This window comes from Somniosus microcephalus, chromosome 10, assembly GCF_052327205.1.
Source record: "Somniosus microcephalus isolate GS21.2 chromosome 10, FLI_Smic_1.0, whole genome shotgun sequence".
NCBI classification, from domain to species: Eukaryota; Metazoa; Chordata; class Chondrichthyes; order Squaliformes; family Somniosidae; genus Somniosus; species Somniosus microcephalus.
In genome coordinates, this window is record NC_140996.1 from 226,669,147 (window position 1) to 226,813,325 (window position 144,179).

The 144,179-nt window shown below is 48.0% G+C and overlaps 1 protein-coding gene across 1 annotated transcript; it reads left to right on the forward strand.

Moving 5' to 3' along the window:
* Positions 1 to 19,800: 19,800 nt before the first annotated feature.
* Positions 19,801 to 109,351, forward strand: LOC147112126 (transforming growth factor beta activator LRRC32-like). The gene is made up of 3 exons (XM_085999690.1): positions 19,801 to 20,063; positions 97,315 to 97,415; positions 102,287 to 109,351. Exons 1-3 carry the CDS (start codon positions 19,895 to 19,897, stop codon positions 104,192 to 104,194), a joined length of 2,178 nt encoding a protein of 725 aa, XP_085855816.1. The 5' UTR covers positions 19,801 to 19,894; the 3' UTR covers positions 104,195 to 109,351.
* Positions 109,352 to 144,179: the final 34,828 nt, after the last annotated feature.

A 144,179-nucleotide genomic window follows, 5' to 3' on the forward strand; every position in this document is an offset into this window, starting at 1 on the left:
CTCCCCAAAGCCTTTCCACCATCTACAAAGCACAAGTCAGGAGTGTGATGGAATACTCTCCACTTGCCTGGATGAGTGCAGCTCCAACAACACTCAAGAAGCTCGACACCATTCAGGATAAAGCAGCCCGCTTGATTGGCACCCCATCCACCACCTTCAACATTCACTCTCTCCACCACCGGTGCACTGTGGCTGCAGTGTGTACCATCTACAAGATGCACTGCAGCAACTCGCCAAAGCTCCTTCAACAGCACCTTCCAAACCCGCGACCTCTACCACTTAGAAGGACAAGGGCAGCAGGCGCATGGGAACATCACCACCTACAAGTTCCCCTCCAGGCCACACACCATCCTGACTTGGACCTGTATCGCCGTTCCTTCACTGTCGCTGGGCCAAAATCCTGGAACTCCCTTCCTAACAGCATTGTGGGTGTACCTACACCATATGGACTGCAGCGGTTCAAGAAGGCGGCTCACCACCATCTTCTCAAGGGCAATTAGGGATGGGCACTAAATGCAGGCCTAGCCAGCCAGCGACGCCCACATCCCATCAATGAATAAAAATTAAAAAAAATAAGATCATGGGTGACCTGATCTTGGCCTCAAATCCTCTTTCCTGCCCGTTCCCCATAACTCTTGACTCCCCTGTCGTTCAAAGATCTGTCTATCTCCACCTTGAATATATTCAATGACTCCGCCTCCACAGCTCTCCGGGGTAGAGAATTCCACAGATTCACGACCCTCTGAGAGAAGAAATTCCTCCTCATCTCCGTTTTAAATGGGTGACCCCTTATTCTGAAACTATGCCCCCTAGTTCGAGATTCCCCCACGAGGGGAAACATCCTCTCAGCATCTACCCTGTCGAGCCCCCTCAGAATCTTATATGTTTCAATAAGATCACCTCTCATTCTTCTAAACTCCAATGAGTATAGGCCCAACCTGCTCAACCTTTCCTCATAAGACAACCCCTTCATCTCAGGAATCAACCTGGTGAACCTTCTCTGAACTGCCTACAAAGCTGTTCCTCCTTAGGTATCCCTCCTTAATAAGGAGACCAAAACTGTACGCAGTACTCCAGGTCTGGTCTCACCAACGCCCTGTATAGTTGTAGCAAGACTTCCCTACTTTTATATTCCATCTTTTAGTGCCTTTAACGTAGTAAAACGTCACAAGGCGCTTCACAGGAGTGTTTATAAGACAAAAAATTTGACACCGAACCACATAAGGAGAAATTTGGGCAGGTGACCAAAAGCTTAATCAAAGAGGTTAGTTTTAAGGAGCGTCTTAAAGGAGGAGAGAGAGGTAGAGAGCCAGAGAGCTTTAGGGAGGGAATTCCCAAACTTAGGGCCTAGGCAGCTGAAGGCACGGCCACCAATGGTGGAGTGATTAAAATCAGGGATTCTCAAGAGGGCAGAATTAGAGGAGCGCAGATATAAATATTCATCCCTCAACCAGCATCACAAAGACTGCAGGAGTGCTTCACTGTCGGAGGTGCTGTCTCACGGGTGAGACATTAATCTCAGATCCTTTCTGCCTCCCGGGTGGATGCAAAGATCCCACGGCACTAATTGAAGAGCAGGGGAGTTCTCCCCAGTGTCCTGGCTAATATTTATCCCTTAATCTACATCAATAAAACAGCTTATCTGCTCATTATCTCATTGTTATTTGTGGGAGCTTGCTGTGCGCAAATTGGCTGCCGCATTTCCTACATTACAACAGCGACTATACTTCAAAATGTACTTCATTGGCTGTAAAGCGCTTTGGGATATCCTGAGGTCGTGAAAGGCGTTATATAAAAACCGGTTCATTTCTTTTTAATATTGAAGGATGGCAACATATTTTTTCTTCTCCTGCAGACACTGACACTCCTCTAGATGGCGGCCTAGATACATTCTGGAGATCTCCATCATTCCACAGCTGTATAAACCCAGCACAATCTCAACAGAGAGTCCTTTAAACATGTCATTCCGTTATGACTCGGAGTGGTATGGCTTTTAATCCCTTCAGACTTTAAATAGAAACTAATCTATAAACAATATACTGGATAAAGATTAATCATGCAGCTGTGTGTGCATGTGTGTGCGTCTGGCAAAATGACCTCCCCAAGGCACTCCAGTAAGTAAGAAAGACTGGCGTTTAGAAGCATCGAATCTTGCAGCGCAGAATGAGGCCATTTGGCCCATCGTGCCTGTGCCGGCTTCTTTTTGAGAGAGCTATCCGAATCGTCTCGCTCACTCCCCACTCCCTGTTCCCCGCTCTTTCCCCATAGCCCTGCAATTTTTTTACTTTTCAATTACACAGCCAACTCCCTTTTGAAGGTTACTATCAAATCTGCTTCCGCCACCCTTTCATATATGCTCTTACATAGCATTTCATCGCATCTCAGAGGGCTTGACATCCGATGAATTATTTGTAATCTGCAGTGACAGTCGTTATGTAGGTGAATGCAGCAACCGTTGTGCACACAGCAAGACCAGTGTCAGCTCTGGCTCAGCTCCCTCGCCTCTGAGTCAGAAGGTTGTGGGTTCCAAGTCCCAAAAGATACTTGAGCTCAAAAATCCAGGCTGGCGCTCCAGTGCAGCACTGAGGGAGTGCTGCACTGTTGGAGGGGCAGTGCTGAGGGAGCGCCGCACTGTCGGAGGGGCAGTACTGAGGGAGCGCCGCACTGTCGGAGGGGCAGTACTGAGGGAGCGCTGCACTGTCGGAGGGGCAGTACTGAGGGAGCGCCGCACTGTCAGAGGGGCAATACTGAGGGAGCGCCGCACTGTCGGAGGGGCAGTACTGAGGGAGCGCTGCACTGTCGGAGGGACAGTACTGAGGGAGCGCTGTACTGTCGGAGGGGCAGTACTGAGGGAGTGCTGCACTGTCAGAGGGGCAGTACTGAGGGAGTGCCGCACTGTCGGAGGGGCAGTACTGAGGTAGTGCTGCACTGTCGGAGGGGCAGTACTGAGGGAGCACTGCACTGTTGGAGGGGCAGTACTGAGGGAGTGCTGGACTGTCGGAGGAGCCGTCTTTCGGATGAGACATTAAACCAAGGCCCTGTCTGCTCCCTCAGGTGGGCGTAAAAGATCCCACAGCCACTATTTCGAACAAGAGCAGGGGAATTCTCCCCGGTGTCCTGGGGCCAATATTTATCCCTCAATCAACATCACTAAAAACAGATTATCTGGTCATTATCAGATTGCTGTTTGTGGGAGCTTGCTGTGTGCAAATTGGCTGCCGCGTTTCCTACATTACAACAGTGACTACATTTCAAAAAGTACTTCATTGGCTGTAAAATGTTTTGGGACGTCCAGTGGTCGTGAAAAGGGCTATAGAAATGCAAGTCTTTCTTTCACAAACAGCAACGCTCGGTTAGGGTAGTTTTCTTATTCGGAGTCGGCTGAGGAAGGAATGTTGACCAGAACACTGGGAGAACTCCCCATTTCCTTTCCAAATAGCTCCCTTGGGATCTTGAGCATCCGCACGAACAGGCAGAGGGAGTTTCGCAGGACACCTGTCCACACCAGCGATGCTCCACTCCGCACGTTCCCCTGGCAAGAGTGACGGACACTTCCCCTTGGGAGGGCTAAGGAAACCAATAGAAACACAGCCAAGTGTGGGATTAGGGGTTTTAAATTGGACTCAGAGCCCTCTGCTAAGGAAGGGGGAAAAATAATCAGCCGCCATTCCCATTATTATTGGCTGAAACAGTGACTCCTACTGCAATCTCTCACAGTCGAATAGTCTGCCAATAATCTCTCTGCCTCGATGTCCGTGTGAAGAATGATCATTTGGGTCAAGTGCAAGATGGCGCCTGGCACCTGTGGAACTGCACCCCAGTGTGTCAGCACCTTCAGGAGAGGAGGAGAAACTGAGCGCCCTGAAAGGGGAATCTCACCCTCAGCTCTCCTTAAATGGGAAGCTCACCCTCAGCTCCCCTTAAAGGGGAAGCTCACCCTCAGCTCCCCTTAAATGGGAAGCTCACCCTCAGCTCCCCTTAAAGGGGAAGCTCACCCTCAGCTCCCCTGAAAGGGGAATCTCACCCTCAGCTCCCCTTAAAGGGGAATCTCACCCTCAGCTCCCCTTAAAGGGGAATCTCACCCTCAGCTCCCCTTAAAGGGGAAGCTCACCCTCAGCTCCCCTTAAAGGGGAATCTCACCCTCAGCTCCCCTTAAAGGGGAATCTCACCCTCAGCTCCCCTTAAATGGGAATCTCACCCTCAGCTCCCCTTAAAGAGGAATCTCACCCTCAGCTCCCCTTAAAGGGGAATCTCACCCTCAGATCCCCTTAAAGGGGAAGCTCACCCTCAGCTCCCCTTAAAGGGGAATCTCACCCTCAGCTCCCCTTAAACGGGAATCTCACCCTCAGCTCCCCTTAAAGGGGAATCTCACCTGCAGCTCCCCTTAAAGGGGAATCTCACCATCAGATCCCCTTAAAGGGTAATTTCACCCTCAGCTCCCCTTAAAGGGGAATCTCACCCTCAGCTACCCTTAAAGGGTAATTTCACCCTCAGCTCCCCTTAAAGGGGAATCTCACCATCAGATCCCCTTAAAGGGTAATTTCACCCTCAGCTCCCCTTAAAGGGGAATCTCACCATCAGATCCCCTTAAAGGGTAATTTCACCCTCAGCTCCCCTTAAAGGGGAATCTCACCCTCAGCTACCCTTAAAGGGGAATCTCACCCTCAGCTACCCTTAAAGGGGAATCTCACTTCTTCTTCTTCCGTATGGTAGTAGCAAAGCAAATCAGATATCAATATCTAAGTCAGCTATCCAGGCCAAAGCTTCCGGTGTAACAGCGTGGATATCTTGTAGGCTGCCTGCGAATTTCCTCCGAGGGCAGTGCTCAATAATGTGCTCCAGGGTCTGATTAGGAGCCACACAGTCGCATGATGGGGATGCTTTAATCTTCCATCTATGGAGAAGGTGGCAGCATCTACCATAGCCGGTTCTGAGGCGGTTGATGGTTGTTCACTGTTTGCGAGGAAGGTTTGATCCTTCAGGTTGTACTGTGGGGTCCTCTATAAGGAATCCATTCCATATATAACAGTTGTTCCAAGCATTTCGCCATCGGTCATCAAGGCTGAGGGGAGATCGCTGAAGGGCCTCGGCGACGGTCCAAAATGGCCGCCTAGATTTGAGAAGGGTTGGTGGTCGGTTGTTCAAGTCGGCCTGGATCGTGTCTTTGCTGGTGTAGCGGTTGTATTCTCTGGAGACTGCATATTCACGGCGTAGGTGTGGTGGGGCGATGTTTGCAAGCATGGGCAGCCAAGGTGTTGGTGTCGATACGAGTACCAGTGATAATTCTCATAGTAGAGTTCAGCTGGACATCAATGGATTTGACATGCGGACTCGATAGCCATGCCGGAGAGCAGTACTCCGCTGTAGAGTACACCAGGGCGAGTGCTGCCGTACAGAGGGTTTGGCGTCTGCTCCCCATGTGGATCCGGCCAGTTTCTGGATCAAGTTGACCCTACTCTTTAGTTCCTTCCCAAGGTTCCGGAGATGTTGTCTATATGTCAGGGTGCGATCGAGTGTGACTCCTAAATCGGAGGGGTTTTTGGGCATGGTTTACCTCTGCACCGCAGAAGGAGACATTTGAAGCTTAGCCTGCTTGATGGGTGTTGAGGTGGAATGTCGAGACGACGGTCTTTGGCGGGTTTGGCCAAAGTCGCCATCAGCGGAAGTCGGCCTCCATCCTCAGTAAATCACTGGTCAGGGTCTCCTCAGTGATGGACAGATTAATGTTTTGCGTGGCCAAGGCAATGTCATCAGCGTATACGAATTTGCGGGACTCTGTTTCGGGCAGGTCACTGGTGTAAACATTGAATAACATGGGTACCAGGAGAGAACCCTGTGGGAGCCCGTTGTTCAATGTCCTATATCTGCTCCTCTGGGTGCCAGTGTACACACTGGAGCGTCGGTTGTGGAGCACGGAGTTGAGAAAATGGATCGTTGTTCTGCCGGGTAAAATGGTGGAGAGCTTGAAAAGTAGCCCATGCTTCCGTACTGTGTCATACGCCGCTGACAGGTCCACGAGTGCTCTGGCGGTCTTGAGCTGGCACTGGAAGCCTGCTTCGATGTGCGTTGTTAAAGCTACCACTTGGTAGCAGCAGTTACGGCCGCTCCGAAAGCCCGCTTGCTCCTGAGGGATGGTTGGCTCGATGATGGGGGCTGGTCTGTGGAGTAGTAGCCTTTCCAGCACTTTTTAACAAGTGCAAAGTAAGGAGATCGGGCGGGAGCTGGAGGCTTCACAAGCATTCTTCCCCTGCTTCAGGAGGGCAATTATTTTAGTCTCCCTCCAAATAGGTGGAATTTTACCGGTTGCCAGTACCTCGGAGAAGAAGGAGGTCAACCATCTCTTGGCATTGGGTCCCAGTGCTTCTGGGTAAACACTATCTGGATCAGCAGCTTTTCCAGATTTGGTTGTCGACAGGGCTGCGTTTAGTTCGTCCAAGGTGAATGGATCAGACAGAGTTGACGATCTTGGTGCCGTCATCAAGTTTGTCAAAAGCTGCCGTTTCACCTGGCTTCGAGATTCATTGTCCACCGGAGCCTTTGATGTTTGTGTCAAGTGGGAGGCGATGGTGTCCGCTCTGATGGTCGTCCTGTGTTTATAGGCGGGGTTTGGCCCGTCGAGTTGACGGAGCAGGGCCCCTGCTTTCCTGCTGGAGTGAGTGAAGTTAGTCTTCTCCACAAGGCTCCTCCACCTTTCACGTCTCGCCGAGTTCAAGGACTCCAGCGTTGTAGTGGCTGTGGCCGGGTTCTTGTTCAGCGAATACTCCTGGTAGAAAATCTTGCTTTCTTCCGTCCAACAAGGAATCTCACTGTCAGCTCCCCTTAAAGGGGAATCTCACTCGCAACTCCCCATACATAGGATTACATACATAGGATATACGGCACTGAAACAGGCCATTCGGCCCAACCAGTCCATGCCGGTGTTTATGCTCCACTCGAGCCTCCTCCCGTCTTTCCTCATCTAAATCTATCAGCGTAACCCTCTATTCCCTTCTCCCTCAGATGCTTGTCCAGCCTCCCCTTAACTGCATCTATACTATTCGCCTCAACCACTCCCTGTGGTAGCGAGTTCCACATTCTCACCACTCTCTGGGTAAAGAAGTTTCTTCTGAATTCCCTATTGGATTTCTTGGTGACTCTCTTATATTGATGGCCTCTAGTTTTGCTCTTCCCAACAAGTGGAAACATTCTCTCTGTATCCACTCTATCAAAACCTTTCATAATTTTAAAGACCTCTATTAGGTCACCCCTCAGCCTTCTTTTTTAAAGAAAAGAGAGACCCAGCCTGTTCATCCTTTCCTGATATGTATACCCTCACATTTCTGGTATCAACCTTGTAAATCTTCTCTGCACCCTCTCCAGTGCCTCTATATCCTTTTTATAATATGGCGACCAGAACTGTACGCAGTACTCCAAGTGTGGTCTAACCGAGGTTCGATACAGGTTTAGCATAACTCCCTACTTTTCAATTCTATCCCTCTAGAAATAAACCCCAATGCTTTGCTTTTTTTTATGGCCTTGCTAACCTGTGTCGCAACTTTTATTGATTTGTGTATTTGTACTCCGAGATCCCTTTGTTCCTCTACCCCACCGAGACTCGCACCCTCCAAGTGATAAGAGACCTCCCTATTCTTCCTACCAAAATGTAATGCCTCACATTTATCTGTGTTGAACTTCATTTGCCAATTATATGCCCATTCTGCAACTTTATTAATGTCCTCCTGTAACTTGTTGCAGTCCTCCTCAGTATTGACTATCCTCCCCAATTTGGTGTCATCCGCAAATTTAGAAATTGTGTTTTTGATTCCAAAGTCTAAATCGCTAATGTAAGTTGTGAACAGCAGTGGTCCCAGCACTGATCCTTGTGGAGCACCACTACCCACCTCCTGCCACTGTGAATAGCTACCCTTTACTCCCACTCTCTGCTTTCTGTCCTGAAGCCAGCCAGCCATCCATTCTGCTGCTTGTCCCCCGACTCCGCGTTCTCTGACCTTATTTTGAAAATCCAGATAAATTACATCTACTGCATTATCATTGTCTACTCTCTCTGTCACCTCTTCAAAAAATTCAATGAGATTGGTCCCTAGATGTTCTTCTATTTTCTCCTTTAGTAGGGATTCCATTATTTTTCCTACCAGTGATGTTAAGCTGACTGGTCTATGATTCCCTGGACATGTTCTATCCCCTTTCTTAAATATCGGTATTACGTTAGCTTAAAGAGGGAATCTCACCCTCAGCTCCCCTTAAAGGGGAATCTCACCATTAGCTCCCCTTAAAGAGGAATCTCATCCTCAGCTCCCCTTAAAGGGGAATCTCACACTCAGCACCCCATAAAGAGGCAATCTCACTGTCTGTAAATTTAAAGAGGGACTCTCACATTCCGTGTCATTTAAAGAGGGACTATCACGGTCAGTCAAATTTAAATAGAGAGTCTCACTCGCAGTATCATTTCAAGAGGGACTCTCACTGCCTGCATTGTGAGTCTCTTAAAAATCCTTTGATATTTTGGGGTATTTTTCCACTCTTGATTTGTACATTTCTTTTTCAAGGTGAGTGCGAGTACGACAACATCAGAGGCACCAATCAGTAGGAGTCTGATTGTGAGGGGCAGGGGTAATAGACTGGAAGTGAGAAGGCTTCTAACGCACCTTGACTAATGGCTGTGTCTGGTGGTGATACATTTCACTCCTTTAGACACTGACACTCCTCCAGGCCGGAACTCCCGATGATATCATCAACGATCACAACAGCATCCAATACTCCCTCCGAGATAAAAGTGCCTAACATAACCACAAAATTCATTTTAATACAGATCTCGAGTAATAGGAAAACACATCAAACACTCCTTTCGAGGTAGGACACCGTTCACACCACGCTATGTGTGTGGTTCGTCAAGGCAACATTCTAAGAATGCGTTGGATGAAACCATTGCCTGGTCTGACTATGATGCCTTGGCTCAGTTGGTAGCGTTCTCACCTCTTAAGTGGGTCCAAGTCCAACCTCAGACGTGAGCACACGGTCTAGACTGGTGCTCCAGCACAGTACTGAGGGAGTGCCGCATTGTCAGAAAGTGCAGTCTATTGGTTGGGACATTAGAGAATCATAGAATCATAGAAAGTTACAGCGCGGAAGGAGGCCATTTCGGCCCATCGTGTCCGCGCCGGCCAACAAAGAGCTCTCCAGCCTAATCCCACTTCCCAGCTCTTGGTCCGTAGCCCTGCAGGTTACAGAATCCCAAGTGCACATCCAAGTACTTTTTAAATGTGGTTAGGGTTCCTACCTCTACCACCCTTTCAGGCAGTGAGTTCCAGACCCTCACAACCCTCTGGGTGAAGAAATTTCCCCTCAAATCCCCTCTAAACCTTCCACTAATTACTTTAAATCTGTGCCCCCTGGTTTTTGACCCCTCTGCTAAGGGAAATAGGTCCATTCTATCCATTTTATCTATGCCCCTCATAACTTTATACACCTCAAAAGGTCTCCCCTCAGCCTCCTCTGTTCCAAGGAAAACAGACCCAGCCTATCCAGTCTTTCTTCATAGCGAAGATTCTCTACTCCCGGCAACATCCTTGTAAATCTCCTCTGTACCCTCTCTAGTGCAATCACATCTTTCCTGTAACGTGGTGACCAGAACTGCACGCAGTACTCTAGCTGAGACCTAACCAGTGTTTTATACAGTTGAAGCATAACCCCCCTGCTCTTGTATTCTATGCCACGGCTAATAAAGGCAAGTATTCCGTATGCCTTCTTAACCACATTATCTACTTGGCCTGCTACCTTCAGGGATCTGTAGACATGCACTCCAAGGTCCCTTTGTTCCTCTACACTACTCAGTGTCCTACCATTTAATGTGTATTCCCTTTCCTTGTTGGCCCTCCCCAAATGCATTACCTCACACTTCTCCGGATTGAATTCCATTTGCCACTGTTCTGCTCACCTGACCAATTTATTGATATCTTCCTGCAGTCTACAGCTTCCTTCTTCAGTATCAACCACACGGCCGATTTTAGTATCATCTGCAAACTTCTTAATCATACCCCCTATATTCAAGTCAAGATCGTTGATATATACCACAAAAAGCAAGGGACCCAGTACTGAGCCCTGCGGAACCCCACTGGAAACAGCCTTCCAGTCACAAACACCCATCAACCATTACCCTCTGCTTCCTGCCTCCGAGCCAGTTTTGAATCCAACTTGACACTTTGCCCTGGGTCCCATGGGCTTTTAACTTCGTGACCAGTCTGCCATGTGGAACCTTAGCAAAAGCCTTGCTAAAGTCCAGATACACGACATCAAATGCACTACCCTCATCTACCCTCCTTGTTACCTCATTAAAACGAGGCCCCTTCTGCCTGCTGAAGTTGATAGAATTAAGAAGTTGCATTTATATAGCGCCTCAGGGCATCTCAAAGCAATTCACAGCCAATGAAGCACATTTTGAAGTGTAGTCGCCGTGGTAATGTAGGAAACTAGAGAGGGCGCAGAGGAGGTTTACGAGGATGTTGTCAGGACTGGAGGATTTTAGCTGTGAGGAAAGATTGGATAGGCTGGGGTTGTTTTCTTTGGAACAGAGGAGGCTGAGGGGAGATTTAATTGAGGTGTATAAAATTATGAGGGGCCGAGATAGAGTGGATAGGAAGGACCTATTTCCCTTAGCAGAGAGGTCAATAACCAGGGGGCAGAGATTGAAAGTCAATGGTCGGAGGTTTAGAGGGGAGTTGAGGAGAACATTTTTCACCCAGAGGGCGGTGGGGGGTCTGGAACTCACTGCCTGAAAGGGTGGTAGAGGCAGAGACCCTCATCACATTTAAAATGTACTTGGATATGCACCTGAAGTGCCGTAACCCACAGGGCTACGGACCAAGAGCTGGGAAGTGGGATTAGGCAGGATCGCTCTTTGTCGGCCGGCACAGACACAATGGGCCGAATGGCCTCATTCTGTGCCGTAAAATTCTGCGATTCTAAGATTCTATGAAACGCGGCAGCTAATTTGCGCACAGCAAGGTCCTACAAACGGCAATGAGATAATGACCAGATGATCTCTTTTAATGACACTGGTTGAGGGATAAATATTGGGCAGGACACTTGGGAGAACTCCCCTGCGCTTCTTCGAAATAGTGGCCGTGGGATCTTTTACATCCACTTGAGAGAGCAGACGGGGGCCTCGGTTTCACGTCTCAACCGAAAGATGGCAAAGTGTCAGCCTAGATTACACAAGCAAGTCTCTGGAGTGGGGTTTAAAACCACAGCCTTTCTCACTCAGAGGCAAGGGTGCCACCATTGAGCCGAGGCTGACACCTTGGTGTCAAAGATCTTGTCGCCCGAATTAATGAAAATCAGGCATCTCTCTGAGAGTCCTGACCAATGTTCCTCCTTCAACCAACACCATCAAAAGGTTGCGGACAACCCTACAGTCCTGATTCTCTGACCTACGCTCCCAGTTGGGGCACCATTGACCTCCTCCATGGCTTGTATCTCCTTATCATCCAAGTCCATGGTGAAGTCTATGTCCATAACAATACTGGCCAATATAACACTGTGGGGATGAATTTCCTCAGGGCTTCCCCGGCTCCACTAATGTAAGGAAGACATTCTTCACACAAAGGGTAGTAGAAATCTCTCCCCCCAAAAAGGTTAGCATGCAGGTACAGCAAACAATTAGGAAGGCAAATGATATGCTAGCCTGTATTGCAAGGGGGTTGGAGTATTAGAGTAAGAAAGTCTTGCTGCAATTATATAGGGCTTTAGTGAGACCACACCTGGAGTACTGTGTACAGTTTTGGTCTCCTTACTCAAGGAAGGATATACTTGCCTTGGAGGGAGTGCAACAAATGTTCACCAGATTGATCCCTGGGATGAGAGGCCTGTCCTATGAGGAGAGATTGAGTAGATTGGGCCGATATTCTCTGGAGTTTAGAAGAATGAGAGGTGATCTCATTGAGCTGTATAAGATTTTGAGAGGGCTTGTCAGGGTAGATGCTGAGAGGTTGTTTCCCCCTGGCTGGCGAGTCTAGAACCAGGGGTCACAGTCTCAGGATAAGGGGTCGGCCATTTAGGACTGAGATGAGGAGGAATTTCTTCACTCAGAGGGTGGTGAATCTTTGGAATTCTCTGCCCCAGAGGGCTGTGGAGGCTCAGTCGTTGAGTATATTCAAGGCCAAGATCGATAGATTTTTGGACTCCAGGGGAATTGAGGGATATGGGGATCGGGCAGGAAAGTGGAGTTGAGGTTGAAGATCAGCCACGATCTTATTGAATGGCAGAGCAGGCTCGAAGGAGCTGCTTAATGTCCCACCAAGCACTGGGATTAGCAAAGTTCTTTTGTTCCTATTTCACCGCCAGCTGGGATGAAATTACTTCGCTGGAGCCAATACATCTCTCACGACAAAACTCCCATTTAAGCCGAAGGAGGAAAGGTCACCTACTACTCCGAGTCAGCCTGGGGAGGGTGCTAACAAAGAGATCCAGGTGTGCCACTGCGATAACCGATGAGTTACCAGTTAAGATCCCATAAATATAACATGGCTTAGGGACAAGGAATTGAGTATAACGTGGAGAGGAAAGGAGGAAACATTGTGAAAGTATGTTTCTGTTTACCTTTACAAGAAGGAAGAAAAATCTGTGTTCAATTAAACAATCAAAATGTTCATTTTTAGTTGGCTATGGGGCGGCTTAACTGCGATTCATTCACTGACCCGTGTTTCTGTAGCTTCCTGTAACGTGCAGACAAAAACTCCCTTACCCGCCAGCACAGAAGGGGACCTCTCCGTGACCTTTGCCGTATCTGATTTATCATGTACCCGTGGAGCAGTCTCTTCCTGCCCAGCGAGTGACCCGACTCGTTGTATGCTTTAATTCATGCACAGGCAGTCAAGAGGGATTGATCTAACGAGGCCTCGGACATTTAAAAGCAAAAATACCCTTCATCAAATATCACTTGGCACAGGGATGAATCTGGTTATGAGGTGTTAGAAATACGGCGGACTTTTCTAAGCCGCCGCCATACCAACCAGGAGCCGTGGCCCTTACGCATTTTTTGGACTCTAGGGGGAATCAAGGGATATGGGGATCGGGCGGGAAAGTGGAGTTGAGGTCGATGATCAGCCGTGATCTTATTGAATGGCGGAGCAGGCTCGAGAGGCCGTAAGGCCTACTCCTGCTCTTATTTGTTATGTTCTTATGTTGGGAAAACAAACAAGAGGAAATTTAGAATGCCACTGCTGGTACAGGGAAACCAGCCTTATCTGATTCCTTGGTAGTTGACGCTCCACTCCTCAGTTCTGTTTTTAGAAACATGGGAACAGGAGGAGGCCATTCAGCCCCTCGAGCCTGTTCCGCCAATCAATTAGATCATGGTTGAACTCCATCTACCCGCCTTGGTTCCGTATCCCTTAATACCCTTACCTAACTCCAAAGACTTGAGCACAAAAATCCAGGGCAGCACTGAGGAGAGACGTTAAACCGAGGCCCCGTCTGCTCTCTCAGGTGGACATAAAAGATCCCACGGCCACTATTCCGAAGAAGAGCAGGAGAGTTATCCCCGGTGTCCTAGGGCCAATGTTTATTCCTCAATCAACATCACTAAAACAAATTATCTGGTCATTATCATATTGCTGCTTGTGGGAGCTTGCTGTGCGCAAATTGGCTGCCGTCTTTCCTACATTGCAACAGTGACTACACTTCAAAAAGTACTTCATTGGCTATAAAGCGCTTTGGGATGTCTGGTGGCCATGAAAGGCGCTATATAAATTCAAGTCTTTTCGAACAAAAATCTATCAATCTCAGTTTTGAAATTTCCAATTTTCAACAGCTTTTTTGGGGGAGAGAGTTCCAGATTTCCACCACCCTTTGTGTGAAGAAGTGCTTCCTGACATCACCCCTGAACGGCCTGGCTCTAATTTTAAGGTTCACCCTTGTTCTGGACTCCCCCCACCCCCCACCAGAGGAAACAGTGTCCCTCCATCTACCCTAACAATTCCGTTAATCATCTTAAACACCTCAATCAGATCACCCCTCAATCTTCTATAGGCAAGGGAATACAAGCCAAGTTTATGCAACCTGTCCTCATAATTTAACCTTTTTAGCCCCTGGTATCATTCTGGTGAATCTGTGCCATACCCCCTCCAAGGCCAGTATATCCTTCCTGAAATGTTCTCTGCTTTCTGCCCACCTCTCCCTAAGGTGCCACGTCTTGCTCGAGGTGTCTCAGTTGTCTCCCTATAACTACACCCTGTGGTCCTCTGAACTTTCCTAAACTCCAGAATATGCCGGTTGGCAAACTCTTCCTCCTCTATCTGCATCCTCGCGGTGTTGCAATCAAGACTCCTCACGTCATCTCCCACTCGAACTCGTCTTTTCCCAGGCCCTGATACATCTCCTCCTACAGTCTTTTAAAAGCCAATCTTGGACGTCAACTAACCACTGATTTATGACTGAGCTTCCCTACCGTGTCAGCCTGGCTCAGTGGGTAGCACTCTCACCTCTGAGTCATGATAGGTTCATGGATTCAAGCCCCATTCCAGGAGACTTGAACACAAGAATCTCAGCCGACACTCCCGCTGTACTACTGAGGGAGTGCTGCACTGTTGGTAGGGGCCGTCTTTCGGATGAGACCTTACTTCCGCCCTCTCAGATGGATGCATAAGATCCCCTGGCACTACTTGAAGTAAGAGCCAGGAGGAGTTCGCCCCGGTGTCCTGGGGCCAATATTTATTCCTCAACCAACATCACTAAAACAGATTAATCTAGCCATTTCCTACATTACAACAGTGACGACACTTCAAAAAATATTTCATTGACTGTGAAGCGCTTTGGGACGTCCTGAGGTTGTGAAAGGCGCTATATAAATGCAAGTTTGTTCTTTCTTACTCTTTTCAATCCTGGTGTTTTTTCTACACTCTGCAACATATCCCTGCAGCTATGTTTCTCAAATGAAATAAAGATACACTCTGCTAATAAGATATTGGTGTCCAGAGACTGTCATTTGATAGTTGTGTCCAAGACACTGATAAAAAAGAATTTTCAATATTAACAAAGGTTGAGGGGGTTAACCGTATTAAAGATTAAAGCATTTTACCAGTTAATGGTATCCAGATTATTTCAGCTCGATCGTTTTGTTGCAGCTTAACCTCAGTCACTTGGACAGTTATATTGTTTGATAGATCAGCCAAGCCATAATTAGCAAGTAGGCTAAGGGGAAGATTTAAGAGGTGTTCAAAATCATGAAGGGTATTGATAGAGTAGATGGGGAGAAACGGTTTCCACTGGCAGGAGGGTCGGTAACCAGAGGACACAGATTTAAGATAATTGGTAAAAGAACCAGAGGGGGAAATGAGGAGAATTTTTTTTTACGCAGCGAGTTGTTGTGATCTGGAATGCGCTGCCTGAAAGGAAACAGATTCAATAGTAACTTTCAAAAGGGAATTGGATAAATACTTGAAAAGGCAAACATTTTGTAGGGCTGTGGGGAAAGAGCGAGGGGGAAGTGGGACTAATCGGGGAGCTCGTTCAAAGAGCCGGCATGGGCACGATAGGCCTCCTCCTGCGCTGTAAGATTCTATATCGATGCACAGATGAATGAAATGTAGCAACAGCTAAGTGGGGTTGGGGATGAATAGTGAAGGGGAAAGGCCGGGCGAAGGATTGGAGGTGACTGAGCGGAAGAAAAGAGAAGCAGAAGGAGAGAAAGAAAGAGAGAGGAGGGAGGGAAAGAAAGAGATAAATAAAAGAAAGAGAAAGGGAGGGAAGAAAATGGGAAGAGAGAAGAGAGGAAAGGGTAAAGAAGGGCAAAGAAATAGAAAAAAGTTATAGAGAGGGAAACAGAGAAAGGACGAAATAGATGTAGAGAGAGAAAGAGCGAGAGAGCTAGAGAGAAGCTTTAAACTATGGTACTTGCTTTTAAACCAATGCTTTGTGAGATAATTATCTCCAATTGTCCGTATAAATTAAGAGTATAATATTAAAGTGCATGTAATGTACATGTTAATGTACATGAAGTACAACATTTCCATTTGAAACAATTCCACAGTATTGTATATTATATTCAACAAGATATGTTCTGAGTCAGCTGGTCGGAGCTGGGAGGTAATGGGGTGCCTGTGATAAGACGTTCGACCAAGGCTCCCAGCTCCTGAGCACCATCAAGTGACCCAATACTGAGAAAATATCCGTATGTAATGGCAGGATCAGACTCAACCACGATGTCACCCTCTTGGTCAGGTAGCTGGTTGGTACCCAACTTTAGGCTCATAACTGCCAGTCCCATTGGAAGTGTAGCCCAGTGAGAGCCATTACCACAAGCAGGAAGGAAATAGATTACACTATGCCACAGCCAGCGGTGATATGAGATAAATATCTCCCATCATGAGGCTACTGCCACAAGGTACCTTATCGATATCTCTCCCTGGGAAGGAAGGAAGGAAGGAAGGAAGGATGGAGGGAAGGAAGGAAGGAAGGATGGAGGGAAGGAAGGAAGGAAGGAAGGAAGGATGGAGGGAAGGAAGGAAGGAAGGAAGGAAGGATGCAGGGAAGGAAGGAAGGAAGGAAGGAAGGAAGGAAGGAAGGAAGGAAGGAAGGAAGGAAGGAAGGAAGGAAGGAAGGAAGGATGGAGGGAAGGAAGGAAGGAAGGATGGAGGGAAGGAAGGAAGGAATGAAGGAAGGAAGGAAGGAATGAAGGGAGGAAGGAAGGAAGGAAGGAAGGAAGGAAGGAAGGAAGGGTGGAGGGAGGGAAGGAAGGAAGGAAGGAAGGAAGGAAGGAAGGAAGGAATAAATAAATAAATTCCTCTGATTATTGCAACATGGTAAAAGCATTCAGGACGATGTCCTCTGTTCAGTATTTTGTTTCCAGAATGGTTTACAAGTTTTGCTAGGAATATCGAAATCGCCACATCCATGGGGCTGTGGTGGAAAGGGTGGACAGCTTTAAGTTCCTCGGAGTCCACATCACGGAAGACCTCTCCTGGTCCCTCAATACCTCCTCTCTGGTGAAGAAGGCCCAGCAGCGCCTATATTTCCTAAGGAGGCTGAAGGGATGTAACCTGTCACCCCTGATCCTCTCTAACTTTTATCGCTGCACAATAGAGAGCATCCTGACGAACTGTATCACAGTATGGTATGGCAGCTGTAGCTACTATGACCGGAAAGCCCTGCAGTGGGTAGTCAAAACTGCCCAACGCATTACCGGCACCCGGCTACCGACCATAGAGCACATATACCAGAAACGCTGTTTACGGAGGTCACGGTCCATCATCAAAGACCCTACCCACCCCAGCCACAGTCTGTTCACCCTCCTGCCATCTGGGAGACGCTACAGATGCATTCGCACCCGAACGACCAGATTTAGGAACAGCTTCTTTCCCAGGGCTGTCATCCTACTGAACTCCACAAATAAACTCTAAAGCCTGCACATCTGCCAATGCACTTTATTATGGTTATGTTTATGTTAATGTATTACAAGCCAAATGTATGTTGAATGTTTAAATGTCTCAATCTAAATGTACACTCTCGGGAGCCGCAAGCCTACATTTCGTTGTACTGCACTTGTGCACTAACAATGACAATAAAAGTTGATTATGATTATGATTATGATTATGAGTCTTTCCTTTAAAATGTGTTTGTGTGATGTGGGTGATGCTGGCAAGGCTGGTGTTTATTGCCCATCCCTAGTTTCCCTGAGAAGGTGGTGGCGGAACTTCTCCTTGTACGTGCTGCAGTCCATGTGGTGAAGGTGTTCCCACAATGGTGTTGGGTAGGGAATTCCAGGAAATCGACCCAGTGACAATGAAGGAATTGCAATATATTTGTCCCAAGTCAGGACGCTCTATGATTTGAAGGGAAACTTGGAGGTGATGGGGTGGTAGAGATTGCAGGAGAGGTAGGGGCAAAAAAACAGCACATATTGGAGCAACAGTGCGCCGGTGATGGATGGGGTGGATATTGAGTTCACCCCATCACCCAGCAAGTGAATTATTCTGTCCTGGATGGTATCGAGCTTCTAGAGTGTTGTTGCGCTGCACACATCCAGGTGCATGGTGAGTGTTCCATCATGCTCCTGCCTTGAGCCTTGTAGATTGATGGAGAGCCTTTGAGGGGGCAGGAGGTGAGACACTTATCACAGAATCCTGCTCTGGTAGCCACGGGATTGACATGGCTGGTCCAGTTTAGCATCCGGTCAATGGTGACCCCCTCCCTCCCCCCCTTAAGACTTGATGGTCGGGGTCTCGGCAAAAGCAGTGCTGTTGAAGGTCAAGGAGAGATGGTTGGGCTTTTTCTTGTTTGAACTGGTTGTTATCTGGCACTTGTGTGGTGCAAATGTTAGCTGTCACTTGTCACCCCAAGTCTGGATGTTATCCAGGTCCTGTTGGCATGGACTGCTTCATTATTGAAGGAGTTGCGAATGGAGCTCAGCACTGTGGGAACAGCCCCAACCCTGACCTTACAATGGATGGAAGGTCATCGAGGAAGCAGCTGAAGAGCAAAGGAATTCTTACTGCACACCGCAACCAGTGTTAGGGGGCCAACACTTACCATTCAATACTCCTGCGCCCATTAATTTAGCAGGGGCATTAAGCCATTTAAATAAAATGAGGTTGACCCCTCTCTGTTAATAAGACACCCCGAGCATTATCTTACCAAGGGGTTAAGCCCTGGTTCACTGACATCACCAACAGGCTCAGAAGATGATCCAACCTTGATCCAAGTGTTTTCAACTGAGAGGTTATACCCCTCAGGAAAGACTGAACAGGCTGGGGCTCTTTTCTCTAGAAAAGACAAGGCTGAGAGAGGACCTGATAGAGGTCTTTAAAATTATTAATGGGGTTCGATAGGGTCGACGTAGAGAAGATGTTTCCACTTGCAGAGGAGACCAGAACTAGGGGCCAGCAATATAAGGGAGTCACTAATAAATCCAATCGGGAATTCAGGAGAAACTTCTTCACCCAGAGAGTGGTGAGAATGTGGAACTCACTACCACAACAACAACAACAACAACTTGCATTTATACAGCGCCTTTAATATAGTAAAACGTCCCAAGGTGCTTCACAGGAGCGTTAACAAACAAAATTTGACGCCGAGCCACATAAGGAGAAATTAGGGCAGGTGACCAAAAGCTTGGTCAAAGAGGTAGGTTTTAAGGAGCGTCTTAAAGGAGGAAAGAGAGGTAGCGAGGCGAAGAAGTTTAGGCAGGGAATTCCAGAGCTTAGGGCCTGGGCAGCAGAAGGCACCAATGGTTGAGTGATTATAATCAGGGATACTCAAGAGGACAGAATTTGAGGAGCGCAGATATCTCGGGGGGTTGTGGGGCTGGATGAGGTTACAGAGATAGGGAGGGGTCGAGGGCCATGGAGGGATTTGAAAACAAGGATGAGAATTTTGAAATCGAGGCGCTGCTTAACCGGGAGCCAATGTAGGTGAGCGAGCACAGGGGTGATGGGCGAACGGGACTTGGTGCGAGTTAGGACACGGGGAGCAGAGTTTTGGATATCTCAAGTTTACGGAGTAAATAGGGAATAGTTGAGGCTAATAGCGTTGATGCATTTAAGGGGAAGTTAGATAAACACATGAGGGGGAAAGAATAGAAGGATATGCTGATGGGGTGAGATGAAGCAGGGTAGGAGGAGGCTCATGTGGAGCACAAACCCGGCCTGGACCATTCTGTGCTGTGCATTCTGTATCAGTCAATGCGAGTTCCCTCTCCCTGTAAAAGGAGAGACACCAGAACCCAGCGTCCCAGTGAGTAATCGTGACTGAACTTCCCAGATATTCCAATATAACTTAAAAATATTTTGTTGTTGTTGCAATCTTCCTTATATGGTTGAGATTCCGCAACGGCCAGAAATATGTTCCCAGCTCCCCCCACCCCACACCCTCCTCTCCTTTCCCGTTCAGTCAATGGGGTGGGATGTGCAAGCGAGCCTGCAGCAGAAAACCGACCTCCCTCGTATTAAATGGATCCACAACGAGTGACTTGAAGGAACGAGAAAGGGGGAACAGATCTCAAAAATGTGAGACGAAGTGGGGGGGGGACAGTTTATTTATATTTTCTCTCCACCGAATCTGCTTCCAGTCAGGTAACAACTAAACACTTGTCAACTGAAGGCAATGCTTGTTTTAAAAAAATATATATCTATATTTTGTATTTCTGCTCTGCGTTCATTGCGTTGCTTTTCTTTGCCTCTTGTTTTTTTTATAATTCCGGTTACCACTGAATTCGGACTGTTGCAATATATCTTTTTTGTTTGGAAACAAGAAGAAAACATTTGAAAGTAATCTGCTCGTTTTTCAGTTCATTCAGTAACTTCCGCGCTGCTGCTGTCGCCCCGGGAGCTTTTTAACAAGTGACATTCCGGCGAATATTGACAAATGTGTCGATTTCTTCCTGATGAATGTGTCGAGATGAGACAGCGGGACAGATGACTCCTCCCTGACACTCTCGGATCCTTCGCCTGGACTGCAACCAGGCTTTCTGTTGCTCGACGAATATCTAGTTACATTTATTTTAATGCAACATGTAACATTTTTTTTTAACCCTTGCAAGGAATATATCTCCCCGGACAGCAAACTGTGTAACAAATGTGATGTCATGTAACTTACACCCTCGGATCCTCGATCTCCAGAAGGGAACATTTCTAATAGAGGGGAGTGTCTCAATTTACAGCAGTCTGAACCTCTCTCAGAATTTTTTTTTATATCGCCAGGAATATCACTCAACCGATGAAGTGTCTGTCCCAAACCCTCCTCCTCGACTCCTCGCATTCCAGTGAGCCAGTTGCTTGACAATACGCAATTAAATGATTAGCCGCAATTTTAATATCTTAAATAGGGGCGGCGTCATTTGTGCGGTGCCCTATTTTGTTTACGGGAATAAGAGGAAAGCTCTGCGGCCAACCTGGGAGAGAGGTGCTGAGGGCGGATGTGAAAATGACAACGATTTAACCCCGGGGTTGGAATTGGGGCAGAATGACTGAGCTCTAGAGTGAGAGGCGAGAGGGAATAGTACATTCACCTCTCTCCCTCCCCGTGGAGCATTGGATATGTCGAACAGGTCCTCACAGAAAGTTGTGTTAATCAGACACGCTTTGTAAAAAAAAAATCCCAAATGGATGCATTTCTCCTTAGGAATGCGATTGAGTTAGACATGTGCTAAAAATTGTACTTGTGGAGTTGTAAGTAGCAGCACATAGCACTCTCGCCCCCTGAGTCAGAGGGACATGAGCTCCGCCTGTCACTCCAGGACACGGCCACAGGGGTCGGCGCAATCACGACGAAACAGCGGCAGAAATTCGGGAGTCCAGGCCGACACTCCCAGTGCGGTGCTGAGGGAGTGCCGCACTGTCGGAGGTGCCGTCTTTCGGATCAGACGTTAAACCCGAGGGCCCCCGTCTGCTCTCTCGGGTGGATGTAAAAGATCCCACGGCCGCTATTTAGACAGCAGTGGAGTTTTTTTTCCCGGTGTCCCGGTCAATATCTGTCCCTCAACTGAAGCAGTTTGACTGGTTGTTTATCTCATTTGCTGTGTGTGGGATCTTGCTAGGAAGTGCTTTGAAACACTAAAGATTTGGAGCTCACTCTGCAAAGGTAAGTTCATTCTTTTTAGTACTAGTATTGAAGATGTTGGTTTGTCTGACTTTAAAGAAAGAACTTGCATTTCTATAGCGCCATTCACAACCTCTCAATGTCTCAAAGTGCTTTACAGCCAATGAAGTACTTTTTGAAGTAATCACTGTTGTAATGCAGGAAACGCGGCAGCCAATTTGCGCACAGCAAGCTCCCACAGACAGCAATGTGATAATGACCAGATCATCTGTTTTTGTGATGTTGATTGAGGGATAAATATTGGCCCCAGGACACTGGGGCGAGCTCCCCTGCTCTTCTTCAAAACAGTGCCACGAGATCTTTTACGTCCACCTGAGAGGGCAGACGGGGCCTCGGTTTGACGTCTCATCAGAAAGACGGCACCTCCGACAGTGCAGCACTCCCTCAGCACTGCACTGAGATGGGACTTGAACCCACAACCTTCGGGCTCAGAGGTGAGAGTGCTGCCCACTGAGGCACTTGTTGAAGTCTGGGGCAGAAGAATTTCATACAAATGCATTGTGGGCTTTAATGTTTGGTCGATATTCTGGAGTTCTGCTTGATTTAAACTTGAGGTCATCCAAAACACAGCTGCTGGTATCCTAACTCGCACCAAGTCCCATTCATCTATCACCCTCTGTGCTCGCTGACCTACATTGGCTACTGGTCCAGCAACACCTCAATTTTAAAATTTTCATCCTTGTTTTCAAATCCCTCCATGGCCTCACCCCCTCCCTATCTCTGTAACCTCCTCCAGCCCAACAACCCTCTGAGATATCTGTGCTCCTGTAATTCTGACCTCTTGAGCATCCCTGATTTTAATCGCCCAACCATTGGCAGTCGTGCCTTCAGCTGTCTGGGCCCTAAACTCCGGAATTCCCTCCCTAAACCTCTCTACCTCTCTTTCCTCCTTTAAGAGACTCCTTAAAACCTACCTCTTTGACCAAGCTTTTGATCACCTGTCCTAATATCTCCTTATGTGGCTCGGTGTCAAATTTTGTTTGATAGTCGCTCCTGTGAAGCACCTTGGGATGTTTTACTACATTAAAGGCGCTGTATAAATGCAAGTTGTTGTTGTTGTTAACTCTGTAATGAGGCGTGCAGGGAGAATCTTTGGTCAGGAGATTTAATGAATGGACTGTAGAAGGAGTAGGCGTGTTGGGCCAAGAGGCTTCTTCATGATCCTCGCTCTATTTTCTCTCCCCTTTCACTGACGGGTCCTGCGAGGGCGAGTGCCAGCAGTGCTGAAAACCTCCGTCCTCCCACCTGTCCAAATGGTGGTTCACATGTCAGCCTAGATACCCACCGTACTGGGGAGGAGGGGACAAGACATCACAGCCGAATCAGATTCATATCTTCACCTGATGTCCAAACACAACAAATAACCAGGGTCACAGTTTAACATTAGGAGCTCAAGAGAGAGAAAGAAGTCAGGTCAAACTTCTGTGAACAGCAGAAAGTCGGGACGATTTTTTTCCTAGCCCTAGTGCAAAGCGAATGCCTTCTCATGTTCTGAATAATAAGGATCTGGAATTGAGTCTGGCTGTATCTGTTCTGTATGGCTCAGTACTACACTGTGCCAATAGTGAGACAGAAATACTGTGTTAATGGTGAGACAGGAATACTGTGTCGATGGTGAGACAGGAATACTGTGACAATGGTGAGACACAAAACTGTGTCAATGGTGAGACAGGAATACTGTGACAATCATGAGACAGGAATACTGTGACAATGGTGAGACACAAAACTGTGCCAATGGTGAGACAGGAATACTGTGTCAATGGTGAGACAGGAATACTGGGCCAATGGTGAGTCACGAATAATGTGTCAATAGTGAAAAAGGAATAGTGTGTCAATGGTGAGACAGGAATACTGTGTCAATGGTGACAAAGGAATACTGTGTCAATGGTGAGACAGGAATACTGTGTCAATGGTGAGACAGGAATACTGCGTCAATGGTGAGACAGGAATACTGCGTCAATGGTGAGACAGGAATACTGTGTCAATGGTGAGACAGGAATACTGTGTCAATGTTGAGACAGGAATACTGTGTCAATGGTGAGACAGGAATACTGTGTCAATAGTGAGACAGGAATACTGTGTCAATGGTGAGACAGGAATACTGTGTCAATGGTGAGACAGGAATACTGTGTCAATGGTGAGACAGGAATACTGTGTCCATGGTGAGACAGGAATACTGTGTCAATGGTGAGACAGGAATACTGTGTCCATGGTGAGACAGGAATACTGTGTCCATGGTGAGACAGGAATACTGTGTCCATGGTGAGACAGGAATACTGTGTCAATGGTGAGACAGGAATACTGTGTCCATGGTGAGAAAGGAATACTGTGTCAATGGTGAGACAGGAATACTGTGTCAATGGTGAGAAAGGAATACTGTGTCCATGGTGAGACAGGAATACTGTGTCAATGGTGAGACAGGAATACTGTGTCAATGGTGAGACAGGAATACTGTGTCAATGGTGAGACAGGAATACTGTGTCAATGGTGAGACAGGAATACTGTGTCAATGGTGAGACAGGAATACTGTGTCAATGGTGAGAAAGGAATACTGTGTCCATGGTGAGACAGGAATACTGTGTCAATGGTGAGACAGAAATACTGTGTCCATGGTGAGAAAGGAATACTGTGTCAATGGTGAGACAGGAATACTGTGTCAATGGTGAGACAGAAATACTGTGTCCATGGTGAGAAAGGAATACTGTGTTAATGGTGAAACAGGAATACTGTGTCAATGGTGAGACAGGAATACTGTGTCAATGGTGAGACAGAAATACTGTGTCCATGGTGAGAAAGGAATACTGTGTCAATGGTGAGACAGGAATACTGTGACAATGGTGAGACAGGAATACTGTGTCAATGGTGAGACAGGAATACTGTGTCAATGGAGAGACAGGAATACTGTGTCAATGGAGAGACAGGAATACCGTGTCAATGGTGAGTCAGGAATACCGTGTCAATGGTGAGACAGGAATACTGTGTCAATGGTGAGACAGGAATACTGTGTCAATGGTGAGACAGGAATACTGTGTCCATGGTGAGAAAGGAATATTGTGTCAATGGTGAGAAAGGAATACTGTGTCAATGGTGAGACAGGAATACTGTGTCAATGGTGAGACAGGAATACTGTGTCAATGGTGAGACAGGAATACTGTGTCAATGGTGAGACAGGAATACTGTGTCAATGGAGAGACAGGAATACTGTGTCAATGGAGAGACAGGAATACCGTGTCAATGGTGAGTCAGGAATACCGTGTCAATGGTGAGACAGGAATACTGTGTCAATGGTGAGACAGGAATACTGTGTCAATGGTGAGACAGGAATACTGTTTCAATGGTGAGACAGGAATACTGTGTCCATGGTGAGAAAGGAATATTGTGTCAATGGTGAGACAGGAATACTGTGTCAATGGTGAGACAGGAATACTGTGTCAATGGTGAGACAGGAATACTGTGTCAATGGTGAGACAGGAATACTGTATCAATGGAGAGACAGGAATACTGTGTCAATGGAGAGACAGGAATACCGTGTCAATGGAGAGACAGGAATACTGTGTCAATGGTGAGACAGGAATACTGTGTCAATGGTGAGACAGGAATACTGTGTCAATGGTGAGACAGCAATACTGTGTCAATGGTGAGACAGGAATACTGTGTCAATGGTGAGACAGGAATACTGTGTCAATGGTGAGACAGGAATACTGTGTCAATGGTGAGACAGGAATACTGTGTCAATGGTGAGTCAGGAATACTGTGTCAATGGAGAGACAGGAATACTGTGTCAATGATGAGACAGGAATACTGTGTCAATGGTGAGAAAAGGAATACTGTTTCAATGGTGAGACAGGAATACTGTGTCAATGGTGAGACAGGAATACTGTGTCAATGGTGAGACAGGAATACTGTGTCAATGGTGAGACAGGAATACTGTGTCAATGGTGAGTCAGGAATACTGTGTCAATGGTGAGACAGGAATACTGTGTCAATGGTGAGACAGAAACACTGTGTCAATGGAGAGACAGGAATACTGTGTCAATGATGAGACAGGAATACTGTGTCAATGGTGGGACAGGAATACTGTGTCCATGGAGAGACAGGAATACTGTGTCAATGGTGAGACAGGAATACTGTGTCAACGGTGAGTCAGGAATACTGTGTCAATGGTGAGACAGGAATACTGTGTCAATGGTGACACAGGAATACTGTGTCTATGATGAGACAGGAATACTGTGTCAATGGTGAGACAGGAATACTGTGACAATCATGAGACAGGAATACTGTGACAATGGTGAGACACAAAACTGTGCCAATGGTGAGACAGGAATACTGTGTCAATGGTGAGACAGGAATACTGGGCCAATGGTGAGTCACGAATAATGTGTCAATAGTGAAAAAGGAATAGTGTGTCAATGGTGAGACAGGAATACTGTGTCAATGGTGACAAAGGAATACTGTGTCAATGGTGAGACAGGAATACTGTGTCAATGGTGAGACAGGAATACTGCGTCAATGGTGAGACAGGAATACTGCGTCAATGGTGAGACAGGAATACTGCTTCAATGGTGAGACAGGAATACTGTGTCAATGTTGAGACAGGAATACTGTGTCAATGGTGAGACAGGAATACTGTGTCAATGGTGAGACAGGAATACTGTATCAATGGAGAGACAGGAATACTGTGTCAATGGAGAGACAGGAATACCGTGTCAATGGAGAGACAGGAATACTGTGTCAATGGTGAGACAGGAATACTGTGTCAATGGTGAGACAGGAATACTGTGTCAATGGTGAGACAGCAATACTGTGTCAATGGTGAGACAGGAATACTGTGTCAATGGTGAGACAGGAATACTGTGTCAATGGTGAGACAGGAATACTGTGTCAATGGTGAGACAGGAATACTGTGTCAATGGTGAGTCAGGAATACTGTGTCAATGGAGAGACAGGAATACTGTGTCAATGATGAGACAGGAATACTGTGTCAATGGTGAGAAAAGGAATACTGTTTCAATGGTGAGACAGGAATACTGTGTCAATGGTGAGACAGGAATACTGTGTCAATGGTGAGACAGGAATACTGTGTCTATGATGAGACAGGAATACTGTGTCAATGGTGAGACAGGAATACTGTGACAATCATGAGACAGGAATACTGTGACAATGGTGAGACACAAAACTGTGCCAATGGTGAGACAGGAATACTGTGTCAATGGTGAGACAGGAATACTGGGCCAATGGTGAGTCACGAATAATGTGTCAATAGTGAAAAAGGAATAGTGTGTCAATGGTGAGACAGGAATACTGTGTCAATGGTGACAAAGGAATACTGTGTCAATGGTGAGACAGGAATACTGTGTCAATGGTGAGACAGGAATACTGCGTCAATGGTGAGACAGGAATACTGCGTCAATGGTGAGACAGGAATACTGCTTCAATGGTGAGACAGGAATACTGTGTCAATGTTGAGACAGGAATACTGTGTCAATGGTGAGACAGGAATACTGTGTCAATAGTGAGACAGGAATACTGTGTCAATGGTGTGACAGGAATACTGTGTCAATGGTGAGACAGGAATACTGTGTCAATGGTGAGACAGGAATACTGTGTCCATGGTGAGACAGGAATACTGTGTCAATGGTGAGACAGGAATACTGTGTCCATGGTGAGACAGGAATACTGTGTCCATGGTGAGACAGGAATACTGTGTCCATGGTGAGACAGGAATACTGTTTCAATGGTGAGACAGGAATACTGTGTCCATGGTGAGAAAGGAATATTGTGTCAATGGTGAGACAGGAATACTGTGTCAATGGTGAGACAGGAATACTGTGTCAATGGTGAGACAGGAATACTGTGTCAATGGTGAGACAGGAATACTGTATCAATGGAGAGACAGGAATACTGTGTCAATGGAGAGACAGGAATACCGTGTCAATGGAGAGACAGGAATACTGTGTCAATGGTGAGACAGGAATACTGTGTCAATGGTGAGACAGGAATACTGTGTCAATGGTGAGACAGCAATACTGTGTCAATGGTGAGACAGCAATACTGTGTCAATGGTGAGACAGGAATACTGTGTCAATGGTGAGACAGGAATACTGTGTCAATGGTGAGACAGGAATACTGTGTCAATGGTGAGTCAGGAATACTGTGTCAATGGAGAGACAGGAATACTGTGTCAATGATGAGACAGGAATACTGTGTCAATGGTGAGAAAAGGAATACTGTTTCAATGGTGAGACAGGAATACTGTGTCAATGGTGAGACAGGAATACTGTGTCAATGGTGAGACAGGAATACTGTGTCAATGGTGAGACAGGAATACTGTGTCAATGGTGAGTCAGGAATACTGTGTCAATGGTGAGACAGGAATACTGTGTCAATGGTGAGACAGAAACACTGTGTCAATGGAGAGACAGGAATACTGTGTCAATGATGAGACAGGAATACTGTGTCAATGGTGGGACAGGAATACTGTGTCCATGGAGAGACAGGAATACTGTGTCAATGGTGAGACAGGAATACTGTGTCAACGGTGAGTCAGGAATACTGTGTCAATGGTGAGACAGGAATACTGTGTCAATGGTGACACAGGAATACTGTGTCTATGATGAGACAGGAATACTGTGTCAATGGTGAGACAGGAATACTGTGACAATCATGAGACAGGAATACTGTGACAATGGTGAGACACAAAACTGTGCCAATGGTGAGACAGGAATACTGTGTCAATGGTGAGACAGGAATACTGGGCCAATGGTGAGTCACGAATAATGTGTCAATAGTGAAAAAGGAATAGTGTGTCAATGGTGAGACAGGAATACTGTGTCAATGGTGACAAAGGAATACTGTGTCAATGGTGAGACAGGAATACTGTGTCAATGGTGAGACAGGAATACTGCGTCAATGGTGAGACAGGAATACTGCGTCAATGGTGAGACAGGAATACTGCTTCAATGGTGAGACAGGAATACTGTGTCAATGTTGAGACAGGAATACTGTGTCAATGGTGAGACAGGAATACTGTGTCAATAGTGAGACAGGAATACTGTGTCAATGGTGTGACAGGAATACTGTGTCAATGGTGAGACAGGAATACTGTGTCAATGGTGAGACAGGAATACTGTGTCCATGGTGAGACAGGAATACTGTGTCAATGGTGAGACAGGAATACTGTGTCCATGGTGAGACAGGAATACTGTGTCCATGGTGAGACAGGAATACTGTGTCCATGGTGAGACAGGAATACTGTGTCAATGGTGAGACAGGAATACTGTGTCCATGGTGAGAAAGGAATACTGTGTCAATGGTGAGACAGGAATACTGTGTCAATGGTGAGAAAGGAATACTGTGTCCATGGTGAGACAGGAATACTGTGTCAATGGTGAGACAGGAATACTGTGTCAATGGTGAGACAGGAATACTGTGTCAATGGTGAGACAGGAATACTGTGTCAATGGTGAGACAGGAATACTGTGTCAATGGTGAGAAAGGAATACTGTGTCCATGGTGAGACAGGAATACTGTGTCAATGGTGAGACAGAAATACTGTGTCCATGGTGAGAAAGGAATACTGTGTCAATGGTGAGACAGGAATACTGTGTCAATGGTGAGACAGAAATACTGTGTCCATGGTGAGAAAGGAATACTGTGTCAATGGTGAAACAGGAATACTGTGTCAATGGTGAGACAGGAATACTGTGTCAATGGTGAGACAGAAATACTGTGTCCATGGTGAGAAAGGAATACTGTGTCAATGGTGAGACAGGAATACTGTGTCAATGGTGAGACAGGAATACTGTGACAATGGTGAGACAGGAATACTGTGTCAGTGGTGAGACAGGAATACTGTGTCAATGGTGAGACAGGAATACTGTGTCAATGGTGAGACAGGAATACTGTGTCAATGGAGAGACAGGAATACTGTGTCAATGGAGAGACAGGAATACCGTGTCAATGGTGAGTCAGGAATACCGTGTCAATGGTGAGACAGGAATACTGTGTCAATGGTGAGACAGGAATACTGTGTCCATGGTGAGAAAGGAATATTGTGTCAATGGTGAGACAGGAATACTGTGTCAATGGTGAGACAGGAATACTGTGTCAATGGTGAGACAGGAATACTGTGTCAATGGTGAGACAGGAATACTGTGTCAATGGAGAGACAGGAATACTGTGTCAATGGAGAGACAGGAATACCGTGTCAATGGTGAGTCAGGAATACCGTGTCAATGGTGAGACAGGAATACCGTGTCAATGGTGAGACAGGAATACTGTGTCAATGGTGAGACAGGAATACTGTGTCAATGGTGAGACAGGAATACTGTGTCCATGGTGAGAAAGGAATATTGTGTCAATGGTGAGACAGGAATACTGTGTCAATGGTGAGACAGGAATACTGTGTCAATGGTGAGACAGGAATACTGTGTCAATGGTGAGACAGGAATACTGTGTCAATGGTGAGACAGGAATACTGTATCAATGGAGAGACAGGAATACTGTGTCAATGGAGAGACAGGAATACCGTGTCAATGGAGAGACAGGAATACTGTGTCAATGGTGAGACAGGAATACTGTGTCAATGGTGAGACAGGAATACTGTGTCAATGGTGAGACAGGAATACTGTCTCAATGGTGAGACAGGAATACTGTCTCAATGGTGAGACAGGAATACTGTGTCAATGGTGAGTCAGGAATACTGTTTCAATGGAGAGCCAGGAATACTGTGTCAATGATGAGACAGGAATACTGTGTCAATGGTGAGACAGGAATACTGTGTCAATGGTGAGACAGGAATACTGTTTCAATGGTGAGACAGGAATACTGTGTCAATGGTGAGACAGGAATACTGTGTCAATGGTGAGACAGGAATACTGTGTCAATGATGAGACAGGAATACTGTGTCAATGGTGAGACAGGAATACTGTGTCAATGATGAGACAGGAATACTGTGTCAATGGTGAGACAGGAATACTGTGTCAATGGTGAGACAGGAATACTGTGTCAATGGTGAGACAGGAATACTGTGTCAATGGTGAGACAGGAATACTCTGTCAATGGTGAGACAGGAATACTGTGTCAATGGTGAGACAGGAATACTGTGTCAATGGTGAGACAGGAATACTGTGTCAATGGTGAGTCAGGAATACTGTGTCAATGGAGAGACAGGAATACTGTGTCAATGATGAGACAGGAATACTGTGTCAATGGTGAGAAAAGGAATACTGTTTCAATGGTGAGACAGGAATACTGTGTCAATGGTGAGACAGGAATACTGTGTCAATGGTGAGACAGGAATACTGTGTCAATGGTGAGACAGGAATACTGTGTCAATGGTGAGTCAGGAATACTGTGTCAATGGTGAGACAGGAATACTGTGTCAATGGTGAGACAGAAACACTGTGTCAATGGAGAGACAGGAATACTGTGTCAATGATGAGACAGGAATACTGTGTCAATGGTGGGACAGGAATACTGTGTCCATGGAGAGACAGGAATACTGTGTCAATGGTGAGACAGGAATACTGTGTCAACGGTGAGTCAGGAATACTGTGTCAATGGTGAGACAGGAATACTGTGTCAATGGTGACACAGGAATACTGTGTCTATGATGAGACAGGAATACTGTGTCAATGGTGAGACAGGAATACTGTTTCAATGGTGAGACAGGAATACTGTGTCAATGGTGAGACAGGAATACTGTGTCAATGGTGAGACAGGAATACTGTGTCAATGGTGAGACAGGAATAATGTTTCAATGGTGAGACAGGAATACTGTTTCAATGGTGAGACAGGAATACTGTGTCCATGGAGAGACAGGAATACTGTGTCAATGGTGAGACAGGAATACTGTGTCAATGGTGAGTCAGGAATACTGTGTCAATGGTGAGTCAGGAATACTGTGTCAATGGAGAGACAGGAATACTGTGTCAATGGTGAGACAGGAATACTGTGACAATGGTGAGACAGGAATACTGTGTCAATGGTGAGACAGGAATACTGTGTCAATGGTGACACAGGAGTACTGTGTCTATGGTGAGTCAGGAATACTGTGTCAATGGAGAGACAGGAATACTGTGTCAATGGTGAGACAGGTATAATGACTCAATGGTGAGACAGGAATACTGTGTCAATGGTGAGACAGGAATACTGTGTCAATGGTGAGACAGGTATAATGTCTCAATGGTGAGACAGGAATACTGTGTCAATGGTGAGACAGGAATACTGTGTCAAAAGTGAGACAGGAATACTGTGTCCATGGTGAGACAGGAATACTGTGTTAATGGTGAGACAGGAATACTGTGTCAATGGTGAGACAGGAATACTGTGTCAATGGTGAGACAGGAATACTGTGTCAATGGTGAGACAGGAATACTGTTTCAATGGTGAGACAGGAATACTGTGTCAATGGTGAGACAGGAATACTGTGTCAATGGTGAGACAGGAATACTGTGTCAATGATGAGACAGGAATACTGTGTCAATGGTGAGACAGGAATACTGTGTCAATGATGAGACAGGAATACTGTGTCAATGGTGAGACAGGAATACTGTGTCAATGGTGAGACAGGAATACTGTGTCAATGGTGAGACAGGAATACTGTGTCAATGGTGAGACAGGAATACAGTGTCAATGGTGAGACAGGAATACTGTGTCAATGGTGAGACAGGAATACTGTGTCAATGGTGAGACAGGAATACTGTGTCAATGGTGAGACAGGAATACTGTTTCAATGGTGAGTCAGGAATACTGTGTCAATGGAGAGACAGGAATACTGTGTCAATGATGAGACAGGAATACTGTGTCAATGGTGAGAAAAGGAATACTGTTTCAATGGTGAGACAGGAATACTGTGTCAATGGTGAGACAGGAATACTGTGTCAATGGTGAGACAGGAATACTGTGTCAATGGTGAGACAGGAATACTGTGTCAATGGTGAGTCAGGAATACTGTGTCAATGGTGAGACAGGAATACTGTGTCAATGGTGAGACAGAAACACTGTGTCAATGGAGAGACAGGAATACTGTGTCAATGATGAGACAGGAATACTGTGTCAATGGTGAGACAGGAATACTGTGTCCATGGAGAGACAGGAATACTGTGTCAATGGTGAGACAGGAATACTGTGTCAACGGTGAGTCAGGAATACTGTGTCAATGGTGAGACAGGAATACTGTGTCAATGGTGACACAGGAATACTGTGTCTATGATGAGACAGGAATACTGTGTCAATGGTGAGACAGGAATACTGTTTCAATGGTGAGACAGGAATACTGTGTCAATGGTGAGACAGGAATACTGTGTCAATGGTGAGACAGGAATACTGTGTCAATGGTGAGACAGGAATAATGTTTCAATGGTGAGACAGGAATACTGTTTCAATGGTGAGACAGGAATACTGTGTCCATGGAGAGACAGGAATACTGTGTCAATGGTGAGACAGGAATACTGTGTCAATGGTGAGTCGGGAATACTGTGTCAATGGTGAGTCAGGAATACTGTGTCAATGGAGAGACAGGAATACTGTGTCAATGGTGAGACAGGTATAATGTCTCAATGGTGAGACAGGAATACTGTGTCAATGGTGAGACAGGAATACTGTGACAATGGTGAGACAGGAATACTGTGTCAATGGTGAGAGGAATACTGTGTCAATGGTGACACAGGAATACTGTGTCTATGGTGAGTCAGGAATACTGTGTCAATGGAGAGACAGGAATACTGTGTCAATGGTGAGACAGGTATAATGTCTCAATGGTGAGACAGGAATACTGTGTCAATGGTGAGACAGGAATACTGTGTCAATGGTGAGACAGGTATAATGTCTCAATGGTGAGACAGGAATACTGTGTCAATGGTGAGACAGGAATACTGTGTCAAAAGTGAGACAGGAATACTGTTTCAATGGTGAGACTGGAATACTGTATCACTGGTGAGACAGGAATTCTGTGTCCATGGTGAGACAGGAATACTGTGTTAATGGTGAGACAGGAATACTGTGTCAATGGTGAGACAGGAATACTGTTTCAATGGTGAGACAGGAATACTGTGTCAATGGTGAGACAGGAATACTGTGTCAATGGTGAGGCAGGAATACTGTGTTAATGGTGAGACAGGAAAACGGTGTCAATGGTGAGACAGGAATACTGTGTCAATGGAGAGACAGAAATACTGTGTCCATGGAGAGACAGGAATACTGTTTCAATGGTGAGACAGGAATACTGTGTCAATGGAGAGACAGGAATACTGTGTCAATGGTGAGACAGGAATACTGTTTCAATGGTGAGACAGGAATACTGTGTCAATGGTGAGACAGGAATACTGTTTCAATGGTGAGACAGAAATACTGTGTCAATGGTGAGACAGGAATACTGTTTCAATGGTGAGACAGGAATACTGTGTCAATGGTGAGACAGGAATACTGTTTCAATGGTGAGACAGGAATACTGTGTCAATGGAGAGACAGGAATACTGTGTCAATGGAGAGACAGGAATACTGTGTCAATGGAGAGACAGGAATACTGCGTCAATGGAGAGACAGGAATACTGTGTCAATGGTGAGACAGGAATACTGTTTCAATGGTGCGTCAGGAATACTGTGTCAATGGAGAGACAGGAATACTGTGTCAATGGTGAGACAGGAATACTGTGTGAATGGTGAGACAGGAATACTGTGTCTATGGTGAGACAGGAATACTGTGTCAATGGTGAGACAGGAATACTGTGTCTATGGTGAGACAGGAATACTGTGTCAATAGTGAGACAGGAATACTGTGTCAATGGTGAGACAGGAATACTGTGTCAATGGTGAGACAGGAATACTGTGTCAATGGTGAGACAGGAATACTGTTTCAATGGAGAGCCAGGAATACCGTGTCAATGGTGAGACAGGAATACTGTTTCCATGTTGAGACAGGAATACTGTGTCAATGGTGAGACAGGAATACTGTTTCCATGTTGAGACAGGAATAGTGTGTGAATGGTGAGACAGGAATACTGTGTCAATGGTGAGACAGGAATACTGTGTCAATGGTGAGACAGGAATACTGTATCAATGGTGAGACAGAAACACTGTGTCAATGGTGAGACAGGAATACTGTATCAATGGTGAGACAGGAATACTGTGTCAATGGTGAGACAGGAATACTGTTTCAATGGAGAGCCAGGAATACCGTGTCCATGGTGAGACAGGAATACTGTGTCAATGGTGAGACAGGAATACTGTGTCCATGGTGAGACAGGAATACTGTTTCAATGGTGAGACAGGAATACAGTATCCATGGAGAGACAGGAATACCGTGTCCATGGTGAGACAGGAATATTGTTTCAATGGTGAGACAGGAATACTGTGACAATGGTGAGACAGGAATACTGTGTCAATGGTGAGACAGGAATGCTGTGACAATGGTGAGACAGGAATACTGTGACAATGGTGAGACAGGAATACTGTTTCAATGGAGAGCCAGGAATACCGTGTCAATGGTGAGACAGGAATACCGTGTCCATGGTGAGACAGGAATACTGTTTCAATGGTGAGACAGGAATACTGTGACAATGGTGAGACAGGAATACTGTGTCAATGGTGAGACAGGAATACTGTGTCAATGGTGAGACAGGAATACTGTGACAATGGTGAGACAGGAATACTGTTTCAATGGAGAGCCAGGAATACTGTGTCAATGGTGAGACAGGAATACTGTGTCAATGGTGAGACAGGAATACTGTATCCATGGAGAGACAGGAATACTGTTTCAATGGTGAGACAGGAATACTGTGTCAATGGTGAGACAGGAATACTGTGTCAATGGTGAGACAGGAATACTGTGTCAATGATGAGACAGGAATACTGTGTCAATGATGAGACAGGAATACTGTGTCAATGGTGAGACAGGAATACTGTGTCAATGGTGAGACAGGAATACTGTGTCAATGGTGAGACAGGAATACTGTGTCAATGGTGAGACAGGAATACTGTGTCAATGGAGAGACAGGAATACTGTGTCAATGGAGAGACAGGAATACTGTGTCAATGGTAAGACAGGAATACTGTGTCAATGGTGAGACAGGAATACTGTGTCAATGGTGAGACAGGAATACTGTGTCAATGGTGAGACAGGAATACTGTGTCAATGGTGAGACAGGAATCCTGTGTCAATGGAGAGACAGGAATACTGTGTCAATGGAGAGACAGGAATACTGTGTCAATGGTAAGACAGGAATACTGTATCCATGGAGAGCCAGGAATACTGTGTCAATGGAGAGACAGGAATACTGTGTCAATGGAGAGCCAGGAATACCGTGTCCATGGTGAGACAGGAATACTGTGTCAATGGTGAGACAGGAATACTGTATCCATGGAGAGACAGGAATACTGTGTCAATGGTGAGACAGGAATACTGTGTCAATGGAGAGACAGGAATACTGTGTCAATGGTGAGACAGGAATACTGTGTTAATGGTGAGACAGGAATACTGTGTCAATGGTGAGACAGGAATACTGTGTCAATGGTGAGACAGGAATACTGTTTCCATGTTGAGACAGGAATACTGTGTCAATGGAGAGACAGGAATACTGTGTCAATGGTGAGACAGGAATACTGTGTCAATGGTGAGACAGGAATACTGTGTCAATGGTGAGACAGGAATACTGTTTCTATGGTGAGACAGGAATACTGTGTCAATGGTGAGACAGGAATACTGTGTCAATGGTGAGACAGGAATACTGTTTCTATGGTGAGACAGGAATACTGTGTCAATGGTGAGACAGGAATACTGTGTCAATGGTGAGACAGGAATACTGTTTCTATGGTGAGACAGGAATACTGTGTCCATGTTGAGACAGGAATACTGTGTCCATGTTGAGACAGGAATACTGTGTCAATGGTGAGACAGGAATACTGTGTCAATGGTGAGACAGGAATACTGTGTCAATGGTGAGACAGGAATACTGTTTCTATGGTGAGACAGGAATACTGTGTCCATGTTGAGACAGGAATACTGTGTCCATGTTGAGACAGGAATACTGTGTCAATGTTGAGTCAGGAATACTGTGTCAATGGTGAGACAGGAATACTGTATCCATGTTGAGACAGGAATACTGTGTCAATGGTGAGACAGGAATACTGTGTCAATGGTGAGACAGGAATACTGTGTCAATGGTGAGACAGGAATTCTGTGTCCATGTTGAGACAGGAATACTGTGTCAATGGTGAGACAGGAATACTGTGACAATGGTGAGACAGGAATACTGTGTCAATGGTGAGACAGGAATACTGTGTCAATGGTGAGACAGGAATACTGTGTCTATGGTGAGACAGGAATACTGTGTCAATGGTGAGACAGGAATACTGTGTCTATGGTGAGACAGGAATACTGTGTCAATGGTGAGACAGGAATACTGTGTCAATGGTGAGACAGGAATACTGTGTCAATGGTGAGACAGGAATACTGTGTCAATGGTGAGACAGGAATACTGTTTCAATGGAGAGCCAGGAATACCGTGTCAATGGTGAGACAGGAATACTGTTTCCATGTTGAGACAGGAATACTGTGTCAATGGTGAGACAGGAATACTGTTTCCATGTTGAGACAGGAATAGTGTGTGAATGGTGAGACAGGAATACTGTGTCAATGGTGAGACAGGAATACTGTGTCAATGGTGAGACAGGAATACTGTATCAATGGTGAGACAGAAACACTGTGTCAATGGTGAGACAGGAATACTGTTTCAATGGTGAGACAGGAATAATGTGACAATGGTGAGACAGGAATACTGTGTCAATGGTGAGACAGGAATACTGTGTCAATGGTGAGACAGGAATACTGTTTCAATGGAGAGCCAGGAATACCGTGTCCATGGTGAGACAGGAATACTGTGTCAATGGTGAGACAGGAATACTGTGTCCATGGTGAGACAGGAATACTGTTTCAATGGTGAGACAGGAATACTGTGTCAATGGTGAGACAGGAATACTGTTTCAATGGTGAGACAGGAATACTGTGTCAATGGTGAGACAGGAATACTGTGTCAATGGTGAGACAGGAATACCGTTTCAATGGTGAGACAGAAATACTGTGTCAATGGTGAGACAGGAATACTGTTTCAATGGTGAGACAGGAATACTGTGTCAATGGAGAGACAGGAATACTGTGTCAATGGTGAGACAGGAATACTGTTTCAATGGAGAGCCAGGAATACTGTGTCAATGGAGAGACAGGAATACTGTGTCAATGGAGAGACAGGAATACTGTGTCAATGGAGAGACAGGAATACTGCGTCAATGGAGAGACAGGAATACTGTGTCAATGGTGAGACAGGAATACTGTTTCAATGGTGAGTCAGGAATACTGTGTCAATGGAGAGACAGGAATACTGTGTCAATGGTGAGACAGGAATACTGTGTCAATGGTGAGACAGGAATACTGTGTCAATGGTGAGACAGGAATACTGTGTCAATGGTGAGACAGGAATACTGTGTCAATGGTGAGACAGGAATACTGTGTCAATGGTGAGACAGGAATACTGTGTCAATGGTGAGACAGGAATACTGTGTCAATGGTGAGACAGGAATACTGTGTCAATGGTGAGACAGGAATACTATGTCAATGGTGAGACAGGAATACTGTGTCAATTGTGAGACAGGAATACTGTGTCAATGGTGAGACAGAAATACTGTGTCAATGGAGAGACAGGAATACCGTGTCAATGATGAGACAGGAATACTGTGTCAATGGAGAGACAGGAATACCGTGTCAATGGTGAGACAGGAATACTGTTTCAATGGAGAGCCAGGAATACTGTGTCAATGGTGAGACAGGAATACTGTTTCAATGGTGAGTCAGGAATACTGTGTCAATGGTGAGACAGGAATACTGTGTCAATGGTGAGACAGGAATACTGTGTCAATGGTGAGTCAGGAATACTGTGTCAATGGTGAGACAGGAATACTGTGTCAATGGTGAGACAGGAATACTGTGTCAATGGTGAGACAGGAATACTGTTTCAATGGTGAGACAGGAATACTGTGTCAATGGTGAGACAGGAATACTGTTTCAATGGAGAGACAGGAATACTGTTTCAATGGTGAGTCAGGAATACTGTGTCAATGGTGAGACAGGAATACTGTGTCAATGGTGAGACAGGAATACTGTGTCAATGGTGAGTCAGGAATACTGTGTCAATGGTGAGACAGGAATCCTGTGTCAATGGTGAGACAGGAATACTGTGTCAATGGTGAGACAGGAATACTGTGTCAATGGTGAGACAGGAATACTGTGACAATGGTGAGACAGGAATACTGTGTCAATGGTGAGACAGGAATACTGTGTCAATGGTGAGACAGGAATACTGTGTCAATGGTGAGACAGGAATACTGTGACAATGGTGAGACAGGAATACTGTGACAATGGTGAGACAGGAATACTATGTCAATGGTGAGACAGGAATACTGTGACAATGGTGAGACAGGAATACTGTTTCAATGGAGAGCCAGGAATACCGTGTCAATGGTGAGACAGGAATACCGTGTCCATGGTGAGACAGGAATACTGTTTCAATGGTGAGACAGGAATACTGTATCCATGGAGAGACAGGAATACTGTGTCAATGGTGAGACAGGAATACTGTGTCAATGGTGAGACAGGAATACTGTGACAATGGTGAGACAGGAATACTGTGTCAATGGTGAGACAGGAATACTGTGACAATGGTGAGACAGGAATACTGTGACAATGGTGAGACAGGAATACTGTTTCAATGGAGAGCCAGGAATACCGTGTCCATGGTGAGACAGGAATACTGTTTCAATGGTGAGACAGGAATACTCTATCCATGGAGAGACAGGAATACTGTGTCAATGGTGAGACAGGAATACTGTATCCATGGAGAGACAGGAATACTGTGTCAATGGTGAGACAGGAATACTGTGTCAATGGTGAGACAGGAATACTGTGTCAATGGTGAGACAGGAATACTGTGTCAATGGTGAGACAGGAATACTGTGTCAATGGTGAGACAGGAATACTGTGTCAATGGTGAGACAGGAATACTGTGTCAATGGTGAGACAGGAATACTGTGTCAATGGTGAGACAGGAATACTATGTCAATGGTGAGACAGGAATACTGTGTCAATTGTGAGACAGGAATACTGTGTCAATGGTGAGACAGAAATACTGTGTCAATGGAGAGACAGGAATACCGTGTCAATGATGAGACAGGAATACTGTGTCAATGGAGAGACAGGAATACCGTGTCAATGGTGAGACAGGAATACTGTTTCAATGGAGAGCCAGGAATACTGTGTCAATGGTGAGACAGGAATACTGTTTCAATGGTGAGTCAGGAATACTGTGTCAATGGTGAGACAGGAATACTGTGTCAATGGTGAGACAGGAATACTGTGTCAATGGTGAGTCAGGAATACTGTGTCAATGGTGAGACAGGAATACTGTGTCAATGGTGAGACAGGAATACTGTGTCAATGGTGAGACAGGAATACTGTTTCAATGGTGAGACAGGAATACTGTGTCAATGGTGAGACAGGAATACTGTTTCAATGGAGAGACAGGAATACTGTTTCAATGGTGAGTCAGGAATACTGTGTCAATGGTGAGACAGGAATACTGTGTCAATGGTGAGACAGGAATACTGTGTCAATGGTGAGTCAGGAATACTGTGTCAATGGTGAGACAGGAATCCTGTGTCAATGGTGAGACAGGAATACTGTGTCAATGGTGAGACAGGAATACTGTGTCAATGGTGAGACAGGAATACTGTGACAATGGTGAGACAGGAATACTGTGTCAATGGTGAGACAGGAATACTGTGTCAATGGTGAGACAGGAATACTGTGTCAATGGTGAGACAGGAATACTGTGACAATGGTGAGACAGGAATACTGTGACAATGGTGAGACAGGAATACTATGTCAATGGTGAGACAGGAATACTGTGACAATGGTGAGACAGGAATACTGTTTCAATGGAGAGCCAGGAATACCGTGTCAATGGTGAGACAGGAATACCGTGTCCATGGTGAGACAGGAATACTGTTTCAATGGTGAGACAGGAATACTGTATCCATGGAGAGACAGGAATACTGTGTCAATGGTGAGACAGGAATACTGTGTCAATGGTGAGACAGGAATACTGTGACAATGGTGAGACAGGAATACTGTGTCAATGGTGAGACAGGAATACTGTGACAATGGTGAGACAGGAATACTGTGACAATGGTGAGACAGGAATACTGTTTCAATGGAGAGCCAGGAATACCGTGTCCATGGTGAGACAGGAATACTGTTTCAATGGTGAGACAGGAATACTCTATCCATGGAGAGACAGGAATACTGTGTCAATGGTGAGACAGGAATACTGTATCCATGGAGAGACAGGAATACTGTGTCAATGGAGAGACAGGAATACTGTGTCAATGGAGAGACAGGAATACTGTGTCAATGGTAAGACAGGAATACTGTATCCATGGAGAGCCAGGAATACTGTGTCAATGGAGAGACAGGAATACTGTGTCAATGGAGAGCCAGGAATACCGTGTCCATGGTGAGACAGGAATACTGTGTCAATGGTGAGACAGGAATACTGTATCCATGGAGAGACAGGAATACTGTGTCAATGGTGAGACAGGAATACTGTGTCAATGGAGAGACAGGAATACTGTGTCAATGGTGAGTCAGGAATACTGTGTCAATGGTGAGACAGGAATACTGTGTCAATGGTGAGACAGGAATACTGTTTCAATGGCGAGACAGGAATACTGTGTCAATGGTGAGACAGGAATACTGTTTCAATGGAGAGACAGGAATACTGTTTCAATGGTGAGTCAGGAATACTGTGTCAATGGTGAGACAGGAATACTGTGTCAATGGTGAGACAGGAATACTGTGTCAATGGTGAGTCAGGAATACTGTGTCAATGGTGAGACAGGAATCCTGTGTCAATGGTGAGACAGGAATACTGTGTCAATGGTGAGACAGGAATACTGTGTCAATGGTGAGACAGGAATACTGTGACAATGGTGAGACAGGAATACTGTGTCAATGGTGAGACAGGAATACTGTGTCAATGGTGAGACAGGAATACTGTGTCAATGGTGAGACAGGAATACTGTGACAATGGTGAGACAGGAATACTGTGACAATGGTGAGACAGCAATACTGTGTCAATGGTGAGACAGGAATACTGTGACAATGGTGAGACAGGAATACTGTTTAAATGGAGAGCCAGGAATACCGTGTCAATGGTGAGACAGGAATACCGTGTCCATGGTGAGACAGGAATACTGTTTCAATGGTGAGACAGGAATACTGTATCCATGGAGAGACAGGAATACTGTGTCAATGGTGAGACAGGAATACTGTGTCAATGGTGAGACAGGAATACTGTGACAATGGTGAGACAGGAATACTGTGTCAATGGTGAGACAGGAATACTGTGACAATGGTGAGACAGGAATACTGTGACAATGGTGAGACAGGAATACTGTTTCAATGGAGAGCCAGGAATACCGTGTCCATGGTGAGACAGGAATACTGTTTCAATGGTGAGACAGGAATACTGTATCCATGGAGAGACAGGAATACTGTGTCAATGGTGAGACAGGAATACTGTATCCATGGAGAGACAGGAATACTGTGTCAATGGAGAGACAGGAATACTGTGTCAATGGAGAGACAGGAATACTGTGTCAATGGTAAGACAGGAATACTGTATCCATGGAGAGCCAGGAATACTGTGTCAATGGAGAGACAGGAATACTGTGTCAATGGAGAGCCAGGAATACCGTGTCCATGGTGAGACAGGAATACTGTGTCAATGGTGAGACAGGAATACTGTATCCATGGAGAGACAGGAATACTGTGTCAATGGTGAGACAGGAATACTGTGTCAATGGAGAGACAGGAATACTGTGTCAATGGTGAGTCAGGAATACTGTGTCAATGGTGAGACAGGAATACTGTGTCAATGGTGAGACAGGAATACTGTGTCAATGGTGAGTCAGGAATACTGTGTCAATGGTGAGACAGGAATCCTGTGTCAATGGTGAGACAGGAATACTGTGTCAATGGTGAGACAGGAATACTGTGTCAATGGTGAGACAGGAATACTGTGACAATGGTGAGACAGGAATACTGTGTCAATGGTGAGACAGGAATACTGTGTCAATGGTGAGACAGGAATACTGTGTCAATGGTGAGACAGGAATACTGTGACAATGGTGAGACAGGAATACTGTGACAATGGTGAGACAGCAATACTGTGTCAATGGTGAGACAGGAATACTGTGACAATGGTGAGACAGGAATACTGTTTCAATGGAGAGCCAGGAATACCGTGTCAATGGTGAGACAGGAATACCGTGTCCATGGTGAGACAGGAATACTGTTTCAATGGTGAGACAGGAATACTGTATCCATGGAGAGACAGGAATACTGTGTCAATGGTGAGACAGGAATACTGTGTCAATGGTGAGACAGGAATACTGTGACAATGGTGAGACAGGAATACTGTGTCAATGGTGAGACAGGAATACTGTGACAATGGTGAGACAGGAATACTGTGACAATGGTGAGACAGGAATACTGTTTCCATGTTGAGACAGGAATACTGTGTCAATGGAGAGACAGGAATACTGTGTCAATGGTGAGACAGGAATACTGTATCCATGGAGAGACAGGAATACTGTGTCAATGGAGAGACAGGAATACTGTGTCAATGGAGAGACAGGAATACTGTGTCAATGGTAAGACAGGAATACTGTATCCTTGGAGAGCCAGGAATACTGTGTCAATGGAGAGACAGGAATACTGTGTCAATGGAGAGCCAGGAATACCGTGTCCATGGTGAGACAGGAATATTGTGTCAATGGTGAGACAGGAATACTGTATCCATGGAGAGACAGGAATACTGTGTCAATGGTGAGACAGGAATACTGTGTCAATGGAGAGACAGGAATACTGTGTCAATGGTGAGACAGGAATACTGTGTTAATGGTGAGACAGGAATACTGTGTCAATGGTGAGACAGGAATACTGTGTCAATGGTGAGACAGGAATACTGTTTCCATGTTGAGACAGGAATACTGTGTCAATGGAGAGACAGGAATACTGTGTCAATGGTGAGACAGGAATACTGTGTCAATGGTGAGACAGGAATACTGTTTCCATGTTGAGACAGGAATACTGTGTCAGTGGTGAGACGAATACTGTGTCAATGGAGAGACAGGAATACTGTGTCAATGGTGAGACAGGAATACTGTGTCAATGGTGAGACAGGAATACTGTGTCAATGGTGAGACAGGAATACTGTTTCTATGGTGAGACAGGAATACTGTGTCAATGGTGAGACAGGAATACTGTGTCAATGGTGAGACAGGAATACTGTTTCTATGGTGAGACAGGAATACTGTGTCAATGGTGAGACAGGAATACTGTGTCAATGGTGAGACAGGAATACTGTTTCTATGGTGAGACAGGAATACTGTGTCCATGTTGAGACAGGAATACTGTGTCCATGTTGAGACAGGAATACTGTGTCAATGGTGAGACAGGAATACTGTGTCAATGGTGAGACAGGAATACTGTGTCAATGGTGAGACAGGAATACTGTTTCTATGGTGAGACAGGAATACTGTGTCCATGTTGAGACAGGAATACTGTGTCCATGTTGAGACAGGAATACTGTGTCAATGTTGAGTCAGGAATACTGTGTCAATGGTGAGACAGGAATACTGTATCCATGTTGAGACAGGAATACTGTGTCAATGGTGAGACAGGAATACTGTGTCAATGGTGAGACAGGAATACTGTGTCAATGGTGAGACAGGAATTCTGTGTCCATGTTGAGACAGGAATACTGTGTCAATGGTGAGACAGGAATACTGTGACAATGGTGAGACAGGAATACTGTGTCAATGGTGAGACAGGAATACTGTGTCAATGGTGAGACAGGAATACTGTGTCTATGGTGAGACAGGAATACTGTGTTAATGGTGAGACAGGAATACTGTGTCTATGGTGAGACAGGAATACTGTGTCAATGGTGAGACAGGAATACTGTGTCAATGGTGAGACAGGAATACTGTGTCAATGGTGAGACAGGAATACTGTGTCAATGGTGAGACAGGAATACTGTTTCAATGGAGAGCCAGGAATACCGTGTCAATGGTGAGACAGGAATACTGTTTCCATGTTGAGACAGGAATACTGTGTCAATGGTGAGACAGGAATACTGTTTCCATGTTGAGACAGGAATAGTGTGTGAATGGTGAGACAGGAATACTGTGTCAATGGTGAGACAGGAATACTGTGTCAATGGTGAGACAGGAATACTGTATCAATGGTGAGACAGAAACACTGTGTCAATGGTGAGACAGGAATACTGTTTCAATGGTGAGACAGGAATACTGTGACAATGGTGAGACAGGAATACTGTGTCAATGGTGAGACAGGAATACTGTGTCAATGGTGAGACAGGAATACTGTTTCAATGGAGAGCCAGGAATACCGTGTCCACGGTGAGACAGGAATACTGTGTCAATGGTGAGACAGGAATACTGTGTCCATGGTGAGACAGGAATACTGTTTCAATGGTGAGACAGGAATACTGTGACAATGGTGAGACAGGAATACTGTGTCAATGGTGAGACAGGAATACTGTGACAATGGTGAGACAGGAATACTGTGACAATGGTGAGACAGGAATACTCTTTCAATGGAGAGCCAGGAATACCGTGTCCATGTTGAGACAGGAATACTGTGTCAATGGTGAGACAGGAATACTGTGTCAATGGTGAGACAGGAATACTGTGTCAATGGTGAGACAGGAATACTGTGTCAATGGTGAGACAGGAATACTGTGACAATGGTGAGACAGGAATACTGTGTCAATGGTGAGACAGGAATACTGTGACAATGGTGAGACAGGAATACTGTGACAATGGTGAGACAGGAATACTGTTTCAATGGAGAGCCAGGAATACCGTGTCCATGGTGAGACAGGAATACTGTTTCAATGGTGAGACAGGAATACTGTATCCATGGAGAGACAGGAATACTGTGTCAATGGTGAGACAGGAATACTGTATCCATGGAGAGACAGGAATACTGTGTCAATGGAGAGACAGGAATACTGTGTCAATGGAGAGACAGGAATACTGTGTCAATGGTAAGACAGGAATACTGTATCCATGGAGAGCCAGGAATACTGTGTCAATGGAGAGACAGGAATACTGTGTCAATGGAGAGCCAGGAATACCGTGTCCATGGTGAGACAGGAATACTGTGTCAATGGTGAGACAGGAATACTGTATCCATGGAGAGACAGGAATACTGTGTCAATGGTGAGACAGGAATACTGTGTCAATGGAGAGACAGGAATACTGTGTCAATGGTGAGTCAGGAATACTGTGTCAATGGTGAGACAGGAATACTGTGTCAATGGTGAGACAGGAATACTGTTTCAATGGTGAGACAGGAATACTGTGTCAATGGTGAGACAGGAATACTGTTTCAATGGAGAGACAGGAATACTGTTTCAATGGTGAGTCAGGAATACTGTGTCAATGGTGAGACAGGAATACTGTGTCAATGGTGAGACAGGAATACTGTGTCAATGGTGAGTCAGGAATACTGTGTCAATGGTGAGACAGGAATCCTGTGTCAATGGTGAGACAGGAATACTGTGTCAATGGTGAGACAGGAATACTGTGTCAATGGTGAGACAGGAATACTGTGACAATGGTGAGACAGGAATACTGTGTCAATGGTGAGACAGGAATACTGTGTCAATGGTGAGACAGGAATACTGTGACAATGGTGAGACAGGAATACTGTGACAATGGTGAGACAGCAATACTGTTTCAATGGAGAGCCAGGAATACCGTGTCAATGGTGAGACAGGAATACCGTGTCCATGGTGAGACAGGAATACTGTTTCAATGGTGAGACAGGAATACTGTATCCATGGAGAGACAGGAATACTGTGTCAATGGTGAGACAGGAATACTGTGTCAATGGTGAGACAGGAATACTGTGACAATGGTGAGACAGGAATACTGTGTCAATGGTGAGACAGGAATACTGTGACAATGGTGAGACAGGAATACTGTGACAATGGTGAGACAGGAATACTGTTTCAATGGAGAGCCAGGAATACCGTGTCCATGGTGAGACAGGAATACTGTTTCAATGGTGAGACAGGAATACTGTATCCATGGAGAGACAGGAATACTGTGTCAATGGTGAGACAGGAATACTGTATCCATGGAGAGACAGGAATACTGTGTCAATGGAGAGACAGGAATACTGTGTCAATGGAGAGACAGGAATACTGTGTCAATGGTAAGACAGGAATACTGTATCCATGGAGAGCCAGGAATACTGTGTCAATGGAGAGACAGGAATACTGTGTCAATGGAGAGCCAGGAATACCGTGTCCATGGTGAGACAGGAATACTGTGTCAATGGTGAGACAGGAATACTGTATCCATGGAGAGACAGGAATACTGTGTCAATGGTGAGACAGGAATACTGTGTCAATGGAGAGACAGGAATACTGTGTCAATGGTGAGTCAGGAATACTGTGTCAATGGTGAGACAGGAATACTGTGTCAATGGTGAGACAGGAATACTGTGTCAATGGTGAGTCAGGAATACTGTGTCAATGGTGAGTCAGGAATACTGTGTCAATGGTGAGACAGGAATCCTGTGTCAATGGTGAGACAGGAATACTGTGTCAATGGTGAGACAGGAATACTGTGTCAATGGTGAGACAGGAATACTGTGACAATGGTGAGACAGGAATACTGTGTCAATGGTGAGACAGGAATACTGTGACAATGGTGAGACAGGAATACTGTGACAATGGTGAGACAGCAATACTGTGTCAATGGTGAGACAGGAATACTGTGACAATGGTGAGACAGGAATACTGTTTCAATGGAGAGCCAGGAATACCGTGTCAATGGTGAGACAGGAATACCGTGTCCATGGTGAGACAGGAATACTGTTTCAATGGTGAGACAGGAATACTGTATCCATGGAGAGACAGGAATACTGTGTCAATGGTGAGACAGGAATACTGTGTCAATGGTGAGACAGGAATACTGTGACAATGGTGAGACAGGAATACTGTGTCAATGGTGAGACAGGAATACTGTGACAATGGTGAGACAGGAATACTGTGACAATGGTGAGACAGGAATACTGTTTCAATGGAGAGCCAGGAATACTGTATCCATGGAGAGACAGGAATACTGTGTCAATGGTGAGACAGGAATACTGTATCCATGGAGAGACAGGAATACTGTGTCAATGGAGAGACAGGAATACTGTGTCAATGGAGAGACAGGAATACTGTGTCAATGGTAAGACAGGAATACTGTATCCATGGAGAGCCAGGAATACTGTGTCAATGGAGAGACAGGAATACTGTGTCAATGGAGAGCCAGGAATACCGTGTCCATGGTGAGACAGGAATACTGTGTCAATGGTGAGACAGGAATACTGTATCCATGGAGAGACAGGAATACTGTGTCAATGGTGAGACAGGAATACTGTGTCAATGGAGAGACAGGAATACTGTGTCAATGGTGAGACAGGAATACTGTTTTAATGGTGAGACAGGAATACTGTGTCAATGGTGAGACAGGAATACTGTGTCAATGGTGAGACAGGAATACTGTTTCCATGTTGAGACAGGAATACTGTGTCAATGGAGAGACAGGAATACTGTGTCAATGGTGAGACAGGAATACTGTGTCAATGGTGAGACAGGAATACTGTTTCCATGTTGAGACAGGAATACTGTGTCAGTGGTGAGACGAATACTGTGTCAATGGAGAGACAGGAATACTGTGTCAATGGTGAGACAGGAATACTGTGTCAATGGTGAGACAGGAATACTGTGTCAATGGTGAGACAGGAATACTGTTTCTATGGTGAGACAGGAATACTGTGTCAATGGTGAGACAGGAATACTGTGTCAATGGTGAGACAGGAATACTGTTTCTATGGTGAGACAGGAATACTGTGTCAATGGTGAGACAGGAATACTGTGTCAATGGTGAGACAGGAATACTGTTTCTATGGTGAGACAGGAATACTGTGTCCATGTTGAGACAGGAATACTGTGTCCATGTTGAGACAGGAATACTGTGTCAATGGTGAGACAGGAATACTGTGTCAATGGTGAGACAGGAATACTGTGTCAATGGTGAGACAGGAATACTGTTTCTATGGTGAGACAGGAATACTGTGTCCATGTTGAGACAGGAATACTGTGTCCATGTTGAGACAGGAATACTGTGTCAATGTTGAGTCAGGAATACTGTGTCAATGGTGAGACAGGAATACTGTATCCATGTTGAGACAGGAATACTGTGTCAATGGTGAGACAGGAATACTGTGTCAATGGTGAGACAGGAATACTGTGTCAATGGTGAGACAGGAATTCTGTGTCCATGTTGAGACAGGAATACTGTGTCAATGGTGAGACAGGAATACTGTGACAATGGTGAGACAGGAATACTGTGTCAATGGTGAGACAGGAATACTGTGTCAATGGTGAGACAGGAATACTGTGTCTATGGTGAGACAGGAATACTGTGTTAATGGTGAGACAGGAATACTGTGTCTATGGTGAGACAGGAATACTGTGTCAATGGTGAGACAGGAATACTGTGTCAATGGTGAGACAGGAATACTGTGTCAATGGTGAGACAGGAATACTGTGTCAATGGTGAGACAGGAATACTGTTTCAATGGAGAGCCAGGAATACCGTGTCAATGGTGAGACAGGAATACTGTTTCCATGTTGAGACAGGAATACTGTGTCAATGGTGAGACAGGAATACTGTTTCCATGTTGAGACAGGAATAGTGTGTGAATGGTGAGACAGGAATACTGTGTCAATGGTGAGACAGGAATACTGTGTCAATGGTGAGACAGGAATACTGTATCAATGGTGAGACAGAAACACTGTGTCAATGGTGAGACAGGAATACTGTTTCAATGGTGAGACAGGAATACTGTGACAATGGTGAGACAGGAATACTGTGTCAATGGTGAGACAGGAATACTGTGTCAATGGTGAGACAGGAATACTGTTTCAATGGAGAGCCAGGAATACCGTGTCCATGGTGAGACAGGAATACTGTGTCAATGGTGAGACAGGAATACTGTGTCCATGGTGAGACAGGAATACTGTTTCAATGGTGAGACAGGAATACTGTGACAATGGTGAGACAGGAATACTGTGTCAATGGTGAGACAGGAATACTGTGACAATGGTGAGACAGGAATACTGTGACAATGGTGAGACAGGAATACTCTTTCAATGGAGAGCCAGGAATACCGTGTCCATGTTGAGACAGGAATACTGTGTCAATGGTGAGACAGGAATACTGTGTCAATGGTGAGACAGGAATACTGTGTCAATGGTGAGACAGGAATACTGTTTCTATGGTGAGACAGGAATACTGTGTCCATGTTGAGACAGGAATACTGTGTCCATGTTGAGACAGGAATACTGTGTCAATGTTGAGTCAGGAATACTGTGTCAATGGTGAGACAGGAATACTGTATCCATGTTGAGACAGGAATACTGTGTCAATGGTGAGACAGGAATACTGTGTCAATGGTGAGACAGGAATACTGTGTCAATGGTGAGACAGGAATTCTGTGTCCATGTTGAGACAGGAATACTGTGTCAATGGTGAGACAGGAATACTGTGACAATGGTGAGACAGGAATACTGTGTCAATGGTGAGACAGGAATACTGTGTCAATGGTGAGACAGGAATACTGTGTCTATGGTGAGACAGGAATACTGTGTCAATGGTGAGACAGGAATACTGTGTCTATGGTGAGACAGGAATACTGTGTCAATGGTGAGACAGGAATACTGTGTCAATGGTGAGACAGGAATACTGTGTCAATGGTGAGACAAGAATACTGTGTCAATGGTGAGACAGGAATACTGTTTCAATGGAGAGCCAGGAATACCGTGTCAATGGTGAGACAGGAATACTGTTTCCATGTTGAGACAGGAATACTGTGTCAATGGTGAGACAGGAATACTGTTTCCATGTTGAGACAGGAATAGTGTGTGAATGGTGAGACAGGAATACTGTATCAATGGTGAGACAGGAATACTGTGTCAATGGTGAGACAGGAATACTGTATCAATGGTGAGACAGAAACACTGTGTCAATGGTGAGACAGGAATACTGTTTCAATGGTGGGACAGGAATACTGTGACAATGGTGAGACAGGAATACTGTGTCAATGGTGAGACAGGAATACTGTGTCAATGGTGAGACAGGAATACTGTTTCAATGGAGAGCCAGGAATACCGTGTCCATGGTGAGACAGGAATACTGTGTCAATGGTGAGACAGGAATACTGTGTCCATGGTGAGACAGGAATACTGTTTCAATGGTGAGACAGGAATACTGTATCCATGGAGAGACAGGAATACCGTGTCCATGGTGAGACAGGAATACTGTTTCAATGGTGAGACAGGAATACTGTGACAATGGTGAGACAGGAATACTGTGTCAATGGTGAGACAGGAATACTGTGACAATGGTGAGACAGGAATACTGTGACAATGGTGAGACAGGAATACTGTTTCAATGGAGAGCCAGGAATACCGTGTCAATGGTGAGACAGGAATACCGTGTCCATGGTGAGACAGGAATACTGTTTCAATGGTGAGACAGGAATACTGTATCCATGGAGAGACAGGAATACTGTGTCAATGGTGAGACAGGAATACTGTGTCAATGGTGAGACAGGAATACTGTGACAATGGTGAGACAGGAATACTGTGTCAATGGTGAGACAGGAATACTGTGACAATGGTGAGACAGGAATACTGTGTCAATGGTGAGACAGGAATACTCTTTCAATGGAGAGCCAGGAATACCGTGTCCATGGTGAGACAGGAATACTGTGACAATGGTGAGACAGGAATACTGTGTCAATGGTGAGACAGGAATACTGTATCCATGGAGAGACAGGAATACTGTGTCAATGGAGAGACAGGAATACTGTGTCAATGGAGAGACAGGAATACTGTGTCAATGGTAAGACAGGAATACTGTATCCATGGAGAGCCAGGAATACTGTGTCAATGGAGAGACAGGAATACTGTGTCAATGGAGAGCCAGGAATACCGTGTCCATGGTGAGACAGGAATACTGTGTCAATGGTGAGACAGGAATACTGTATCCATGGAGAGACAGGAATACTGTGTCAATGGTGAGACAGGAATACTGTGTCAATGGAGAGACAGGAATACTGTGTCAATGGTGAGACAGGAATACTGTGTTCATGGTGAGACAGGAATACTGTGTCAATGGTGAGACAGGAATACTGTGTCAATGGTGAGACAGAAATACTGTGTCAATGGTGAAACAGGAACACTGTGTCAATGGTGAGACAGGAATACTGTTTCCATGTTGAGACAGGAATACTGTGTCAATGGAGAGACAGGAATACTGTGTCAATGGTGAGACAGGAATACTGTGTCAATGGTGAGACAGGAATACTGTTTCCATGTTGAGACAGGAATACTGTGTCAGTGGTGAGACGAATACTGTGTCAATGGAGAGACAGGAATACTGTGTCAATGGTGAGACAGGAATACTGTGTCAATGGTGAGACAGGAATACTGTGTCAATGGTGAGACAGGAATACTGTTTCTATGGTGAGACAGGAATACTGTGTCAATGGTGAGACAGGAATACTGTGTCAATGGTGAGACAGGAATACTGTTTCTATGGTGAGACAGGAATACTGTGTCAATGGTGAGACAGGAATACTGTGTCAATGGTGAGACAGGAATACTGTTTCTATGGTGAGACAGGAATACTGTGTCCATGTTGAGACAGGAATACTGTGTCCATGTTGAGACAGGAATACTGTGTCAATGGTGAGACAGGAATACTGTGTCAATGGTGAGACAGGAATACTGTTTCTATGGTGAGACAGGAATACTCTGTCCATGTTGAGACAGGAATACTGTGTCCATGTTGAGACAGGAATACTGTGTCAATGTTGAGTCAGGAATACTGTGTCAATGGTGAGACAGGAATACTGTATCCATGTTGAGACAGGAATACTGTGTCAATGGTGAGACAGGAATACTGTGTCAATGGTGAGACAGGAATACTGTGTCAATGGTGAGACAGGAATTCTGTGTCCATGTTGAGACAGGAATACTGTGTCAATGGTGAGACAGGAATTCTGTTTCAATGGTGAGACAGGAATACTGTGTCAATGGTGAGGCAGAAATATGGTGCCAATGGTGAGATAAGAATACTGTGTCAATGGTGAGACAGGAATACTGTGTTAATGGTGAGACAGAAATACTGTGTCAATGGTGAGGCAGAAATATGGTGCCAATGGTGAGACAAGAATACTGCGTCAATGGTGAGACAAGAATACTGTGTGAATGGTGAGACAGAAACACTGGGCCCGAGTTTGCCAGGCCCGAGGAGGCGGGATTGGAGGCGTGTGAGGTGGTAAAATCGCAAAAAATGGCGGGCGTGCCCGATCCCACCTCCATCCCGCCTCCGAGCTATTTTCCCAAATGCGTGTTTTCTGATCCCGTTTCCATCCCACCTCCAAGAGGCAGGATAGTCCCTTAAGGCCCTTAACAACCACTTAATTGACTCAATATCCCATTTTGAGAGGCCTTTCTGATTTTACCACTTTTCCCACGTCCTGCACGTCTCCTCTGGAACACGCCAGTGAATCCTGGCGGCCTCACAAGTGGATTGCTTACTAACAGCTGCAGCTCCACCATTAAAAAGGAGTTTTCAGCAATCATCATTTGCAGGTGGCAGAAATTTGTTGTCTCAGGTCTGGGGGAACGTTTAGCAGGCATACCCATTGTTGTGCAAGTTTGGAGCCTGACACCCATCTCCAGTGTGACCTCCTGGGAAACACCTCTCCCACCTTGACTGAGCGCTTCCTCAACTGAGGTATATACCAGAAGCATGGGAACCATTTATTTCCTTTCCTGCTGGATATCAGATTCGGATGAAGACCAGTCGTGGCAGCAGCAGAACCCTGAACAACAGCAGCACCAACAGCAGCAGCAACAACAGGAGCGCCAAGCTGCTGCTCACCCATCTGAAGCTGCACAGGCCAGAAGGCGCCAGCGCGCGACCACATTGCTGCCTGGGCTGCAAGGGACGCACTCATCTTGGCCAGATTTGCTTAGCCTGCACAATCAAACACTTTTGCCTTGCACCTTCTTATCAGACCATTGACAATGGCCAAGAACCTGCGGATTCCTATCACTCTGACCACCATACTGGCAAGTGCAAGTCACCCTAAGCCATCTATGTGGAAGTCACATTAGCGAAATGACACATGCCACAACTGCAACAGTTTGCCATCAGAATTTTTTATGACAATAAGCAATTGATGGCTTTTCAAAATTAAACACAACATTACACCCATGTGACTACCCTTGTGACCACTTGTGCATTATCGTCCTCTTACGCGTGCTCCTATGTGGTGCTTCCCCTGTGGCTTCAGCAGATGTGGAGGCCCCTTGCTACTTTCTTGCTGCTCCTGTCTCGACACCTTTGGCGAGCATCCTCTGGGGTTGTGAACCTGTGAGGGCTCAGCAACAGTCTGCTGCTCCTGCGGCTGTGCAGGGGTTGAGACGTCGATCTTAGTTGGGTGGGAACTCTGGTGGGGCTCTGACCGAGGGCTCTGCAGTGGCATGGTCATGTGAGCGCTAGGAGAGAAGCACCTAGCAAGTGGCTGGACAGCACCTTGCTGCACTGCAGGGGGGCCATGAGGAATCGTTTCTGCACTGGAAGTCCTACTCCAGAGGACTTGCATGAAGGTTTGGTTTGTTTGTTCAGTAGCTGACCATCGCTCCTCAAGAGATGTCAGTCTATTCTGAACAATTACCATGTTTTCCATACCCTGGCGACTAAGCTCCTCCATGGACGTAGCCATCCTCTCCTCTACGGTAGCCAGCCTTACCATGGAGGTAGCCATGCTTTCCAAGGAGGTTGCCATCCTTTCCGTGGTGATGCGTTCATGCACCAACGCCTCCACAAAGGCTCTGCTCATGTTAGTGATGGACTCCTCCATTCGCTCCACACTCGCAGCGACCCTGGAGACAAAACCTGCCAGAGACTCCTGCACCTGTTCCTGGAGTTCCAGCACCGCTCTCCTGGATGGACCTGGAGGCACAGGGTCGACATGCAGCGGAGCCGAGCTGGGAGCATCCTCTCCATTGCGACGAAGACTCTCCACTGCTGTCCCTGTCTCCACCATCTGCTGATGCTCACTTGTGAGCTGTGATACACCAAGTGACAGCTCTACTCTATCTCGCGAAGGTCCCATCGAGGTGTGAGTGTCTGCGCTGTTGCAGGGTGCGCTTAATTCTGCTGACGGAGCGCCCTCAGAGGTTGCAGCTTCCTCTGAGGAGTCTGGAAACTCAGGCTCTTCCTCCTGGACAGTAGGGATGGGGGCTTTTGATCATCCTGTGGGAGAGTAAAGGAAAGAATTAGAGATGTGAGGTAAAGGTTGCATGCAGGTTGAATTGTGCAGATGATTATAAGTCAATCTGTTAGAGCATCAGAATCATTATCAGTCACTCATGCAATGTCAATGAGAGAGATGGAAAACTATTCTGTCACCAGCTTGCTGTGATGCGCCCACCTGTCCGTCCCCGACTTGGGAATCCTCCTCGATCCCGGCAATTTCCAAGGCCGTCTCCTCCGAGGTGGTGAGCTGGGCTACTGAGGGTGGCTCTCCTCCTGTCCTCGCTCTTTCCCTCTTATTGTGGGCTCTCTTTTCCTGCAATGAGGGACACAAGTGGAGTTTGAGTGAGAATGAAGGAGTGAGTGTAGAGAATCCATAGCATAGATGCTTAGAAGGAGATAAAGGGCCCTCCCTGTGTGTTGTAAGTTGTTGCCATTGCGTCACAGTGATAGGGAGTGTGAGGGCTGCATGGTCGAATAGTTAAGTGAATGTCACCATAGAGAGAGAGGGAATGGGTAAGGGTGCAGGGATGTCAGTGTCAAGTGGGAGGTGGAGGAAGAGGTTGGCAAAGCAGAGTGCTGGTGAGGAGAGGCGATGGGGATGAGTTTGAGGGTGATGAGAAAGTCATACTCACTTTTCCTGTGCGGAGAAGGTCATGAAACCTCTTCCTGCACTGCAGCCAGGTTCTGCGGCACATAGAGATGGCATTGGCCTCCTGGGCCATTTGTAGCCACACAGCTTTAGTTTGTTGTGGTGGCTTTTTTCTCCCTGAGGAAGGGAAGAGCACCTCCTTATTAGATCTTGCTCCCTGCACCAGAGTTTGGAGGGAGGGCTCATCAAATCGAGGAGCACACTTTTGCTTGCTGGTGGAAATGGTCGGTAAATGAAGTCCTTCATACAATGTCCAAAGCGTTTCCAGTCTCCAGAAGAAGTGAGGCAGCTTGCAGGCCTTAAATCCAGCAGCACTGATGATGTAATCGGAGGCGACATTCAGGATAGAAAGACTAATTGGGACAAGGGTTCCCACATGCTGGAAATCAAGTGCCCAATTAGGGGAAAATCGCACTTTTTTCCCATTTCACATCGGAGTTGGGGTCCTGACACGAAAACCACCTGACACGTCCAAGCCCAACCCCAATGGCAAAATCCAGCCTACTGTGTCAATGGTGAGACAGGAATACTGTGTCAATGGTGAGACAGGAATACTGTGTCAATGGTGAGACAGGAATACTGTGTCAATGGTGAGACAGGAATACTGTGTCAATTGTGAGACAGGAACACCATGTCAATGGTGAGAGAGGAATATTGTGTCAATGGTGAGAGGAATATTGTGTCAATGGTGAGACAGGAATACTGTGTCAATGGTGAGACAGGAATACTGTGTCAATGGTGAGACAGGAATACCGTGTCAATGGTGAGACAGGAAAACTGTGTCAATGGTGAGACAGAAATACTGTGTCAATGGTGAGACAGAAATACTGTGTCAATGGTGAGACAGAAACACTGTGTCAATGGTGAGACAGAAATACTGTGTCAATGGTGAGACAGGAATACTGTGTCAATGGTGAGACAGGAATACTGTGTCAATGGTGAGACAGGAATACTGTGTCAATTGTGAGACAGGAACACCATGTCAATGGTGAGAGAGGAATATTGTGTCAATGGTGAGAGGAATACTGTGTCAATGGTGAGACAGGAATACTGTGTCAATGGTGAGACAGGAATACTGTGTCCATGGTGAGACAGGAATACTGTGTCCATGGTGAGACAGGAATACTGTGTCCATGGTGAGACAGGAATACTGTGTCCATGGTGAGACAGGAATACTGTGTCAATGGTGAGACAGGAATACTGTGTTAATGGTGAGACAGGAATACTGTGACAATGGTGAGACAGGAATACTGTGTCAATGGTGAGACAGGAATACTGTGTCAATGGTGAGACAGAAATACTTTGTCAATGGTGAGACAGGAATACTGTGTCAATGGTGAGACAGGAATACTGTGTCAATGGTGAGACAGGAATGCTGTGTCAATGGTGAGACAGGAATACTGTGTCAATGGTGAAACAGGAATACTGTGTCCATGGTGAGACAGGAATACTGTGTCAATGGTGAGACAGGAATACTGTGTCCATGGTGAGACAGGAATACTGTGTCCATGGTGAGACAGGAATACTGTGTTAATGGTGAGACAGGAATACTGTGTCAATGGTGAGACAGCAATACTGTGTCAATGGTGAGACAGGAATACTGTGTCAATGGTGAGACAGCAATACTGTGTCAATGGTGAGACAGCAATACTGTGTCAATGGTGAGACAGGAATACTGTGTTAATGGTGAGACAGGAATACTGTGTTAATGGTGAGACAGGAATACCATGTCAATGGTGAGACAGGAATACTGTGTTAATGGTGAGACAGGAATACCGTGTTAATGGTGAGACAGGAATACCATGTCAATGGTGAGACAGGAATACTGTGTCAATGGTGAGACAGCAATACTGTGTCAATGGTGAGACAGGAATACTGTGTCCATGGTGAGACAGGAATACTGTGTTAATGGTAAGACAGGAATACTGTGTCCATGGTGAGACAGGAATACTGTGTCCATGGTGAGACAGGAATACTGTGTCCATGGTGAGACAGGAATACTGTGTCCATGGTGAGACAGGAATACTGTGACAATGGTGAGACAGGAATACTGTGTCAATGGTGAGACAGGAATACTGTGTCAATGGTGAGACAGAAATACTGTGTCAATGGTGAGACAGAAATACTGTGTCAATGGTGAGACAGAAATACTGTGTCAATGGTGAGACAGGAACAGTGTGTCAATGGTGAAACAGGAATACTGTGTCAATGGTGAAACAGGAATACTGTGCCAATGGTGAGACAGGAATACTGTGTCAATGGTGAGACAGAAATACTGCGTCAATGGTGAGACAGGAATACTGTGTCAATGGTGAGACAGGAATACTGTGTCAATGGTGAGACAGGAACACTGTGTCAATGGTGAAACAGGAATACTGTGTCAATGGTGAAACAGGAACACTGTTTCAATGGTGAAACAGGAATACTGTGTCAATGGTGAGACAGGAATACTGTGTCAATGGTGAGACAGGAATACTGTGTCAATGGTGAAACAGGAATACTGTGTCAATGGTGAAACAGGAATACTGTGTCAATGGTGAGACAGGAACACTGTGTCAATGGTGAAACAGGAATACTGTGTCAATGGTGAAACAGGAATACTGTGTCAATGGTGAGACAGGAATACTGTGTCAATGGTGAGACAGGAATACTGTGTCAATGGTGAGACAGAAATACTGCGTCAATGGTGAGACAGGAATACTGTGTCAATGGTGAGACAGGAACACTGTGTCAATGGTGAGACAGGAATACTGTGTCAATGGTGAGACAGGAATACTGTGTCAATGGTGAGACAGGAACACTGTGTCAATGGTGAAACAGGAATACTGTGCCAATGGTGTCACAGGAATACTGTGGCAATGGTGAGACAGGAATACTGTGTCCATGGTGAGACAGGAATACTGTGTCAATAGTGAGACAGAAAGGGCTCAATTTTAACTCAGCCGTCAGGCGTGCTTTGAGGCATGTGGGGGGTTAAAAATCGCAAAACCTGGGGGTCGGGCCGCCCCTGCCCCCCCCGCCTGGTTCCCAACACCTAGCCATTTTAACCGAGGCGTGTCTGATGGTCCCGAATCAGTCCCGCCTGCAACAGGTGGGACTGGTATTTAGGGCCCTTAAACAGCACTAATTGGCCTTTATAAACCCATTTTAACAGGCCCTTGCCTGTTTAACCCTTTTCCCACGTAAAACACGCCTGGTGGGGATCACGCCTGTGAAACCTGGCGTGAGCACTATTGGTTGCTGACTATCAGCTGCAGGTCAACCATTAAAGAGGAGATTTGATCAGTCATCATTTGCAGGTGGCAGGACTTTGTTGTCTCAGGCCTGGGGCAACTTTTACCAGGCTTAACCACACCTGTGGAAGGTTGGAGCCTCACACTTCTCCAGTGTGACCTCCTGCGAAACCCCTCTCGCCACCCTCATGCAGCGCTTCCGCAACTGAGGCATCTACCAGAAGCATGGGAGGCCTTTTTTTCCTTCCCTTCTTGGCATTAAAGGACCTCCAGCACCAGGCACGGCAGCAGCAGAACCAGGAACACCAGCAGCACCAGCAACAGCAACAGGAGCAGGAGCGGCAGGCTGCTGCTCACCCACCTGAGGCAGCACAGGCCAGAGGGGGCCAGCGCATGGAAGCCCGTCAGCGCAGGAGATACCCCCCAAACAGGGTCTACAGACACAGGGTCAGCTACCTTAACATGACTGAGCAGCAGTGCCAAAGGTGGCTCTGACTTTCGCGACAGGTAGTGACTGACATCTGCGCAATGATACAGCAAGACCTGCTGCCCAGAGGACCAGGTGGACACTCCTTACCAGTGGCCATCAAAGTCACCACCGCACTCAACTTTTTTGCCTCAGGCTCATTCCAGGGATCAGCAGCAGACATCAGCGGCATCTCCCAGTCGGCCGCACACACTTGCTTCACACAGGTAACCGATGCCCTCTTTGCTCTCGCGCACAATCACATCGCGTAAATGTGACGGCGCGAGCGGTTGGATTAGCTCATCTGGCAGACTTTCCAAGGGTGCAGGGCGTCATTGACTGCACACATGTGGCCCTTAGGGCACCCCATCGCAATCCAGGTATTTTTGTCAACCGCAAGGGCTTCCACTCCCTTAATGTTCAGCTGGTGTGTGACCACAAGAAGGAGATTTTGCATGTTTGTGCCAAGTACCCTGGCAGTTGTCATGACTCTTTCATACTGCGCCAGTCTAGTGTGCCTCTGCTATTCAGTCCGCCAGACCAACTTAACGGATGGCTACTTGGAGTCAAGGGCTATCCCCTGAGGACGTGGCTAATGACGCCGTTGAGGAGACCATCCAACGAAGCTGAGGAGAGCTACAACTCCAGCCACATGTCCACCAGAGCCATAATCGAGCAAACCATCGGCTTGCTGAAGATGTGCTTCAGATGCCTGGATAGTTCAGGTGGAGCCCTACAGTACTCAGCAGCCACGGTCTTGAGAATCGTCGTGGTTTTCTGTGCACTCCACAACATCATGGCTTGCAGATTCCTGAGGACCAAGTGGCTCCTCACATAGATGAAGATGAAGATGAAGATGAAGATGATGATGATCCATCAACCTGCGGCAGCATTACGCGAGAACATTGCTGCCCGGGATGCAAGGAACGCACGCACCCTGGCCAGATTTGCTTAGCCTAGTAAATCAAACTTTTTTGCCTCGCAGCTTCTTACCTGAGCATGGACAATGGCCAAACCCTGCGGATTCCGAGTTATTTGACCAGCATCCTGACAACTGCAAGTAATCCTAAGCCCTCAATGTGAAAGCCCCATTCGCGAAATGACACATGCCAGAACTGCAGCAGTTGCATTCAGAATTTTTATGCAAAACAAACAACTGATGGCTTTTTTACAAAATACACATTTCACCCAAGTGACTACCCTTGTGACTATTTGTGCTTTATTTTCCTCTTACGCGTGCTCCTACGTAGTGGTTCCCCTGTGGCATCAGCAGATGTGGAGGCCCCTTGCTCACTTTCCTGCTGCTCCTGTCTCGACACCTTTGGCGGGTGTCCTCTGGGGTGGCGAGCCTGTGAGGGCTTGTCAGCAGTCTGCTGCTCCTGCGGCTGTGCAGGAGTTGAGACGTCTATCTCAGTTGGGTGTGGACTCCGGTGGGGCTCTGACCGAGGGCTCTGCAGTGGCATGGAAGTGTGAGCGCTTGGAGAGGAGCCCCCACTTCCTTGAGGTCTGCCACCAACCTCCCTCTCATGGGTCAGGCCCCCCTCAGTGCCTGCAAGTGGCTTGAGAGCACCTTGCTGCACATCAGGGGGGCCATGGGGACCCGTATCTGCAATGGCAGTCCTACTCAGAAGGACTTCCATGAAGGTCTGGTTTCTCTGTTCAATAGATGCCCATCGCTCCTCAAGAGATGTCATTCTATTCTGAACACTCACCATGTTTTCCATACCCTGGTGACTAACCTCCTCCATGGCCGCAGCCCTCCTCTCCTCTACCGTAGCCATCCTCTCCTCTACGGTAGCCAGCCTTAACATGGAGGCAGCAATCATTTCCACGTAGGTAGCCATCCTTTCCGTGTTGATGCGTTCATGCGCCACTGACTCCACAAAGGCTCTGCTCATGTTCGCTATGGACTCCTCCATTCGCTCCACACTCGCAGCAACCCTGGAGACAAAACCTGCCAGAGACTCCTGCATCTGTGCATGGAGTTCCATCACCTCTGATCTTACGGATGGACCCAGAGGCAGAGGGTCGACATGCAGCTGAGCCGAGCTGGCAGAGTCCTGCGCCCTCCGACTAGGACTCTCCACTGCTGTCCCTGTCTCCACAATCTGCTGATGCTCACTTGTGAGCTGTGATACACCAGGTGACAACTCTATGTCCCGAAGGTCCCACCGAGGTGTGAGTGTCTGCACTGGTGCTGGGTGTGCTTATTTCTGCTGACGCTGCGCCCTCAGAGGTTGCAGATTCCTCTGAGGAGTCTGGCATCTCAGGCTCTTCCTCCTGCACACTGGGGACGGGGGCTTTCAATGGTCCTGTGGGGGAGTCAAGGAATAAGTTAGAGATGTGATGCCAAGGTTACATGCACATTGCATTTTGCAGATGATCATAAGCCCATATAATGTAGCTTCAGAATCATTATCAGCGACTCATGCAATGCCAATGAGAGAGATAGAAAACTATTCTGTCACCAGCTTGCGGGGATGCACCTGTCTGTCCTTCCCCAACTTCCGCATCTCTGTCAGCCCCGACAATCTCCAGGACGGCTTCCTCCCAGTGGGTGAGCTGGGCTAATGAGGGCGGCCCTCCTCTTGTCCTGCCTCGCTCTCTCCTGTTGTGAGCTCACTTTTCCTGCAATGAGGGAGACAAGTGGAGGTTGAGTGAGAATGAAGGAGTGAGTGCAGAGATTGCATAGCATAGATACCTAGAAGAAGACAAAGCTGGAGTGAGGTTGCAAGACCAAGGGCCCTCCCTGTGTGTTGTCAGTTGTGTTCAAAGCATCAGAGTGAGAGTGTGAGGACTGCATGGTGGAATAGTTATGTGAATGTGAGCATAGAGAGAGAGGGAATGGGTAAGGGTGCATGGATGTGAGTGTCAAGTGGGATGTGGAGGAAGAGATTGCTAAAGCTGAGCGCTGGTGAGGAAAGGTAATGGGGATCAGATTGAGGGTGATGGAAACTTCATACAGTACTTACTTTTCCAGTGCGATGAAGGTCATGGAATCTTTTCCTGCACTGTATCTGTAAAGTCTGTGGGTTTTATAGCGAAGTAATACACAGACTACAAGAGTAACTTAAACAGGACTTTACTATTCGAAGGTCAGGGCGAATCTGCCCAATAAATTCTGCCACAGCACTTATATACCGGTGTGGTCACCGTCGGTATTACAGTATACAGCAGCCAGGATAAAGTAGTGCCACATCTAAAATAGTTCTCTTAAAGGTGGACGGTTACATACAATAGTTCTCTTAAAGGTAGAACAGTTACATACACTACAATCCTCCCTTTTTAGCTTACAACATACTTATTCCCCATTAACATAACATCATAACATATCCAACTTCATGTTACAACAGTTCACAGAGGTAGTCTCTGCGGAAACAGTGCACAGATTCAGTCTCTGCGGGAAACAGTTCACAGATTCAGTCTCTGATCTTCTTGACTCGGTCCGGACCACGCCTCCGTGGTGTAGTCGGGTCACCTTGCTAGAGGGACTCATCCCATAGTCCTTCCCTAGACTTAACAGCTTTACTTCCATCACTTCTGAACCAGCATTGCTGACTTTTTAAAACAAACAAAAAACAGTTGGATTGCCTTGGGAAATTTTCCTACTTTCCAACTGATTTGGCTCCGTTCGGGGGACCACGTGTGTGATCGGGTAGAGGTAATAATGGTTCAGATGGTTATCATCTTCTGCTTCGTCTTTTCCTTTTTTGCTTCTTGGAGACTCTCGGGGCTCCATTGTCAGCTGCCAGCTGTAACGCCACCATCTCCCTATGTTCCTTAGACTTTAAGTGATTCATCCTGATTTCGGCACTTTGGGAGTTCTCGGCACAAGCTGGGCAGACCAGGTCCTCGTAATATTCAGTGTCACTCAACAGATCATGGTAATATTCGGTGTCGTCCTGAGCTAGGCCAGCGAGAGGGTCTTCTATTTCCTCCTTACCCAGCTGGACGTTAGCCGACTTTTGTTCCAAATCCCGACATCTGTCCTGAAGAGACTTCATCATGCGTTCAGATTCATCCCGCTTTTTCTGGGCTTCCTGCAAGTCTTTTACTAATGACCTCATTTGTGATTTCAATACTTCAACTTCATTCGGAGATTGATTGATCGGACTATTCAGTCCCTCTACCGAAGTAGCTGTTTCAGTATTCTGTTGTTCTACATTGCCGTGCGTCAGCGTACTTTTGGCATCCAAGGGCTGTTCTGCTGCAGACTTCTCAGTCTGGGTTGCCACCTCAGCTCTTCCAATGACTTTTGAGAGCTCCCTTCCCTTTGAAGATTGAGGATCGTATTTAAGTTTTTCCCATTTTAGAGTTTTATCCCTCAGCATATGAATGAGTTGGCTGACTGTTAACTCTTCTGCCATCATCCCTTTTCCATTAACTACAGGGCTGTTTATAACCTTGCCCTGGAGGAGTTGGCTGACTGTTAACTCTTCTGTCCTCATCCCTTTTCCATTAGCTGCAGGGCTGTTTAGAACCTTGTCCTGGGGCTCCTTTGCTGCTTCTACTTCGCCATCATCCGCAGCCCCCATCATTCGAATTTCCACAAATGAATCGGCCGGTGATGCTGCACCCAACTTCAGTAGGAGCTCGGAAGTCATGTCGACCAACTCAGCTTTTTCTGCCTGCAACCTGCTAACCAGCGCCTTCAGTTGCGGCACATCTTGTTCCACCGGATTGGAGCACGCCCCTTCAGAAGCCGAATCAGCTTTGATTCGTTTGGCCTCCTCGTGCAGACGGTTTGTGTGCTCCTGCTCCCTTTTCTTCCCCAGCTGCTTCTGTTGTCTTTCCAGATTCTCCCATTCGGTATCATAGAACTTTTTCATTGCTTTCATCTCTTGCTCGAGACGGCAATTCAATTGTTCTAATTGCTGTCGTAATCTGAAATAAGTTTGCGTTCGAGCTCGATGTTCCTCAGTAATATATATGTCTGTAACTTGAACAGACTCAGAATTCTCTGTCAAGCTATGTTGTTGTTGTTCAGAGGAATTCTGTTCTGAAACTTTGTTCTCCTCTGGAGCATAAGCCTTTATGCCCACATTCGTTCTACCAACCTTAGTCAGCAAGTTCATTTTAGACTTGTCTTTCATGCTTGGGCTGGTCTTATCGTCATCCGTTTCAGAGTCTGAGCTGATTGTCTGCCCCGAGTCCTCACTCGTTATTGCTTTGAGGTAGTGCCATTCCATGTCTATTTTCTTGATCCACTCCCGTCCTAGAAGTGGTGGTCCTCCCTCAGGTAGTACGTATAAGTCCATTCCGGGGTGTTCTTTGCCCCTGTCTCTCACCTTGACTCTTATCTTTCCCATGGGGTATACTTTATGCCCCGTGTATGTCTGCAATACGAACTTGGTATCTCTCAAGGGTATATGTGAGAATAGCCGGTTGTAATCCCTTCGATTTATGACTGATAGGGCTGATCCAGTGTCCAATTCCATTCTCACTTGGACTCCGGCTATTTTTAGCATGACCCAGATAGTTTGTAGGTCAGCTTCCTTACTCACATTATGAATTCTCAGACTACCCAGTTCCTGGCCGCTTGGGTCTGAATCCGAATTCTGTTCATCTGAACTCTTCTCAACCACCTTGTGTACTTTGTTGTACTTTTCCTGTGATGGCTTTTTTTTTTGGTTGTTGGTCTTCTTCCCTGACCGGCATACTTTGGCTATGTGACCCAGTTTGCCACATTTCCTACAGTCCTGGTTTTTAAACCAACATTGGTTCTGGTCGTGTGTTGTCTTCCCACAACGATAACATTTCGTTGCACCCGAAGTAATTTGATCCACACTGAGGACCGCTGCCTTCAGCTGCATTTCTGCAGTTCCTTTCGCTGCGGCTTCGTGTGATGCTGCAATAAGGACAGCCCGAACCAGTGTAAGGTCGTTCTCTTCGAGCAGTCGCTTTTGCGTTCCTTCCTTCGACAACCCGCACACGAACTTGTCTCGCAATGCCTCTGTCAGATTTCCTCCAAATTGGCAGTATTTCGCTAGCCTACGCAGTTCGACCAAGTATTCTGCGTTGCTTTCCTCTTTCCGTTGCGTTCTCGCATAAAATTTGAATCGTTCCGCCAACATCAGCGGTGTGGGGTTCAAGTGATCCTTCAGAACAGCAACAATATTATCGAAGGTTTGATCTGCCGGTTTAACTGGTGCTAGAAGATGCTTCAATAGCCCGTATGTCTTCGCCCCCATCGAGTTTAGCAAGGTTATAGCTTTATCATCATCCTCTATTTTATTGGCCTCACAATATATCTCAATGCGTTCTACATACATGGCCCAATCTTCTACCTCGGAATCGAAATTGTTGATGTTACCACGCTTAGGCATCTTCACCTCCCTGATAAACAACAACGAAATATTTCTTTAACTTTTTTTTAATTTTTTTTTTCCAAGATGGCGGTTTCCCCGCGCTTATCTTCTTTCCCCGCCCCTTTCAAAATGGCGGTTCCCGCTTCTGTCTTTTTCTCCGCCCACTGGCGGCTTCCCGCGGTTTCCCGCGCTTATCTTCTTTCCCCGCCCACTTTCAAGATGGCGGTTCCCGCTTTTCTTCCCCTGGCGGAAGGGGTAGGCTTTTCCCTCGGGCGATGGCCGCTGGCTTTCGGGGTTCGCAGCCTGCTCTTCGGCTTCAGCACGTTCCCTTCTCTCGGCAGGGCAGCCGGTGCTGGGTACAACCCGTTGGCGGCGAACAGTTTCAGCCGCTGGGCTGGATCTCGCTCAGCCTTCCTCACTCGGGCTCTGTCTCTCTGGTCGCGCGGCTCTCGCTCGCTCTCTCTCGGGCTCTGTCTCTCCCGTTCGCGCGGCTCTCGCTCGGGCTCTGTCTCTCCCGCTCGCGCGGCTCTCAATCGCGCCTCCCAGCCCTCTCGCAGTCCGGTGCTTCCCTCCCTGGCTGCGGCTGAGTTCTCCACGATTTATTTATTTTATCTCTTCCCGTGCCTTACGATCCCGGTCGCAGCGCTTCGTGGCCTCGGTCACTGTCCGACCTTTTTCACCCAATCGCTCCTCCCAGCCTCTCGCAGTCCAGTGCTTCCTCCCCGGCTGCGGCTGCGTTCTCCGTGGTTTATTTACTTTATATCGTCCCGCGCCTTACAATCCGGTCGCAGCGCTTCGTGGCCTCAATCACTGTCTGGCCTTTTTCACCCCAATCGCGCCTCCCAGCTTCTCGCAGTCCGGTGCTTTCCTCCCCGGCTGCGGCTGAGTTCTCCGTGGCTTATTTATTTTTATATCTTCCCGCGCCTTACGATCCCGGTCGCAGCGCCTCGTGGTCGCGGTAGTTGTCCGGCCTTTTTCGCCGTCGCGGTCTAGTCGTCTCACGACGCTCCCCAGCCCGCTTGTACCGCGGCTTCTGCTCCACGCTGCCCCAGTCTCAGCGCCTCTGGGCCCGACTTCTGTCCGGCTCCTTTCCCCCTCGACCGTGGTCGAGTGCACCGCCCTTATCCTCCGTTTATTTGTTTCTATTTTCCCTTTACTCACAGTCACCGTGGCCGACTTGCTTCTCGTGTTGATCGGCTCACTCACCACCGTGGCAGAAGGGACAATCCGTGCCTGTTGCTGATGGAAGACTTCGTGTTTGAAATCTTCCTCCTTTCTTGGTCTGCAGACTCGAGTTTTCTCTCAGCAAAACGACGAGGGCGGGTGCCTCTTCTCGACGCTCGTTTACTTCTTCAGAAGTATTGTTGCCGCAGGGTAAGATCGAACTCGTCGCCACTGTAAAGTCTGTGGGTTGTATAGCGAAGTAATACACAGACTACAAGAGTAACTTAAACAGGACTTTACTATTCGAAGGTCAGGGCGAATCTGCCCAATAGATTCTGCCACAGCACTTATATACCGGTGTGGTCACCGTCGGTATTACAGTATACAGCAGCCAGGATAAAGTAGTGCCACACCTAAAATAGTTCTCTTAAAGGTGGACGGTTACATACAATAGTTCTCTTAAAGGTAGAACAGTTACATACACTACAGCATCCAGGTGCGCCGTGTGAGCCCCAAGGAGGTGACTTCCCCAGCCACCTGTAGCCACACAGCCTTGGTCTGACTGGGAGGCCTCTTCCTCCCTGAAGAAGGGAACAGGACCTCCCTGTGGGCCCTAGCACCATCCAGCAATCCCTGGAGTGCAGCCTCATCAAAATTTGGGGCAGCTCTTGCCCTCCCGCTGGCCATTGCTCCTGCAGGCTCCTGTGACAGCTTAATGGTAAAGTTTGGAAGCCTGCAGAAGAAGCAAGGCTTGCTGTGGACCTTAAAAGCAGCAGCAATGATGACGTCATATTTCTGACTGGAAATACTCAATTGCCAAGGCTTCCCACACATTGGAAATCAATTGGCCAATTGAGTTAAAATTGCATCAATCTCACAGACCCATTTAGATTCGTGTGGGAAACACTAAATACAGGGAACCTGACAATTCCCCACACCTGAGTTAAAATTGACCCCAAACAGTGTGTCAATGGTGAGACAAGAATACTGTGTCAATGGTGAGACAAGAATACTGTGTCAATAGTGAGACAGGAACACTGTGTCAATGGTGAGACAAGAACACTGTGTCAATAGTGAGACAGGAATACTGTGTCAATAGTGAGACAGGAATACTGTGTCAATGGTGAGACAGGAATACTGTGTCAATGGTGAGACAGAAATACTGTGTCAATGGTGAGACAGGAATACTGTGTCAATGGTGAGACAAGAATACTGTGTCAATAGTGAGACAGGAACACTGTGTCAATGGTGAGACAAGAACACTGTGTCAATAGTGAGACAGGAATACTGTGTCAATAGTGAGACAGGAATACTGTGTCAATGGTGAGACAGGAATACTGTGTCAATGGTGAGACAGAAATACTGTGTCAATGGTGAGACAGGAATACTGTGTCAATGGTGAGACAGGAATACTGTGTCAATGGTGAGACAGGAATACTGTGTCAATGGTGAGACAGGAATACTGTGTCAATGGTGAGACAGAAATACTGTGTCAATGGTGAGACAAGAATACTGTGTCAATGGTGAGACAAGAATACTGTGTCAATAGTGAGACAGGAACACTGTGTCAATGGTGAGACAAGAACACTGTGTCAATAGTGAGACAGGAATACTGTGTCAATAGTGAGACAGGAATACTGTGTCAATGGTGAGACAGGAATACTGTGTCAATGGTGAGACAGGAATACTGTGTCAATAGTGAGACAGGAACACTGTGTCAATAGTGAGACAGAAACACTGTGTCAATGGTGAGACAGAAATACTGCATCAATAGTGAGACAGGAATACTGCGTCAATGGTGAGACAGAAACACTGTGTCAATGGTGAGACAGGAATACTGTGTCAATAGTGAGACAGGAATACTGTGTCAATGGTGAGACAGAAACACTGTGTCAATGGTGAGACAGAAATACTGCATCAATAGTGAGACAGGAATACTGCGTCAATGGTGAGACAGGAATACTGTGTCAATAGTGAGACAGGAACACTGTGTCAATAGTGAGACAGAAACACTGTGTCAATGGCGAGACAGAAATACTGTGTCAATGGTGAGACAGGAATACTGTGTCAATGGTGAGACAGAAATACTGCATCAATAGTGAGACAGGAATACTGTGTCAATGGTGAGACAGAAACACTGTCAATGGTGAGACAGAAATACTGCGTCAATGGTGAGACAGGAATACTGCGTCAATGGTGAGACAGGAATACTGCGTCAATGGTGAGACAGGAATACTGCGTCAATGGTGAGACAGGAATACTGCGTCAATGGTGAGACAGCAATTCTGTGTCAATGGTGAGACAGCAATACCGTGTCAATGGTGAGACAGGAATACCGTGTCAATGGTGAGACAGGAATACTGTGTCAATGGTGAGACAGCAATACTGTGTCAATGGTGAGACAGCAATACTGTGTCAATGGTGAGACAGGAATACCGTGTCAATGGTGAGACAGGAATACTGTGTCAATGGTGAGACAGGAATACTGTATCAATGGTGAGACAGCAATACTGTGTCAATGGTGAGACAGCAATACTGTGTCAATGGTGAGACAGGAATACTGTGTCAATGGTGAGACAGGAATAGCGTGTCAATGGTGAGACAGGAATACTGTGTCAATGGTGAGACAGGAATACTGTGTCAATGGTGAGACAGGAATACCGTGTCAATGGTGAGACAGGAATACTGTGTCAATGGTGAGACAGGAATACTGTGTCAATGTTGAGACAGGAATACTGTGTCAATGGTGAGACAGCAATACTGTGTCAATGGTGAGACAGGAATACTGTGTCAATGGTGAGACAGGAATACTGTGTCAATGGTGAGACAGCAATACTGTGTCAATGGTGAGGCAGGAATACTGTGTCAATGGTGAGACAGGAATACTGTGTCAATGGTGAGACAGCAATACCGTGTCAATGGTGAGACAGGAATACTGTTTCAATGGTGAGACAGGAATACTGTGTCAATGGTGAGACAGGAATACTGTGTCAATGGTGAGACAGCAATACTGTGTCAATGGTGCGACAGGAATACTGTGTCAATGGTGAGACAGGAATACTGTGTCAATGGTGAGACAGGAATACCGTGTCAATGGTGAGAGAGGAATACTGTGTCAATGGTGAGACAGGAATACTGTTTCAATGGTGAGACAGGAATACTGCGTCAATGGTGAGACAGGAATACTGTGTCAATGGTGAGACAGGAATACTGTGTCAATGGTGAGACAGCAATACTGTGTCAATGGTGAGACAGCAATACTGTGTCAATGGTTAGACAGGAATACTGTGTCAGTGGTCAGACAGGAATACCGTCTCAATGGTGAGACAGGAATACTGTGGCAATGGTGAAACCGGAAGACTGTGTCAATGGTGAGACTGAAAGACTGTTTCAATGGTGAGACAGGAATACTGTGTCAATGGTGAGACAGGAATACTGTGTCAATGGTGAGACAGGAATACTGTGTCAATGGTGAGACAGGAATACTGTGTCAATGGTGAGACAGGAATACTGTGTCAATGGTGAGACAGGAATACTGTGTCAATGGTGAGGCAGGAATACTGTGTCAATGGTGAGACAGCAATACTGTGTCAATGGTGAGACAGGAATACTGTGTCAATGGTGAGACAGGAATACTGTGGCAATGGTGAGACAGGAATACTGTGTCAATGGTGAGACAGGAATACTGTGTCAATGGTGAGACAGGAATACTGTGTCAATGGTGAGACAGGAATACTGTGTCAATGGTGATACAGGAATACTGTGTCAATGGTGAGACAGGAATGCTGTTTCAATGGTGAGACAGGAATACTGTGTCAATGGTGAGACAGGAATACTGTGTCAATGGTGAGACAGGAATACTGTGTCAATGGTGAGACAGGAATACTGTGTCAATGGTGAGACAGGAATACTGTGTCAATGGTGAGACAGGAATACTGTGTCAATGGTGAGACAGAAATACTGTGTCAATGGTGAGACAGGAATACTGTGTCAATGGTGAGACAGGAATACTGTGTCAATGGTGAGACAGGAATACTGTGTCAAAGGTGAGACAGGAAACTGTGTCAATTGTTTCCCTGCTATCTGCCACAGGGAAAGTCATCGCAAGAATCCTCCTCAATCACCTTCTCCCAGTGGCCGAAGAGCTCCTCCCAGAGTCGCAATGCGGATTCCGCCCACTAAGGGGCACAATGGACATGATCTTCACCGCACGTCAATTACAAGAGTAATGCAGGGAACAGCACCAACCACTGTACATGGCCTTCTTTGATCTCACAAAGGCCTTCGACACTGTCAACCGTGAGGGATTATGGAGTGTCCTCCTCAAATTCGGCTGCCCTCAAAAGTTTGTAACTGTCCTCCGCCTGCTTCACGATGACATGCAAGCCATGATCCTGACCAACGGTTCCACCACAGACCCAATTCACGTACGAACCGGGGTCAAGCAAGGCTGTGTCATCGCACCAACGCTCTTCTCAATCTTCCTTGCTGCAATGCTCCATCTCACCCTCAGTAAGCTGCCCACTGGAGTGGAGCTAATTTACAGAACAAACAGGAAACTGTTCAACCTCCGTCGCCTCCAGTCCCGATCCAATGTCGTCCCATCCTCTATCGTCGAATTGCAGTATGCAGACGATGCTTGCATCTGCGCTCACTCGGAAGTCGAACTCCAAACCATCGTAAACACCTTCACCAAAGCATACGAGAGCATGGGCCTTACACTAAACATCCGTAAGACAAAGGTCCTCTACCAACCTGCCCCCGCCACACAGTGCTGCCCCCCGATTATCAAAATCCACAACAAGGCCTTGGACAACGTGGACCACTTTCCATACCTCGGGAGCCTACTGTCAACAAGGGCAGACGTCGATGACGAAGTCCAACACCGCCTTCAGTGTGCCAGTGCAGCCTTCGGTTGCCTGAGGAAGAGAGTGTTTGAAGACCAGGACCTCAAACCCGGCACTAAGCTCATGGTCTACAGAGCAGCAGTGATACCTGCCCTGCTGAATGCCTCAGAGACATGGACCATGTACAGCAGGCACCTCAAAGCACTGGAGAGGTACCACCAATGCTGCCTCCGCAAGACCCTGCAAATCCATTGGCAGGATCGGCGCACCAACGTCAGTGTTCTTGCTCAGGCCAACATCCCCAGCATCGAAGCTCTGACCACGCTCAATCGGCTCCGATGGACGGGTCACATTGTCCGCATGCCCAATACAAGACTCCCAAAACAAGCGCTCTACTCGGAGCTGCGGCATGGCAAGAGAGCCCCAGGTGGGCAGAGGAAATGCTTCAAGGACACCCTCAAAGCCTCCTTGAAAAAGTGCAACATCCCCACCGACACCTGGGAATCCCTGGCCCAACCCGCACAAAGTGGAGGAGAAGCATCCGGGAAGGCGCCGAACTCGAGTCTCTTCGCCAGGAGCAAGCGGAAGCCAAGCGCAGGCAGCGCAAGGAGCGCACATCAACCCAAGCACCCCACCAACCCGCCCCTTCAACCACCGTCTGCCCCTCCTGTGACAGAGACTGTAGGTCCCGCATTGGACTAATCAGCCACTTGCGAGCTCATTTTTAATGTGGAAGCAAGTCATCCACAGTTCCGAGGGACTGCCTAAGAAGAAGAAGTCAATGGTGAGACAGAAACACTGTGTCAATGGTGAGACAGGAATACTGTGTCAATGGTGAGACAGAAACACTGTGTCAATGGTGAGACAGGAATGCTGTGTCAATGGTGAGACAGGAATACTGTGTCAATGGTGAGACAGGAATACTGTGTCAATGGTGAGACAGAAACACTGTGTCAATGGTGAGACAGGAATACTGTGTCAATAGTGAGACAGGAATACTGTGTCAATGGTGAGAGTAATACTGTGTCAATGGTGAGACAGTAATACTGTGTCAATGGTGAGACAGGAATACTGTGTCAATGGTGAGACAGGAATACTGTGTCAATGGTGAGACAGGAATGCTGTGTCAATGGTGAGACAGGAATACTGTGTCAATGGTGAGACAGTAATACTGTGACAATGGTGAGACAGTAATACTGTGACAATGGTGAGACAGGAATACGGTGTCCATGGTGAGACAGGAATACTGTGTCAATGGTGAAACAGAAACACTGTGTCAATGGTGAGACAGGAATACTGTGTCAATGGTGAGATAGGAATACTGTGTCAATGGTGAGACAGAAACACTGTGTCAATGGTGAGACAGGAATACTGTGTCAATGGTGAGACAGGAATACTGTGTCAATGGTGAGACAGTAATACTGTGACAATGGTGAGACAGGAATACTGTGTCAATGGTGAGACAGGAATACTGTGTCAATGGTGAGAGACAAACACTGTGTCAATGGTGAGACAGGAATACTGTGTCAATAGTAAGACAGGAATACTGTGTCAATGGTGAGAGAGTAATACTGTGTCAATGGTGAGACAGTAATACTGTGTCAATGGTGAGACAGGAATACTGTGTCAATGGTGAGACAGGAATACTGTGTCAATGGTGAGACAGGAATGCTGTGCCAAAGGTGAGACAGGAATACTGTTTCAATGGTGAAACAGAAACACTGTGTCAATGGTGAGACAGGAATACTGTGTCAATGGTGAGACAGGAATACTGTGTCAATGGTGAGACAGGAATACTGTGTCAATGGTGAAACAGAAACACTGTGTCAATGGTGAGACAGGAATACTGTGTCAATGGTGAGACAGGAATACTGTGTCCATGGTGAGACAGGAATACTGTGTCAATGGCGAGACAGGAATACTGTGTCAATGGTGAGACAGGAATACTGTGTCAATGGTGAGACAGGAACACTGTGTCAAAGGTGAGACAGGAATACTGTGTCAATGGCGAGACAGAAATACTGTGTCAATGGTGAGACAGGAATACTGTGTCAATGGCGAGACAGAAATACTGTGTCAATGGTGAGACAGGAATACTGTGTCAATGGCGAGACAGGAATACTGTGTCAATGGTGAGACAGGAATACTGTGTCAATGGTGAGACAGGAATACTGTGTCAATGGTGAGACAGGAATACTGTGTTAATGGTGAGACAGAAATACCGTGTCAATGGTGAGACAGGAATACCGTGTCAATGGTGAGACAGGAATACCGTGTCAATGGTGAGACAGGAATACTGTGTCAATGGTGAGACAGGAATACTGTGTCAATGGTGAGACAGGAATACTGTGTCAATGGTGAGACAGGAATACTGTGTCAATGGTGAGACAGAAATACTGTGTCAATGGTGAGACAGGAATACTGTGTCAATGGTGAGACAGGAATACTGTGTCAATGGTGAGACAGGAATACTGTGTCAATGGAGAGACAGGAATACTGTGTCAATGGTGAGACAGGAATACTGTGTTAATGGTCAGACAGGAATACTGTGTCAATGGTGAGACAGGAATACTATGTCAATGGTGAGACAGGAATACTGTGTCAATGGCGAGACAGAAATACTGTGTCAATGGTGAGACAGGAATACTGTGTCAATGGTGAGACAGGAATACTGTGTCAATGATGAGACAGGAATACTGTGTCAATGGTGAGTCAGGAATACTGTGTCAATGGTGAGACAGGAATACTGTGTCAATGGTGAGACAGGAATACTGTGTCAATGGTGAGACAGGAATACTGTGTCAATGGTGAGACAGGAATACTGTGTCAATGGTGAGACAGGAATACTGTGTCAATGGAGAGACAGGAATACTGTGTCAATGATGAGACAGGAATACTGTGTCAATGGTGAGACAGGAATACTGTGTCAATGGTGAGACAGGAATACTGTGTCAATGGTGAGACAGGAATACTGTGTCAATGGTGAGACAGGAATACTGTGTCAATGGCGAGACAGGAATACTGTGTCAATGATGAGACAGGAATACTGTGTCAATGATGAGACAGGAATACTATGTCAATGGTGAGACAGGAATACTGTGTCAATGGTGAGACAGGAATACTATGTCAATGGTGAGACAGGAATACTGTGTCAATGATGAGACAGGAATACTGTGTCAATGGTGAGACAGAAATACTGTGTCAATGGTGAGACAGGAATACTGTGTCAATGGTGAGACAGAAATACTGTGTCAATGGTGAGACAGAAATACTGTGTCAATGGTGAGACAGGAATACTGTGTCAATGATGAGACAGGAATACTGTGTCAATGGTGAGACAGAAATACTGTGTCAATGGTGAGACAGGAATACTATGTCAATGGTGAGACAGGAATACTGTGTCAATGGTGAGACAGGAATACTATATCAATGGTGAGACAGGAATACTGTGTTAATGGTGAGACAGGAATACTATGTCAATGGTGAGACAGGAATACTGTGTCAATGGTGAGACAGGAATACTGTGTCAATGGTGAGACAGGAATACTATGTCAATGGTGAGACAGGAATACTGTGTCAATGGCGAGACAGGAATACTATGTCAATGGTGAGACAGAAATACTGTGTCCATGGTGAGACAGGAATACTGTGTCAATGGTGAGACAGGAATACTATGTCAATGGTGAGACAGAAATACTGTGTCCATGGTGAGACAGGAATACTATGTCAATGGTGAGACAGGAATACTGTGTTAATGGTGAGACAGGAATACTATGTCAATGGTGAGACAGGAATACTGTGTCAATGGTGAGACAGGAATACTGTGTCAATGGTGAGACAGGAATACTATGTCAATGGTGAGACAGGAATACTGTGTCAATGGCGAGACAGGAATACTGTGTCAATGATGAGACAGGAATACTGTGTCAATGGTGAGACAGGAATACTGTGTCAATGGTGAGACAGGAATACTATGTCAATGGTGAGACAGGAATACTGTGTCAATGGTGAGACAGGAATACTGTGTCAATAGTGAGACAGAAATACTGTGTCAATGGTGAGACAGGAAAACTGTGTCAATGGTGAGACAGGAATACTGTGTCAATGGTGGGACAGGAATACTGTGTCAATAGTGAGACAGAAATACTGTGTCAATGGTGAAACAGGAAAACTGTATCAATGGTGAGACTGGAACGCTGTTCCAATTTTGAGTGAGGAACATATGGTGAACATATGTAGAAAGATAAGCTGGAAGGCTGAGATGAGGAGATGGAATGGGAGGAGCCTTGTGTCGAGTCTAAACAGCACAGACTAGATGAGCCGAATGGCCTGTTTCTGCACTGTACATTCTGTGTAATTCTATGTAACACTGTGCCAATAGTGAGAGATCAAGTTGGTAGGGCTGAAATATGAAAAGGGATGGGTATGTTGGGCTTACAGGTCTATTCCTATTCCTAAGTATTCTTATTCACCAAATAGAATCACCCGTTAAGAGCAGTTCTGATGAAACACGGTAAAAAAAAAGTGCTGTAAAGAAAGAAAGACTTGCATTTCTATAGCGCCTTTCACGACCTCAGGATGTCTCAAAGCACTTTACACCCAATGAAGTATTTTTTGAAGTGTAGTCACAGTTGTAATGCAGGAAACCTGGCAGCCATTTGCGCACAGCAAGCTCCCACAAACAGCTTTGTGACAATGAGCAGATCATCTGTTTTTAGTGATGTTGGTTGAGGGATAAATATTGGCCCCAGGGCACCGGGGAGAACTCCCCCTGCTTCAAGACATTTTCCTGCATGTGAGGAGCATTATTGAAAGGCAAGCTGTTCTTTTTAAAGGACTTTATTTATGAATGACAACCTTTGTATCTACAATAGGCTATTTTTTCCTTCTATCTCGGATGAAGGTTCCTGGCAGGTTTTTTTTGTGCACTTCATGAAGGAGACTTTCCCACTTGTCACTCCCAGTGTTCAGTGCCAGCAGTTCGATTCTAGCCAGGAACAGACGGAAGCACCCAATGCTAAGTAACTATAATAGCGGAAGGGGTCTCCCCTGCCCCGTCCCCAGCCCGAGCCACATTTACAGTTCCTGCACAAGCCATTCTTACGGCATCTCTGAGCTGGGCTCCCAAGGCGAGGGGTTAATTTCCTTTGGTAGAGTGTCAGCTATCACCAAATCGCATAAAATAATCATGCTTGACTAATCTACTGGAATTTTTTGAGGATGTAACTGGTAAAATAGATAAGGGAGAACCAGTGGATGTGGTGTATTTGGACTTTCAGAAGGCTTTCGATAAGGTCCCGCATAAGAGATTAGCGTGCAAAATTAAGGCACATGGGATTGGGGGCAAGGTATTGACTTGGATAGAGAACTGGTTGGCGGACAGAAAGCAAAGAGTTGGAATAAACGGGTCGTTTTCCGAGTGGCAGGCAGTGACTAGTGGGGTACCGCAAGGATCGGTCCTAGGACCCCAGCTGTTCACAATATATATTAATGATCTGGACGAGGGAATTGGATGTAATATCTCCAAATTTGCAGACGACACAAAGCTGGGTGGGAGGGTATGCTGTGAGGAGGATGTCATGAAACTCCAGTATGATTTGGACAGGTTAGGTGATTGGGCAGAAACATGGCAAATGCACTATAATGTGGATAAATGTGAGGTTATCCACTTTGGTGGCAAAAACAGGAAGGCAGATTATTATTTGAATGGCAATAGATTGGGAGAAGGGGAAGTGCAAAGAGACCTGGGTGTTCTTGTGCACCAGTCGCTGAAGGTAAGCATGCAGGTACAGCAGGCGGTTAAGAAGGCAAATGGTATGTTGGCCTTCGTAGCGAGAGGGTTTGAGTACAGGAACAAGAATGTGTTGCTGCAGTTGTACAGGGCTTTGGTGAGACCACATCTTGAGTATTGTGTGCAGTTTTGGTCGCCTTATCTGAGGAAGGTCGTTCTTGCCATGGAAGGAGTGCAGCGAAGATTCACCAGGCTGATACCTGGGATGGCAGGAATGACGTATGAGGAGAGATTGTGTCGATTGGGCTTATACTCACTGGAGTTTAGAAGATTGAGAGGGGATCTCATCAAAACCTATAAAATTCTGTCAGGCCTGGACAGACTAGATGCAGGAAGGATGTTCCCGATGGTCGGGGAGTCCAGAACCAGGGGTCATAGTCTAAGGATAAGGGGTAGGACATTTAGGACTGAAATGAGGAGGAATTTCTTCACCCAAAGAGTGGTGAACCTGTGGAATTCTCTGCCACAGAGGGCTGTGGAGGCCAGTTCATTAAATATATTCAAGAAAGAGTTGGATATATTTCTTAAGGCTAAATGGATCAAGGGATATGGGGAGTAGGCAGGGACAGGGTACTGAATCTGGATGATCAGCCATGATCTCATTGAATGGCGGAGCAGGCTCGAAGGGCCGAATGGCCTACTCCTGCTCCTATCTTCTATGCTTCTATGTTAACCATCGTGCTTTTTAGTCCAAGAGAGAGAGAGAGAAAGATTTGCATTTCTATAGCGCCTTGCACAACCTGAGCGCGTCCCAAAGCGCTTTACAGCCAATGAAGTACTTTTTGAAGTGTAGTCACTGCTGTAATGTGGGAAACGCAGCAGCCAATTTGCGCACAGCAAGCTCCCACAAACAGCAATGTGATAATGACCAGGTAATCTGTTTTAGTGATGTTGATTGAGGGATAAATATTGGCCCCAGGACACCGGGGAGAACTCCCCTGCTCTTCTTTGAATAATGCCATGAGATCTTTTACTTCCACCTGAGAGGGCAGACGGGGCCTCGGTTTGCCATCTCATCTGAAAGACGGCCCCTCCAACAGTGCGGCGCTCCCTCAGCACTGCACTGGAGTATCAGCCTAGATTCCTGTCTTCAAGTCTCTGGAGTGGGACTTGAACCCACAGCCTTCTGACTCAGAAGCAAGAGTGCCACGGCTGTCCAAGTTATATGCAGCTTTGTGCTGTGAACTCATCCATAGGATTATACATTGAGTTAGTCAGAATGATACAGGGATTAAAAGGGTTACATTATGAGGACAGGTTGCACAGACTGGGCTTGTATTCTCTTGAGTAAAGAAGATTAAGGGGTGATCTGATTGAAGTGTTTAAGATGATTAAAGGATTCGATAGGGTTGATAAGAGAGAAACTGCTTCCTCTGGTGGGGAGGAATCCAGAACAAGGGGGTGTAAACTTAAAATTAGAGCCAGGCCGTTCAGGGGATGATGTCAGGAAGCACTTCTTCACACAAAGGGTGGGGGAAATCTGGAACTCTCTCCCTCCAAAAAGTTCTTGAGGCTGGGGGTCAATTGAATATGTCAAAACTGAGATTGATAGATTTTTGTTGGGTAAGGGTATTAAGGGTTACGAAACCACGGCAGGTAGATGGAGTTAAGATACAGATCAACCGTGATCTAATTGAATGGCGGGACAGTCTCGAGGGGCTGAATGGTCTCCTCCTATTCCTATGTTATCATAGATTTTTGAGGGGAGGGGAATTCCGGAGTCTGTACAGACCGTGTTTACAGGAGAGCGGTGAGGTACTGCTGCAGTGCTCGTAGAGTTTGTAGGCCAGCCTTGGCTCACCTGCTAGCGGTCGCTGAGTTCAGGATTCAAGCGCGTAATCTAGGTCAATGCTCCGGTAATTGCTGTTTGTTGAGGTGCCGTCTTTCAGAATGAGACATTAAGCCGAGGCCCTCGCTTGCAGGATTACGTGGCAGTGTAAGATTCCGTGGTCCACTTCCTACAAGGGACTGGACCTCTCCTGGTATCTAGGCTGAAATTCACCCCAAATAATCAGGTGCGTGCAAATTGGCTGCTTTGTCTGCCTCATTACAACAAGTGCCAGCATTTCACTAGTAATTCATTGCTGCAGAAGCACTTTGTCCCGAGGACATGAATAAAGTGATATAAAAGGAGTGAACTCCATAGAGTCATAGGGGCAGAAATTCAGTATCGCCCCATTTGGTGCGCAATTATCGGCCGGGCGCAAAGATTCGCGCCTGGCGCTAATTATCACCTCCGACTGCAAACTTGGCTTTTATCGCCCCTGGAGGTGATTGGAGCGCTAAATCAGGAGCTTCACACCTGTCTTAAGGCGCAAAGGCCGACGAGTGAGGCGCTACCTCAGAGCGCTGGTGGAGCTCATGTGATGTCAGTCAACAATGGAACACAGACACACTGGCGCCGGCCAATTCTTAAAGAGGAAGGTCGATCTTGCTCTCCATCCACATCCTGCTCATTGCAGCCTTGAATCTCGGCCTGGAGAGACCTGTACATCAAATCTGCTGGAAAGAACAATGGAGAGGCCCAGGGAAAGAGCTCAGAGTGCAGCCCCCTCAGTCTCTTCTAAATCGATACAAGGAAGGGCAAATCAAAATGGACCTGCAAAGTGCTGCTCAGTACCCAAAACTCCTTCACACAGCGTTGAATCTCTCCAGAAGTCTCTCTCTCTCTCTCAGAATGCGTGGTGCAAAAATGTCACCAGCAAAAAAAGGCAGGAAGCGGTCGCCTTTAAATAGCGCCCCCCCAGTCCCTTCCTGACTGCAAAACGCTCCCCTCAACCTGTCGATGCTAGTGGCAGGTGGTAAGGCAGGGGGCACCACTCAATATCCGGTCCGGGGCGCTACCGGGGCGTTGCACACTTGACTGACGTCATGATCTGCCGGCGCAGGAGATCATGGTGGTAGTGTTTAGCGCCACCGCAAAATGTCTAGTTAATTTCCTGAGTGGCGCAAACATTGCCGCGCCCGGGCGCTAGTTACTTTGCGCCCCATTAGCGCCCTCTTAAGGCGCTAACGGGAGGCGCAAACAACTGAATTTTTCCCCATAGAGTCATAGGGGGAGAAATTCGGTATCGCCCATTTTGAGGCGCGATTATCGGCCGGGCGCAAAGTTTAGCGCTCGGTGCAAATTATCGCCGCCTACTGCAAAATTCGTCTCTATTGCCCCTGGAGGTGATTGGAGCGCTAAATCAGGCGCTACACACCTCTCTTAAGGCGCTAAGCCGGAGGAGCGGGGCGCTACCTCACAGCGCTGGCGAAGCTCATGTGATGTCAGTCAGCAGTGGAACACAGACACAATGGCGCCGTCCAATTCTTAAAGGGGAGTTCTGACGAATGGTCATCGACCTGAAACGTTAACTCTGTTTCTCTCTTCACAGATGCTGCTTGACCTGCTGAGTTTCTCCTGCATTTTCTGTTTTTATCTTAAAGGGGAGGGTTGATCTTGCTCTCCATCCACATCCTGCTCATTGCAGCCTTGAATCTCGGCCTGGAGAGACCTGTACATCAAATCTGCTGGAAAGAACAATGGAGAGAACCAGGGAAAGAGCTCAGAGTGCAGCCTCATCAGTCTCTTCTAAATCGATACAAGGAAGGGCAAATCAAAACCAACCTGCAAAACTCCTTCACACCGCGTTGAATCGCTCCAGAAGTCTCTCTCTCTCTCTCTCTCTCTCTCTCTCTCTCTCTCTCTCAGAATGTGTGGTGCAAAAATGTCACCGACAAAAAAAGGCAGGAAATGGTCGCCTTTAAATAGCGCTCCCCCAGTCCCTTTCCGACAGCATAACGCTCCCCTCAGCCTGTCGTTGCTAGCGGCAGGCGGTAAGGCAGGGGGCGCCACTCAATTTCCGGTCCGGGGCGCTAACGGGGCGTTGCGCACTCGACTGACGTCATGATCTGCCGGCGCAGGAGATCGTGGCGGTATTGTTTAGCGCCGCCGCAAAATGTCCGCTCAATTTCGCGAGAGGCGCAGGTCTCGCCGCGCTCGGGTGCTAGTTGGTTAGCGTCCCACTTATCGCCCTCTTAAGGTGCTAATGGGTGGCGCTAACAACTAAATTTCTCCCCCATAGAGTTATACAGCACAGAAAGAGGCCCTTCGGCCCATCGTGTCCACGCCGGCCATCAAGCCCTGTCTATTCATGAATGTTGTGAGGGTTCCTGCCTCTACCACCCTTTCAGGCAGTGAGTTCCAGATTCCAACCACCCTCTGGGTGAAAAGGTTTTTCCTCAAATCCCCTCTAAACCTCCTGCCCCTTACCTTGAAACTATGCCCCCTGGTTATTGGCCCCTCTACTAAGGGAAAAAGTTCCTTTCTATCTACCCTACCTACGTTCAAAAACTAGTTATTGTTAGAAACATAGAAACATAGAAGATAGGAGCAGGAGTCGGCCATTCAGCCCCTCGAGCCTGTTCTGGCATTTAATGAGCTCATGGCTGATCATCCAAATTCAGTACCCTGTCCCTGCCTTCTCCCCCATATCCCTTGATCCCTTTAACTTTAAGAAATATATCTAACTCCTTCTTGAATATATTTAATGAATTGGCCTCAATGGCCTTCTGTGGTAGAGAATTCCACAGGTTCACCACTCTCTGGGTGAAGAAATTCCTCCTCATCTCAGTCCTAAATGGCTTACCCCTTATCCTTAGACTGTGATCCCTGGTTCTGGACTCCCCAACCATCGGGAACATCCTTCCTGCATCTAGTCTGTCTAGTCCTGTTAGAATTTTATAAGTTTCAATTAGGTCAAAAAACTTCCTCTGATTAGTGTTAGCTATCAGGCGAGTATTTAAGAACATCAGAACATAAGATGTAGGAGCAGGAGTAGGTCATGTGGCCCCTCGAGCCTGCTCCGCCATTCAATAAGATCATGGCTGATCTGATCTTGGCTTCAACTCCACTTTCCCTGCCCGCTCCCCATAACCCTGATTCCCCTGTTTTTCAAATATCTGTCTATCTCCGCCTTGAATATATTCAATGACTCCGCCTCTACAACTCTCTGGGGTAGAGAATGCCAAAGATTCACGACCCTCTGAGGGAAGAAATTCCTCCTCATCGCTGTCTTAAATGGGCGACCCCTTAGATTCCTCCACTAGGGGAAACATCCTCTCTGCATCTACCTTGTTGAGCTCCCCCAGAATCTTATATGTTGCAATAAGATCACCTCTCATTCTTCTAAACTCCAATGAGTAGAGGCCCAACCTGCTCAACTGTTAAGTATGTGTATTGTATTGAACAATTAACACAAAGACTTAAACGTATAACTCAAACAGGCCTTTACTGGTTGGAGGTAGGGACTGCATGTAGGTCTTTACTTCATGCCCACAGGCGGGAACTGAGGGGAGATCAGTACCCACAGTACTATTTATACCCCTATGGCCAGGAGTGGTACTGCGTATCACTACGCCCTACAAGTAGTGCAGTCCTGTCCATAGGTTCAAGTAGCACACATATTACATACACAACATTCCTCCCTTCTTAGCTTTACAGTCATCTCCCCATTTAACATAACGTAATAACATATATACATATATAACTTCAGGTTTACATAACAGAATAACATAGATACATAGATAACTTCATGTCAAAACAGATCACAGATTCAGTCTCTGCGGGAAACAGTTCACAGATTCAATCTCTGTGGTGTAGTCGGTTCACGTTGCTGGAGTGACTCATTCAATAGTCCTTCCATGGATTTAACAGTTTGAACTTCCGAACTGAATTGGCTCCGTTCGGAGGGACCACGTGTGTGATCTGGTAGAGGTAATAATGGTTCAGATGGGTCATCTTCTGTTTCGACTTTTCCTTTTCTGCTTCTTGGAGACTCTCTGGGCTCCATTGTCAGCTGCCACAGCTGCCAGCTGCATGCGCAGTTCCTCCTTCTCTTCCTCCTGTTTCCGTCGTAGAGCCAGCTTCTCCCGATGTTCTGTAGACTTTTGGTGCTCCTCCATGATTTCTGCACTTTGGGAGTCGAAGTTACAAGCTGGGCAGGACAGGACATCGTAATATTCGGTGTCGTCCACCAGGTCATGGTAATATTCGGTGTCGTCCTGAGCTAGACCAGTGAGAGGGTCGTCTATTTCCTCCATACCCAGCTGGACGTTAGCCAGCTCTTGTTCCAAATCCAGACATCTTTCCTGAAGAGACTTCTTCATGTGTACCTCTGCATCCAGCTTTTTCTGGGCTTTCAGCAAGTCGTTTACTAATGACCTCATTTGAGATTTTACTACTTCAACTTCTTTTGGAGATTGATTGATCGGACTATTCAATCCCTCTACCGGAGCAGCTGTTTCAGCGGTCTGTTGTTCTACGTTGACGTGAGTCAGCGTACTTTTGGCATCCAAGGGCTGCTCTGTTGCAGTCATCTCAGTCTGTGTTGCCACCTCAGCTCTTCCAATAACCTTTGAGAGCTCCGAACCCCTTTCGTTTGAATATTGAAGTTCGTGTTCAAGTTTTTCCCATTTCAGAGTCCTGTCCTTCAGCATATGCAGGAGTTGGCTGACCGTTAACTCCTCTGACATCAGACGTTTTGTGTGCTCCTGCTCCATTTTCTCCATCAGCTGCTTCTGTTGTCTTACCAGATTCTCCAACTCTATATCAAAGAACTCTTTCGTTGCATTCAACTCTTGCTCAAAACGGCGAAGCATTTGTTCTAATTGCTGTTGTAGTTTGAAATGGAGTTGAGTTCAAGCCCGGTGTCCCTCAGAAATGGGCACATCAGTAGACTTGCCAGACTCAGAATCCACAGTTAAACTATGTTGTTGTTGCTCAGTGGAATTCTGTGCTGAAACTTTGTCTTTTGCACCTGAGTTGGGCTTACCATCATCCGTTCCAGAGTCTGGGCCGACTATCTTCACCGAGTTCTCACTCGTTATTGTTTGTAGGAAATGCCAGTCCATATTCATTTTCCTAATCCACTCCCGTCCTAGTAGTGGCGGACCTCCTTCAGATATCACATATAAGTCCATTATTTGACTGTCTTCGCCCTTGTGGACCACTGCAACCTCTATTTTCCCGATGGGGTACACTCTTTGCCCCGTGTATGTTTTCAATATAATCCCCGTATCCTGTAGGGGAATATGTTGGAATAACTTTCCGTAATCTTTCTTATTTATGACCGTCAATGCCGATCCAGTGTCCAATTCCAGTTTTACTTGGACTCCTTCTATCTGAAGAGTGACCCAAATTGTCTGGAGGTCTGCACCCTTACCAGCGTTGAGTACTCTTAAGCTAGCCAGTTCATTACTGCTAGCGTCTGAATCGGACTCCTGTTCGGTCACCTTGTGTACCTTTGCGTATTTTCCTTGCGGTGACTTCTTGTTGCTGGTCTTCTTCCCTGACCTGCATACTCTAGCTATATGTCCAAGCCTACCACAAGTTCTACATTCTTGGTTTTTAAACCAACACTGGTTCTGATCATGCGTTGTCTTTCCACAACGATAACATTTGCCAGAACTCACACCCAATTTGTGTGCACTGAGCTCCGGTGACCGTAGCTGCATTACTGCCGTGCCTCTCGCTGCGGCTTCGTGTGCTGCTGCCATAGTGACCGCCTTCTCAAGCGTCAGCTCATTCTCCTCGAGCAGTCGCTTTTGTGTATCCTGTTTAAATAAACCACACACAAATTTGTCTCGTAGTGCATCTGTCAGTCCCGTTCCAAACTGGCAATATTTCGCTAATTTACGCAATTCCAGCAAATATTCAGCATTGCTTTCTTGCTGTAGCTGCCTTCTGTCGTAAAATTTAAATCGTTCCGCTAGCATCAGCGGCGTGGGGTTTAGATGATCTTTCAGGACAGTAACAATCTCATCGAACGTCTTATCCGCCGGTTCATCTGGTGATAACAGGTGTTTCAATTGCCCGTATGTCTTCGCACCCATTAAATTTAATAATGTTAGAGCTTTATCTTGGTCACGAATTTTATTGGCCTTACAATAATTTTTTACTCTTTCAACATATATGGCCCAATCTTCGAGATCACTATCAAAGGTGCTAATATTCCCGTGTTTAGGCATTGTAGATTTGCAATTTCTCAGATTTTATTTTCTTTACTTGTTATCAAAGATGGCGGCTTCCCGCTCTTGCCGTCGTCCTCCGCCCACAAAATGGCGGTTTTCCCGCGCTTGGCGGTCTTCACCCGTCCCCCGACGCCGTCTCCCTTCAGCCCCCGAATGCGGCCCTTATCTTCTGTGCGATCGATAGCCCGCGCTGTGCACCGCGGCTCTCGCACCTTGAGCTTCTGCAGCCGCCGCGCCTTTCAGTCCGAGTGCGGCCCTTATCTTTGGTCCCGATCGCTGGCCCGCGCTGCGCCTCACACTTGAAGCGGCTCCCGGCCTCTGGCTCACCCGCTCGCACGGCTCTTGCTCGCTCCCTCCCGGGCTCTGGCTTACCCACGAGGTTATGGAGGCTTCAGGGTCCTAATGCCTGTCGCTTCCAGTCGCTGGAAGCTGTCAGGATTTCTGCTGCCCTTCAGTTTTGAGTGGGGTGTTGAGGATTGAAACCTCTCTTCAACGTCCTGTCTTTGGACGAAGCCGCCGTGGAATAACTGCCGCAGGGTTCGAACCGACTCGTCGCCAGTGTTAAGTATGTGTATTGTATTGAACAATTAACACAAAGACTTAAACGTATAACTCAAACAGGCCTTTACTGGTTGGAGGTAGGGACTGCATGTAGGTCTTTACTTCATGCCCACAGGCGGGAACTGAGGGGAGATCAGTACCCACAGTACTATTTATACCCCTATGGCCAGGAGTGGTACTGCGTATCACTACGCCCTACAAGTAGTGCAGTCCTGTCCATAGGTTCAAGTAGCACACATATTACATACACAACATCAACCTTTCCTCATAAGACAGCCCTTTCATTTCAGGAGTCAACCTAGTGAACCTTCTCTGAACTGCCTCCAATGCAAATACATCCCTCCTTAAATAAGGAGACCAGAACTGCACGCAGTGCTCCAGGTGTGGTCTCACCAGCACCCCAATTTATGCAGAACTCCCCTCCAAAAGCAACAACTTGTATTTATACAGCGCCTTTAACATAGTAAACTGTCCCAAGGAGCATTAAAATACAACATTTGACACCGAGCCACATACGGAGATATTAGGGCAGGTGATCAAAAGCTTAGTCAAAGAGGTAGGTTTTAAGCAGTGTCTTAAAGGAAAAGGAGAGGTTTGGGGAGGGAAATATCACAAGTTTGCACCCCGACACTGAGATTTATGTGATGGGAGCACAAATGGGAAATTTGGACACAGGATTGTGGGCCTCCCGATCTTTCCATCCATTAGGTTCACTCAGCGGAAAATCATTGGGCGTGCTAGTCACTGGGCTCCAATTCTCAGGGTACATACGTGAAGCTCTGCTCCAGGGACACCTGATTCATAACATTTACTCTATGTTTCCTTAGCGGTAGCACCCTCTCGCCTCTGAGTGTGAAGGTCGTGGGTTCAAGTTCCACTCCAGGGACTTGAGCCCATAATCTAGGCTGACACTCCCAGTGCAGCGCTGAGGGAGTGCCGCACTGTCGGAGGTGCTGTCTTTCGGATGAGACGTTAAACCGAGGCCCCCGTCTACCCTCTCGGGTGGACGTAAAAGATCCCGCGGGCACTATTTCGAACAAGAGCAGGGAAGTTATCCCCGATGTGCTAGGCCTAATATTTATTCCCTCAACCATAGAATCATAGAATGGCTACAGCACAGAAGGAGGCCATTCAGCCCGTCTAGCCCGTGCCAACCAACATCACTAAAAACAGATTATCTGGTCATTATCTCATTGCTGTTTGTGGGAGCTTGCTGTGCACAAATTGGCTGCCACATTTGCTACATTACAACAGTGACCACACTCCAAAAAGTACTTCATTGGCTGTGAAGCGCTTTGGGATGACCTGAGGTGGTGAAAGGCGCTACAGAAATACAAATTCTTTCTTTCTGTCTTAATGTCTCCTCCTTTGGCGTGGTGTCAATTATTTGTCTGATTAAGCTCCACCGAAGCGCCTTGGGGACCACAGTTTACTCCAAGATGCGAGTTGCTACTGCTTGTTGTAAGTTTAAAAATAACTCCACTTATCTTGCATCACATGGAACCTCCTGGGTTGGCTAAGCGGAGAGCTGGTGGAGTGGTGACATCTGACGGTCGAATGTTTTCTCCTTTATGCTGCTTATCAAACAAGTCTGAAGAGCTTGTTTGATCTGCAGGGGTAATCTGATATTCCGAAAGTAGAGAGCTGGGTTTTTCCAGCTCAGTACTTTCCATTCCCCCCCCGCTGCTGCTCAGGGCAAAAACAAAAAGCTTTGTTCCAACACCCTGGCTTCAAGGTGAGGGGAGCTCAGTGATATCGGGGAACTAGCCTGACACGCTTGCTTGGGAAAGTCAGCCCGTGCCAAGTCCTTTTACCCCTCCTCCCGAGGTGACCCAGTTGGCATGGGACGCTGTTAACCCCTGCTTGCCCATCACCACCCTGGCGATTTTCTCCGCATCGCTTCTGTGCCGTCGGGTGCCAATCGAGTCAAATGCTGGCACTGTTGGCGCGGTGAAGCGTTTTGCCGAGATATTTGGTGAGTTCCGCTTCGATTACGAGGAGAGATTATGCAAACTAGGGTTGCGTTCCCTAGAATTTAGAAGGTTAAGGGGCAATTTGATCGTAGTTTTCAAGATATTAAGGGGAACAGATAGGGTAGATAGAGAGAAACTATTTCCGCTGGTTGGGGATTCTAGGACTAGGGGGCATCGTCTAAAAATGAGAGCCAGACCTTTCAGGAGTGAAATTAGGAAACACTTCTACACAGAAAGGGTGGTAGAAGTTTGGAACTCTCCTCCGCAATCGGCAGTTCATGCTGAATCAATTGTTAATTTTAAATCTGAGATTGATAGATTTTTCTTAACCAAAGATATTAAGGGATATGGGACAATGGCGGGTATATGGAGTTAGGTCGCAGATCAGCCGTGATCTCAGTGAATGTCGGAACAGGCTCAAGGGGCTGAATGGCCTCCTCCTGTTCCTATGTTCCTATGTTCCACGCGAGGGTGGGGGGGGGGGTGCAGGGAACATGCCATTGCGCTGCCAATCACCTTGACAGTTGTAAATTCTCTTCTTGAGATAATGCTTATTTTTAAAAAATTGGGGGAAGCAAGAGCTGGTGCTTGCTCCCAGCGGCTGAAGAGAGGTTGGTGGGACACCTCTGGGCGGTGTCTGTGAAGCTGCTGTGCCCATTCAGAAAAAGTACCAAACGGCTGCCCCTTTTAAACAGAGTCATATTATAGGCTGTGCTGCCCAACCCATTGATGTAACACTGGCAAGAGACGGTTTCGGAATCGAAGCCAAGAAATCTCCGGCAGAAGCTTAGGGGATGAACCCTTAATAGATTTGTGTGACTGTCCTTTGGCTACTAAAGGGGAGATGCTAATCCACTTAAAATAAAACATTGGGGTAGATTTTACCTTTTGGGGAATGGGAAACGGGCGTTTCAGTACTGAGGGAGTGCCGCACTGTCGGAGGGGCAGTACTGAGGGAGCGCTGCACTGTCGGAGGGGCAGTACTGAGGGACCGCTGCACTGTCGGAGGGGCAGTACTGAGGGTGTGCCACACTGTCGGAGGGTCAGTACTGAGGGAGTGCCGCACTGCCAGAGGGGCAGTACTGAGGGAGCGCCACACTATCGGAGGGGCAGTACTGAGGGAGCGCCGCATTGTCAGAGGGTCAGTACTGAGGGAGCACTGCACTGTCAGAGGGGCAGTACTGAGGGAGCACCGCACTGTCGGAGGGGCAATACTGAGGGAGCGCCACACTGTCGGAGGATCAGTACTGAGGGAGCACTGCACTGTCAGAGGGGCAGCACTGAGGGAGCGCCGCACTGTCGGAGGGGCAGTACCGAGGGAGCGCCGCACTGTTGGAGGGGCAGTACTGAGGGAGCACTGCACTGTCAGAGGGGCAGTACTGAGGGAGCACTGCACTGTCAGAGGGGCAGCACTGAGGGAGTGCTACACTGTCGGAGGGGCAGTGCTGAGGGAGCGCTGCACTGTCAAAGGGGCAGTACTGAGGGAGCGCTGCACTGTCGGAAGAGGCAGTACTGAGGGTGCGCCGCACTGTCGGAGGGGCAATACTGAGGGAGCGCTGCACTGTCGGAAGGGGCAGTACTGAGGGTGCGCCGCACTGTCGGAGGGGCAGTACTGAGGGAGCGCTGTACTGTCGGAGGGGCAGTACTGAGGGAGTGCTGCACTGTCGGAGGGGCAGTACTGAGGGAGCGCTACACTGTCGGGAGGGGCAGTACTGAGGGAGCGCCGCACTGTCGGAGGGGCAGTACTGAGGGAGCGCTGTACTGTCGGAGGGGCAGCACTGAAGGAGCGCTGCACTGTCAGAGGGGCAGTACTGAGGGAGCGCCGCATTGTCGGAGGGGCAGTACTGAGGGAGCGCTGCACTGCACATTATAAAAGATGTAATAGCAGAGCACTTGGAAAACAGTGACAGGATCGGACAAAGTCAACATGGATTTACAAAAGGTAAAGCATGCTTGACTAATCTACTGGAATTTTTTGAGGATGTAACTGGGAAAATAGATAAGGGAGAACCAGTGGATGTGGTGTATTTGGACTTTCAAAAGGCTTTCGATAAGGTCCCGCATAAGAGATTAGCATGTAAAGTTAAGGCACATGGGATTGGGGGCAAGGTATTGACTTGGATAGAGAACTGGTTGGCAGACAGAAAGCAAAGAGTTGGAATAAACGGCTCTTTTTCCGAGTGGCAGGCAGTGACTAGTGGGGTACCGCAGGGATCGGTCCTTGGGCCCCAGCTATTCACAATATATATTAATGATCTAGACAAGGGAACTAGATGTAATATCTCCAAATTTGCAGACGACACAAAGCTGGGTGGGCGTGTGTGCTGTGAGGAGGATGCTGAGAAACTCCAGGATGATTTGGACAGGTTGGGTGATTGGGCAGAATCATGGCAGATGCAATACAACGTGGATAACTGTGAGCTTATCCACTTTGGTGGCAAAAACAGGAAGGCAGATTATTATCTGAATGGCAATAGATTGGGAGAAGGGGAAGTGCAACGAGACCTGGGTGTCCTTGTGCACCAGTCGCTGAAGGTAAGCATGCAGGTACAGCAGGCGGTTAAGAAGACAAATGGTATGTTGGCCTTCGTAGTGAGAGGGTTTGAGTACAGGAACAAGGATGTCTTGCTGCAGTTGTACAAGCCCTTGGTGAGACCACACCTTGAGTATTGTGTGCAGTTTTGGTCGTCTTATCTGAGGAAGGATGTTCTTGCCATGGAGGGAGTGCAACGAAGATTCACCAGGCTGATACCCGGGATGGCAGGAATGACGTATGAGGAGAGATTGGGTCGATTGGGCTTGTACTCACTGGAGTTTAGAAGAATGAGAGGGGATCTCATTGAAACTTATAAAATTCTAACAGGACTAGACAGACTAGATGCAGGAAGGATGTTCCCGATGGCGGGGGAGTCCAGAACCAGGGGTCACAGTCTAAGGATAAGGGGTAAGCCATTTAGGACAGAGATGAGGAGGAATTTCTTCACCCAGAGAGTGGTGACCCTGTGGAATTCTCTACCACAGAAGGCAGTAGAGGCCAATTTATTAAATATATTCAAGAAGGAGTTGGATATATTTCTTAAGGCTAAAGGGATCAAGGGATATGGGGAGAAGACAGGAACGGGGTACTGAATTTGGATGATCAGCCATGATCTCATTGAATGGCAGAGCAGGCTTGAGGGGCCGAATGGCCTACTCCTGCTCCTATCTTCTATGTTTCTATGTTTCTTCTATGTTTCTGTGGGAGGGGCAGTACTGAGGGAGCGCTGCACTGTCGGAGGGGCAGTACTGAGGGAGCGCCGCACTGTCGGAGGGGCAGTACTGAGGAAGCGCTGAACTGTTGGAGGGGCAGTACTGAGGGAGCACTGCACTGTCAGAGGGGTGGTACTGAGGGAGCGTCGCACTGTCGGAGGGGCGGTACTGAGGGAATGCCGCACTGTCGGAGGGGCAGTACTGAGGGAGCACTACACTTTCGGAGGGGCAGTACTGAGGTAGCGCCGCACTGTCGGGAGGGGCAGTACTGAGGGAGCGCTGAACTGTCGGAGGGGTAGTACTAAGGGAGCGCTGCACTGTCGGAGGGGCGGTACTGAGGGAGTGCCGCACTGTCGGAGGGGCGGTACTGAGGGAATGCCGCACTGTCGGAGGGGCAGTACTGAGGGAGCACTACACTTTCGGAGGGGCAGTACTGAGGTAGCGCCGCACTGTCGGGAGGGGCAGTACTGAGGGAGCGCTGAACTGTCGGAGGGGTAGTACTAAGGGAGCGCTGCACTGTCGGAGGGGCGGTACTGAGGGAGTGCCGCACTGTCAGAGGGGCAGTACTGAGGGAGCGCTGCACAGTCGGAGGGGCAGTACTGAGGGAGCGCCGCACTGTCGGAGGGGCAGTACTGAGGGAGCGCTGCACTGTCGGTGGGGCAGTACTGAGGGAGCGCGGCACTGTCGGAGGGGCAGTACTGAGGGAGTGCTGCACTGTCGGAGGGGCAGTACTGAGGGAGCGCTGCACTGTCGGAGGGGCAGTACTGAGGGAGCGCCGCACTGTCGGAGGTACCGTCTTTCGGATGAGACTTTAAACCAAGGCCCCGTCTGCCCTCTCAGGTCAACATAAAAGATCCCACAGCCACTATTTCGAAGAAGAGCAGAGGAGTTCTCCCCGGTCTCCTGGGGCCAATATTTATCCCTGAACCAACATCACTAACACAGATTATCTGGTCATTATCACATTGCTGTTCGTGCGTGAATTGGCAGCTGCGTTTCCTACTTTGGGCCATTCTGAAGTTGTGAAAGGCGCTACACAAATGCAAGTCATATATTTCTTTAACCAGGGTTTCTGATGATCTTCTTCCGAGGTTATGGTGGTCGATCAGGAGAACCCGCGAAGAAGATCCTGGTGATTGTGTCTAACCCACCTCAACACCCAGCACCCCCTAACAAGAATGAGTTGATACAAACATCTTAAGTATTTGTTCGAGGAGTCCAAAGTGCAAAATAAATAAAAGTTTCTGAAACACGGTCGGTTGGGTGAGGAGGCGGGGAGCTGGTTGTCGCTCCTGAAACCCGTTGTGAGTCAATGTTTTTAGTCTTTACCTCTCCCGATCGACCAAGGTAACCTCTGAAGAAGATCGGCAGAAACCCCGGAGAAGTCCTGCATTTATATAGCGCCTTTCACGACCCATTGTAGATTTTCAAAATGAATGCAGCTGGACCATAATGAAGAAGTAAAAAAAGGTTCTGCGCTAGACAGGTGTCGGCAGTGAGGGGGGCTTGAGGGCTTGGCCAACCTGTTCCCTAGTACCTCTTTGCCCATCCTTTGTTGCCAGCTGTCTGTTGTCGCCAGCTGTCTGTTGTTTGTTAACTCTTGTACATTAACTCGAGAGCAGGGAGAAAGATTCCCCGAGACCTCTTGTCATCAGATGATAAGATGAAACGCCTCTTGCTGCGACCTTGATGTCTCAAGTGATGAGGTCAGAGCCGATTGTCTCGAGTCTGAAGCACTTTGGCTTTTCTGTTGGCCTGTAGATAGAGTAACAACCAGAAACTCCATCAGCCACGACTCGAGGCGGCGAATGATTTGAGGAGATTAGGGGCTAATTCCACAAAAACCACAAGGCTGCAGTTCACTTCCCCTTCTGGCTGTGGTCCTCTTTATAAACCATCTCTGGCGAATGTGTTTCACACACTATCGTGTTTCTAAAAACAAACCATCTAACTCAAAACTGCTTGAGGTAAGGATATACTTCTTGGCCGATGCTCCCTCTTATTTTTTGTTTGGGTGCGCGGTCCCTTTAAGTGGCTGCGCGGCCCGTTGAAATTTTCGTGCATGCGCGGTCTCGCCCATGGAGAAGCCGGTGAGCGGCCTGCGTGGGACCACCAGAGCGCTGTGCGGCCACGTGGCTTCGCGGAAGCATTGTTCTTGACCTGTTGTCTTTATTTTTGTGCTCCTCGGGGTGAGGATTGTATCAGAGAATCGTAGAACGATCCAGCAGACAAGTCCACCGTGCCTGTGCCGGCTCTCTGAAAGAGCTCTCCAATTAATCTCACTCCCCCAGCTCTTTCCCCACAGCCCTGCAAATTTTCTCCCCTTCAAGTATTTATCCAATTCCCTTTTTGAAAGTTACCATTGAATCTGCTTCCACCGCCCTTTCAGGCAGCGCGCTCCAGATCACAACAACTCGCTGCGTAAAAAAATGCTCCCCCTCTCCCCTCTGGTTCTTTTGCCAATTCTCTTAAATCTGCATCCTCTGGTTACCGACCCTCCTGCCAGTGGAAACAGTATCTTCTCATTTACTCTGTCAAAACCACTCATGACATTGTACCCCTCTATTAAATCTCCCCTTAACCTTCTCTGCTCTAAGAAGAACAACCCTTTTCAAAAGTTACCTGGGCTGGAGCGCTTCAGCTATGAAGAGAGACTGGACAGGCTGGGGTTGTTTTCCTTAGAGCAGAGAAGGCTGAGGGGGGGACCTGATTGAGGTGTACAAAATTATGAGGGGCATAGATAGGGTAGATAGAAAGGAACTTTTCCCCTTAGTAGAGGGGTCAATAACCAGGGGGCATAGATTCAAGGTAAGGGGCAGGAGGTTTAGAGGGGATTTGAGGGAAAACTTTTTCACCCAGAGGGCGGTTGGAATCTGGAACTCACTGCCTGAAAGGGTGGTAGAGGCAGGAACCCTCACAACATTCAAGAAGCATTTAGATGAGCACTTGAAATGCCATAGCATACAAAGCTATGGCAAGTGTTGGAAAATGGGATTAGAATAGACAGGGCTTGATGGCTGGTGCGGACATGATGGGCCGAAGGGCCTCTTTCTGTGCTGTATAACTCTATAACGCTTTTCAACTTTCGCACCCGTCGCAACGTCAGTGTGGAGCACTCCCAGGTCAGGCGCACATGGCCTACTCTCTCCTATTCCTCGTGTTCCTAACTCACCCGGTTTACAGGGCCCAAGGTGGTTATAGCAAAGAGAATGATGGGCATGCAGTATCGAGGTATCAGCCTGACCAATACGGGAAAACAATCCACTTTCCAGCGTATTTATTGATGCCGCTGGACACAACATTGAGGAGTTGAGGAGAACTTTTTTCACCCAGAGGGTGGGGATCTGGAACTCACTGCCTGAAAGGGTGGTAGAGGCAGAAACCCTCATCGCATTTAAACAGTAATTGGATGTGCCCCTCGAAGTGCCGTAACCTGCAGGGCTACGGACCAAGTGCTGGAAAGTGGGATGAGGCTGGGTTAGGCTCTTTTTCGACCAGCACGGACACGATGGGCCGAATGGCCTCCTTCTGTGCTGTAAATTTCTGTGATTCTATGATTCGGTGAACATTGCTGCCCCACTTAAATGAATGCAGTGCTTACATCACCACATTTCGCATTACAGCACTGCTTCCAGTATTATACATGGTTTACACTATGGCGTTGTTCATATGATAGAACTGTTTGTATTATAGCCTGTTTAGATTGTGCTGTTTATATTACAGCGCTGCTTATATCATAGCGCTCTTTATATAATAGTTCTTTTTATCTTATGATGCTATTTATATTACTGAACTGTTTGGCCTAGAAATTGGGTTCTGGTCTTGCCAGGGCTGTAGCGCCAGAAAGTTTGCGCCAGCGGTAATGCGGCAGCGCCCGACGAAAATTCGGGTGCGCCGGGTCCAGACGGCGGCGGGCGCTAAAACCCTCCTTTAGCGCCTCAAAACGGGCGTGAACTTGGGTTTCCCGGCGCTAATCCCCCGCTGCGGCACCCGATGCGGTGCGGCAGGCGGGGGAACTGCAGGCCTCCTCCTCCTGTTAAGGAGGAGCTGCCTGCAGCCGACAACTGTCCGGCGGATTGACCCGACATCTGAGCCCGGCACCTCGGGGAAGTGCCGGGCTCACATGAGACACTGATCAGGGCCGCGGGGGGGGAATGCAGGAGTCCGGGAAGGGAGGTGCGGGCAGGCGGCCGCCGGGAACGCGGCCGGCCGCCGCTCCACCTTTATGCGCCGGCGCACACTGGGGGAAGACTCTCTTGCCAGAGTCTTAGTTGCGCCTGCCACGGGCGAGGCGGGCGCAACTGAATTTCGGCTTGGGGCCGGGTTACCACGGCAACCGGGACGCTGCGCACACCGATGACGTCATCGGTGCCGGTGCAGCGCTACCGGTCTACCGCCGCGGAAGGGCCCCAGGCAATTTAGGAACCGGCGCCAATTGCACGCTAGGCCCTCTAGCGCCGCAAAATCGGTGCTAAGGGCACTGAATTTCTAGGCCTTTATATTTTAGATTCTATGGTATTTTGCTATTATTCTAGTGCCGTTTATATATTATAGCGCTATTTATTCTTATCCTTGTTTTCAAATCCCTCCATGGCCTCGCCCCTCCCTATCTCTGTAACCTCCTCCAGCCCCACAACCCTCCGAGATCTCTGCGCTCCTCCAATTCTGGCCTCTTGAGCATCCCCCCGATTTTAATCGCACCGAAATTGGCGGCCGTGCCTTCAGCTGCCTGGGCCCTAAGCTCTGGAATTCCCTCCCTAAACCTCTCCGCCTCGCTACCTCTCTTTCCTCCTTTAAGACGCTCCTTAAAACCTACCTCATTGACCAAGCGTTTGGTCATCTGCCTTAATATCTCCTTATGTGGTTCGGTGTCAAATTTTGCTTTGTAACGCTCCTGTGAAGCACCGTGGGACGTTTTACTGTTAAAGGCGTTACATTAATACAAGTTGTTGTTTATAATATAGCATTGTTTATTACACCACTGTTCATATTAAAGCACTGTTTACATTAGTGCTTTTAGAAATTGTAGTATTATTTATACATTGCAATGCTGATCATATATTATAACAATAGTGTTAGTTATAGTGCAGCATTCTTTATGCATTATACTTCTCTTTATATTGCAGTGCTGATTATGATATAGGTTTAGTTACATCATAGCACTGTTTATACAATGCATCATTGTTGCTTATATATTACGTATAACACTCTTTATATTAGTGTGTTGTTTATATAGTTATTACTATACATAGTATTTACAGCACAGAAACAGGCCCAACAGGTCAATGCCGGTGTTTATGCTCCACACGAGCCTCCTCCCATCCTACTTCATCTAAACCCCATCAACATAACCCTCTATTCCCTTCTCCCTCATGTGCTTATCTAGCTTCCCCTTAAATGCATCTATGCTATTTGCCTCAACCACTCCCTGTGGTAGCGAGTTCCACATTCTCACCACTCACTGGGTAGAGAAGTTTCTCCTGACTTCCCTATTGGATTTATTAGTATCTTATCTTATATTTATGATCTCCTAGTTCTGGTCTGCCCCCACAAGTGGAAACATCTTCTCTACGGCTACTCCATCAAACCCCTTCGTAATTTTAAGGACCTCTATCAGATCACCTCTCAGCCTTCTCCTTTCGAGAGAGCAAAGCCCCAGCCTGTTCAATCTTTCCTGATAGTTATAATTTAACATAATCTGCTTTAAGTGACATTTAATGATACAGTGCTTTTAATGACATATTGTAGTGTTATTTATATACCGCAGTGCTGTTTATATTACTGCACTGTTCGGTATTTATATTATAGCACTGTAAAAATTCCAGCACTCTTTTTATATTATAGTGCTGTTTAAATTACAGTTGAGTTTATATTACAGTTTGTCTGATTCACTGAATTCATGTTGCTAAATGTTTTTCTCTCTTCCACCTAGTTTTCCTTGCAGGCACTATGGAGCATTTCCTTCTCCTTCTGGTGGCTGTGCACAGTACGACAACGTCTTATCGACCGAGGGACCTCCCCCCTTGCCGGACGGTAAGTACCGAAAGACTCTGAGGTAAAGCTTACCACCTAATGCACCACTGTGGCAGGGAGACCATAACAAAGAAAGAAAGATTTGCATTTCTCCAGCGCCTTTCACCACCTCAGGATGTCCTAAAGCGCTTTACAGCCAATGAAGTACTTTTTGAAGTGTGGTCACTGTTGTAATGTAGGAAACGCGGCAGCGAATTTGCGCACAGCAAGCTCCCACAAACAGCAATGTGATAATGACCAGATAATCTTTAGTGATGTTGGTTGTGGTATAAATATTGGCCAGGACATTGGGGAGAACTCCCCTGCTCTTCTTAAATATTGCCGTCTTTTACATCCACCTGAGAGGGCAGTCGGGGCCTCGGTTTAAGAATGTAAGAACATAAGAATAAGGAGCAGGAGTAGGCCCTTTGAGCCTTCTCCGTCATTCAATAAGATCATGGCTGATCTGTAATGTCTCACCCAAAACTCAGCACCTCCGACAGTGCAGCACTCCCTCAGTACATTACACTGGGAGTGTCAGCTTAGATTTTTGTTCTCAACTCTCATGGAGTGGGACTTGAACCTATGACCTATTACTGACATCAGAGGTGAGAGTGCTACCCACTGAGCCACGGCCGACACCGCGATGCAGAGCGATAGGTGGCGCACTCAACAGGGGCGACCTGATAGACCTTGTGCAAGGTTACTCTATTTGATTTGACTCATTTTAAAATCATGAGCGATTTAGATCGAGTAAATAAAGAGAAACTGTTTCCAATGGCTGAAGGGTCGATAACGTGAGGGCACAGATTGAAGGTGGTTGGCAAAAGAACCAGAGACGTCATGAGGAAACGAGTGGTTAGGATTTGGAATGCGCTGCCTGATAGGACGGTGAATACAGATTCAATAGTAGCCTTCAAAAGGGAATTGGATAAATACCTGAAGGAGGAAAACATTGCAGGGATATGGGGAAAGAGCAAGGGGAGTGGGACTAAAGAGATTGCTCTTCGAAAGAGCCGGCGCAGACTCGATGGGCCGAATAGCCTCCTTCTGTGCCGTACTATTCTGTGATTTTATGATACGAAGGAAGCAGGTTGAGTGCTGTGCCTTCAAATACAAATCGGCAACATGCTCAAGAACTGAGAGTGTTGCCTTCATGGGCTGAGACTGGCTGCTTTAATGCAGCATGAAACCCAATACAGTACAAAGATGACACAGCTTAATGCCAAATAATGCGGTACATGTAATTGAGAGTTTTATAAGGAAGCAATGCACAATAGAAGAGAACAGCATTGAGTAACAAAGGGAAATACCTGGGAAAATCTGACAATGTCATTTCATTCCAGATGACAATTGAAACAGGATGTTACTTTTTTTAGAAGCTAGGTCACTGTACACCCTTGGATAGTTTACACTTGGAAGAGAAAGACTTACATTTCTACAGCACCTTTCATGTCCTCAGATCGTCCCAAAATGCTTTACAGCCAATGAAGTACTTTTTTTGAAGTGTAGTCGCTGTGTAGTCAATGCAGGTTAAGCAACACCTCGTTTTCCAAATTCTCATCCTTGTTTTCAAATCCCTCCGTGGCCTCGCTCCTCCCTATCTCTGTAATCTCCTTCAGCCCCCCCACCGAGATATCTGCGCTCCTCTAATTCTGCCTTCTTGAGGATCCATGATTATAATCACTCAACCTTTGGTGGCCGTGCCTTCTGTTGCCTGGGCCCTAAGCTCTGGAATTCCCTGCCTAAACCTCTCCGCCTCGCTACCCCTCTTTCCTCCTTTAAGATGCTCCTTAAAACCGACCCCTTTGACCAAGCTTTTGTTTCACCTGCCTTAAGTTATCCTTATGTGGATCGGTGTCAATTTTTTTTTGTCTTAAAATACTCCTGTGCAGTGCCTGGGGACGTTTTACTACGTTAAAGGCGCTATATAAATACAAGTTGTTGTTGTTGTTGTTGAAACGCGGCAGCCAATTTGCGCACAGCAAGCTCCCACAAACAGCAATGTGATAATGAGCAGATAATCTGTTTTTTTAGTGATGTTGGTTGAGGGATAAATATTGGCCCCAGGACACTGGGGAGAACTCCCCTGCTCTTCTTCGAAATAGTGCCGTGGGACCTTCCCTGAAGGGCATTAATGATCCAGTTGGGTTTTTACAACAAAACCAAGAATTTTTCATGGCCTTTTTACTGGTGCCAACCCTCAAAATGACCAGATTTATTGAATTCAATCTCACCACTTGCTACAGTGGGAATAGAACTCATGGGGGGAAAATTCAGTTGTTTGCGCCTCCCGTTAGTGCCTTAAGAGGGCACTAATGGGGCGCAAAGCAACTGGCGCCTGGGCACGGCAATGTTTGCGCCGCTCGCGAAATTAACTAGACATTTTGCGGCGGCGCTAAACACTATCGCCACGATCTCCTGCGCCGGCAGATCGTGACGTCAGTCGAGTGCGCAATGCCCTGGTAGCGCCCCGGACCGGATATTGAGTGGTGCCCCCTGCTTACCGCCTGCCGCTAGCAACGACAGGTTGAGGGGAGCGTTTTGCTGTCAGAAAGGGACTGGGGGAGCGCTATTTAAAGGCGACCGCTTCCTGCCTTTTTTTGTCGGTGACATTTTTGCCCCCGCATTCTGAGAGAGAGAGAGAGAGAGACTTCTGGAGAGATTCAACGCTGTGTGAAGGAGTTTTGGGTACTGAGCAGCACTTTGCAGGTTCATTTTGATTTGCACTTCCTTGCTTCACCAGCGCTCTGAGGTAGCGCCTCGCTCCTCGGCCTTTGCGCCTTAAGACAGGTGTGAAGCGCCTGATTTAGCGCTCCAATCACCTCCAGGGGCGATAAAAGCCAAGTTTGCCTTCGGAGGCGATAATTAGCGCCAGGCGCTAAACTTTGCGCACGGCCGATAATGACGCCCCAAACGGGGCGATACTGAATTTTTCCCCCATGGCATTTGGGCTACAAGATTCCTTTACCTCGACCTCAGAAAGGGGATCCGCCCTACTGTACCATTGTGATTCCCCCTCCCACCCTCCCCATTTCAGCCAGACATCAAGTATATTCAAGGCTGAGATTGATAGATTTTTGGACTCTCGGGGAATCAAGGGATATGGGGATCGGGCGAGAAAGTGGAGTTGAGGTCGAAGATCAGCCATGATCTTATTGAATGGCAGAGCAGGCTCGAGGGGCCGAATGGCCGACTCCTGCTCCTAATTCTTATGTCTTCATGTTCTTATGACATCCTGTAGCCTCTCTGAGTGAGCCTGGCAATCTCGTGCCAATTAACGTCAAATTAGGAGCACCATCGTACGAACATAGACGGGCAGGAAAAGACCAGCTGGTCCACTTCGTGTGTTCGTATGAAAGTGGCCCTAACTTGATGCTAATTGACTCTAGATGTCGGCTGTGTCAGCCGGGCCTCAGCGGGTAGCACACTTGCCTCTGAGTCAGAAGGTTGTGGGTTCAGAGTCCCACTCCGGGGATTTGGGCACATAAAACTAGGCTGAAACGCCCAGTGCAGTGCTGAGGGAGCGCTGCACTGTCGGAGGTGCCATCTTTCAGATGTGACGTTAAACCGAGGCACCGTCTGCTCTCTCTCGTAAGAGCAGGGGAGTTATCCCTGGCATCCTGGCCAATATTTATCCCTCAATCAATATCACTAAAAGACAAATTATCTGGTCATTATCATGTTGCTGTTTGTGGGAGCTTGCTGTGCGCAAATTGGCTGCCGCGTTTCCCACATTACAACAGTGACTCCACTTCAAAAAGTGCTTCATTGGCTGTAAAGTGCTTTGAGATGTCCGGTGGTTGTGAAAGGCGCTATAGAAATGCAAGTCTTTCTTTAGATTGGCAGGAGCATCATGACTAGACACTTCCTCCCTCCGTCCCTCCTTCCCCCGCCCCCCCCCACCCACCCACTCCGCCACCCCCCCCCCCCAATCCTCCACAGCCATGTAAATTCCTGGGAGAGGCAGAAAAAAACACAGGGCCAATAAGGGGAAAAAAATACCCTGGAAAATTCCTCTCCGGCCCTCGAAAGCCATGCTGTAGGTCTATTAGAAACAATTACAACATTCAATTAGAAATTGAGACTGACCTAAGACTTCTTTTACGTAAACAGACTTTAATCCCAGTAGTCTGGATTTGAGCCCCTTACCGATGAAAGGAGAGTTTTTATTTGTTAAGAAAGCTAATATTTAATTTGGCAGATATTATTAGCAGCTTCACATTTGCAAGTCCATCATCGCCAAAGTTCTTCTTCCTGAAAAACAGCATGGAGAAACTTAGGGGAAAGGGCAAGGTAGGACATCAGCAGGCCTATGAAGAATAGGAGAGTAGTGATTAAGTGCTACCAAACTTGGGTTTTAATGCCAGTAGGCTGTAGCGAGAAAGGACTCCAGAGAGTTGTTGAACCCCAGAGGGCTGTGGAGGCTCAGTCGTTGAGTATATTCAAGACAGAAGTCAATAACTTTTTGGGAACTAAGGGAATTAAGGGATATGGGGAGAGTGCGGGAAGGTGGAGTTGAGGTTGAAGATCAGCCATAGAAACATAGAAACATAGAAACATAGGAGATAGGAGCAGGAGTAGGCCATTCGGCCCCTCGAGCCCGCTCCACCATTCAATGAGATCATGGCTGATCATCCAAATTCAGTACCCTGTCCCTGCCTACTCCCCATATCCCTTGATCCCCTTAGCCTTAAGAAATATATCTAATGGTCTTGTTGAATGGCGGAGCAGGCTCGAGGGGCCGTATGGCCTACTCCTGTTCCTATTTCTTATGTTCTTATGTTCTTAGAGAAGAGGGAAGGTGAAGCGAGCCAGGGTATTTCTGGCATTGTATGGATTTGCATGTTGGGCACGACACAAATTTGTCTTGTTTTTCCTTTGCCATTTAGATAGAGGCAGAAGCATTTTGCCAGAACAGAGGCCTGAACATCATCCCCGAGGGTCTCCCCCTTGACATATGGAAGCTGGATTTATCTCTTAATCACATTCAGAAGCTAACGATGGAGAACTTGACTCTGTACAGCTCTGTCCAGCACCTGGATCTACAGTCCAACCACCTGGAGTTCATCCAGCCAGGGACCTTTGCCAACCTATCCCGCCTGGAGGTGCTTAACCTTGCAAACAACCTCTTGGATCTGAGCAAATATGGGCTCGGCAGGCTGCCATATGTGAAAAGGCTGGAATTGTCAGGCAACAGTTTGTACACTGGCGTTGTTGAGGATTTCCTGAAAGAGGCGCCCTCGCTTGAGCATCTATCCTTGGCGAGGAACAGCATCACCAAACTCTCAGACGGCATGTTCCAAGGGTCCCCCTCTTTGACGCACGTAAACCTGCAGCACAACATCATCATCGAGATAGAGTCGGGGGCGTTTCAGTCACTTTCCAACTTGTCGGTCCTCGATCTGGCCATGAACTCCATACCCTGCATCTCTGACTTCGACCTCAAGCAACTCCAAGTCTTGAACTTAAGCAAGAACAGCATCGAGCACTTCGTCATGGCTGAATCAGAAGATGACTACTATCTTCAGTGGTTGGACCTCAGCCATAATAATTTGCCCTACTTTCCGGTTTTTCCCAAGAAGAACCGCCTCAGGCACCTTGATCTGTCGCGGAATTCAATCGAAGGATTTTCCCCGCCTTTCTCCACACTCAGATTGGACCATCCGGAAGGGAGTTTGGATCAGAATCCCCAAACTAATCTGACTAAAGTCTCTCCGTCGGCGCACTTGTCCGAATTGGTATATTTGGACCTGAGCTACAACGAGATAACATCCATCCCACGGGATTTCTTCCGAAGCATGAATTCGCTGAGGTTCCTCAATCTGAGCAAGAACTGCCTCCACAGCTTCGTAATAGATGAGATGAATGTGCTGAACTCGCTGGTGGATCTTGACCTGAGCTCCAACGCGTTGCTAAACCTTTCTCTGACCAGGAACAGCCTCTTCTTACTGGAATATCTGTACCTTCAAGACAATTACCTGCAGAATCTGCCATCCAATATCTTCAGGGGTCTTTACAGTATCAGAATCCTCAGCCTTCGGAACAACAATATCAGTGTTTGTCGGGGCAATCGTAGACGTGAGGACCACCTGGACGAGTGCATGTTTTTCTCCAGAATCAGTACACTTAGGTATTTATATCTACATAACAACAACATTAAGTATTTGCCTCCTCACGCATTTCATCAGACTCCCCTTGCGGAATTGGACCTTTCCATGAATCCTGGGATATACATCCATCCCGAAGGCCTGTCAGGCCTGGAATCCCCGTTGACCTACTTGTCCTTGGAAGGCGATGGGCTTCTTTCCTTAAGCGTGGACCTGTCGCACTTTGCCAATCTCAGAACACTGGACGTGTCTGAGAACCAGTTGACTGAGCTGCTCGTCGCCAGCAGGAATCTGTCTTTGGAAAACGTGGACCTGCGCAACAACAGGTTCGTCGCCCTGCAGGAGACCTCCATGGAGATGTTGAACGGCACCCTGCGGACCTTGCTGCTCTCCGGCAACCCGTTCAACTGCTGCCGGTCCACCTGGATCAGGTGGCTGGCCCAGGTCAACATCCTGGATAAGTGGTCGGTGCTGTGCCGTTACCCAACCAAAGAGGGGCACTCGCAGACGTACTTGTTCAATGCCCAGCCCAGCCTCTGTGAAGAGCTTCCACAAGACTGGACGACGTGGAATGTTTTAACACTAATATTAATGATCGTGGCGTTCTTCGCCATCGCCATAGTTCTGGGATGTTGCCTGGTACGAAGGCAAAAGGTCAATGCGATGTTCATGCACCATGTAAAAGCCTAGGCAATAGATTTTTTGTTTTCTTTGTCAATGTTGAAATGAGGAGAATAAATCTTTATATAGGTTCTGTATCTAGCTCATATCTCACGGCCATCACAACTCAAAGGTGTTTTTTTTTAATATAAAGAAAGCCAGTCATTTCCTGCTGGTTTTTGTGACCTTGATAACCTGGCCTCTCCTCAAAAGCTAGGGATTTACAAAGAGCTTCCCTCGGCAATTACTCCTTAATTGACTTCAGAATGTGCCTCTTTAGATCACATCCCCCATATATGAACGGTAGCCTTGAAGGTACGAGCCAGGGTAAACATAGATCCAACTTAGCACCTTAAGATCACCACTCTGCCCCAGACCCAAGACCACCCACGATTAATGACACGGGAGATCAGGTAGCATATTATGGTGCAAACAGATTCAATAGTAACTTTCAAAATGGAATTGGGTAACAATTTACAGGACTATGGGGAAAGAGCAGGGGGAGTGGGACTAATTGGAGAGCTCTTTCAAAGAGCCGGTACAGGCACGATGGGCCGAATGGCCTCCTCCTGTGCTGAATCATTCTATGATTCTATATTAAACAAGTTCACCCATCCTAATTGACGTAAGAAAACTACTAAGCACTTGATTTGAGTATAAAACAAGGCTTTAATCAAATGTTTCACAACCATGAGATTCTAGTTACTTCACTAGTTCCTGGTTACAAAAACGTCCTGGGCAAGCTGGGCCCACGCCCGCGTATTTATACTCCTTGGACGGCGCCACCAGCTGGCCGCCCAGTGTTATTTCATGAGTCATTTCTTCATGAATGATAAGATTCATGACACTAATTATATTTTTAAAAATCCTTTAAGAGGCTTGTTTTCCAGGTCCCCCATGGTCGACTGGGACTGTAGACTGGGTGGTGCAGTGCTGAGGCATAAAGACTTGAGGGTCTGAAATTCATTCTCCAGTCTTTGCTGAATTAAGCAATCTCAACCTGGAAGGATACAATTGCCCTCAAGGCCCCATGAGGTTGAGAGGAGAAGAAAAAAATCCTTGCTTCTGATAGCTATCCGATGACCACGGGGGGGGGGGGGCGCGGGGAGAAAGAAAAAAGAAAGTCTTGTATTTCTATCGCACCTTTCACGACCACCAGATGTCCCAAAGCGCTTTACAGCCAATGAAGTACTTTTGAAGTGTAGTCACTGTTGTAATGTAAGAAACACAGCAGCCAATTTACACACAAGCTCCCACAAACAGCAATGTGATAATGACCAGATAATCTGTTTTAGTGATGTTGATTGAGTGATAAATATTGGCCCCAGGACACCAGGGAGAACCCCCCTGCTCTTCTTCGAAATAGTGCCATGGGATCCACCTGAGAGAGCAGACGGGGCCTCGGTTTAATGTCTCATTCGAAAGACGGCACCCCCAACAGTGCAGCACTCTCTCGGTACTGCACTGGAGTGTCGGCCTAGATTTTTGCGCTCAAGTGTCCGAGCGTGGGACTTGAACCCACGACCTTCTGATTCAGAGGCAAGCTGACATCTGACAAAGGAATAGGATATGCTGATAAGATTAGATGAAGAGGGGTGGGAGGAGGCGCGTGTGGAGCATGGACAAGTAGAACCAAAGGGCCTGTTTCTGTACTGTACATTCTATATCATTCTATGACTCTTCTGGGAAGTGTCTGTGCATGGCAATCAGCCGTGATTCCCACACAGTCAAATTGCCCGCCCGTACTCAGTACCTGGGCTCACACACACATGAAGAAAGGCCGCTTGCGTGACCTACAGGAGGACTGCTAGCGTCCACGAAAAGTATCGCACAACAAAATTCAGCACCTTCAGGAGAGGAGAGAGGAGAACATTTGAGAAAGAAAAATATATAGTGCAGTGAATAAAATTGTGTGTCACTTAGAAAATGGACTTAGTTAATCAGTGTCAGGAAAAGTATAGTTTTATTGTCACTTCCTGCTTGCTTTTCTTCCACTTTTCACTTACCGGCATGGACAAGGAGCTAGACAATTGAGGTAGGGAAGAATTAGGTATATAGGTTGTCCTATGAGGAGAGATTGTGTAGAATGGGCCGATACTCTCTGGAGTTTAGAAGAATGAGAGGTGATCTCATTGAAACATAAAGGATTCTGAGGGGGATTGACAGGGTAGATGCAGAGAGTCTGTTTCCCCTGGCTGGAGATTCTAGAACTCGGGGGCATAGTTGGAATAAACAGGATTCTTTTGGTTTGGCTGGCTGTAACTAGTGGGGTGCCGCAAGGATCAGCGCTTGGGCCTCAGCTATTTACAATCTATATTAATGACTTGGATGAAGGGACCAAGTATATGAAGTTAGCCGGGAAAGTAAGCTGTGAGGAGGGCGCAAAGCGGCTTCAGAGAGATAGAGACAGGTTGACTGAATGGGCAAGAACATGGCAAATGGAATACAATGTGGGGAAGTGTGATGTTATCCACTTTGGTAGGAAAAACAAAGAAGCAGAATATTTTTTGAATGGCGAGAGACTGGAAAATGTTTGCATTCAGAGGGACCTGGGTGTCCTTGCACATGAATCACAGAAAGTTAACATACAGGTACAGCAAGTAATTAGGAAAGCAAATGGTATGTTAGTTTTTGTGATAAAGGGATTAGAGTTTATAAGAGTAAAGAAGTCTTACTACAGTTATACAGGGCATTGGTGAGGCCACACCTGGAGTACTGTGTACAGTTCTGGTCTCCTTACCTGAGGAAAGACATACTTGCAGCGGAGTGCAGCGAAGGTTCACCAGACTGGTTCCTGGGATGAGGGGATTGCCCTATGAGGAGAGATTGAGTAGACGAGGCCTATATTCCCTAGAGTTTAGAAGAATGAGAGATGATCTAATTGAAACATATAACATTTTTAAGGGGCTTGACAGGGTTAAAGCTGAGAAAATATTTCCCCTGGCTGGGGAATCTGGAACAGAGGGTCACAGTCACAGAATAAGAGGTCGGCCATTTACGACTGAGATGAGGAGAAATTTCTTCACTCAAAGGGTTGTGAATCTTTGGAATTCAGTCATTGAGTATATTCAAGACAGAGGTCGATACATTTTTGGGAACTAAGGCATTTAAGGGATATGGCGATAGTGCGGGAGAGTGGAGTTGAGGTAGATGATCAGCCATGATCTTGTTGAATGGCGGAGCAGGCTTGAAGGGTCAAATGGCCTACTCCTGCTTCTAATTCTTATGTTCTTAGTCTCAGGATATGGGGTCGGCCATTTAGGACTGAGATGAGGAGAAATTTCTTCACTCAGAGGGTGGTGAATCTTTGGAATTCTCTACCCCAGAGGGCTGTGGACGCTCAGTCGTTGAGTATATTCAAGACAGAGATCGATAGATTTTTGGACACTAAGGAAATCAGCGATATAGGGATCGGGCGGGAAAGTGGAATTGAGGTCAAAGATCAGCCATGATCTTATTGAATGGCGAAGCAGGTTTGAGGGGCCGTATGGCCGACTCCTGCTCCTATTTCTATGTTCTAATTTGGACAGGCCATGAACAGAAAACTTCTTGACTGAAGAACATAAGTAAAAGGGCCGAGGAATACAGTGGAAGACATCATACCAAGAGCAGGAGAAAGGATGAGATAAATCAAGAAAGTAATGGTTAGCACAATGCCATCTTGGATTTTAGGAAAGCGTGAGGAACATAGGGAGCCCCGCAGTTTTCAGGTGCTGGGAAAGAGCTAATTGAAATAGAAGATGTGGCAATGAATCTTGATGTGTTCTGGTAATAAAGTAAACAATAAAAGGACAAGCTAGTGCCTCTCATAGGGACAGGAGGAGGCCATCCAGCCCCTCGAGCCTGTTCCACCATTCAATGAGATCATGGCTGATCTGTATCTTAACTCCATCTGCCTGCCTTGGTTCCCTAACCCTTAATACCCTCGCCTAGCAAAAATCTATCAATCCCCTTCCCAAGCCAGCTGACAAGTGTAATGGGCACCTAGTCAATCAATGGGACTTGATAACGTGTAGTTGCTCATGTCACACCATACACAGGAAGACTGGTAATGCACTTGCTGGCTTCAGCAAGACTGCTAAACAAGGTGAGAGCTGTGTTCATTGAGTCGATTGGTGTTTTGCTTATGTGATCATTTCTACGTTTTAAATGAAAAGTATTACTGTGTTGTATAATATATATATTTAAACAAGCGACAATGTGAGGGTTTCCTTGAAGGCAACTTTATCGATTCCTTGCCATGAGACCTCCCTTGACTGAACACCAGTATCTGATTGTCTGTGTGAATCCTTATTTCAATGTAGCTGAAGGGACATGCCAGGGTGCAGAAAAACTACCAAGATTGAAAAGAGTAAGAAAGAAAGAACTTGGACTTATATAGCGCCTTTCACGACCACAGGACATTCCAAAGCGCTTCAAAAAAAATGAAGTACTTTTGAAGTGTAGTCACTGTTGTAATGTGGGAAACGTGGCAGCCAATTTGCACACAGCAAGCTCCCACAGACAGCAATGTGAAAATGACCAGATCATCCCTCTCTTCTTTTAGTGATATTGTTGAGGGATACTGGGGATAACTCCTCCTGCCTTTCTTCGAAATGGTGCCGCGGGATCTTTTACATCCACCTGAGAGGGCTGACGGGACCTCAGTTAAATGTCTCATCCAAAAGACGGCGCCTCCGACAGGGCAGCGCTCCCTCAGTACTGCACTGTGTGTGTCAGCCTGGATTTTTGTGCTCAAGCCTCTGGAGTGGGGACTTGCACGCACAACCTTCTGACTCAGGGGCGAGAGTGCTGCCCACTGAGCCACGGCTGACACCTTTAACTCAGAATTCAAGGGCATCGAAATATTGAACGCAACTCCTTTGGACGATAGCCACAGCACCTGTCATGCACAAAAGGAGACAGAGTAGAAGTTCCTATGAGCAACATGATGATTTATGGACACACTCTGCTCGTAGCCAATTGCTCTCCAATACTTTAATGGGAGCTGATTGCCTCATTTATTTAAAACTGGCTAGCGTTTCCATTAAACTAGCGGTGAGAGTAATTCGACACTGTGCATTCACATATTAACATCACCAACCGTAATCTCTACCCTTCTGTGAAGTTCCTGTGCGTTTAGCAGTGTAAAGGTTAATGCCTTATTTAAACTGTGTTTAATGAAGAAATAAAACAAAAGCCAAATAACGTTTCCTTGCAATTCTTTTTTTGGTGCTGTTAACTAATCGCTTACTGAGACTTCCATTGGAGGCAGTTCAGAGACGATTCACTCGGTTAATTCCAGAGATCAGGGGGTTGACTTATAAGGGAAGGTTGAGCAGGCTGGGCCTATACTCATTGGAATTTAGAAGAATGAGAGGTGATCTTATTAAAACATATAAGATACCGAGGGGGGCTCGACAAGGTAGATGCAGAGAGGATGTTTCCCCTTGTGGGGAAATCTAGAGCGCGGGGGCGCAGTTTCAGAATAAAGGGTCGTCCTTTTAGAACTGAGATGAGGAGGAATTTCTTCTCTCAGAGGGTCGTAAATCTGTGGAATTCTCTGCCCCAGAGAGCTGTGGAGGCTGGGTCATTAAATACATTTAAGGTGGAGATAGACAGATTTGTGCAAGATAAGGGAGTGAAGGGTTATGGGGAGCGGGCAGGGAAGTGGCTTTGAGCCCAAGATCAGCCATGATCTTATTGAATGGCGGAGCAGGCTCGAGGGGCCGAGTGGCCTATTCCTGCTCCTAATTCTTATGTTCTTATCATTAAGGTAAGATCCATGGTGGGGGAAGGCCACTTGTCGGTAAGTAGCTGTGTGGTTTTAAAGTAGGGATCAGATGTTGGGATTACATACAGAACATGAGCTAATGGCATGGCCAATATTGATTGAGGTACCAACCTGCTGACAGTATGACCACCACCTTAAACATTCACTCCCTCCACCACCGGCGCACCATGGCCGCAGTGTGTACCATCTACAAGATGCACTGCCGCAACTCGCCAAGGCTTCTTCGGCAGCACCTCCCAAACCCGCGACCGCTTCCAGCTAGAAGGACAAGGGCAGCAGGCACATGGGATCACCACCACCTCCAAGATCCCCTCCAAGTCACACACCATCCTGACTTGGAAGTATATCGGCCGTTCCTTCATTGTCGCTGGGTCAAAATCCTGGAACTCCCTCCCTAACAGCACTGTGGGAGCACCTTCACCACACGGACTGCAGTGGTTCAAGATGGTGGCTCACCACCACCTTCTCAAGGAGCAACTAGGGATGGGCAGGAAATGCTGGCCTTGCCAGCGGCGCCCACATCCCGGGATCGACTAAAAAAAAACTGAAGAATGTACCAATCAGGTAACAGTATGACCAGTACCGAAGGTGCCAGTCAGTTTTAAGTATTCTCAGGTGGAAATCATGCTGCCATGGCTCAGTGAGTAGCACACTCACCTCCAAGTTAGAAGGTCGTGGGTTCATGCCCCACTCCAGAGACTTGAGCACAAAATCTAGGCTGACTCTCCAGTGCAGTACTGAGGGAGTGCTGCCCTGTCTTTTGGATGAGATGTTAAGCTAAGGCCCCATCTGCTCTCTCAGGTGGGTGTAAAAGATCCCAAGGCCACTATTTTGAAGAAGAGCAGGGAAGTTATTCCCAGTGTCCTGGCCGATATTTATCCCTCAACCATCATCACCAGGAAACATAGAAACATAGAAACATAGAAGATGGGAGCAGGAGTAGGCCATTTGGCCCCTCGAGCCTGCTCCGCCATTCAATGCGATCATGGCTGATCACCCAAATTCAGTACCCGGTCCCTGCCTTCTCCCCATATCCCTTGATCCCATTAGCCTTAAGAAATATATCCAAATCCTTCTTGAATATATTTAATGAATTAGCCTCAACTGTCTTCTATGGTAGAGAATTCCACAGGTTCACCACTCTCTGGGTGAAGAAATATTTCCTCATCTCAGTCCTAAATGGCTTACCCCTTATCCTTAGACTGTGACCCCTGGTTCTAGACTCCCCCGCCATCGGGAACAGCCTTCCTGCATCTAGTCTGTCTAGTCCTGTTAGAATTTTATAAGTTTCAATGAGATCCCCTCTCATTCTTCTAAACTCCAGCGAATATAAGCCTAATCGAACCAATCTCTCTTCATACGTCATTCCTGCCATCCCAGTTATCAGTCTGGTGAATCTTCGCTGCACTCCCTCCATGGCAAGAACATCCTTCCTCAGATAAGGCGACCAAAACTGCACACAATACTCAAGATGTGGTCTCACCAAGGCCCTGTACAACTGCAGCAAGACATCCTTGCTCCTGTACTCGAATCCTCTCGCTATGAAGGCCGGCATACCATTTGCCTTCTTAAGAAGAATGGATTATGTGCCCATTATCACTTTGCTGTTTGTGGGACCTTACTGTGCACAAATTGGCTGCTGTGTTTCCTACATTACAACAGTGACTGCACTTCAGAAAGTACTTCATTGGCTGTAAAGGGCTTTGGGACGTCCTGAGGTGGTGAAAGGCGCTATAGAAATGCAAGTCTTGCTTCTTTCTTTCTAATCACTCGTCGGTATAACCAGACATGAAAGTCAGTGCCAATTAGTTGACAGAGCAGATAGTGGAGTAAGTGCTAATCCACTAATGGTATGGGCAGGTATGGCAGGACGTGTCAATCGGTTGTCCTAATGATCAGATCCTGGAAGTGCCACTGAGCTGCTATGACATGAGGGAGTTTCCTTTGCGGATTCTGACTATTCCCGTCATCAATGCTTGGCTCGGCTGATTGCTTCAGGATGTTTTCTTTCACAATCTTGAAGCTATGCTGTAGTCACTGAGTCGGGCAGCTTCCTGTTTATCAGCGTCCCGTTGCTCAGAAGATTTTGTTTAGGATTCCAAGTTAATCTCCTGGAGGATGGACAGAGGACATTAAATCTGTCACTTACTGACCAGGCTCGACTCACAGAAAATCCTGCCATTCAGGGTTGCCCCCGAATGTGGGGGTAGGAGGGGAACATGGTTGGTTTGGATTTGATCATTTCTTTAATGAGATAATTTAGCTTTACAGCCAATGAAGGACTTAGAGTCAAAAGAGTCATACCGTCACAGAAGGAGGCCATTCGGCCCATCGAGTCCGTGCCGGCTCTCTGTAGAGCAATCGAGTCAGTCCCATTCCCCCGCTCTATCCCCATAGCCCTGCAAGTTTATTTCCCTCAAGTGCCCATCCAGTCTCCCCTTGAAAACATTGAGTGTCTCCGCTTCCACCACTTCTGTCGGCAGCGAGTTCCAGGTCCTCACCACTCGCTGCATTAAATAGTTTTTCCTCACATCCCCCCTGTATCTCTTGCCCAAAACCTTAAATCTGTGTCTCCTAGTCCTCGTACCATCAACTAGTGGGAACAGCCTTTCCCTGTCTAGCCTATCCAAACCCGTCATAATCTTGTACACCGCTATCAAATCATCCCACAACCTCCTTTGCTCTAATGAAAACAAATCTAGCTTCTCCAACCTGTCCTTGTAGCTAAGATCCTCCATCCCCAGAACCATTCTGGTAAATCTCCTCTGCACCCTCTCAAGGGCCTTTTTGAACTGTAGTCACTGTTGTAATGTGGCAGAAAGGGAATGGGTGACCAACAGACAGAGTACTAGGCACAGGATAGTAGTGCAGGGGTCCCCTGTGGACATCCCCCTCTCAAACAGATACACCACTTTGAGTACTGTTGAGGGGGATGGCTTACCAGAGGAAGGCAGCAGCAGCCAACTTCCTGGCACCAGGGGTGGCTCTGCTGCACAGGACGGGAGGAAAAAGAGGGGTAGAGCTACAATAATAGGGGATTCTATTGTAAGGGGAATAGATAGGCGTTTCTGTGGCCACAAACGAGACTCCAGGATGGTGTGTTGCCTCCCTGGTGCAAGGGTCAAGGATGTCTCAGAGTGGCTGCAGAACATCTTGGAAGGGGAGGGTGAACAGCCAGTTGTCGTGGTGCATATAGGTACCAACGATACAGGTAAAAAGCAGGATGAGGTCCTAAAAGTGGAAAATAGGGAGTTAGGAGGTAAATTAAAAAATAGGACCTCAAAGGTAGTAATCTCAGGATTGCTACCAGTGCCACGTGCTAGTCAGAGTAGAAATAGAAGGATATTTCAGATGAATGTGGTAAACCACTGTTAACTCTGTACAGGTCCGGGCATGTCTCCGCCCCTGGCTCCACCCCTAAGCCCGGGTATAAAGGTGACTCACCACCCTTCCCCCGGGAGCTCTTAGGATGGATCCACTAGCAGAGGCATGCTCCAGTTCTTAGTCAATAAAAGCCTACTTCGTATAAGTTCAACTCATAGTCTTTGGTGTTGTTGATAGTGCATCAATTTTATTGACTAAATTTTTGACATGGAGCAAATCTTGAAGCCGGAACGTTTAGACCTGGATCCTCAAGCAGCAGATGCAGCCAATAACTTTGAACACTGGCTGAGCTGTTTCGAAGCCTTCCTGGAGGCCTCCAGCACTACCGTCACTACAGATGACGCGAAACGGCTTGTCTTGAACTCACGGGTGAGCCACCGAGTCTACTCGATCATCCGAGACGCCACAACTTACGCGGCCGCCATCGCGACGCTAAAGGAACAATACGTAAGGGCCTGTTAACGAGGTCTACGCCAGACACCTCCTGGCTACCCGAAAACAGCGCCCCGGGGAATCGGGCGCCGAATATTTACTGGCACTGAGAGTCCTCGGCCGGGCCTGTAATTGCAAAGCGGTGATGGCCAAGGAATGCACGGAAGACCTGATCCGAGACGCCTACGTAGCCGGCATCAGGTCCAACTATACTCGGCAGAGGCTGCTGGAACAGAGGGGGCTCGACCTGCAGAAGACGGTGGCCCTCGCTAACTCGTTAGACGTGGCCCTCCAGAACATGGACGCCTACCCCCCTGACTGGATGGCCACGTGGATGTCACGGGAGCAGCCATCTTGGGGCCCGGTAAGGCCACAAGCTGCCAGCAGCCCAGCTACAGCTGCAATGACCAGAGGCCAGAAATGCTACTTCTGCGGCCAGGCCAAGCACCCCAGACAGCAATGCCCAGCAAAGGACGCGACCTGCTCCAAATGTGGCAAGAAAGGCCACTACGCGAGAGTGTGCAAGGCGAAATCGACCCCCAATTCCAGCAGCGCCGTGTGTGAACCGTGCAGGCCGCCATTTTGGACCCCACCAACCACGTGTGAGCCGTGCGGGCCGCCATTTTGGGCACCACCAGCCGCGGGGGAGCCGCCATCTTGGACACCATTTCGAGACCAGGCCCCTGGCGTGGGCGAATACTACAGCGACCCACCGACCTCGGCGATGGCCTCCATCACCCTGGACCAATCTAGGCCCCATCAACTAGCCAGGTCCATGATGAACGTAAAGGTAAATGGCCATGCCACAAATTGCCTTTTCGACTGCGGAAGCACGGAGAGCTTCATCCACCCCGACACGGTGCGATGCTACTCCCTATCGGTTATGCCCACACGCCACCAGGTCTTTATGGCCTCAAAGTCCCATACGGCGGACGTCGGCGGCTACTGTGTAGCGACTCTGACAGTGAACGGCGTGGAGTACAGAGATTTTAAATTCCTCGTCCTGCCACATCTCTGCGCTCCCGTACTGCTAGGATTAGACTTCCAGTGCCATCTGGAGAGCGTCACGATGGCATATGGCGGGCCCCTGCCCCCACTTACAGTCTGCAGCCGGCAGAATTTAAACACGGCGCCGCGCAAAGTATGCAGCCTGTCCACCCTGAAGGTCAAACCCCCCCGTTGTTCGCTAACCTCGCCAAAGACTGCAAGCCTATTGCTACTAAAAGCAGGCGGTACAGTGCCGGGGATAGGAGCTTTATTAAATCAGAAGTAGAAAGACTCCTGAGGGAAGGGATTATCGAGGGCAGCACCAGCCCATGGCGAGCCCAAGTGGTGGTAGTGAAGACCGGCGAAAAACAGCGCCTGGTTATTGATTACAGCCGGACGATCAATCGATACACGCAATTAGACGCATACCCACTTCCCCGCATATCTGACATGGTCAACCAGATAGCACAATATCGGGTATTCTCGATGATTGATCTGAAGTCGGCATACCACCAGCTCCCCATCAGGCCTGAGGACCGCCAGTACACGGCCTTCGAGGCCGACGGTCGCCTCTACCACTTCCTCCGAGTCCCCTTCGGCGTCACCAACGGGGTCTCGGTCTTCCAAAGGGAGATGGACCGGATGGTTGACCAGAACGCGCTGCAGGCCACCTTCCCCTATCTAGACAACGTCACCATCTGCGGCCATGACCGGCATGACCACGACGCCAACCTAGAAAAATTCCTCCGTACGGCCCAACGGCTGAACCTGACATACAACAGAGAAAAATGTATGTTCCGCACCACGCGCCTCGCTATTCTTGGCTGCGTGGTGGAAAACGGAGTCATCGGCCCCGACCCCGACCGAATGCGCCCCCTCCTGGAACTACCCCTCCCCCACTGCCTAAAAGCCCTGAAGAGATGCCTAGGGTTCTTCTCTTACTGCGCCCAGTGGGTGCCCAACTATGCAGACAAAGCCCGGCCCCTCATCAAGTCAACCTCCTTCCCCCTGACGGCAGAGGCCCGTGCGGCCTTCACCCTCATAAAAGAGGACATTGCGAAGGCCACAATGCACGCAGTGGATGAGTCCATCCCTTTCCAAGTGGAGAGCGATGCATCCAACTTCGCCCTAGCTGCAACCCTTAACCAGGCGGGGAGACCTGTGGCCTTCTTTTCACGGACCCTCCAGGGCCCCGAAATTCGACACTCCTCAGTCGAGAAGGAGGCCCAGGCGATAGTGGAGGCTGTACGGCACTGGAGGCATTACCTGGCCGGTAAACGTTTCACCCTGCTCACTGACCAACGGTCAGTAGCATTTATGTTTAACAACAGACAAAGGGGGAAAATCAAAAATGATAAGATATTGCGGTGGAGGATCGAGTTATCCACCTACAACTACGATATCTTATACCGGCCCGGGAAACTTAATGAGCCCCCAGACGCCCTATCCCGTGGAACATGTGCCAACGCACAAGTCGATAGGCTACGGACCCTCCACAATGATCTCTGCCACCCGGGGGTCACCAGGTTCTTCCATTTTATTAAAGCTCGCAACCTGCCTTACTCCATCGAGGAGGTCAGGACCATGACCAGGAACTGCCAGGTCTGCGCCGAATGCAAACCGCATTTTTATAGGCCAGACAGGGCACACCTGATTAAAGCCACCCGCCCCTTCGAACGTCTCAGCGTCAATTTCAAGGGGCCCCTTCCCTCCTCTGACCGCAACACATACTTCCTCAATATTATTGACGAGTACTCCCGTTTCCCCTTCGCCATCCTCTGCCCGGACATGACCAGCGCCACAGTCATCAGGTGCCTCAACGACCTGTTCGCCATATTTGGCTTCCCCAATTACATCCACAGCGACAGGGGCTCGTCGTTCATGAGCGACGAGCTGCGCCAGTACCTGCTCGAGAAGGGCATAGCCACGAGCAGGACTACCAGCTACAACCCCCGGGGTAACGGACAGGTAGAGAGGGAGAACACAACGGTGTGGAAGACCGCCATGCTCGCCCTAAAATCCAAGGGCCTCCCAATCTCCCGCTGGCAAGATGTCCTCCCCGATGCGCTCCACTCCATACGATCACTGCTCTGTACTGCCACAAACGCCGCCCCTCACGAGAAGATGTTCGTCTTCCCCAGGAAATCCACCTCGGGGACATCACTACCGCCATGGCTGACGTCTCCGGGACCCATCCTGCTCAGGAAACACGTGAGGAGCCATAAGACGGACCCCCTGGTCGAAAAGGTTCACCTCCTCCACGCCAACCCACAGTACGCCTACGTGGTGTATCCTGACAGGCGGGAGGACACAGTCTCAATTCGAGACCTCGCACCCTCAGGTACCACCCGAAACACCATCGATCACCATCCACTACCTCCACCCACCACCACTACCCACGACGCACCACCGGGATGTCTACCACGAACTGACGACATGCCGGTGCCATCCCTACCCCGAGAGGACGACACGCCAGTGCTCCGTCCCACGCGAGAAGCGGCCGCGGGCAAAGAACCGCCGCAACCGGCACCACGAAGATCATTACGGCAGACAAGACCCCCGGAGAGACTTTTGTATACGAACTTTTGAAACACTTCACCCCGCCGGACTCCTTTTTAAACGAGGGGTGAATGTGGTAAACCACTGTTAACTCTGTACAGGTCCGGGCATGTCTCCGCCCCTGGCTCCACCCCTAAGCCCGGGTATAAAGGTGACTCACCACCCTTCCCCCGGGAGCTCTTAGGATGGATCCACTAGCAGAGGCATGCTCCAGTTCTTAGTCAATAAAAGCCTACTTCGTATAAGTTCAACTCGTAGTCTTTGGTGTTGTTGATAGTGCATCGATGAATACGTGGCCAGAGGAATGGTGCAAGGGGGAGGGATTCAAATTCCTGGGACATTGGAACCGGTTCTGGGGGAGGTGGGACCAGTTCAAACCGGACGGTTTGCACCTGGGCAGGGCTGGGACCAATGTCCTAGGGGGAGTGTTTGCTCATGCTCTGGGGGAGGGTTTAAACTAAAATGGCAGGGGGTTGGGAACCTGAGCAAGGGGACAGAGGAAAGGGAAACAAGGATAAAAGCAAAAGATAGGAAGGAGAAAAACAAAAGTAGCAGTCAGAGAAATCAATGGTTTAAATCAAACATGGCCACAGTAAATAATAATTCTAATAGGTGTAAGAGTGTTAAAAAAACAAGCCTGAAGGCTTTATGTCTTAATGCGAGGAGCATTCGTAATAAGGTGGATGAATTAGCTGCGCAAATAGAGGTAAACGAATATGATTTGATTGGGATTACGGAAACATGGCTCCAGGGTGGCCAAGGCTGGGAACTCAACATCCAGGGGTATTCAATATTCAGGATAGATAGGCAAAATGGAAAGGGAGGTGGGGTAGCATTGCTGGTTAAAGAAGGGATTAACACAATTGTAAGGAAGGATATTAGCTCTAATGATGTGGAATCTGTATGGGTAGAACTGAGAAATACCAAGGGGCAGAAAAAGTTAGTGGGAGTGGTATATAGACCACCAAACAGTAATGCGGAGGTTGGGGGTGCCATTGAAAGGGAAATTAGAGAAGTGTGCAATAAGGGCACAGCAGTCATCATGGGTGACTTTAATCTACATATAGATTGGGCCAACCAAATTAGTAACAATACTGTGGAGGAGGAATTCCTGGAGTGTTTAAGGGATGGTTTCCTGGACCACTATGTCGAGGAACCAACCAGAGATCAGGCTATCTTAGACTGGGTATTATGTAACGAGAAAGGATTAATTAGCAATCTTGTTGTACGAGGCCCCTTGGGTCGGAGCGATCATAATATGATAGAATTCTTCATTAAGATGGAGAATGAAGTAGTCGACTCAGAGACTAGAGTCCTAAATTTAAATAAAGGAAACTACGTTGGTCTGAGGCGCGAGTTGGGTAGGATTGATTGGGGAATGTCACTCAAAGGGTTGACGGTGGATAGGCAATGGCAAACATTCAAAGACCGCATGGATGAACTACAGAATTTGTTCATCCCAGTTTGGCATAAAAATAAAACAAAAAAGGTGACTCAACCGTGGGTAACAAGGGAAATTAGGAATAGCATAAGATCCAAGGAGAGGACATATAAATTGGCCAGAAAAAGCAGTAAACCTGAGGATTGGGAGCAGTTTAGGATTCAACAAAGGAGGACAAAGGGATTAATTAAGAAGGGGAAAATAGAACATCAGAGTAAGCTTGCAGGGATCATAAAAACTAACTGTAAAAGCTTTTATAGATATGTGAAGAGAAAAAGATTGGTGAAGTCAAGCATAGGTCCCTTGCAGTCAGAATCAGGGGAATTTATAATGGGAAACAAAGGAATGGCAGACCAAGGCCTAGAAATTCAGTTGTTTGCGCCAGCCGCTAGCGCCTTAGGAGGAGGAGAAGTGGGGCGCTAAGCGGCTAGCGTCTCTCGTGAAATTCAGTTAAGATTTAGCGGCGGCGCAAAACCTTTGCGCGCGCTCAGCTGCGTGCGCAGATCCTGACGTCATTTCATGGTGCAACGCCCTTTGTGCGCCCCGAACCGGAAATTCAGTGGCGCCGCCCTTCTTTGCGCCTGGCGCCCCCAGCGACTGGTAGAGGGGAACGGTTCCCAGTCGCTGCGGGGCGTGGGGGGCGCTATTTAAAGGGGACTCCTCCTGCAGTATAAGTGGCAGCCATTTTGTGCCAATCCTTCTGTGTGAGAGACGGATATTTGGAGAGAGACAAAGGCAGAGAGCTTTCTGCTTTGACTCAGCGCTTGCACAGGTACTTGTGGCTTCAGGCCAGAGCTTTGCACTTGGACTTCACTTTCAGTGCCATAGCCCTGAGTCGCCACTTATAATGGGGGCTGCAATGGGTGGAAACATTGGCTTTCTGCATTGCATTCAAAGGGATCAGAGACGCCATGAGAGAGTGCCAGTCATGGCCAGATGGAGATTGGCCAACAAGCGTAGGCACAGGAGGCCTTACCCACCCAGGGTATACCGCCAGCTGTTCTCATATCTGAACATGTCTGAGGAGCAGTGTGTTCAGAGGCTGCGATTCAGAAGGGAGGTGGTCACTGAGATCTGCCACCTGCTTCGCAGAGATCTGCAGCCACAGCTGAGAAGCAGGACGTCTCTGCCAGTGGCAGTGAAGGTGACGGTGGCTCTCAACTTCGATGCCACTGGCTCCTTCCAATCCGCTACTGGGGACATTGCCAACATCTCCCAGTTCGCGGTACATTGCTGCATCCGCCAGGTGAACAATGCCCTTTTCAGAAGGAGACGTCAGTACATCTCCTTCCCCATGACCCTTGACAAGCAGCAAGAGCGTGCAATGGGATTTGGAAGAATAGCGGGCTTCCCCATGGTTGAGGGCGTAGAACTGATGAACCAGCAATGGTCAGGCCTTGCTTCAGGGCTGCAGTGTGCAGGGCATGGCAGCCAAACAAGTCGACCCTTCCCCTTTAAGAGCTGACCAGCGCCAGCGTGTCTGCCTTCATTGAGTAACTTGCCGCACCTGCGCTGCGCCCGTCCTCGGTGTTAGCGCCCCGGATCGCCGGCTTAGCGCCTAATGATAGTCGTGCATCGCCTGCTTTAGCGCAGCAGCAACCTCTTGGGGCGATGCAACTGAATATCGGCAAAGGTGGCGTTAAGTTGCGCCGGGCGCAAAATTTAGCGAACGCCCGGCTGTAGCGCCCCAAACGTGGCTATACTGAATTTCTAGGCCCAATTAAATACATATTTTGGTTCTGTCTTCACAAAGGAGGACACAAATAACCTCCCAGAGATGTCGGGGAACATAGGGTCTGATGAAAGGAGGAACTGAAAGAAATCAGTATTTGTAGGGAAATGGTGTTAGGGAAATTGATGGGATTGAAGGCCGATAAATCCCCAGGGCCTGATAATCTACATCCTAGGGTACTTAAGGAAGTGGCCCTAGAAATAGTTGATGCTTTGCTGATCATCTTCCAGCATTCGATGGAATCTGGAACAGTACCCATTGGATTGGAGGGTAGCTAATGTTACCCCACTATTCAAAAAAGGTGGTCGAGAGAAAACGGGGAATTATAGACCGGTAAGCCTGACATCGGTAGTGGGGAAAATGCTAGAGTCCATTATAAAAGATGTAATAGCAGAGCACTTGGAAAGCAGTGACAGGATCGGACAAAGTCAACATGGATTTACAAAAGGTAAATCGTGCATGACTAATCTACTGGAATTTTTTGAGGATGTATCTGGTAAAATAGATAAGAGAGAACCAGTGGATGTGGTGTATTTGGACTTTCAGAAGGCTTTCGATAAGGTCCCGTATAAGAGATTAGCATGTAAAGTTAAGGCACATGGGATTGGGGGCAAGGTATTGACTTGGATAGAGAACTGGTTGGCAGACAGAAAGCAGAGTTGGAATAAACGGGTCTTTTTCCGAGTGGCAGGCAGTGACCAGTGGAGTACCGCAGGGATCGGTCCTTGGGCCCCAGCTATTCACAATATATATTAATGATCTAGACAAGGGAACTAGATGTAATATCTCCAAATTTGCAGACGACACAAAGCTGGGTGGGCGTGTGTGCTGTGAGGAGGATGCCGAGAAACTCCAGGATGATTTGGACAGGTTGGGTGATTGGGCAAAAGCATGGCAGATGCAATATAACGTGGATAAATGCAAGGTTATCCACTTTGGTGGCAAAAACAGGAAGGCAGAATATTATCTGAATGGCAATAGATTGGGAGAAGGGGAAGTGCAACGAGACCTGGGTGTCCTTGTGCACCAGTCGCTGAAGGTAAGCATGCAGGTGCAGCAGGCGGTTAAGGAGGCAAATGGCATGTTGGCCTTCGTAGCGAGAGGGTTTGAGTACAGGAACAAGGATGTCTTGCTGCAGTTATACAGGGCCTTGGTGAGACCACATCTTGAGTATTGTGTGCAGTTTTGGTCACCTTATCTGAGGAAGGATGTTCTTGCCATGGAAGGAGTTCAGCGAAGATTCACCAGGCTGATACCTGGGATGGCAGGAATGACGTATGAGGAGAGATTGGGTCGATTGGGCTTATACTCGCTGGAGTTTAGAAGAATGAGAGGGGATCTCATTGAAACTTATAAAATTCTGACAGGACTGGACAGACTAGATGCAGGAAGGATGTTCCCGATGGTCGGGGAGTCCAGAGCCAGGGGTCACAGTCTAAGGATAAGGGGTAAGCCATTTAGGACAGAAATGAGGAGGAATTTCTTCACCCAGAGAGTGGTGAACCTGTGGAATTCTCTGCCACAGAAGGCAGTAGAGACCAATACATTAAATATATTCAAGAAGGAGTTGGATATATTTCTTAAGGCTAAAGGGATCAAGGGATATGGGGAAAAAGCAGGGACCGGGTACTGAATTTAGATGATCAGCCATGATCGCATTGAATGGCGGAGCAGGCTCGAGGGGCCGAATGGCCTACTCCTGCTCCTATCTTCTATGTTTCTATGTTTCTATGAAACACAGCAGCCAATTTGCGCACAGCAAGAAAGAAGAAAGAAAGACTTGCATTTCTATCGCACCTTTCACGACCACAGGACATCCCAAAGCGCTTTACAGCTGATGAAGTACTTTTTGAAGTGTAGTCACTGTTGTAATGTAGGAAAACGCGGCAGCCAATTTACGCACAGCAAGCTCCCACAAATAGCAATGTGCTAATGACCAGATAATCTGTTTTAGTGATGTTGGTTGAGGGATAAATATTGGGCAGGACACCGGGGAGAACTCCCCTGCTCTTCTTCGAAATAGTGCCATGGGATCGTTTACGTCCACCTGAGAGAGCAGACGGGGGCCTCGGTTTAACGTCTCATCTGAAATCCCAGCTAATAAAACTGAGTTTGATAACACTTTTTGACAGGTGATGGCTTGTTCCACGGGAAAGGTGGGGACCAGGAGGATAACAAACAATCGGCACTGGCACAGAATCCCATCAAAGGGCGGCAGGAATAAGTGACAAAGATGCTTCGATATTTGCAGCACTAGCGTACTTTGGGCTGAAGCATTGGCTGAAGCCAAGCAACTCAGGACAGCCTGAATAACATGTGGAGAAAAGAAAGAAAAACAAATGAGTATTGCACTCAACAAATGTTCCACCAAGTTAATTATTAGGAATAAAGCACACATGCTTAACGACTTCCAAATGAGGAGCCATTAGAAAAACAATTCCCTTGTTGTAAACATCAAAAGAAATTCTCTGAGGATTAAAACAGGTCCAAGGTTGAACAATTCTTTAGGAATGAGCAGCATTGATTCCCTGAGGTGTTTTTCTCCATTTGTGGGTCTTGCAAGGCATGTGTTAACAACAACTTGCATTGATATAGCGCCTATAACGTCGAAAAAGTGTCAGCTGGTAGTACTCTCGCCTCTGAGTCAGAAGCTTGTGGGTTCAAGTCCCATTCCAGAGACTTGAGCACAAAAATCGAGGCTGACACTCCAGTGCAGTACCGAGGGAGCGCCGCACTGTCGGTGGGGCAGTACTGAGGGAGCGCCACACTGTCGGTGGGGCAGTACTGAGGGCGTGCCGCACTGTGGGAGGGGCAGTACTGAGAGAGCGCCGCACTGTGGGAGGGGCAGTACTGAGGGAGCACCGCACTGTGGGAGGGGCAGTACTGAGGGAGCGCCACACTGTGGGAGGGGCAGTACTGAGGGCGTGCCGCACTGTGGGAGGGGCAGTACTGAGAGAGCGCCGCACTGTGGGAGGGGCAGTACTGAGGGAGCGCCGCACTGTCGGTGGGGCAGTACTGAGGGAGCGCCGCACTGTCGGTGGGGCAGTACTGAGGGCGTGCCGCACTGTGGGAGGGGCAGTACTGAGAGAGTGCTGCACTGTGGGAGGGGCAGTACTGAGGGAGCGCCGCACTGTGGGAGGGGCAGTACTGAGGGAGCGCCGCACTGTCGGTGGGGCAGTACTGAGGGCGTGCCGCACTGTGGGAGGGGCAGTACTGAGGGAGCGCCACACTGTGGGAGGGGCAGTACTGAGGGAGTGCTGCACTGTGGGAGGGGCAGTACTGAGGGAGCGCTGCACTGTGGGAGGGGCAGTACTGAGGGAGCGCCACACTGTGGGAGGGGCAGTACTGAGGGAGCGCCACACTGTGGGAGGGGCAGTACTGAGGGAGCGCCGCACTGTGGGAGGGGCAGTACTGAGGGAGCGCCACACTGTGGGAGGGGCAGTACTGAGGGAGCGCCGCACTGTCGGAGGGGCAGTACTGAGGGAGCGCCGCACTGTCGGTGGGGCAGTACTGAGGGAGCGCCGCACTGTCAGTGGGGCAGTACTGAGGGAGCGCCGCACTGTGGGAGGGGCAGTACTGAGGGAGCGCCGCACTGTGGGAGGGGCAGTACTGAGGGAGCGCCGCACTGTGGGAGGGGCAGTACTGAGGGAGCGCCGCACTGTGGGAGGGGCAGTACTGAGGGAGCGCCGCACTGTCGGTGGGGCAGTACTGAGGGCGTGCCGCACTGTCGGTGGGGCAGTACATAGAAACATAGAAGATAGGAGCAGGAGTAGGCCATTCAGCCCCTCGAGCCTGCTCCGCCATTCAATGAGATCATGGCTGATCATCCAAATTCAGTACCCTGTCCCTGCCTTCTTGCCATATCCCTTGATCACTTTAGCCTTAAGAAATATATCCAACTCCTTCTTGAATATATTTAATGAATTGGCCTCAACCGCCTTCTGTGGTAGAGAATTCCTCAGGTTCACCACTCTCTGGGTGAAGAAGTTCCTCCTCATCTCTGTCCTAAATGGCTTACCCCTTATCTTTAGACTGTGACCCCTGGTTCTGGACTCCCCCGCCATCGGGAACATCCTTCCTGCATCTAGTCTGTCTAGTCCTGTTAGAATTTTATACGTTTCAATGAGATCCCCTCTCATTCTTCTAAACTCCAGCGAGTATAAGCCCAATCGACCCAATCTCTCCTCATATTTCATTCCTGCCATCCCAGGTATCAGTCTGGTGAATCTTCGCTGCACTCCCTCCATGGCAAGAACATCCTTCCCCAGATAAGGCGACCAAAACTGCACACAATACTCAAGGTGTGGTCTCACCAAGGGAGCGCCGCACTGTCGGTGGGGCAGTATTGAGGGAGCGCTGCACTGTCGGGGGGGCAGTACTGAGGGAGCGCCGCACTGTCAGAGGGGCAGTACTGAGGGGGCGCTGCGCTGTCGGAGGGGCAGTACTGAGGGAGCACCGCACTGTGGGAGGGGCAGTACTGAGGGAGCGCTGCACTGTCGGAGGGGCAGTACTGAGGGAGCGCCGCACTGTCGGAGGGGCAGTACTAAGGGAGCGCCGCACTGTCGGAGGGGCGGTACTGAGGGAGCGCCGCACTGTCGGAGGGGCAGTACTGAGGGAGCGCCGCACTGTGGGGGGGCAGTACTGAGGGAGCGCTGCACTGTCGGAGGTGCCGTCTTTCGGATGAGATGTTAAACCGAGGCCCCGTCTGCTCTCTCAGGTGAACATAAAAGATCCCACGGCACTACTTTGAAGAAGAGCAGGGGAGTTCTGCCCAGTGTCCTGGCCAATATTTATAGAAAGAAAGACTTATATTTCTATAGCGCCTTTCACGACCACTGGATGTCCCAAAGTGCTTTTGAAGTGGAGTCGCTGTTGTAATGTGGGAAACACGGCAGCCAATTTGCGCACAGCAAGCTCCCACAAACAGCAATGTGCAAATGACCAGATAATCTGTTTTAGTGATGTTGGTTGAGGGATAAATATTGGCCAGGACACCGGGGATAACTCCCCTGCTCTTCTTCGAAATAATGCCACGGGATCTTTTACATCCATCTGAGAGGGCATATGGGGCCTCGGTTTAAAGTCTCATCCAAAAGACGGCACCACCGACAGTGCAGCGCTCCCTCAGCACTGCACTGGGTGTGTTAACCTGGATTTTATGCTCAAGTCCCTGGAGTGGGGCTTGAAACCACAACCTTCTGAATCAGAGGTGAGTGTGCTACCAACTTTTATTTTTACATATTATTTATTGAACATTAAAAACATTTACAACATCATGATTATTCCATTGTATCATACAAATCCAATCCGCCTAGATATTAAAGAGATTGTAATTAAATTCCTCCATTTTTACCTTAGCCGTAAAAATCTCCCCACCAAGACAACTTTCTCTTTTAAGGACGGACTCAACAAAACAGCTACCCCTCTATGATTATTGTTTGCACAACTTGCAAACACCTCTCCCTTCCAAACCTTCCAAACTCTTTCTAGGATATCCTTATCCCAAAAGGTTTCTTGCAGACACCACAGCCTTTAAAACACTGCAACAACTGCAGCAATTTCTTCTCACCCCTCAGTCCGTTCACCAATGTAATCATGGCTCCGAATAAGGGAAGTGTGCCTGATAATCCTCCCATCAATTAATCTCCGGCCCTTCCCTCCTCTCATGCCCCTTCCCAATTTTTCGGGCAGCTGTTGCTTTCTCCTGCAGCCTCCGGCTCTTTTTCACCTCCTGTTTGAACCTTCCCTGCAGTTTCAGCCTCATCCTTACATTGGGTTTGGGCCGAGGAGCTGCCCCTTCTCCCTCCTACTGCCCCTCACTAAACTTTCCCTTTCCAGACGATGCCACCCCACCCCCCACTTCCATGTCTCTGTCCCCCTCTGACTCCTCACCCTCGAGCTCTTCTGTAACCTCCCGTCCCTGCTTTCTGTCAGATAAATAATCTCCCTTAGAAAGTCTTCCTGCTATCACGGTTTCTCCAACAGTGCCACTCCCATCAGCCTCATCTCCACCGCTGACCCTTGCTCCCCGTTTATTCTCTCTCTGGGACAATGGCGCATCTGCACCTATCTTGCTCCCTTCTGGCGTCTTTGTCTCCCCACTGCCATCCTTCTGCCTCTTGCACCCTCTCCTTGTCTTGCCCCCTCCTGCTCCCCAAGATGTCCAACTCCCCGTCTTTCTTTGGAGTACGTACACTTACCCTGCACCCCGCTCTCGCCTCCTCTCCCCCCACGGACACCAGATTCTTTAGGGAGAGCCGAACTGTGTTCTGGCTCAACTCTGCCCTCGACCCGTGCTGCCCTCTGCTGTCTTTGTCCTTTTCCACCGTGCTTGGTACTTTTTCCACCATCTCCATCCTGTTCTCTGCTCCGCAATTTTCTGCCTCTTCCTGCACTCTTTTCGCCTTCCATTCACCAGCAGTGTCCTCCGCCTGTTCTGCTCCTCCAGCCGCTCCACTCACATCTCCCGCTCCTTCTTATTCTCGCATCTTCTCGTCACTCAAGGGGCTTCCTTCTGCCACACACTCACAGCGGGTGGGACCTGTGCGACACACCCCACAGCTCGCCGCCTTGCGGCTCCGAGCGATGTGTCCAGACTCGCCACAGTTATAACAGTACAAGCCTGGAAGTACTGCACTCCTTCCATTGTTTCGAATTTCATGCTATACGGCAATGACTTCACCCTCTCTGGGAGCCGCACCTTAATGTAACAGATTCCATCTGCTTCCCGCGTTCCTGGATAGTATCTCCTCTTTATTGCCGAGCAAATTTTAATGTCCCACGACTCCAATTTTTTTATTAGCACATCGTCGTCAATATAAACTGGCAGGTTTAAGAATGAGAGCTGAGCGGCGGACCTGCGAGAGGCGCAGAGTCGGCGAGAGGAACTCATCACAGGAGTGACGTCAGAATTCAGAGGTGATGTCGGCACAAGGGAGCTGATTGGTGAGTAGCTGGTGTGTATTTTCTGTTAAGTTTTTTGTTAAGTTTTAAGTGTATTTCTGCTAAGTAGTTCATAGCCTATTAATAGAGGGAGCGAGCTGATTGGTGAGTAGCTGGCGAGTGTTCTTTGTTAAGTTTTTAAGTTTATTTCCGTCAAGGTAGTTCATAGTATATTACATAGAGGCATGGCTCAGTCCCGTGAATTGCACATCCTGTGCCATGTGGGATATCCTGGATGCTTCTCGTGGCCTGGGCGACCACGTGTGCGGGAAGTGTCACCAGCTGCAGCAACTCGAGCTCCAGGTTATGGAGCTTGAGCGGCGGCTGGAGTCACTGCGGTGCATCCGCGAGACTGAGAGTTACGTGGATAGCACGTTTCTGGAGGTGGTCACCCCGCAGCTTAAGGGTGTGCAGGCAGAGAGGGAATGGGTGACCGCCAGACAGAAGAGGAGGACCAGGCAAGTAGTGCAGGAGTCCCCGGAGTGCATCGTGCTCTCCACCCAGTATTCTGTTCTGAGTACTGGTGAGGGTGATTGTTCCTCTGGGGAGTGAAGCCAGAGCCAAGTCCACGGCACCACGGGTGGCTCAGCTGCACAGGTGGGGAAGAAGAAGAGTGGAAGAGCAATAGTGGTAGGGGATTCGATAGTTAGGGAAATAGACAGGCGTTTCTGCGGATGCAGACGTGATTCCAGGATGGTATGTTGCCTCCCTGGTGCCAGGGTCAAGGATGTCACTGAACGGCTGCAGGACATTCTGAGGGGGGGAAGGTGAACAGCCGGTCCATATCGGTACCAACGACATAGGTAGAAAGAGGGATGAGGTCCTGCAGGCAGATTTCAGGGAGCTAGGAGAGAGATTAAAAAGCAGGACCTCAAAGGTAGCAATCTCCAGATTACTCCCGGTGCCACGAGCTAGTGAGTACAGAAACAGGAGGATAGAGCAGATGAATGCGTGGCTGGAGAGATGGTGCAGGAGGGAGGGCTTTAGATTCCTGAGGCATTGGGACCGTTTGTGGGGGAGGTGGGACCTGTACAAGCCGGACGGGTTACATCTCAACAGAACCGGAACCAATATCCTCGCGGCGGGGATGCTCCTACTGTTGGAGAGGGTTTAAACTAGCTTGGCAGGGGGATGGGAACCTGAGAGTGGATTCAGAAGGGAGAGAAGCATAGCTGGAAATGGAAGGCAGTAAATTAGTAAGTGAGTTTGGTAGACAGAGGAAACAAAGGTTAGAAAATAGACAACAAGGGAGTTTGGCAGTGCTAAATCGTATATATTTCAACGCAAGGAGTCTAGGGAATAAAGCAGATGAGCTGAGGGCACAGATAGACATGTGGGAGTATGATATTGTTAGCTATAACTGAGACATGGCTGAAAGAAGGGCAGGAATGACAGCTCAACATTCCTGGTTACAGGGTTTTCAGACGAGATAGAGAGGGGGTTAAAAAAAGGAGGGGGGGTCGCAATATAATAAAGAATCAATTACAGCTGTGAGGAGGGAGAACATCTTAGAAGGAGCATCAAATGAGGCCATGGGTTGAACTGAAAAACAAAAAAGGGGCAATCACACTGCTGGGAGTGTATTACAGACCCCCAAACAGTCAGAGGGAGATAGAAGAGCAAATATGTAGGCAAATTTCTGAGATGTGCAAAAATAGGGCAGTATTAGTAGGAGATTTCAACTTCCCTAATATTAACTGGGATAAAATTAGTGTGAAAGGCATAGAGGGAGTAAAATTCTTAAAATGCATTCAGGAGATTTTTTTTAGCCAGTACGTAGCAAGCCCAACAAGAGAGGGGGCGGTTCTGGGCCTAGTTTTAGGGAATGAAGCTGGGCAGGTGGAAAGGGTATCAGTGGGAGAGCATATTGGTGGTAGTGATCATAATTCAGTTACATTTAGCGTAGTTATGGAAAAGGACAAGGACAGACCAGGAATAAAAGACCTCAATTGGGGAAAATTTAATTTTACTAAGCTGTGAGGTGATTTAGTCAAAGTCGACTGGAGATAGAAACTTGAAAGTAAATCAGTGTCAGAGTAGTGGGAGGCATTCAAGGAGGAGATAGTGAGGGCTCAGAGCAAGTATGTTTCCTTAAACAAAAAGGGTGGGAGTAACAGGTCTAGAGCTCCCTGGATGTCAAGGGGCATACAGGGTAGGATAAAGAAAAAAAGGGAAGCTTATGACAGATACCGAGGACTCAATGCTGCAGAAAGCCGAGAGGAGTATAGAAAGTGCAGGGGGGGAATTAAAAAGGATATTAGGAAAGCAAAGAGAGGGCATGAAAAAATATTGGCAAGTAAAATCAAGGAAAACCCAAAGATGTTTTATAAATACATTAAGAGCAAGAGGATGACTAAAGTAAGAATCGGGCCTATTAGGGACCATAAAGATAACCCGTGTGTGGAGGCGGAAGACATGGGTATGGTCCTTAATGAATACTTTGCGTCTGTTTTCACAAAAGAGAGGGACGATGCAGACATTGCAATCAGGGAGAAGGAGTGCGAAATATTAGATGAAATAAACATAGTGAAAGAGGAAGTATTAAGGGTTTTAGCATCTTTGAAAGTGGATAAATCCCCAGGCCCAGATAAAATGTATCCCAGACTGTTAAGAGAAGTAAGAGAGGAAATAGCAGAGGCTCTGACCATCATTTTCCCACCCTCTCTGGCTACAGGTGTGGTGCCAGAGGACTGGAGGACTGCTAACGTGGTACCATTGTTTAAAAAGGGGGAAAGGGATAGACCGAGTAATTACAGGCCAGTCAGCCTAACCTCATTAGTGGGAAAATTATTGGAAAAAATTCTGAGGGACAGGATAAATCTTCATTTAGAAAGACACGGATTAATCAGGGGCAGTCAGCATGGATTTGTTAAGGGAAGGTCGTGTCTGACTAACTTGATTGAATGTTTTGAAGAGGTAACAAGGAGGGTCCATGAGGGTAGTGCGTTTCATGTAGTCTATAAGGATTTTAGCAAGGCATTTGATAGGGTCCCTCATGGTAGACTGGTCACGAAAGTAAAAGCCCATGGGATCCAAGGCAAAGTGGCAAGTTGGATCCAAAATTGACTCAGAGGCAGGAAGCAAAGGGTAATGGTCGAAGGGTGTTTTTGTGACTGGAAGGTTGTTTCCAGTGGGGTTCCGCGGGGCTCAGTACTGGGTCCTTTGCTTTTTGTGGTATATATCAATGATTTGGACTTGAATGTAAGAAGTATGATTAAGAAGTTTGCAGATGATACAAAAATTGGCCGTGTGATTGATAGTGAGGAAGAAAGCTACAGACTTCAGGAAGATATCAATGGACTGGTCAGGTGGGCAGAACAGTGGCAAATGGAATTCAATCTGGAGAAGTGTGAGGTAATGCATTTGGGGAGGGCTAACAAGGCAAGGAAATACACTGGCCCAGTAATTCCATTCCAAACGCGAGTACGGTTGGGGTACTCACGCGTCTGGCCGGAGGAAATGCCGGTTTTCAGCATGCACAGCGCATGCGGAGAAAACCGGCATTTCCTGTCCTCTGAATGAAGGGGTTCAGAGGCACAGCGCGTGCGACTGCACAGGCAACGCGTGCACAGTGAACTTCGTCGATTTCATTCATGGATTCAGTGAGGTTAAGTCCTTACAACTTACACATGAAAAAAGCATGTGTAAAGTTGCTCCAGAGGCTGCGGAGGAAGATGTATTTTATCGTGGAGCTTCTGAAAGGCAATATTTTTGTTTGGGAAAGGGAGGAAAGTTATTTTAAGAAATGATGAGGTAAGTTTTAAAGTTTAATTTTTTTTTTTTAAACGGGTTTTCAGTACTGTAGGTAGAAGGAGCAATTGTGGCTGTGTGAATTGAATTTGCTGTGTTTATTAAATGTGAAAATGACTGTTCTAAAATGAGTAATGTAACATTTCCAACATTTTTAAGAAAGAAACTTTTCATCAGTAATATATTCTTTTAAGTAATTATGTATGTATGTCCGTATATATTCCTTTACGTATATGTATATATTCCTTTACTTATGTGTATGAATGTATGTATTTAATTATGATTTTCCAATAAGTTACTTTCTCTGAAGAGGAGGAGATTGCTGAGGTCATCATCAGTTCAATTGTGAGTTCTTTTAATGCCGTGAATTGTGCTCATTCCAGCCATTTCACGTTGCTAATCGGAGTGGGCCTTTGGCGTAGTGGTAGGATCCCCGCCGCTGGGCCAGACGGGGTAGGGTTTCGAACCCCGCTCCAGACAGTCCCGGCAAGTGGAGTCGGAGCTCCGGCTCTAAATTCTGGGTTGACATCCAGCGGGATACTTGCATCCGTGGGTGTGGGTGTGGGTGGCCCCCCCTCCTCGTATAGCTTGTGGGAGCCCGTAAAACCTTCCCGCCATAGGACTAACCACCCTAATGGCTGGTTCAAAGATGGTTACGGTCACAGAATGAGCGTTAATCACAGCCATAAACCCTTCCACCACTTCATACAGTTCCCCAAAGGGAACAGTGTGAAGACACGTATGACGACGACGTTGCTAAATAAATAAATGGAATGAAAAAAATTCTTTCAGGGCTTTTAAAAGTCTTTAAATTGCTTTAATTCTGTTTAAAACTACTTCAGATTCTTCAAAATAATGTAAACGTTTATAAAAGTTACCAAAAGCTTCATAAAAATACCAAAAACCTATTTGAAATGCTGCTCTGCATGTAAAAATGCTTTTCAGCTTGTGAGAAACATTGGGGGCGTGTCCTATTAAACTGAGACCTCAAGGGGCGTGTCTCAGTTGCACAGCGCGCTACAGGCTTCGCGCTGGCTGCACTCCTGGGCGGCGTGACGTCAGACGCTGCCCGGGATTCTTCTCTTTCAAACAGGAATTCCAGGCGTCCCTGGAGGTGAACAGCAGGCGCGTCGGGTAAGTGCAGATCGGGGGCTTGCACGCGCGGCAAGCCCCCGACCCGAATTTCTGCCCCACTATAAATGGTAGGACACTGAGAAGTGCAGAAGATCAGAGGGACCTTGGAGAGCATGTCCACAGATCCTTGAAGGTAGCAGGACAGGTAGATAAGGTGGTTAAGAAGGCCTACTGGATACTTGCCTTTATTAGCCGAGGCATAAAATATTAGAGCAGGGAGGTGATGCTTGAACTGTATAATACACTAGTTAGGCCGCAGCTAGTATACTGTGGAAGGATGTGATTGCACTAGAGGGGATGCAGAGGAGATTTATGAGGATGTAGCCTGGGCTGGGGATTTTAGCTATGAGGAAACATTGCCTAGGCTGGGATTGTTTTCTTTGGAACAGAGGAGGCTGAGGGAGACCTAATTGAGGTGTATAAAATTATGAGGGGCCTAGATAGAGTGGATAGGAAGGACCTATTTCCCTTCGCAGAAGGGTCAATAACCAGGGGGCATAGATTTAAAGTAATTGGCCGGAGGTTTAGAGGGGAGTTGAGGAGAAATGTTTTCACCCAGAGGGTGGTGGGGGTCTGGAACTCACTGCCTGAATGGGTGGTGGAGGCAGAAACCCTCATCACATTTAAAAAGTACTTGGATATGCACTTGAAGTGCCGTAACCTACAGGGCCACGGACCAAGAGCTGGGAAGTGGGATTAGGGTGGATAGTTCCTTGTCAGCCAGCATGGACAAGATGGGCCGAATGGCCTCCTTCTGTGCTGTAACTTTCTATGATTCTATGAGACCACCACCTCTTCCGAATATAGCAGAGATACCTCCAAAAACTTACCTCCAGCCTTCAAACTCAGTAAACGTCTTTCCAACTCGTCTCGGCCACTATCCGTCACCTCAAACCCAACATTTGGCTTTGGTCGGCAGGCAAAGCAGCTTCCCTCGCCGCAGTCCTCATGTACCGCCTGGATAATATCCCAAGCTCGTATCTCCTTATCCTCGCACTGAACCACCAACGTGTTTTCTTTTCCAAACCTCCAGGGGTCCCGGCCCAAATCTTTGGGCCATTTATTCTCCCTTCCCCCAACATTTTCTCCCCGATTAAATTCCTCCTGGGGACATTGTCCTCTGAGGGGCCCGGCATCTGGCTGCAGTTTATGGATCAAAACGGCCCGAAAACCTGAAAATAAAACCAAAAACCCACCACCAACTTTTGTAACTCACTCTAACTCCCTGCAGTAATCGAGCACCTCGCAGCACCTGCTCACTCCTAGCCCCTCCCACCGAGAGAGTGCTGCCCACTGAGCCACAGCTGAATCAACATCACCAAAAACAGATTATCTGGTCATTATCGCATTGCTGTTTGCGGGAGCTTGCTGTGCGCAAATTGGCTGCCGTGTTTCCCACATTACAACAATGACTGCACTTTAAAAAGTACTTCATTGGCTGTAAAGCGCTTTGGGACGTCCTGCGGTCGTGAAGGGTTGTACGTCTTTCTTTCTGAAACGTCCCAAGGCGCTTCACAGGAGCGTAATCAGAGGCCCACATTTCTCCCACTCCTTGCCTGACTCGTGTTAGGGTGCAGCCCCGTGAGGCATTGGTAGGCCGCTGGGACCTTCACATGTAACCCTAGACAGTGAGCGTCACTGGGCTACTTGCTCTTAGAGGCCATCACAGCCAGGCCCCCCCCCCCACTCCTCTCTCCGCCTCTCTCTCCTCCTTTAAGACGCCCCTTAAATCCTACCTCTTTGACCAAGCTTTTGATCAACTGTCCTGATATCTCCTAATGTGGCTCGGTGTCAAATTTTATTTGATAATCGCTCCTGTGAAGCACCTTGTGATGTTTTACTACGTTAAAGGCGCTATATAAATACAGGTTGTCGCTGTTCTCCTCACCTTGGTCCATGCACACACATTGTTTTTACAGGGATAACGGTCAGTAGCTGCAACTCCAGTTGATTTTCTTCCCCCCTCGTAGCCCAACGACGCTAAGGCCCAGTGTAGCACCCGACTACTGTCCCACCCTACACTAGGCTTGTATTCCCTCGATGTTAGAAGGTTAAGGGGTGATCTAATCGAGGTGTTGAAGATGATTAAAGGATTCGATCGGGTCGATAGAGAGAAACTATTTCCTCTGGTGGGGGGAGTCCCAAACAAGGGGGCAAAACCTTAAAATTAGAGCCAGGCCGTTCAGGGGTGATGTCAGGAAGCACTTCTTCACACAAAGGGTGGTGGAAATCTGGAACTCTCCCCCAAAAAGCTGTTGCGGTTGGGGGTCAGTTAATAATTTCAAAACTGAGATCGATAGATTTTGTTAGGTAAGGGTATTACTGGCGTACCGTGGCTGCAGTGTGCACCATCTACAAGATGCAAGGCAGCAACTTGCCAAGGCTTCTACGGCAGCACCTCCCAAACCCGCGACCTCTTCCACCTAGAAGGACAATGGCAGCAGGCGCATGGGTCGAAATCCTGGAACTCCCTCCCTAACAGCACTGTGGGAGCACCTTCGCCACACGGACTGCAGCGATTCAAGAAGGCGGTTCACCACCACCTTCTCAAGGGGCAATTAGGGATGGGCAGTAAATGCTGGCCTGACCAGTGACACCCACATCCCAAGAACAAGGCGGGTAGATGGAGTTAAGACGGAGATCCACCATGATCTCATTGAATGGCGGAACAGGCTCGAGTTGCTGAATGGCCTCCTCCTGTTCCCAAGTTCCTATGTACTGCCCCTGCTGAAATTAGCTAACTCACCACGCACCAGGGGGGCTACCTTATCTTAAAATAAATAAAGTTGCTCATGTTGAGACCATGGATAAACTGTTTTATAGTAATAGCTCTCCCTTCGTCCCACCCGTGCCTTCAGCCACATAGATCCCATGCTTTGGAATTCTCTCCCTAAACTTCTCTGCCTCTCCACCTTCCTTAAGACCCATCTCTTTGACCAAGCTTTTGGTCACCCCCCTTCTAATTTCTTCGGTTTAACGTTATATCCGAAAGACGGCACCTCCGACAGTGTGGTGCTCCCTCAGTACTGCCCCTCCAACAATGCGGCGCTCCCTCAGTACTGCCCCTCTGACGGTGCAGTGCTCCCTCAGTACTGCCCCTCTGACAGTGCAGCACTCCCTCAGTACTGCCCCTCTGACAGTGCTGCGCTCCCTCAGTACCGCCCCTCCGACAGTGTGGCACTCCCTCAGTACTGCCCCTCCGACAGTGCAGCGCTCCCTCAGTACTGCCCCTCCGACAGTGCAGCACTCCCTCAGTACTGCCCCTCCAACAGTGCAGCGCTCCCTCAGTACTGCCCCTCCGACAGTGCAGCGCTCCCTCAGTACTGCCCCTCCAACAGTGCGGCGCTCCCTCAGTACTGTTCACTTCACTGTTGTTCACTTCACTGTTGTTCACTTCACTGTTGTTCACTCTTGCCCACTGTTGTACCTGTCTGTGCATGCCTCAGCTGGCTCCGCCCCTGGCTCTACCCATATGCCCTGGTATAAAGGCGGCTGCTCTGCAGTTCCCCAGGCATTCAGGACTGGTCGACCACTAGAGGCATGCCTTCGTTCTTTAGCTAATAAAAGCCTGTTTGTTACTCTCTTAACTTCCAGTCTTTCTCAGTAATTGATAGCGCATCAATTTTATTAGCTAAACTTTTTTTTCGATGGAGCAAATCCTCAAACCAGCACGCCTGGAACTAGACCCTCAAGAGGCGGATTCATCTACCAAGTTCGCACACTGGCTGCGATGCTTCGAATTTTTCCTAGAAGCCTCCGTCGAAACTGTTCAAAATGATGGCGACAAGCTAAGAGTTCTGACCTCCAAGGTGAACCACCAAGCTTATTCGCTCATCCAAGATGCGACTACCTACAAGAGTGCTCTCGACCTCCTTAAAGAACAGTACGCAGGCCCGGTAAATGAGGTTTACGCCAGACACCTCCTGGGGTCCCGCAAACAGCAACCCGGGGAATCGATGGAGGTATACCTACGGGCGCTGAAGGTGCTCGGCCGGGCCTGCAAATGTAAAGCGGTGTCGGCCGCGGTGTACACGGAGGAACTTGTCCGGGATGCCTTCGTCGCGGGCCTCAGGTCCAACTACACCCGGCAGAGACTGTTGGAGCAGGGCGAACTCGACCTGAAGAAGGCCACGGCCCTCGCACTCTCGCTAGACGTGGCCCACTGGAATATGGACGCCTACTCCCCTGACCGCGCTGCCGCATCGTGGATGGCGCGGGCACCGCCATCCTGGGACACGGTAGGACCGCCACCCTGCGCCGCGCCACCCCCGTCACATCCCGCCAACGGCCCAACTTCTGCAGCGATGTCCCGGGGCCCGAGGTGTTACTTCTGTGGCCAAGCCAAACACCCCAGAGCGCGCTGCCCGGCGAAAAACGCTACTTGCTCTGGTTGTGGGAAGAAAGGGCACTACGCCAGCATCTGCAAGGCAAAACCTACCCCAAACTCCAGCAGTGCCGCGTGTGGGCCGAGCGGGCCGCCATCTTGGATGCCGCCATCTTGGACGCCATCTTGTACGCCTCCAGCCGTGTGTGGATCATGGGCGCCGCCATCTTGGACGCCATCTTGGACGCCTTCGACCATGGGTGATCCGTTCCGGCCGCCATTTTTGCAACGGGCCCCCGACTCACCCACCGCCTCACCTGATGACTGCAGCGACACGCCTGACCCTACGCTGGCCTCCGTTACACTGGACCAATCTAGACCTCACCAACTAGCCAGGTCCATGATGGACATTAAGGTAAACGGCCGCGCCACGACCTGCCTTTTCAACTGCGGGAGCACGGAGAGCTTTATCCACCCTGACACGGTGCAGCGTTACTCTCTCCCGGTCCTGCCAGCGCGCCACCGGGTCTCTATGGCCTCCAAGTCCCATTCAGTGGACATCGGCGGCTACTGCGTGGTGACCCTTTCGGTGAGGGGCACAGAGTACAGAAACTTTAAACTGCTTGTCCTGCCCCATCTCTGCGCTGCCGTTCTACTGGGGTTGGATTTTCAGTGCCACCTTAAGAGTGTCACGATGGCGTATGGTGGACCCCTTCCCCCACTCACAGTCTGCAACCAGCAGTTTTCAAATTGCCCGCCGCGCACCTTTTGCAGCCTCTCCACGCTTAAAGTCACCCCCCCCCCGTTGTTCGCCAACCTCGCCCACGACTGTAAGCCCATCGCCACCAAAAGCAGGCGATACAGCGCTGGTGACAGAGTTTTTATTAAATCTGAGGTGGAGCAGCTCCTGAAGGAGGGGATTATTGAAGCTAGACAGCCCCTGGCGAGCCCAGGTTGTGGTCGTCAAGACCGGCGAGAAGCAGCGCCTGGTCATTGACTACAGCCAAACAATAAATCGATATACCCAACTGGACGCATACCCCCTCCCCCGCATATCTGATATGGTCAATCAGATCGCACAATACCGCGTATTCTCCACCATTGACCTTAAGTCAGCATATCACCAACTCCCTATCCGCTATGAGGACCGCCAGTATACTGCCTTCGAGGCAAACGGCCGCCTCTACCACTTCCTTCGGGTTCCCTTCGGCGTCACCAACGGGGTCTCCGTTTTCCAAAGGGAGATGGACCGGATGGTCGACCAGAATGCGTTGCAGGCCACTTTTCCCTACCTGGACAATGTGACCATCTGCGGCCATGACCTGCAGGACCATGACGCCAACCTCGACAAATTCCTCCGCACTGCCCAACTCCTAAACCTTACGTATAACAAGGAGAAGTGCATATTCCGCACAACCCGCCTCGCTATCCTTGGCTGTGTTGTGGAACACGGAGTCATCGGCCCCGACCCCGACCGGATGCGTCCCCTTATGGACCTTCCCCTGCCCCACTGCCTCAAGGCCCTGAAGAGATGCCTGGGGTTTATCTCCTACTACGCCCAGTGGGTCCCTAATTATGCGGACAAAGCCCGTCCACTTATCAAGTCCACCTCTTTTCCCCTGGCGGCAGAGGCCGGCTTAGCCTTCCACCGTATCAAAGAGGACATTGCTAAAGCCACCATGCATGCGGTGGACGAGCCCATCCCTTTCCAGGTGGAGAGCGATGCGTCCGACTTTGCCCTGGCCGCTACCCTTAACCAGGCGGGAAGGCCCGTGGCCTTCTTTTCACGAACCCTCCAAGGCTCCGAAATCAGACACTCCTCTGTCGAAAAGGAGGCCCAGGCCATTGTGGAAGCTGTGCGACATTGGAGGTATTACCTGGCCGGAAAACGATTCACCCTACTCACTGACCAGCGTTCAGTTGCTTTTATGTTTAATAGCAAGCAGAGGGGCAAAATCAAAAATGACAAGATTTTGAGGTGGAGAATTGAACTTTCCACCTACAATTACGATATCTTGTACCGGCCCGGGAAACTCAATGAGCCCCCGGATGCTCTATCGCGTGGCACCTGCGCCAACGCACAGGTTGATAGACTGCGGGCCGTCCACAATGACCTCTGCCACCCGGGGGTCACCAGGTTCTTCCATTTCATCAAGGCCCGCAACCTGCCTTACTCCATTGAGGAGGTCAGGACCATGACCAGGAACTGCCAAGTCTGCGCTGAGTGCAAACCGCACTTTTATAGACCAGACAGGGCTCACCTGATAAAAGCCACTCGCCCCTTCGAGCGCCTGAGCGTTGATTTTAAAGGGCCTCTCCCCTCCTCCGACCGCAATGTGTACTTCCTCAACGTTATTGATGAGTACTCCCGTTTCCCGTTCGCCATTCCCTGCCCGGACATGACCAGTGCCACGGTCATTAAATGTCTGAACGACCTCTTCACCCTGTTCGGTTTCCCCAGCTATATCCATAGCGACCGGGGCTCATCGTTTATGAGCGACGAACTCCGTCAGTACCTGCTCGCTAGGGGTATTGCCACAAGCAGGACCACCAGTTACAACCCCGGGGGGAACGGACAGGTGGAAAGAGAGAATGCGACAGTTTGGAAGGCCGCCCTGCTAGCCTTAAAGTCTAGGGGCCTTCCGACCTCCCGCTGGCAGGATGTGCTCCCCGATGCACTCCACTCTATTCGGTCACTGCTCTGCACTGCCACTAACTCCACCCCTCATGAGAAAATGTTTGTCTTCCCAAGGAAGTCCACATCGGGGACATCACTACCGCCATGGCTGACGTCCCCAGGGCCGGTCCTACTGAGAAGACACGTGAGGACCCATAAAATGGACCCCCTGGTCGAGAGGGTCGACCTCCTCCACGCCAACCCCCAGTATGCTTACATTGCGTACCCGGACAGGTGGGAGGACACAGTCTCCATACGAGACCTCGCACCCTCGGTGGCCCCTGAAACCAACATCACCGCTACCCACAATGTACCGGCGGCAACGGACCCATACCTAACCCCTGTAGACAGCACGCCGTGGCCCCGTGACCCGCCATTGATCACCAACCAACTCAACACCCAGGAGGACGACACGCCAGTGCTCCGGCCCACGCGGGACTCGGCGTCGGAAGCTGCACCACCTCAGCCGTCGCCACGACGATCACAACGGCATACAAGACCCCCAGAAAGACTTAATTACACGAACTTTTAATACACTTCACCCCGTCGGACTCATTTTTAAGCAAGGGGTGAATGTGGTAAACCACTGTTGTTCACTTCACTGTTGTTCACTGTTGTTCACTTCACTGTTGTTCACTCTTGCCCATTGTTGTACCTGTCTGTGCATGCCTCAGCTGGCTCCGCCCCTGGCTCCATCCATATGCCCTGGTATAAAGGCGGCTGCTCTGCAGTTCCCCAGGCATTCAGGACCGATCGACCACTAGAGGCATGCCTTCGTTCTTTAGCTAATAAAAGCCTGTTTGTTACTCTCTTAACTTCCAGTCTTTCTCAGTAATTGATAGCGCATCACAAGGCAGCAACTTGCCAAGGCTTCTACGGCAGCACCTCCCAAACCCGCGACCTCTTCCACCTAGAAGGACAATAGCAGCAGGCGCATGGGTCGAAATCCTGGAACTCCCTCCCTAACAGCACTGTGGGAGCACCTTCGCCACACAGACTGCAGCGATTCAAGAAGGCGGTTCACCACCACCTTCTCAAGGGGCAATTAGGGATGGGCAGTAAATGCTGGCCTGACCAGTGACGCCCACATCCCAAGAACAAGGCGGGTAGATGGAGTTAAGACGGAGATCCACCATGATCTCATTGAATGGCGGAACAGGCTCGAGTTGCTGAGTGGCCTCCTCCTGTTCCCAAGTTCCTATGTACTGCCCCTGCTGAAATTAGCTAACTCACCACGCACCAGGGGGGCTACCTTATCTTAAAATAAATAAAGTTGCTCATGTTGAGACCATGGATAAACTGTTTTATAGTAATAGCTCTCCCTTCGTCCCACCCGTGCCTTCAGCCACATAGATCCCATGCTTTGGAATTCTCTCCCTAAACTTCTCTGCCTCTCCACCTTCCTTAAGACCCATCTCTTTGACCAAGCTTTTGGTCACCCCCCCTTCTAATTTCTTCGGTTTAACGTTATATCCGAAAGACGGCACCTCCGACAGTGTGGTGCTCCCTCAGTACTGCCCCTCCAACAATGCGGCGCTCCCTCAGTACTGCCCCTCTGACGGTGCAGTGCTCCCTCAGTACTGCCCCTCTGACAGTGCAGCACTCCCTCAGTACTGCCCCTCTGACAGTGCCGCGCTCCCTCAGTACCGCCCCTCCGACAGTGTGGCACTCCCTCAGTACTGCCCCTCCGACAGTGCGGCGCTCCCTCGGTACTGCCCCTCCGACAGTGCGGTGCTCCCTCAGTACTGCCCGTCCGACAGTGCAGCGCTCCCTCAGTACTGACCCTCCGACAGTGCAGCACTCCCTCAGTACTGCCCCTCTGACAGTGCGGCACTCCCTCGGTACTGCCCCTCCGACAGTGCGGCGCTCCCTCAGTACTGCCCCTCCGACAGTGCAGCACTCCCTCAGTACTGCCCCTCTGACAGTGCCGCGCTCCCTCAGTACCGCCCCTCTGACAGTGTGGCACTCCCTCAGTACTGCCCCTCCGACAGTGCCGCGCTCCCTCGGTACTGCCCCTCCGACAGTGTGGTGCTCCCTCGGTACTGCTCGTCCAACAGTGCAGCGCTCCATCAGTACTGCCCCTCCGACAGTGCGGCACTCCCTCAGTACTGCCCCTCTGACAGTGCAGTGCTCCCTCGGTACTGCCCCTCCGACAGTGTGGCACTCCCTCAGTACTGACCCTCCGACAGTGCAGCGCTCCCTCAGTACTGCCCCTCCGACAGTGCGGCACTCCCTCAGTACTGCCCCTCCGACAGTGCCGCACTCCCTCAGTACTGTGTCTCCGACAATGCAGCGCTCCCTCAGTACTGTCCCTCCGGCAGTGCGGCACTCCCTCAGTACTGCACTGGGAGTGTCAGCCTAGATTTTTGTGCTCAAGCCTCTGGAGTGGAACTTGAACTCGCAACCTTCTGACTCGGAGGCGAGGGTGCTACCCATTATCCAGAGCTGACGAGGTCTACTGCAAGGACGGTATCGGGAGCCAACATGGAGTCTTGGCTGGGGTAATTTGGTAGTAAGTTTATTTTCTTCCTGTGTTTATTGCAAAGGCAGCCCCTTGGGTCTGATCTTCAGCGTCTCCGAGTGCTCACTGCCAACACTGCACCCGCCCCTGCCCGCCCACTCCGCTCCTCTCTCAGACCTGGCAGCAGGGGCCAGACCTCCTCGCAGCTCGGAGCAGCCAAGATGTGCCCACTGTGGTGTGGGAACCCACTGCCCTCAAGCTCCAGTGGGGCAGCCCTAGGGTGTACTGGTGGGGCACAACCCCAGTGTTAACGCCAGGTCGGCAGGATGCAGGAATTCGGGGTCACCAGCTCTGGAAGAACAGCTGATCCTCGATGTCCGTTGCCCGACCCGCAGGGGAGCTTTGCTGTGTCCTGACTTGTGAGTGTTTTTAAAGGCAGGCTCCTTCATCTGTTGGCACGGACCAAGAATTGAATTGTTCCCCATGAGTGAATCATCTGTTGCCTTCTATTTACAGGAAAAAATGGAAACATGTAAATATTTAATCTCCTGCAGGAGGAGTTATATAAACACAACTTCCTTTCAGACACTTTGATGGTGATCGTCATATGAAATATAATTGCTGACATGGTTGGCTTGGCGCACATATGAAATGGATAAACTTATTTTATACTCACACCGATCTTTTCACTTCCACTTTCACAACTCACCAAGGTTTCTTTGGCAGCGCTTCCCAAACCCGCCTAGAAGGACAAGGGCAGCAGGCGCATGGAAACACCACCACCTCCAAATTTCCCTCCAAATCACACACCATCCTGACTTAGAAGTATATCGGCCGATCCTTCATCATCGCTGGGTCAAAATCCTGGATCTCCCTCCCTAACAGCACTGTGGGAGCACTTTCGCCACACGGACTGCAGCGGTTCAAGAAGGCGGCTCACCACCACCTTCTCAAGGGCAATTAGGGATGGGCAATAAATGCTGGCCTTGCCAGCGACGCCCAGATCCCATAAGCGAATAAAAAAAAATACTCCTTGAAGACTCCATGTAAGGCATAAGAACATAAGACGTAGGAGCAGGAGTAGGTCATTTGACCCCTCGAGCCTGCTCCGCCATTCAATAAGATCATGGCTGATCTGATCTTGGCCTCAACTCCACTTCCCTGCCCGCTCCCCATAACCCTCGACTCCCTTAATGTTCAAAATTCTGTCTATCTCCATCTTAAATATATTCAATGACCCAGCCTCCATTGTCATATACAGGAAACTTTGTTATATCCGGCACCGACGGGACCGAGCTGTTGCCGATCTATCAAAACTGCCGGACATACAAAGTTAATGTTGAAGCATACGGAGGTTTTCATCTCCGTAATCTGACAACAAACACTGTTGCTTAGCAACAGCTTCGAAAGAGTCGGCTGCAGCTGCAAGCGTCTCTAGCTGAAGCTGTTGCCATAGCTACAGACCTTGCACTGCCTGACTGGGAAAAAAAAAGAACGAGAACTAAAAAAACTTATAGAAAACGGCTCCTGATTTTTGCCGTTAGATCGAGTATTCTGGACATACAAACTCCGGATAAACCAAAGTTTCCTGTATCAAGATCGCCCATACATTGTCACCTGTTGCTCCCTTTACCCTCTAGCTTCCCACCTCTTATTTTCTTCATTCGTTCTCAGGATGTGGGCGGCATTTAACGCACATCCCTTGTTGCCCTGAGAAGGTGGTGGTGAGCCGCCTTCTTGAATGGCTGCAGTCCGTGTGGAATTCTTTGCTACAACTGAGTGCCTCGCTAGGCCACTTCAGAGGGCAGTTAAGAGTCAACCACATTGGTGTGTGTAACGGGAGTCACATAGAGGCCCAGTCCGAGTAAGGACGGGCAGGTCTCCTCCCCTGAAGGACATCAGTGAACCAGTTGGGTTTTTACGACAATCCGACAGATTCAGGGTCACTTTTACTCATTCCAGATTTTGATTTCCAGATTTTTTTAACTGAACTCAAATTCTCAAACTGCCAGGGTGGGATTTGAGCTGCACACTCTCTGGATTATTAGTCCCGGTCTCTATCTTATTGTCAATAATATAACCGCTACACTACTGTCTCCTCATGGTCACTGGATTGTCTATGACTTTCTTGTCCACTATGGTCATAGAAACATAGAGAAACATAGAAGATAGGAGCAGGAGTAGGCCATTCGGCCCCTCGAGCCTGCTCCGCCATTCAAGGAGATCATGGCTGATCATCCAAATTCAGTACCCTGTCCCTGCTTTCTCCCCATACCCCTTGATCCCTTTAGCCTTAAGAAATATATCCAACTCCTTCTTGAATATATTTAATGAATTGGCCTCTACTGCCTTCTTTGGTAGAGAATTCCACAGGTTCACCACTCTCTGGGTGAAGAAATTCCTCCTCATCTCTGTCCTA

Excerpts from the sequence above, each read along its gene's own strand:
- LOC147112126 (XM_085999690.1), top strand. The coding sequence starts at position 19,895 with ATGTGCAAGCGAGCCTGCAGCAGAAAACCGACCTCCCTCGTATTAAAT. Across the intron at positions 20,064-97,314 it reads CCGAATCTGCTTCCAGTCAG|TTTTCCTTGCAGGCACTATG; the intron begins GTAACAACTAAA and ends TCTTCCACCTAG. Across the intron at positions 97,416-102,286 it reads ACCTCCCCCCTTGCCGGACG|ATAGAGGCAGAAGCATTTTG; the intron begins GTAAGTACCGAA and ends TTTGCCATTTAG.